General features: G+C 45.8%; 22 protein-coding genes across 22 annotated transcripts; all 22 read left to right on the top strand.

Moving 5' to 3' along the window:
- Nucleotides 1–5,979: 5,979 nt before the first annotated feature.
- Nucleotides 5,980–6,327, top strand: LOC308512260 (protein p13 MTCP-1-like; the record flags this gene model as incomplete). The annotated part of the gene is made up of 1 exon (XM_081082057.1): nt 5,980–6,327. The coding sequence occupies one exon, from the start codon at nt 5,980–5,982 to the stop codon at nt 6,325–6,327; it is 348 nt and encodes a 115-aa protein (XP_080938183.1).
- A 15,338-nt stretch (nt 6,328–21,665) lies between these two features.
- LOC308512259 (T-cell leukemia/lymphoma protein 1A-like) lies at nt 21,666–22,004 on the top strand (the record flags this gene model as incomplete). The annotated part of the gene is made up of 1 exon (XM_081082056.1): nt 21,666–22,004. The coding sequence occupies one exon, from the start codon at nt 21,666–21,668 to the stop codon at nt 22,002–22,004; it is 339 nt and encodes a 112-aa protein (XP_080938182.1).
- Nucleotides 22,005–26,770: 4,766 nt separating this feature from the next.
- Nucleotides 26,771–27,109, top strand: LOC308512258 (T-cell leukemia/lymphoma protein 1A-like; the record flags this gene model as incomplete). The annotated part of the gene is made up of 1 exon (XM_081082055.1): nt 26,771–27,109. The coding sequence occupies one exon, from the start codon at nt 26,771–26,773 to the stop codon at nt 27,107–27,109; it is 339 nt and encodes a 112-aa protein (XP_080938181.1).
- Nucleotides 27,110–30,511: 3,402 nt separating this feature from the next.
- LOC308512257 (protein p13 MTCP-1-like) lies at nt 30,512–32,504 on the top strand (the record flags this gene model as incomplete). Its single annotated transcript, XM_081082054.1, has 2 exons — nt 30,512–30,613; nt 32,187–32,504. 2 exons carry the CDS (start codon nt 30,512–30,514, stop codon nt 32,502–32,504), a joined length of 420 nt encoding a protein of 139 aa, XP_080938180.1.
- Nucleotides 32,505–35,559: 3,055 nt separating this feature from the next.
- Nucleotides 35,560–35,907, top strand: LOC308512256 (T-cell leukemia/lymphoma protein 1A-like; the record flags this gene model as incomplete). The annotated part of the gene is made up of 1 exon (XM_081082053.1): nt 35,560–35,907. The coding sequence occupies one exon, from the start codon at nt 35,560–35,562 to the stop codon at nt 35,905–35,907; it is 348 nt and encodes a 115-aa protein (XP_080938179.1).
- Nucleotides 35,908–40,455: 4,548 nt separating this feature from the next.
- Nucleotides 40,456–40,794, top strand: LOC308512255 (T-cell leukemia/lymphoma protein 1A-like; the record flags this gene model as incomplete). Its single annotated transcript, XM_081082052.1, has 1 exon — nt 40,456–40,794. One exon carries the CDS (start codon nt 40,456–40,458, stop codon nt 40,792–40,794), a length of 339 nt encoding a protein of 112 aa, XP_080938178.1.
- Nucleotides 40,795–45,382: 4,588 nt separating this feature from the next.
- LOC308512254 (protein p13 MTCP-1-like) lies at nt 45,383–45,739 on the top strand (the record flags this gene model as incomplete). Its single annotated transcript, XM_081082051.1, has 1 exon — nt 45,383–45,739. The coding sequence occupies one exon, from the start codon at nt 45,383–45,385 to the stop codon at nt 45,737–45,739; it is 357 nt and encodes a 118-aa protein (XP_080938177.1).
- A 4,940-nt stretch (nt 45,740–50,679) lies between these two features.
- Nucleotides 50,680–52,676, top strand: LOC308512253 (protein p13 MTCP-1-like; the record flags this gene model as incomplete). The annotated part of the gene is made up of 4 exons (XM_081082050.1): nt 50,680–50,710; nt 50,767–50,780; nt 51,071–51,148; nt 52,350–52,676. 4 exons carry the CDS (start codon nt 50,680–50,682, stop codon nt 52,674–52,676), a joined length of 450 nt encoding a protein of 149 aa, XP_080938176.1.
- Nucleotides 52,677–58,582: 5,906 nt separating this feature from the next.
- Nucleotides 58,583–58,918, top strand: LOC308512251 (T-cell leukemia/lymphoma protein 1A-like; the record flags this gene model as incomplete). Its single annotated transcript, XM_081082049.1, has 1 exon — nt 58,583–58,918. One exon carries the CDS (start codon nt 58,583–58,585, stop codon nt 58,916–58,918), a length of 336 nt encoding a protein of 111 aa, XP_080938175.1.
- A 4,504-nt stretch (nt 58,919–63,422) lies between these two features.
- Nucleotides 63,423–63,761, top strand: LOC308512250 (T-cell leukemia/lymphoma protein 1A-like; the record flags this gene model as incomplete). Its single annotated transcript, XM_081082048.1, has 1 exon — nt 63,423–63,761. The coding sequence occupies one exon, from the start codon at nt 63,423–63,425 to the stop codon at nt 63,759–63,761; it is 339 nt and encodes a 112-aa protein (XP_080938174.1).
- Nucleotides 63,762–68,233: 4,472 nt separating this feature from the next.
- Nucleotides 68,234–68,572, top strand: LOC308512249 (protein p13 MTCP-1-like; the record flags this gene model as incomplete). The annotated part of the gene is made up of 1 exon (XM_081082047.1): nt 68,234–68,572. The coding sequence occupies one exon, from the start codon at nt 68,234–68,236 to the stop codon at nt 68,570–68,572; it is 339 nt and encodes a 112-aa protein (XP_080938173.1).
- A 7,457-nt stretch (nt 68,573–76,029) lies between these two features.
- On the top strand, nt 76,030–76,368 carry LOC308512248 (protein p13 MTCP-1-like; the record flags this gene model as incomplete). The annotated part of the gene is made up of 1 exon (XM_081082046.1): nt 76,030–76,368. One exon carries the CDS (start codon nt 76,030–76,032, stop codon nt 76,366–76,368), a length of 339 nt encoding a protein of 112 aa, XP_080938172.1.
- A 3,716-nt stretch (nt 76,369–80,084) lies between these two features.
- LOC308512247 (T-cell leukemia/lymphoma protein 1A-like) lies at nt 80,085–80,423 on the top strand (the record flags this gene model as incomplete). Its single annotated transcript, XM_081082045.1, has 1 exon — nt 80,085–80,423. One exon carries the CDS (start codon nt 80,085–80,087, stop codon nt 80,421–80,423), a length of 339 nt encoding a protein of 112 aa, XP_080938171.1.
- A 2,905-nt stretch (nt 80,424–83,328) lies between these two features.
- On the top strand, nt 83,329–83,666 carry LOC308512246 (T-cell leukemia/lymphoma protein 1A-like; the record flags this gene model as incomplete). Its single annotated transcript, XM_081082044.1, has 2 exons — nt 83,329–83,463; nt 83,568–83,666. 2 exons carry the CDS (start codon nt 83,329–83,331, stop codon nt 83,664–83,666), a joined length of 234 nt encoding a protein of 77 aa, XP_080938170.1.
- Nucleotides 83,667–93,465: 9,799 nt separating this feature from the next.
- Nucleotides 93,466–93,804, top strand: LOC308512245 (T-cell leukemia/lymphoma protein 1A-like; the record flags this gene model as incomplete). Its single annotated transcript, XM_081082043.1, has 1 exon — nt 93,466–93,804. One exon carries the CDS (start codon nt 93,466–93,468, stop codon nt 93,802–93,804), a length of 339 nt encoding a protein of 112 aa, XP_080938169.1.
- A 4,195-nt stretch (nt 93,805–97,999) lies between these two features.
- On the top strand, nt 98,000–98,338 carry LOC308512244 (T-cell leukemia/lymphoma protein 1A-like; the record flags this gene model as incomplete). Its single annotated transcript, XM_081082042.1, has 1 exon — nt 98,000–98,338. One exon carries the CDS (start codon nt 98,000–98,002, stop codon nt 98,336–98,338), a length of 339 nt encoding a protein of 112 aa, XP_080938168.1.
- A 4,665-nt stretch (nt 98,339–103,003) lies between these two features.
- LOC308512243 (T-cell leukemia/lymphoma protein 1A-like) lies at nt 103,004–103,342 on the top strand (the record flags this gene model as incomplete). Its single annotated transcript, XM_081082041.1, has 1 exon — nt 103,004–103,342. One exon carries the CDS (start codon nt 103,004–103,006, stop codon nt 103,340–103,342), a length of 339 nt encoding a protein of 112 aa, XP_080938167.1.
- Nucleotides 103,343–114,420: 11,078 nt separating this feature from the next.
- LOC308512242 (protein p13 MTCP-1-like) lies at nt 114,421–114,765 on the top strand (the record flags this gene model as incomplete). Its single annotated transcript, XM_081082040.1, has 1 exon — nt 114,421–114,765. One exon carries the CDS (start codon nt 114,421–114,423, stop codon nt 114,763–114,765), a length of 345 nt encoding a protein of 114 aa, XP_080938166.1.
- A 4,591-nt stretch (nt 114,766–119,356) lies between these two features.
- Nucleotides 119,357–119,695, top strand: LOC308512240 (protein p13 MTCP-1-like; the record flags this gene model as incomplete). Its single annotated transcript, XM_081082039.1, has 1 exon — nt 119,357–119,695. One exon carries the CDS (start codon nt 119,357–119,359, stop codon nt 119,693–119,695), a length of 339 nt encoding a protein of 112 aa, XP_080938165.1.
- Nucleotides 119,696–124,807: 5,112 nt separating this feature from the next.
- Nucleotides 124,808–125,143, top strand: LOC308512239 (protein p13 MTCP-1-like; the record flags this gene model as incomplete). The annotated part of the gene is made up of 1 exon (XM_081082038.1): nt 124,808–125,143. The coding sequence occupies one exon, from the start codon at nt 124,808–124,810 to the stop codon at nt 125,141–125,143; it is 336 nt and encodes a 111-aa protein (XP_080938164.1).
- A 6,132-nt stretch (nt 125,144–131,275) lies between these two features.
- On the top strand, nt 131,276–131,614 carry LOC308512238 (T-cell leukemia/lymphoma protein 1A-like; the record flags this gene model as incomplete). The annotated part of the gene is made up of 1 exon (XM_081082037.1): nt 131,276–131,614. One exon carries the CDS (start codon nt 131,276–131,278, stop codon nt 131,612–131,614), a length of 339 nt encoding a protein of 112 aa, XP_080938163.1.
- Nucleotides 131,615–136,310: 4,696 nt separating this feature from the next.
- On the top strand, nt 136,311–136,649 carry LOC308512237 (T-cell leukemia/lymphoma protein 1A-like; the record flags this gene model as incomplete). The annotated part of the gene is made up of 1 exon (XM_081082036.1): nt 136,311–136,649. One exon carries the CDS (start codon nt 136,311–136,313, stop codon nt 136,647–136,649), a length of 339 nt encoding a protein of 112 aa, XP_080938162.1.
- Nucleotides 136,650–140,482: the final 3,833 nt, after the last annotated feature.

Genomic DNA, 140,482 nt, shown 5'->3' with positions numbered 1-140,482 from the left:
GAACCTGCTCTATGTGTGGCTTTATCGTCTAGCTCTGGATGCATTTGCGTTTTTAATTGTCTTTAGCACTAAACATCCCCAAACAAAGCCAGTGAACATAAAATTTATCTAGAATCGCACCCAAGAGAGGTGGCAGGAGGGGGGCCCAGGGTGAGTCCCAGAAATCAATTTCAGGTCATCCATGGTTGCATTAAAGAGATCACTGACTGCTGATTAAATTCTCCTCTTGCAGGAAAGTGTTTGCAAATGCACATTGAGACCTTGAAGGCTGAGGACTGGGCAGCGTGAGGAATGTGTTTCTGAGGTGTGTTTCTCATATTCAAAATATTTCACTTCTGGCCCGGCCGGCGTGGTTCAGTGGCTGAATGTCGACCTATCAAACAGGAGGTCACAGTTCGATTCCCGGTACAGGTCACATGCCCGGGTTGCGGGCTGGATCCCCAGTAGGGGGCGTGTGGGAAGTGGCCGATCTGTGATTCTCTCTCATCATAAACGTTTCTCTCCCTCTCTCTTTCCCTTCCTCTCTGAGTCAATAAAATCAGTTAAAAAATATTAAGCAAGTGTTGTATTCAGATTCAATGCCTGCACATTGTTTTAAAATAGTTGATTATATTTTTTTGGTTTAAAATACCAGGTGTGTTGTCATTTAAAGACGACCTAGTGCACAAGCTGGTTTGGCTCAGTGGATAGAGCATCGGGCTTTTTTTCCCAATATATTTTCATTGATTTCAGAGAAAATGGAGAGGGAGAGAGTTAGAAACATCCATGATGAGAGAATTGTGGATCGGTCAACTCCTGGAAGTACCTAACTGGGGATCAAGCCCACATCCTGGGCATGTGCCCTTGAGCGGGAATCACACCAGGGACCCTTCAGTTCGAAGGCCTAATCTCTATCCACTGAGCTAAACTGGCTACGGCCTATTTGACTTTTTCAAAGGGTGGAAACACCTTGAAGAAGAACGAAGCATCTCAGCATTCATGTCACAGTAATTACATGAATTCATATAATTCATGGGAATTACAACTCACCTCACCATTTTTTCCACATTGTTCCTGTAAATGCAGACTCTGACTAATAATGACCCTTGTAGGTAAACAACCTGTTTGTATAAGAATCCTAGGAACTAATTTTACAACTTATGAACTCTGACCTTCCCAGTTCTAGGAGATTTGCTGACCTTCAACCTTAGAACTAGGAGAACAAAGTCTAGGATGACGCACACTGGACCATCACCTGACCACTTGCAAGAACCTTATCAGATTGGACTGTGCCTGTGGGCACGTAGAGAACCTCTCAAACCCCAGCCCCTGACCTCTTTGCTCTGTTTGACTCTCCCTCCTTATAAAAGCCTCTACCTACACTGAGCTCTGCAGATGGGTTTTGGGACAAGCTCCCCCAATCTTCTAAGGTTACCAGAACCTGAATAAACCTCTTTCCTTCCTCACCACCACCTGTCCCCCGGGACTGGTTTCTGGGGTGTGAGTCAGTGGTACCTTGTTTTTCTGGACACATTTTTGGTACATGGACTCCTGGGAATATGTGTATCATGGTCATGTTCTTTCTTCTGCAGGTTACAGGGGGAAGCAGAGACTGGTCACAGAGGAAAGGAGCGAAGAACAGTGCTTTGCCTGCAGAGCAAGAAGAACAGGCAAGAAAAAGATGGATGGGAGGAGGAGGAGGAAGGATTGGGGATGGGGTCTGATCTGATGGAGGAATTTGGACTTTGTGGACTCAAGTCAGTTTAGCAGCAAACACATACAGCGCTTGCCAAGATCATGGCTGAGGTCTTGGAAAGGGAGAGATCATTCTATGAGTGATGTTATGAGACCTCAGGAATCTGACTCGCTGTTTCACCTGTCACTTTGCTTCCTGTTTGCCTGATCACCTATCCCAGTATCTGTCTGTCCCTAAATATTTAGGAGGCACCCAATGTATGATTCTCTCTAATCATTGATGTTTCCTGATCCCTCCCTGCATGAAAATAATCCTATATAATAAAAGCCTTATATGCTATGTGTCCAATCGACCAGTCATCTGTTCAACCAATTAAAGCATAATATGCAAATGATATACTAAGGTTTCTCAACTGCTCACTAAGACATGCATTGACCACCATGGACAAGACATTCAGACTGGTAGGTCAGCTTGTAGCTGGGGTCTGGCTTATCAGGACTTAGTGAGACATGCTGGACATACCCTGCATCCCTCCCTTGGTCCCTCCCCAGCTGGCCAATGTCCCGTGTACCTCCCCAAACCAAATGGGGCACCGGTGGGGGTCCCTTGGCCTGGCCTGTACCCTCTCATAATGTGGAACCCTTGGGAGATGTCAGAGAGCCAGTTTCAGCCGATCCCCACAGGCCTGGCCTCTGCCCTCTCTTAATCTGGGAATTCTTGGGGGATGTCAGACAGGTGGTTTCGGCCCGATCCCCTCTGGCCATGTCGAGGCAGAACACTGGTGCACGAATTCGTGCATTTAGCCTCTAGTAAAAATATATTAAACAGAGAAACACAAAGAAAAATATCTTAAGCTTGAAAATATTAGCCCGGCCCCGGTAGACAAGGCTCGAAGACATCACTGGAAATAGTTTTCATTTCAATGACCAGTGTTCTCATTGTTTGATCTCCTGAGGTTCGTCAACCGATACTACCCTCTCCAAAAAAATAAAGAATGTTTGGGATTACTGGTGTTTTATGCTGATCATCTCTTTCCTTTGAGGAATTATGAGGGATGCAAGGGCTCATTTCCTGAATGCTCGAACCGGCTCTATGTGTGGTTTTAGCATCAAGCTATGTGTGCATTTGGGTTTTTAATTGTGTTGAGCACTAAAGAGCCCTAAACAAACCCCAGGGATCATAAAATTCATCTAGCATCGCACCAGGGAGAGGCAACTGGAGAGGGAGCTGGAAGGATCCCCAGAAATCAATTTTAGGGCATCCGTTGTCGTATTAAAGAGATCACTGACTGCTGATTAAACTCTCGTCTTGCAGGAAATTGTGTGAAAATTCAAATTGAGACCTGTAATGCTGAGGACTGGGGAGCACTAGGGATGTGTTTCTAAGGTGTGTTTCTCATATTCAAAATATTGCATATCCGGCCCAGTCGGCGTGGCTCTGTGTTTGACCATCGACCTATCAACCAGGAGGTCATGGTTCATTTCCCAGTGAAGAGGACATGCCCAGGTTTCGGGCTCGATCCCCATTAGGGGGCGTGTGGGAAGCGGCTGATCAGTGATTATCTCTCATCATGAATGTTTCTCTCCCGCTCGATTTTTCTTCCTCTCTGAGTCAATAAAAACATTTTAAAAAATATTAGCAATTGTTGCATTCAGATTAAATGCATTGTTTTAAAACGGTTTATTATTTTTTTTGAATTAACGTACCATGTGTGTAGTCATTGAAAGACTACCTAGCAGCCAAGCTGGTTTGGCTCAGTGGATAGAGCGTTGGCCTTTTTCTTCAAAGATATATTCATTGATTTCAGAGAGGAAGGGAGAGGGAGAGAGTTAGAAACATCCATGATGAGAGAATAATGAATTGGCTGCCTACTGAACTTCCCTCACTGGGGATCGAGCCCACAACCTGGGCAATTGCCCTTGACTGGGAATTGAAACCGGGACCATTCAGTTTGCAGGCCAAACTCTATCTACTGAGCCAAACGGGCCAGGGCCAATTTGACATTTTCCAAGGGTGGAAACGCCTTGAAGCATCTCAGGATTCATGTCACAGTGGGAATTACAACTCACCTCCCCATTCTTTCCACATTGTTCCTGTAAGTGCTGACTCTGACTAATAATGAAGCTTGTAGGTAAACAGCATGTTTGTATAAGAATCCTAGGAATTAATTTTAGAAGATATGAACTCTGACCTTCCCAGGTCTGGAAGATTTGTTGAACTTCAACCTTAGAACCAGGAGGACAAAAGCTAGGATGACACACCACAGACCGTCACCTGACCACTTGCAAGATGCTTATCAGATTGGACTGTGCCTGGCGGCACAAAGAGAACTTCTCAAGCCCCGCCCCCTGACCTCTTTGTTCTGTTTGGCCTCTCCCTCCTTATAAAAGCCTCTGCCTGCACTGAGATGTGCAGATGGGTTTTCGGACAAGTATCCTCCATCTTCTCAGGTTGCCGGGACCTGAATAAACCTCTTTCCTTCCTCACCACCACCTGTCTCACGGGACTGGTTTCTGGGGTGTGAGTCAGGGGAACCTTGTTTTTTCTGGACATATTCCTGGTACATGGACTCCTGGGAATATGTGTGTCATGGTTATGTTCTTTCTTCTGCAGGTGACAGGGGAAGCAGAGACCAGTCACAGAGGAAAGGAGCTACGAATGGTGATTTGCCTTCAGAGCAAGAACAGGTAAGGAAAGATGGATGGGAGGAGGAGGAGGAAGGATTGGGGATGGAATCTGATCTGAGGGAGGAATTTGGGCTTTGTGGACTGAAGTGAGTTTAGCAGCAAAACCATAGAGCTCTTGTCAAGACCTTGGCTGAGGATTGGGGAAGGGAGAGTTCATTCTATAAGTGATGTTATGAGACCTCAGGAATCCTATTTGCTGTTTCAGCTGTCATTTGCTTCTTGTTTGTCTCTTCAGGTAACATTGGTGTCTGTCTGTCCATGAATATTTTGGTCTTGCCTCTCTCACCAGCACTTGAGAACAAGGCCGCAGTTAAGAAGCCCACCAGGACGCTGACGTTAGCTTTATTCCTCTGCCAGTTGTTAAGGGTAAAGTATATTATTTGCATGATTTGGGTGGTTCTATGGTTGTTGAGTTTCCACTGAGATGATCAGTTAGAAGGTGGTGTTGTCAGGAGAAAAAGAAAAATTGAAACAACTACAAAGTTTATATTACGAAAAAAATAAAAGGAAAGGAAAGGAAAGGAAAGGAAAGGAAAGAAAAGAAAAGAAAAGAAAAGAAAAGAAAAGAAAAGAAAAGAAAAGAAAAGGAAATAAAAGAGCCCGCTGGCATGGCTCAGTTTTTAGCTTAAACCTAGGAACCAGGAGATGTGTGTTTGATTCCCAGTCATGGCACTTGCCCGGGTTACAGTCTTGATACCCAGTAGGGGGCATGCAGGAGGCAACCAATCCGTGATTCTCTGTCATCATTGATCTTTCTTTCTCTCCCTCTTTCTTTCTTTATGAAAACAGAAAACTCTATAAAAAAAACGAAAGAATAGTCATGGCACAGTAAAGTAGAGCTTTGAGTCAATGCAATCGTATATAATAAAAGGCTAATATGCAAATCGACCAAACAGCAGAATGACTGGTTGGTATGACACGCACTGCCCACTGGGGGCAGATGCTCATGAGAAGAGCTGTCCACTGGTGGTCATTGCACTTCCAAAGGGGGAGCGCTGTTCATCCAAAAGCCAGGCTCTACGGTGCCGAGCACAGAAGGTCGTGGGAGCCTCCATGGCAGCACTATAGCGGGCCTAAACTATCAGTTGGACATCCCTCCAGGGGTCTGGGCCTGGGAGAGGCTGAAGGGTTGGCAGAGGGACACCTTTGAGTGCATAAATTTTGGGCACTGAGCCTCTAGTAATATTACAATAACTGTGTATGGTGTCAGATGGGTATGAGATTAATTACATGACTTCTTAGTCCATTATATAATGTCTAATCATTGGGGTGTACCCCTGAAATGAACCTCAGGTTCTATGTCAAATGTTATTTAAAAGATGGTATAAAAATTCCATAGGACCATGTTACCTTCAAAGAGTCATATTTTACCTGAAGTACGTTTTGCACAGTTTGTTTTAGAAGATAGATCTAAAACTAAAAAGAAAGAAAAGTTGAGATTAATAAATTTGCAAAATAAACCAAAGGCAAACACAAAAACGACCATAAAAACTATAAAGATAAAAGGCGAGGTAAAATGCCGTTGGAGAACCCATCTTCTGTTTTTCGATACCAGGACCAATGTAGCGAGAGCCTCTGAGAAGCTGTGGCTGTTGCTCCTTGGACCACGGTGGTGTCATGGCCGAGCTCCCGACAAAGGTTCACCTCACCTCACACCCGATCTGCCTGAGGATCCTTGGGGACTCGGTGTACCAGGATGAGAAGCAGCGCACGTGGCTGCATCTTGCCATGGAGACAGGAGGTGTCCAGCAAGTACGGTTGTGGCAGAAAGACATCCCCAGTGGGGATATCTCACTAACCACCTACGCGCTGGCCTCGAGCACCATGCCTTTTAAGTGGAGGATCCACCCTGGCAACAAGTACCTGGACTGCATGTGCCGGTTCTGGCGCATTGTGCACCACATCAAGGAGGATGGCGTGGAGGAAATGATCCTTGAGCTGATGGAAGACTCAAAGTACACGTGATGGGGTCCCTGGCTCTTGTTAACCTGAGCCCCAGTCCTGCTGGCCTGGTGGTGGGACATGTATAGTTGTGTTCACCATTTTAATAAGCTCTGTTGTTCTCTCTGCCACCCCCTGGGTGCGAGGGCACATTCATGTCTCTCTCTCTCTCTCTCTCTCTCTCTCTCTCTCTCTCTCTCTCTCTCTCACATTTCTTCCTCTTCTTCTTCTTCTTCTTCTTCTTCTTCTTCTTCTTCTTCTTCTTCTTCTTCTTCTTCTATTTCTCTCTTTCTCATCCTCCCTCTTCTCTCTCCCTCTCTCTCACATCAATAAAAGCATTTGGAGGCAAGCTGGTGTTTCTCAGTGGTTGAGGGAAGACGTATGAACCTTGAGGTGACGGTACGATTTCTGGTCAGGGCACAGACAAGAATTAACCAATGAGCCCTACCTTGCTTGGCTCAGTGAATAGAGGGTTGGACTGTGGACGCTGTAAGGTTCCAGGTTCGATTCAGCTCAAGGGCACATGCTCTGGTTGTGGGATCCATCCCCAGTAGGGGGCATGCAGGAGGCACCCGGTGTATGATTCTCTCTCATCATTGATGTTTCTCGCTCCCTTCCTGCATGAAATCAATCTTATATAATAAAAGCCTGATATGCTAAGTATCCAGTTGACCGGTCATCTGTTCAACCACTCAAAGCATAATATGCAAATGATATACTAAGGCTGCTCAATTGCTCGCTATGACATGCATTGACCACCAGGGACAAGACATTCAGACTGGTAGGTCAGCTTGCTGTTAGGGTCTGGCTGATCGGGACTGAGTGAGACATGCTGGACACACCCTGGAGCCTTCCCTTGGTCTCTCGCCAGCTGGTCTACCTCCAGTGTCAATCCCCAGACCTAATGGGGCACCGTTTTGGTGCCTTGGCCTGGCCTGTGCCCTCTCGTAACCTGGGACCTCTCGGGGGATGTCAGAGAGACAGTTTCGGGTAATCCCCGCAGGCCAGGTCAAGGCACCACACTGGTGCACAAAATCCCCCAAACATTTGTTCTTTTTTTGGAGAGGGTAGTGTCAGTGGACAATCCTTTGGAGAGCAAACAATGAGCACGCTGGTCATTGAAATGAAAACTATTTCTACTGATGTCTTCGAGCCTTGTCTACCGGGGCGGGGCCAATATGTTTAGGCTTAAGGTCCCAGGTTCGATTTAATATATTTTTAATTGAGATGTTTAATATATTTTTACTAGAGGCCCAGGATTCAGGTTCCTTTGCCAGTAGGGGGTGAGGGGGAGGCGGCCGTTCCCTGATTCTCTTTATTGCAACCATGGATGCCCTGAAATTGATTTCTGGGGCTCCCTTCAATTCCCATCCAACCTCCTCTTGCTGGTTCGATGGTAGATGAATTTTATGATCGCTGGGCTTTGTTTGGGGCTGTTTAGTGCTAAACACAATTAAAAACCCAAATGCACACAGAGGTAGACACTAATGCCGTGATTCTCTCTCATCATGGATGTTTCTCTCCCTCTCGATTTCCCTTCCTTTCTGAGTCAATAAAATCATTTAAAAAAATATTGTAATTGTTGCATCAGATGGCATGCACATTGTTTTAAAATAGCTTATTTTTATTTAATTTTTTTGTTTAACATACCAGGTGTGTAGTCATTTAAAGACGACCTAGCGCCCGAGCTCGTTTTGCTCATTGGATAGAGTGTAGGCCTGCAGACTGAAGGGTCCCGGTTTTGATCCCAGTCAAGGGCACATGCCCGTGTTGTGGGCTCTATCCCCAGTGGTGGGCATGCAGGAGTCAGCAGGTACATGATGTCTCTCATCATCACTGATGTTTTTATCTCTCTCTCCCTTCCTCTCTAAAATCAATAAAAAAAATAAATATGTTTTTTATAAAAGAGCCAATACCACAGGATCTGTCATGTGTCGCACTGCAGACTCACTGTCTCGTGACCCTTTGGGCTCGATTCCTTCGACGGCAGTATGAGGGTGACATTTGTATAATGATTTTTTTCACCCCTTTTTTCTTTTTTCTTCTTATTTTGCTTCTCCTAAATGCCAACAAGCAGATGCAGGACATTTCCTTAGGACCCCATTCATCTTTCCTTCCTAATTGGGGAAGAGTTTGCCTCAATCCAGGTCATTGAGCAGGGAGTTGTCTTTTATTTTTATTTTTTTTTAGAGAGGAACGGAGAGGGACAGAGTTAGTAACATCCATGATGAGAGAATCATGGATCGGCTACCTCCTGCACGTCCCTCACTGGGGATCAAGCCCACAACCTGGGCATGTGCCCTTGACCCAGAATCGAACCTTGGAACCTTCATTTCACAGGTCAACACTCTATCCACTGGGACAAACTGGTTAGGGCCATTTTGACCTTTTTAAAGGGTGGAAACGCCTTGAAGCATCTCAGCATTCATGTCACAGTGGGAATTGCAACTCACTTACCATTCTTTCCACATTGTTCCTGTAAATTCAGACTCTGATTAATAATGACGATTTTAGGTAAACAACCTGTTTGTATAAGAATCCTAGGAACAAATTTTACAAGGTATGAACTCTGACCTTCCCAGGTCTGGCAGATTTGATGACCTTCAACCTTAGAACCAGGAGGACAAAGTCAAGGATGACGCACTCTGGACCGTCACCTGACCACTTGCAAGATCCTTATCAGGTTGGATTGTGCCTGTGGTCACGTAGAGAACTTCTCAAGCCCCGCCCGCTGACATCTTTTCTCTGTGTGGCCTCTCCCTCCTTATAAAAACCTCTGACTGCACTGAGATGTGCAGATGGGTTTTGGGACAAGCTTCACCCATCTTCTCAGGTTGCTGGCACCTGAATATAACTCTTTCCTTCCTCACCACCACCTGTCTCCAGGGCTGGTTTCTGAGGTGTGAGTCAGGGGATCTTTCTTTTCGGGACACATTCCTGATACATGGACTCTCTGGAATAGGTGTATCATGGCCATTTTCTTTCTTCTGAAGATGTCTGGGGGAAGCAGAGATCGGACACAGAGGAAAGGAGCGAAGAACGGTGCTTTGACTTCACAGCAAGAAGAACAGGTACGGAAAAGGTAGATGGGAGGAGGAGGAGGTGGAAGGATTGGGGATGGAGTCTGATCTGAGGGAGGAATTTGGACTTTGTGGACTGAAGTGAGTTTACCAGTAAAACCATACAGCTCTTGCCAAGATAATGGTTGAGGTTTAGGGAAGGGAGAGATCATTCTATAAGTTATGTTATGTGACCTCAGGAATCCTACTTCCTGTTTCACCTGTCACTTTGCTTCCTGTTTGCCCTATCATCTATCCCAGGTACCTGTCTGTCCCTGAATATTTTGGTCTTGCCTCTCTCACCAGCACTTGGAAGCAAGACGGCTTTTAAGAAGTCCACCAGGATGCAGACATTCCCTTTGTTGCTCTGCCAGCTGTTAAAGATAAAGCATATTATTTGCCTGGGGTGGGTTATTCTATGGTGTGTGATTTCCATTGAGAAGATCAGAAAGAAGGTGGTGGTAGTGTAATGACAAAAATTTGAACCAACTACAAAGTTTTTATTAAGAAAAAAGAAAGAAAAAAGAGCCCGAATGGCATGGCTCAGTTTTTTAGCTTAAACCCAGGAACCAGGAGATGTGGTTTCGATCCCCAGTCATGGCACAACCTGGGTTACAGTCTTGATTCCCAGTAGGGGGCATGCAGGAGGCAACCAATCAGTGATTTTCTTTCATCATTGATCTTTCTTTCTTTCCCTCTCCCTTCCTCTCAGAAATCAGTAAAACTATATGAAAAATAACGAAAGAATAGTAGTGGCACCATAAAGTAGAGCATTGAGTCATTCCTATATAATAAAAGGCTAATATGCAAATCAACCAAAAGCTCAACTACTGGTAGCTATGGCACGCACTGAACAGCTGGGCAGATTCTCCTGGAAGGAGCTGTCCACCAGTGGTCAGTGCACACCCACAGGGGGAGCGCCGCTCAGCCAAAAGCCAGGCTCACAGCTGGCGAGCACAGGGTGGTGGTGGGAGCCTCGATGGCAGCACAAAAGCGGGCCTAAGCTGTCAGTTGGACATCCCTCAATGGGTCCCAGATGGGGAGAAGCTGCATCATTGCCTTCGGGACCCCCATGAGTGCATAAATTTCGTGCACTGACCTTCTAGTAATATTATAATAACTGTGTAATGTGTCAGCTGGGTATGAGATTAATTGCATGACTTCTTAGTCCATAATATAATGTCTAATAATTGAGGTGGACCCCTGAAATGAACCTCAGGTTGTATAACAACAGTCATTTAAAAAATGTTTTTAAAATTCCATAGGACCATGTTACCTTCATAGAGTCATATTTTACCTTAAGTACTTTTTGTACAGTATTCCTTGAGAAGAAACCTTAAAACTGAAAAGAAAGAACAGTTGAGATTTATAAGTTTGCAAAATAAACCAAAGGCAACCACAAACACAACCATAAAAACAATAAAGATAAAAGCTGAGGTAAAATACGTTTGGAGAGCCCATAACCTGTCTTTCGATGCCAGGACCGAAGAAGCAAGAGGCTCTGAGAAGCTCCAGGTGTTGCTCCTTGGACCACGGAGGGGTCATGGCCGAGCTCCCATCGAAGGTGCACCTCACCTCGCACCCCATCTGCTTGAGGATCCGTGGGCCCTCCGTGTATGAGGACGAGAAGCAGCGCACATGGCTGAACCTCGTCATGGACACAGGTGGTGTCCTGCAAGTACTGTTGTGCCAGGAAGACATCCCCAGTGGTCATATTGCAGTCACCAAAAGCCTGCTCACCTTGAGCATCATGCCTTTGATGTGGACGCTCCAGCCTGGAGGCCAGTACGTGGACCACATGTTCCGGATCTGGCGCATCGTTCACCACGTCAAGGAAAATGGCGTGGAGAAAATGATCCTTGAGCTGGTGGAAGACTCCTGGACATGTGATGGGGTCCCTGGCTCTTGTCAACCTTAGCCCAAGTCCCGCTGACCTGCCGATGGGACGTGTATAGTTCTGTTCACCATTTACTAAGCTCTGTTGTTCTATCTGCCACCATCTGTGTGCAAGGACACATTGATCTCTCTCTCTCTCTCTCTCTCTCTCTCTCTCTCTCTCTCTCTCTCTCTTCTTGTTCTTCTTATTGTTGTTCTTGTTCTTGTTCTTATTCTAGTTCTTTTTTTCTTCTACTTCTCCTTTTTTTCTTCTTTTTCTTCTTCTTCTTCTTCTTCTTCTTCTTCTTCTTCTTCTTCTTCTTCTTCTTCTCCTTCTTCTTCTTCTTCTTCTTCTTCTCCTTCTTCACCTCCTCCTCTTTTCTCTCTCTCTCTCTTTCTCTTTGTCTCCCTGTGTCTTTCTATCTCTCTCCCTCTCTCTCAAATCAATAAAAGTATTTCGAGCCAAGCTGTTATTTCTCAGTTGTTGAGGAACAACCTATGAACCTGGAGGTCATGATTCAATTCCTGGTCAGGGCACAGACATGAATTTACCAATGAGCCCTAGCTTGTTTGGCTCATGGATAGAGGGTTGGACTGTGGACTCTGGAATGTCCCAGGTTCAATTCAGGTCAAGGGCACATGCTCTGGTTGTGGGCTCAATCCCCAGTAGGGGGCGTTCAGGAGGCACCCGATGTATGATTCTCTCTCATCATTGATGTTTCTCTCTCCTTTCCTGCATGAAAACAATCCTATATAATAAAAGCCTCATATGTTAAGTGTCCAGTCGACTGGTCATCTGTTCCACCAATCAAAGCATAAAATGCAAACGATATCCTAAGGTTGCTCAACTGCTCGCTATGACATGCATTGACCACCAGGGACAAGACATTCAGACTGTTAGGTAGCTTGCTTCTGGGGTCTGGCTGATCGGGATTGAGTGAGACATACTGGACACACCCTGGAGCCCTCTCATTGTCCCTCCCCACCTGTCCAACTACCCATGTCCCTCCCCAGACCTAATGGGGCACCGCTGAGGTGCTTTGGACTGGCCTGTGACATCTCATTATCTGGGACACCTCGGGTGATGTCAAAGAGCCAGTTCCGGCCGATCCCCGAAGGCCAGGCCTGGGCACCACACTGGTGCACGAATTCCCCCAAACATTCGTGATTTTTTTTTTTTTTTTTTTTGGAGAGGGTAGAATCGGTTGACGAACCTCAGGAGATCAACAATGAGAACGCTGGTTATTGAAATGAAAACTATTTCCAGTGATGTCTTCGAGCCCTGACTACCGGGGCTGGGCTAATATTTTCAGGTTTAAGGTCTTTTTCTTTTTCATTCTCTGTTTAATATATTTTTTCTAGAGGTCCATGTTCGGGCTCGATCGCCAGTAGGGGGCTTGTTGGAGGAGGCCAATCCGTGATTCTCTTTAATGCAACCATGGATGTCCTGAAATTGATTTCTTGGGCTCCCTCCAGCTGCCCCTCCAGCCTCCTCTGGCTGCTGCCACGGTGATCAATTTAATAATCGCTGGGCTTTGTTTGAGGCTGTTTAGTGCTAAACACAATTAAAAACGGAAATGCTCACAGAGCTAGACGCTAAAGCCACGATTATCTCTCATCATGGATGTTTCTCTATCTCTCAATTTCCCTTCCTCCCTGAGTCAATAAAGTCATTTAAAAAAATATTAGCTATTTCTAGGGGACTGTCAAGGGCCGGGGGGAAAATGGACACATGTAATACCCTTTGTAGTACTTTAAGCAATAAAAAAAATATTAGCAATTGTTGCATTCAGATCGCATGGACATTGTTTTAAAATAGTTTATTATATTTTTGGTTTCACATACCAGGTGGGTAGTCATTTAAAGACTACCTATCGTCCCTGCTGGTATTGCTCAGTGGATAGAGCGTCTGCCTGCGGACTGACGGTTCCCGGGTTTGATCCCAGTCAAGGGCACATGCCTGGGTTGCAGGTTCGATCCCCAATGGGGGGGTGTGCAGGAGGCAGCCGGTCCATGATTCTCTCTTATCATCACTAATGTTTCTATCTCTCTCTCCCTTCCTCTCTAAAATCAATAAAATATATATATATATTTTTTTTTAGAAAAGAGCCTACGCCTCGAAATCTGTCATGTGTCGCACTGCAGACGCTCTGTCTCATGACCCCTTATGGTCCGATTCCTTTGAGGGAAGTATGACGGTGACATTTGAACTCTGTTTTTTTTCTCCCATTTTTTATTTTATTTCTTTATTTTGCTTCTCCTTAATGCCAACAGGCAAATGTCTGACATTTCCATAGGACTCCATTCATCTTTCCTTCCTAATTGGGGAAGAGTTTTTCTCAGTTCAGGCCATTGAGCTGGGAGTTGTTTTAAATTATATCTTTTTCAGAGAGGAATGGAGAGAGAGAAACATCCATGATGAGAGAATCATGGATCAGCTGACTCCTGCACGTCCATCACTGGGGACCAAGCCCACATCCTGGGCATGTTCCCTTGACTGGGAATCGAACCCAGGATACTTAAGTTCGCAGGCAGACACTCTATCCACTGAGCCAAACTGTCCAGGGCCAATTGGACTTTTTCAAAGGGTGCAAATGCCTTGAAGAAGAACAAAGCTACTCAGCATTCATGTCACAGTGGGAATAACAACTCACCTCACCATTCTTTCCAAATTGCTCCTGTAACTGCAGACTCTGACTAATCATGAAGCTTGTAGATAAACAGCATATTTGTATAAGAATCTTAGGAACTAATTTTAGAAGATATGAACTCTGACTTTCCCAGTTCTGGGAGATTTGATGACCTTCAACCTTAGAACCAGGAGGACAAAGTCTCAGATGACACACACTGGAACATCCCCTGACCACTTGCAAGATCCTTATCAGATTGGAATGTGCCTGTGGGCACATAGAGAACTTCTCAAGCCCCGCCCCATGACCTCTTTGCTCTTTTGGGCCTCTCCCTCCTTATAAAAGCCTCTGCCTGCACTGAGATGTGCAGATGGGTTTTGGGATGAGCTTCCCCCATCTCCTCAGGTTGCCAGCACCGGAACAAACCTCTTTCCTTCCTCACCACTGCTTGTCTCTCGGGACTGGTTTCTGGGGTGTGAGTCAGGGGAACCTTGTTTTTTCTGGGCACATTCCTGGTACATGGACTCTCTGGAACAGGTGTATCATGGCCATTTTCTTCCTTCTGCAGGTGACAGGAAGAAGCAGAGACCTGCCACAGAGGAAAGGAGCGAAGAACGGTGCTTTGCCTTGAGAGCAAGAAGATCAGGCAAGAAAAAGATGGAAGGGAGGAGGAGGAAGAGGAGGAGAAAGGATTGGGGATGGAGTCTGATCTGACGTAGGAATTTGGACTTTGTGGACTCAAGTGAGTTTTGCAGCAAAACCAAACAGCTCTTGCCAAGAGCATGGCTGAGGTGTGGGGAAGGGAGAGATCATTGTATAAGTGATGTCATGAGACCTCAGGAATCCTACTTACTGTATCACCTGTCTCTTTGCTTCCTGTTTGCTCGATCAGCTATCCCAAGTGTCTGTCTGTCCCTGAATATTTTGTTCTTGCCTCTCTCACCAGCACTGAAGAAGCAAGACCACTGTTAAGAAGCCCACCTGGACGCAGACGTTAGCTTTGTTCCTTTGCCAGCTGTTAAAGGTAAAGCATATTATTTGCACATAATTTGCATGGGTTGTGTTGTTCTATGGTTTGTGAGTTCCCTCTGAGATGATCAGAAGGAAGGTGGTGTTATCAGGAAATAAAGAAAAATTGAACGAACTACAAAGTTTTAATTAAGAAAAAAAGAAAAGAAAAGAAGAGAAAATCCAAGAAAAGAAGAGAAAAGAAAAGAAGAGAAAAGAAACGAAAAGAAAAGAAATGAATATAAAAGAGCCTCACCGGCATGGCTTATTTTTTTAGCTTAAACCTAGGAACCAGGTGATGTCGATTCGATTCCCAGTCATGGCACATGTCCGTGTTACAGTCTTGATCCCCAGTAGGGGGCATGCAGGAGGCAACCAATCCGTGATTCTCTGTCATCATTGATCTTTTTTTCTCTTTCTCTCCCTCTCCCTTTCTCTCTGAAATCAGAAAAACTATACGAAAAAAAATGAGAGAATAGTTATGGCACAGTAAAGTAGAGAATTGAGTCAATTGTATATAATGAAAGGCTAGTATGCAAATTGACAAAACAGCAAAGCGACTGGCCACTATGACATGCACTGACCACCAGCTGGAGATGCTCATGTCAGGAGCTATCCACCGGAGGACAGCGCACTCCCACAGTGGGAAGACCGTTCATCCAAAAGCCTGGCACACACATGCCGAGCACACGGGTTGGTGGGAGTCTCCATGGCAGCACTAAATTAGGACTAAGCCATCAATTAGACATCCCTCAAGGGGTACCTGACTGGGAGAGGCTGCAGGATTGGCTGAGGGATCCCCTTGAGTGCATAAATTTTGTGCACTGAGCCTCTGGTAATATTATACCTATGTATGGTTTCAGATGGGTATGAGATTAATTCCATGATTTCTTAGTCCATTCTATAATGTGTAATCATTGCGGTGTATTACTGAAATGAACCTAAGGTTCTATGTTAACTGTCATTTAAAAAATGTTTTTAAAATTCCATAGTACCATGTTACCTTCATAGAGTCATATTTTACCTTAAGTATTTTTGTACAGTTTTTTTGAGAAGAGGGCTCTAAAACTGCAAAGAAAGAAAATTTGAGATTTATAAATTTGAAAAATAAACCAAAGACAACCACAAACCCAACCGTAAAAACCATAAAAATAAAAGCCGAGGTAAAATACGTTTGGAGACCCCATCCCCTGACTTTCGATGCCAGGACTGAAGAAGCTAGACGCTCTGTGAAGCTCTGGCTATTGCTCCGTAGACCACGGAGGGGTCATGGCCGAGCTCCCGTCGAAGGTGCACCTCACCTCGCACCCCATGTACCTGAGTAACCTTGGGCCCTTGATGTATGAGGACGAGAATCAGCGCACGTGGCTGCATTTTGTCATGGCCACAGGAGGTGTTCTACAAGTATGGTTGTGCCAGATGAACATCCCCAGTGGTCAGAATGCATTCACCACCAGCCCGCTGACCTCGATCATCATGCCTTCGATGTGGACGCTCCACCTTGATAGCCAGTACCTGGACTCCATGGGCCGGTTTTGGTGCATCGTGAACCACGTCAAGGAGGATGACATGGAGGAAATGATCCTTGAACTGATGGACGACTAGTAGCACTTGTGACGGGGTCCCTGGCTCTTGTCAACCTGAGCCCCAGTCCTGCTGGCCTGCCGGTGGGACATGTATAGTTCTGTTAACCATTTTACTAAGCTCTGTTGTTCTATCCACCACCCCCTTGGGGTGAGGGCACATTGATCTCTCTCTCTCTATCTCTCATTCTCTCTCTCTCTTTGTTGTTGTTGTTGTTGTTGTTGTTGTTGTTCTTCTTCTTCTTCTTCTTCTTCTTCTTCTTCTTCTTCTTCTTCTCCTCCTCCTCCTCCTCTTCCTCCTCCTCCTCCTCCTTTCTTTCTCTCTCTCTCTGTCTCTTTGTCTCGCTGTCTCTCTCTGTTTCTGTCCCTTTCTCTCAAATCAATAAAAGCATTTTGAGCCAAGCTGGTGTTTCTCAGTGTTTGAGGGACTACTTATGAATGTGGAGGTTACGGTTCAGTTCCTGGTCAGGGCAAAGACAAGAATTTACCAATGAGCCCTAGCTTGTGTGGCTCAGTGGATAGAGTGTTGGACTGTGGACTCTGGAAGGTGCCAGGTTCGATTCTGGTCATGGGAACACGCTCTGGTTGTGGGCTCGATCCCCAGTAGGGGCTGTGCGGGAGGCACCCGATGTATGATTCTCCCTCATCATTGATGTTTCTCAGTCCGTTCATTTATGAAATCAGTCCTATATCATAAAAGCCTAATATGCTAAGTGTCAAGTCGACCGGTCATCTGTTCAACCAAGCAAAGCATAATATGCAAATGAAATACTAAGTTTGCTCAACTGATCACTATGACATGCATTGACCACCACGGACAAGAAATTCAGATTGGTAGGTCAGTTTGCTGCTGATGTCTGGCTGATCTGGACTGAGTGAGACGGGCTGGACATGCCCGCGCATCTTCCAATGGTCCTTCCCCACCTGGCCAACCTCCCATTTCCCTCCCCAGGTCTAATGGTGCAACGGTGGGGTCCCTTGGCCTAGCCTGTGGCCTCTCCTGATCAGAGACCCCTCAAGGGATGTCAGAGAGCCAGTTTTGGCCGATCCCCACAAGACAGGCCAAGGCAACACACTGGTGCACGATTCCTGCTCCGGGTCGCTATTAAAAATATATTAAATAGAGAAAGAAAAAGAAAAAGACCTTAAGCATGAAAATATTAACCCAGCCCCGATAGACAAGGCTCGAAGACATCAATGGAAATAGTTTTCATTTTAATGACCAGAGTTCTCATTGTTTGATCTCCTGAAGTTCATCAACCTATACTACCCTGTCCAAAAAAAGAACGAATGTTTGGGGGATTATGGGTATTTTATGCTGATCATCTCTTTCCTTTGAGGAATTACAAGGGGTGCAAGGGCTCCTCTCCTGAAGGCTCGAGCCGGCTGTGTGTGGCTTTAGAGTCTAGCTCTGTGTGCATTTGGGTTTTTCATTGTGTTTAGCAATGAACAGCCCCAAACAAAGACCAGCAATCATAAAATTCATCTTCCATTTCACCAGAGAGAGGCGTCAGGAGAGGGAACTGGAGTGAGCCCCAGAAGTCTATTTTAGGTCATCTATGGTTGCATTAAAGAGATCACTGACTGCTGATTAAATTCTCCTATTGCAGGCCAAAACCGGTTTTGCTCAGTGGATAGAGCGTTGGCCTGCAGATTGAATGGTCCCAGGTTCAATTCCAGTCAAGGGCATGTACCTTGGGTGTGGGCTCATCCCCAGTAGGGAGTGTGCTGGAGGCAGCTGATCAATGTTTCTCTCTCATCGATGTTTCGAACTCTCTTTTCCTCTCCCTTCCTCTCTTCAAAAAATCAACAAAATATATTTTTTTAAAAAAATAAATTCTCCTCTTGCAAGAAAGTGCTTGCAAATGCAAATTGAGACCTTTAAAGCTGAGGACTGTGGAGCGTGAGGCATGTGTTTCTAAGGTGTGTTTCGCGACCAGCTGGCGTGTTACAGTGGCTGAGTGTCGAGGTATCAACCAGGAGGTCATGGTTCGATTCCTGGTCAAGGGCACATGCCCAGGATTCGGGCTCGATCCCCTTAGTGGGTGTGTGCGAGGAGGCTGATCCATGATTCTCTCTCATCATGCATGTTTCTCTCCCGCTCCCTATTCCTTCCTCTCTGAGTAAATAAAACATTTAAATATTTTAAGCAAGGGTTGCATTCAGATTAAATGCACATTATTTTAAAATAGTTTATTATTTTTTTGGGTAACATACCAGGTGGTTAGTCATTTGAAGACGAAGTAGCGCCGGTGCTGGTTTGGCTCAGTGGATAGAGCATCGGCCTGTGAACTGAAGAGTCCCCAGTTTGATTCCCAGGCAAGGGCACATGCCCAGGTTGCAGGATCGATCCCCAGTGGGGGGCGTGAGGAGGCAGCAGGTCCATGATTCTCTCTTATCATCAATGATGATTCTTCTCTCTCTCCCTTCCTCTCTAAAATCAATAAAAAATTATATTTTTTATAAAAGAGCCCACGCCTCGAGATCTGTCATGTGTCGCACTGCAGGCACTTTGTCTCATGAACCTTTTGTGCTCTATTCCTTCGAGGCCAGTATGAGGGTGTCATTTGAATTAAATATTATTTTCTGCCCTTTTTTTCTTTTTTCTTCTTATTTTGCTTCTTCTAAATGCCAACGGGCAGATGCCGGACATTTCCTTAGGACCCCATTCATCATTTCTTCCTAACTGGGGAAGAGTTTGCCTCAAACCAGGTCATTGAGCTGGGAGTTGTTTTTAATTTTTTTTTAGAGAGAGGAATGGAGAGGGAGAGAGTTAGAAACTTCCATGTTGAGAGAATCATGGATCGGCTGCCTCCTACACGTCCCTCACTGGGGATCAAGCCCGCAACCTGGGCATGTGCCCTTGACCAGGAATCAAACCCGGGATCCTTTACTTCGCAGGACAAAACTCAATCCACTGAGCCTAACCGGCCAGGGCCAATTTGACTTTTTCAAAGCGTACAAATGCCTTGAAGAAGAACGAAGCATCTCAACATTCATGTCACAGTGGGAACTACAACTCATCTCACCATTCTTTCCAAATTGTTCTGGTAAATGCTGACTCTGACTAATAATGAAGCTTGTAGGTAAACAACATATTTGTATAAGAATCCTAGGAACTAAATTTAGAAGATATGAACTCTGACCTTCCCAGTTCTGGAAGATTTGCTGACCTTCAACGTTAGAACCAGAAGGACAAAGTGTAGGATGACGCACACTGGACTGACACATGACCACTTGCAACATCCTTATCAGATTGGACTGTGCCTGTTGACACGTAGAGAACTTCTCAAGCCCCGCCCCCTGACCTCTTTGCTCTGTTTGGCCTCTCTGTCCTTATAAAAGCCTCTGACTGCACTGAGATTTGCAGATGGATTTTGGGACGAGCTTCCCCAATTTTCTGAGGTCTCCGGCACCTGAATAAACCTCTTTCCTTCCTCACAACCTCCTGTCTCAAGGTACTGGTTTCTGGGGTGTGAGTCAGGGGAACCTTCTTTTTTCTGGACACATTCCTGGTACATGGACTTCTAGGGATATGTGTATCATGGTCATTTTCTTTCTTCTGCAGGTGACAGGTGGAAGCAGAGACTGGTCACAGAGGAAAGGAGCGAAGAACGGTGTTTTGCCTTCAGAGCAAGAAGAACAGGTGACAAAAAGATGGATGGGAGAAAGAGGAGGAAGGATTGGGAATGGAGTCTGATCTGAGGGAGGAATTTGGACTTTCTGTACTGAAGTGAGTTTAGCAACAAAACCATACAGTGCTTGCCAAGAGCATGGCTGAGGTTTGGGGAAGGGAGCGATCATTCTATAAGTGATGTTATGAGACCTCAGGAATCCTACTTGCTGTTTCAACTGTCTCACTGCTTTGTGTTTGCTTGATCATCTATCACAGGTGTCTGTCTTTCCCTGAATACGTTGGTCTTGCCTCTATCACTTGCCTCTAGCACTTGAGAAGCAAGACCGCTGTTAAGAAGCCCAACTGGACGCAGACATTAGCTTTGTTCCTCTGCCAGTTGTTAAGGGTAAAGCATATTGTTTCCCTATTATTTGCATGGTGTGGCTTGTTCTATGGTATTGAGTTCCCTCTTAGATGATCAGAAAGAAGGTGGTGGTGTCAGGACAAAAAGAAGAGTTGAACCAACTACAAAGTTTTAATTAAGAATAAAAGAAAAAGAAAGGAAAGGAAAGAGCCCGGCTGGCATGGCTCAGTTTTTTAGCTTAAACCAAGGACCTGGAGATGTCAATTTGATTCCAAGTCATGGCACATGCCCAGGTTACGGTCTTGATACCCAGTAGGGGGCATGCAGGAGGCAACCAATCCGTGATTCTCTGTCATCATTGATCTTTCTTTCTCTCCCTCTCCTTTGTCTCTGAAATCAGTAAAACTATATGTAAAAAATGAAAGAATAGTCATGCCACAGTAAAGTAGAGTATTGAGTCTATGCAATCATATATAATAAAAGGCTAATATGCAAATCGACCAAACAGCAGAATGACTGGTTGCTATGACACGCACTGACCACTGGGGGCAGATGCTCATGACAAGAGCTGTCCACAGGTGGTCAGTGCACTCCCACAGGGGAAGTGCCATTCATCCAAAAGTCAGGCTCACAGGTGCCAAGCACAGAAGGTATGGGAGCCTCCATGGCAGCACTATAGCGGGTCTAAACTGTCAGCTGGACATCCCTCAAGGGGTCTTGGACTGGGAGAGGCTAAAGGGTTGTCTGAGCGACCCTCATGATTGCATAAATTTTGTGCAGTGAGACTCTAGTACTATTATAATAACTGTGTATGGTGTCAGGTGGGTATGGGATTAATTCCATGATTTCTTAGTCCATTATATAATGTCTGATCATTGGAGTGTACCCCTGAAATGACCCTAAGGTTCTATGTCAACTGTCATTTAAAAGATAGTATAAAAATTCTAAGGGCCATGTAACCTTCAAAGAGTCATATTTTACCTTAAGTACACTTTGTACAGTTTGTTTTAGAAGAGAGATCTAAAGCTAAATAGAAAGAAAAGTTAAGATTAATAAATTTTCAGAATTAACCAAGGGCAAAAAGAAACACCACCTTAAAAACCATAAAGATAAAAGCTGTGTTAAAATGCGTTTGGAGACCTGATGCCCTGTCTTTCGATGCCAGGACCGAAGAAGCGAGAGACTTTGAGAAGCTGTGGCTGTTGCTCCTTGGACCACGGAGTGGTCATGGCCGAGCTCCCTTCGAGGTTGCACCTCACCTCGCACCCCTTCTGCCTGAGGATCCTTGGGCCCTCGGTGTATAAGGATGAGAAGCAGCGCACGTGGGTGCATCTCTTCATGGAGACAAGAGGTGTCCTGCAAGTACGGTTGCGACAGGAAGACATCTCAAGGGGGCATATCGCACTCACCAACAGTCCGCTGACCTCGAGCACCATGCCTTTTACGTGGCTTCTATACAATGATAGCGAGTACATGGACTTCATGTGCAGGTTCTGGCGCATTTTGCACCACATCAAGGAGGATGGAGTGGAGGAGATTATGCTTGAGCTGAGAGACAACTCGTAGGACATGTGATTGGGTCCCTGGCTCATGTCATCCTGAGCCCCAGAACTGCTGTCCTGCTGGTGGGATGTGTATAGTTCTGTTCAACTTTTTACTCAGCTCTGCTGTTCTATCTGCCCCCCCTGGGTGCGAGGGCACATTGATCTCTCTCTCTCTCTCTCTCTCTCTCTCTCTCTCTCTCTCTTTCTCTCTCTTTCTTCCTTCTTCTTCTTCTTCTTCTTCTTCTTCTTCTTCTTCTTCTTCTTCTTCTTCTCATCCTCCTCCTTTCTCTCTCTCTCTCTATCTCTCACTGTCTCTCTCCCTCTTTCTCAAATCAATAAAAGCATGTTGAGCCAAGCTTCTGTTTCTCAGTGGTTGAGGGAAGACCTATGAACCTGGAGGTCATTGTTCGATTCCTGGTCAGGGCACAGACAAGAATTAACCCATGAGCCCTAGCTTACTCGCTCAGTGGATATAGGGTTGGACTGTGGACTCTGGAAGGTCCCAGGTTCGATTCTGTTCAAGGGAACATGCTCTGGTTGTGGGCTCGTTCCCCAGAAGGGGGTTACAGGAAGCACCCGATGTATGATTCTGTCTCACCATTGATGTTTCTCCCTCCCTTCCTGTATGAAATCACTCCTATATAATAAAAGACAAATATGCTAGGTGTCCAGCCATCCGGTCATCTGTTCAACCATTCAAATAGTAATATACAAATTATATACTACGATTGATCAACTCCTCACTATGACATGCATTGACGACCAGGGACAAGACATTCAGACTTGTAGGTCAGCTTGTTGCTGGGGCCTGGCAGATCAGGAATGAGTGAGACATGCTGGACACACCCTAGACTCCTCACAGGGTCCCTCCCTAGCTGGCCAACTTCCCGTGTCCCTCTGCAGACCTAATGGGGCACCAGTGTGGTGCCTTGGCCTGGCCTGGGCCCTCTCGTAAATTGGGAACCCTCTGGGGAAGTCAGAGAGCCAGTTTCAGCCAATCCCCGCAGGCGTGTCTGAGGCACCACACTGGTGCACAAATTTGTGCACTGGGCCTCTAATAAACATATATTAAATAGAGAAAGACAAGGAAAAAGACCTTAAGCCTGAAAATATTAGCCCAGCCCCGGTAGACAAGGCTCGAAGACATCACTGGAAATAGTTTTTGTTTCAATGACCAGCGTTCTCATAGTTTGAACTCCTGAGTTTCGTCAACTGATACTACAGTCTCCAAAAAAAGAACGAAAGTTTGCGGGATTATGGGTGTTTTATGCTGATCATCTCTTTCCTTTGAGGTATTACGAGGGATGCCAGGGCTTATCTCCTGAAGGCTCGAGCCTGCTCTGTGTATGGCTTTAGCATCTAGCTCGGGATGCATTTGGGTTTTGAATTGTGTTTAGCACTAAACAGCCCCCAAAAAAGCGTAGCGGTCATAAAATTCATCTAGATTGCACCAGAGATGGTGGCTGGAGGGGGAGGCCGTGGGAGCCCCAGAAATCAATTTCAGGGCATCCATGGTTGCATTAAAGAGATCACTGACTGCTGAGTAAATTCTCATCTTGCAGGAAAGTGATTGCAAATGCACATTGAGACCTTTAAGGCTGAGGACTGGGGAGCGTGAGGGTGTGTTTCTAAGGTGTGTTTCTCATATTCAAAATATTGCACTTCTAGTCCGGCCAGAGTTGGTCAATCATTGAGCGTCAACCTATCAAGAACGAGGTCATGGTACGATTACCGGGCAAGGGCACTTGCCTGGGTTGAGGTCGAACCCAAGTAGGGGGCGTGTGGGAGGCGGACGATCAGTGATTCTCTCTCATAATGGATGTTTCTCTCCATCTCGCTTTTCCTTCCTCTCTGAGTCAATAAAAACATTTTAAAAATATTAAGCATGTTTTGTATTCAGATTAAATGCACAATGTTTTAAAAGAGTTTATGATTTTTTTTTTGGTTTAATATACCAAGTGCGTAGTCATTTAAAGACTACCCAGGGCCCCAGCTGGTTTGGTTCAGTAGATAGAACGTCCGCCTTTTTTTTCAAATATATTTTTATTGATTTCAGAGAGGAAGGGAGAGGGAGAGAGTTAGAAACATCGTTCATAAGAGAATCATGGATCGGCTGCCTCCTGCAAGTCCCTAACTGGGGATCAAGCCCACATCCTGGGCATGTGACCTTGACCGAGACTTGAACCTGGGACCCTTCAGTTTGCAGGCCGACACTCTATCCACTCAGCCAAACCAACCAGGGCCAGTTTGATTTTTCAAAGATCGCAAATGACTTGCAGAAGAAGTAAGCATCTCAGTATTCATGTCACAGTAGTTGCATGAATTCATGTAAATCATTGGAATTACAACTCACCTCACCATTTTTTCCACATTGTTCCTGTAATGCAGACTCTGACTAATAATGAAGCTTGTAGGTAAACAACCAGTTTGAATAAGAATCCTAGGAAAAACTTTTATAAGGTATGAACTGTGAAGTTCCCAGTTCTGGGGGATTTGCTGACCTTCAACCTTAGAACCAGGAGGACAAAGTCTAGGATGACGCACACTGGACCATCACCTGACCACTTGTACGATCCTTATCAGATTCGACTGTGCCTGTCGGCACATGGAGAACTTCTCAAGCCCCGCCCCCTGACCTCGTTGCTCTGTTTGGCCTCTCCCTCCTTATAAAGGCTCAGCCTGTACTATGATGTGCAGATGAGTTTTGGGACGAGCTTCCCTCATCTTCTCAGGTTGCCGTCACCTGAATAAACCTTTTTCCTTCCTGACAACCACCTGTTTCCCGGGACTGGTTTCTGGGTGTGAGTCAGTGGTGTCTTTTTTTTCTGGACCCATTCCTGGTACATGAACTACTGGGAATATGGGTATCATGGTCATGTTCTTTCTTCTGCAGGTGACAGGGGGAAGCAGAGATGGGTCACAGAGGAAAGGAGTGAAGAACGGTGCTTTGCCTTCAGAGCAAGTAGAACAGGTATGAAAAAGACAGATGGCAGGAGGAGGAGGAAGTATTGAGGATGGAGTCTGATCTGAGGGAGGAATTTGGACTTTGTGGACTGAAGTGAGTTTAGCAGCAAAACCATATAGCTCTTGCCGAGAGCATGGGTGAGGTTTAGGGAAGGGACAATTCATTCTATAAGTGATGTTATGAGACCTCAAGAATCCTACTTGCTGTTTCACCTGTCACTTTCTTCCTGTGTTCCCGATCAGCTATTCCAGGTATCTGTCTGTCCCTGAATATTTTGGTGTTGCCTCTCTCACCGGCACTTGAAAAGCAAGACCGCTGTTAAGAAGCCCAGCTGGACACAGACGTTAGCGTTATTCCTCTGCCAGCTTTTAAAGGTAAAGCATATTATTTGCATATTATTTTCATGGGGTTGCTTGTTCTATGGTTTGTGAGTTCCCTCTGAAATGATCAGAAAGAACGTGGTGTTGACAGGGGAAAAAAAATGTTGAAACAACTACAAAGTTTTAATTAAGAAAAGAAGAACAGAGGTGAAAAGAAATGGAATTGAAAGAAAAGAAAAGGAAAGAAAAGAAAAGAAAAGAAAAGAAAAGAAAAGATCCCAGCTGGCATGACTCATTTGTTTAGCGTAAAACTAGGAACCAGGAAATGTCGATCAATTCCCAGTCATGGCACATGCCCGGTTTACAGTTTTGATCCCCAGTAGGGGGCATGCAGGAGGCAACCAATCCGTGATTCTCTGTCATCATTGATATTTCTTTCTCTCCCTCTCTCTTTCTCTCTGAAATCAGGAAAACTATATAAAAAAAGAAAGAATAGTCATGGCACAGTAAAGTAGAGCATTGAGTCAATCCTATATAATTAAAGGCTAATATGCAAATAGACAAAACGGCAGAACGACTGGACGCTATGACACACACTGAACACCGGTGGCAGATACTCATGGCAGGAGCTGTCCAACGATGGTCAGTGCACTCCCACAGGGGGAGCGCAGCTCAGCCAAAAGCCAGGCTCACAGCTGCCGAGCACAGGGGTTGGTGGGTGCCTCAATGGCAGCACTAAAGCGGGCCTAAGCCGTAAGTTGGACATCCCTCAAGGGGTCCCCGAGTGGGAGAGGCCACTTGGTTGGCTGAGGTACCCCACAGAGTGCACAGATTTTTGCACACTGAGCCTCTTGTAATATTATAACTGTGTGTGAAGTCAGATGGGTATGAGATTAATTGCATGATTTCTTAGTCCATTATATAATGTCTACTCCAGCCGTGGACAAACTGCAGCCCGCGGGCTGGATCCGGCCCGTTTGAAATGAATAAAACTAAAAAAAAAAACAATGACCATACCCTTTTATGTAATGATGTTTACTTTGAATTTATATTAGTTCACACAAACACTCCATCCATGCTTTTGTTCTGGCACTCCGGTCCAGTTTAAAAACCCATTGTGGCCCTCGAGTCAAAAAGTTTACCCACCCCTGGTCTAATCATTGGGGAGTACCCCTGAAATGAACCTAATGTTCTATGTCCACTATCATTGAAAAATATGGTTTTAAAATTTTATAGGACCATGTTACCTTCACAGAGTCATATTTTACATTAAGTACGTTTAATAAAGTTTGTTCTAGAAGAAAGATCTAAAGCTAAAAAAGAAAGAAAAGTTGAGATTTATAAATTTGCAGAAGAAACCAAACACAACCGTAAAAACCATAAAGATAAAAGGTGAGGTAAAATGCGGTTGGAGACCCCCTCTCCTGTTTTTCGATACCAGGACCGAAGTAGCGAGAGGCTCTGAGAAGCTGTGGCTGTTGCTCTGTGGACCACGGAGGGGTCATGGCCGAGCTCCCATTGATCTTGCAACTCACCTCCCACCCCATCTACCTGAGTATTCGTGGGCCCTCGGTTTATGAGGACGAGAACCAGTGCACATGGCTGCATCACGTCATAGACACAGAAGGTCACCTTCTAGTACAGTTGTGCCAGGTCGACTACCCCAGTGAGCATAACAGACTCCCCACCAGCCCTCTGACTTCGAGCACCATGCCTTCCTACTGGACGATCCACCTTCACAGCATGTACCTGGACTCCATGGACCGATTCTGGCGCATCGTGCTCCATGTGATGAAGGATGACAAGGAGGAAATGATCCTTGAGTTGATGGACGACTCTTAGGACATGTGATGGGGTCCCTGACTCTTGTCAACCTGTGCCCGAGTCTTGCTGGCTCGCTGGTGGGACGTGTATAGTTCTGTTAACCTTTTAAATAAGCTCTGTTATTCTATCTGCCACCCACTGAGTCTGGGAGCACATTGATCTCTCTCTCTCTCTCTCTCTCTCTCTCTCTCTCTCTCTCTCCCCCTCTCTCTTTCTTCTTGTTCTTGTTGTTCTCCTTGTTGTTGTTGTTGTTGTTCTTCTTCTTCTCCTCCTTCTCCTACTTCTCCTCGTCCTCCTCCTCCACCTCCTCGTTCTCCTCGTCCTCCTTCTTTCTCTCTCTCTCTGTCTCTTTGTATCTCTGTCTGTCTCCCTCTCTCTCAAATCAATAAAAGCATTTTGAGCCAAGCTGGTGTTTCTCAGTGGTTGAGGGACGACCTATGAACCCGGAGGTCACAGTCCGATTCCTCGTCAGGGCACAGACAAGAATTAAACAATGAGCCGTAGCTTGTTTGGCTCAGTGAAGAGTGGGTTGGACTGTGGAATCTGGAAGGTCCCAGGTTCGATTCTGGTCAAGGGCACATGCTCTGGTTGTGGGTGTGCAGGAGGCACCTGATGTATTGTTCTCTCTCATCGTTTATGTTTCTTTCTCCCTTCCTGTATGAAATAAATCTTATATAATAAAAGCCTAATATGCTAAGTGTCCAGTCAACTGGTCATCTATTCAACCAATCAAAGTATATTATGCAAATGATATACTAAGTTTGCTGAACTGCTCACTATGACAATCATTGAACACCAGGGATAAGACTTTCAGACTGGTACGTCAGCTTCCTCCTGGGGCCGGGCTGATTGGGACTGAGACGGGCTGGACACACCCTGGAGCTCTTCCATGAACCCTCCCCAGCTGGCTAACCTCCCGTGACCCGCACCAGACCTAATGGTGCACCAGTGGGGTCATTTGTCCTGGCCTGTGGCCTCTCATAATCTGGGACCCCGCGGTGGATGTCATAGAGCCGGATTCGGCCGATCCCCGCAGATCAGGCTGAGGCACCACACTGGTGCATGAATTCGTGCACCGGGCTTATAGTGAAAATATATTAAACAGAGAAAGACAAAGAAAAAGGCCTTAGGCTTGAAAATATTAGCCCAGACCCGGTAGGCAAAGTTCAAAGACATCACTGGAAATAATTTTCATTTCAATGACCAGCATTCTCATTGTTTGATCCCCTGAGGTTCGTCAACCCATACTACCCTCTCCAAAAACAGAACGAATGTTTTTGGGATTACTGGTGTTTTATGCTGATCATTTCTTTCCTTTGGGAAATTATGAGGGATGCCAGGTAACGACTCCTATAGGCTCGAGCCGGCTCTATGTATGGCTTTAAAATCTAGCTCTGGATGCATTTGGGTTTTTAGTTGTGGTTAGCACTAAACAGCCCCAAACAAAGCCCAGCGATCATAAAATTCATCTAGCACCACACCAGAGAGAGGCGGCTGGAGAGCGAACTGGAGGGAGGCCCAGAAGTCAATTTCAGGACATCCATGGTTGCATTAAAGAGATCAGGGACTGCTGATTAAATTCTCCTCTTGCAAGAAGGTGTTTGCAAATGCACATTGAGCTCTTTAAAGCTGAGGACTGGGTTACGTGAAGGACGTGTATACCAGTTGCTTTTCGCATATTCAAAATATTGCACTTCAAGCCCAGCTGGCGTGGCTCAGTGGTTGAGCATGGACCTATCAACCAGGACGTCATGGTTCGATTCCTGGTCAAGGGCACAAGCCCAGGTTGCGGGCTCAATCTGAGTAGGGGGCGTGCGGGAGGCATCTGATCCTTGTTTCTCTCTCATTATGGATGTTTCTCTCTTTCCATCCCTCTCCCTTCCACTCTTAGTCAATAAAATCATTTTTAAAAATATTCACAATTCTTATAATTCAGATTACATGCACATTGCTTTAAAATAGTTTATTATTCTTTTTTGGTTTAACATACTAGGGCGGTAGTCATTAAAAGATGACATAGGGCCAGAGCTGGTTGGGCTCAGTGGATAGAGCATCAGCCTGTAGACAGAAGCTCCCGGGTTCAATTCCAGTCAAGGGCACAGGCCGGGTTGTGGGCTCGATACCCAGGGGGGGATCGTGCAAGAGATAGCCAGTCCATGATTCTCACTCATCATCACTGATGTTTCTATCTCCCTCTCCCTTCCTCTCTAAAATAAATAATAAAAAAAATATATTTCTTTATAAAAGAGCCCACACATTGAGATCTGTCATATGTCTCAATGCAGACACTCAGTCTCGTGACCACTTTGGGCTCGATTCCTTCGAGAGCAGTATGAGGGTAACATTTGAATTATGTTTTTTTTCTCCCTTATTTTATTTTATTTTATTATTTTATTTTATTTTATTTTATTTTATTTTATTTTATTTTATTTTATTTTATTTTATTTTATTTTATTTTATTGTTTTAATTTTTCATCTAAATGCCAACAAGCAGATGTCTGACATTTCCTTAGAACCCCATTCATCTTTACTTCCTAATTGGGAAGAGTTTGCCTCAGTCTAGGTTACTGAGCTGGAAGTTGTTTATTATTTTATTTTATTTTTTCAGAGAAGAATGGAGAGGGAGAGAGTTAGAAACATCCATAATGAGAGAATCATGGAACAGCTGCCTCGTGCACATCACCCCCTGGGATCAAGCCCATAACCTGGGGATGTGACCTTGAACAGGAATCAAAACCGGGACACTTCAGTTAAAGTCTGACACTCTATACACTGAGCCAAACCGGCCAGAGACAATTTGATTTTTTCAAAGGGTGGAAGCGCCTTGAAGAAAACAAAGCAACTCAGAATTCATGTCACATTAATCACATGAATTCATGTAATTCATGGGAATTACAACTCACCTCACGATTCTTTCCACATTGTTCCTGTAAATGCAGACTCTGACTAATAATGAAGCTTGTAGATAAACAACATGTTGTATAAGAATCCTAGGAACTGTTTTTAGAAGATATAAACTCTGACCTTCCCAGTTCTGGGAGATTTGATGTCCTTCAACCTTAAAACAATGACAACAAAGGCTAGGATGACGCCCACTGGACCGTCACCTGACCACTTGCAAGATCCTTATCAGATTGGATTGTGCCTGTTGGCACGTAGAGAATTTCTCAAGCCCCGCCCCCTGACCTCTTTGCTCTGTTTGGCCTCTCCATCCTTATAAAAGCCTCTGCTTACACTGAGATGTGCAGATGAGTTTTGGGACGAGCTTCCCCCATCTTCTCAGGTTGCTGGCACCTGAATAAACCTCTCTTTCCTCACCACCACATTTCTCACAGGACTGGTTTCTGGGGTGTGAGTCAGGGGAACCTTGTTTTTTCTGGACACATTCCTGATACATGGACTCCTTGGAACAGGTGTATCATGGCCATTTTGTTTCTTCTGCAGGTGACAGGGCGAAGCAGAGTCTGCTCACAGAGGAAAAGAGGGAAGAACGGGGGTTTGCCTTCAGAGCAAGAAGAACAGGTAAGAATAAAATGGATGGGAGGAGTAGGAGGATGAACTGGAAGGATTGGGGATGGAGTCTGAACTGAGGGAGGAAGTTGGACTTTGTGGACTGAAGTGAGTTTACCAGCAAAACCATACAGCTCTTGCCAAGAGCATGGCTGAGGTTTGGGGAAGCGAGAGGTCATTCTATATGTGATGTAATGAGACATCAGGAATCCGACTTGCTGTTTCACCTGTCACTTGGTTCCTGTTTTCCCAATCAGCTATCCCAGGTGTCTGTCTGTCCATGAATATTTTGGTCTTGCCTCTCTCACCAGCACTTGAGAAGCAAGACCGGTGTTGATAATCCCACCTGGATGCAGACGTTAGCTTTGTTCCTCTGCCAGCTGTTAAATGTAAAGCATATTGTTTGCATATTGCTAGCATGGGTGCGTTGTTCTATGGTTTGTGAGTTCCCTCTGAGATGATCAGTAAGAAGGTGGTGGTGTCAGCACAAAAAGAAAAGTAGATCCAACAACAAAGTTTTAATTAAGAAAAGAAAAAAAGAAAAGAAAACTTAGAGCCTGGTCAGCATGGATTAGGTGTTTAGCTTCAACCGAGGAACCAGGAGATCTCAGTTTGATTCCCTTTCCAGGCACATGCCCGGGTTACAGACTTGATCCCCAGTAGGAGGTGTGCAGGAGGCAAACAATCCATGATTCTCTGTCATCATTGATCATTTTCCTCTTTCTCTCCCTCTCCCTTGCTCTCAGAAATCAGTAAAACTATATGAAAAAATGAAAGAATAGTCATGGCACAGTAAAGTAGATCATTGAATCAATGCAATCCTACATAATAAAAGGCTAATATGCAAATTGACCAAATGTCAGAACAGCTGGTTGCTTTGACACACACTGAGCATTGGGGGCAGATGCTATGTCAGGAGCTCTCCACTGGTGGTCAGTGCACTCCCACAGGGGGAGCACCACTCAGCCAAAGCAGGACTCACAGTTGCTGAGCACAGGGGTTGGTGGGAGCCTACACAGCAGCACTCAAGCGGGCCTAAGTTGTCAGTTGGACATCCTTCAAGGAGTTCCGGACTGAAAGACCAGACTCAGGGACCCCCACAAGTGCATGAATTTTGTACACTCAGTCTCTACTAATATTTTACTCTGTATGGTGTCAGATGCGCATGAGATTAATTGCATTGTTTCTTAGTCCATTATATAATGTGAAATAATTGGGGTGTAACTCTGAAATGAACCTAAGGTTGTATGTCAACTCATATAAAAAGCTTTTTAAATAATCTATTGGACCGTGTTACCTTCACGGAGTCAAATATTACTTCAAGTATATTTTGCACAGTTTGTTCTAGCAGAGAGATCTAAAGCTCAAAAGAAACAAGAGTTGAGATTTATAAGTTTGCAAAATAAGCCAAAGGGAACTACAAACACAACCACAAAAACCATAAAGATAAAAGCTGAGGTAAAATGCGTTTGGAGACCCCATCCCCTGTCTTTCAATACCAGGACCGAAGTAGTGAGAGGCTCTGAGAAGCTGTGCCAGTTGTTCCTTAGACCACGGAGGGGTCATGGCCGAGCTCCCGTCGAAGGTGCACCTCACCTCGCACCCCATCTTCCTGAGGATCCGTGGGCCCTCGGTGTACAAGGACGATAATCAGCGCATGTGGCTGCATCTCATCATGGAGACAGGAGGTGTCCGGCAAGTACGGTTGCGCCAGGAATACATCCCCAGTGGGCATATCGCACTCATGACCAGGCCGCAGACCTCGAGTACCATGCCTTCATGGTGGTCGCTTATGCCTGGCTGCCGGTACCTGGACTCCCTGGACCAGATCTGGCGCATCGTGCACCACATCAAGGAGTATCACATCGAGGAAATGATCCTTGAGCTGATGGACAACTCGTAGGACATGTGATGGGGTCACCGGCTCTTGTTAACCTGAGCCCCAGTCCTGCTGGCCTGGTGGTGGGACGTGTATAGTTCTGTTCACCTTTTAATAATCTCTGTTGTTCTATCTGCCAGCCCCTGGGTGCAAGGGCACATTGATGTTTCTCTCTCTCTCTCTCTCTCTCTCTCTCTCTCTCTCTCTCTCTCTCTTTCTTCTTCTTCTTCTTCTTCTTCTTCTTCTTCTTCTTCTTCTTCTTCTTTTTCTTCCTCTTCTTCTTCTTCTTCTTCATCTTCTTTTTCTTCTTGTCCTTCATCTTTTCCTTGCTCTATCTCTCTGTCTCTTTCTCTCTCACACTCTCTCTGTCTCTCTCCATCTCTCAAATCAATAAAAGCATTTTGAGCCAAGCTGGTGTTTCTCATTGGTTGAGGGACGACCTATGACCCGGAGATCAAGGTTCAATTCCCCGTAAGGGCAAGGACAAGAATTTACCAATGAGCCCTTGCTTGTTTGGCTCAGTGGGTAGAGGGTTGGGCTGTAGACCCTGGAAGGTCCCAGGTTCGATTCTGATCAAGGGCACATTCTCTGGTTGTGGGCTCAATCCCCAGACAGGGGCGTGGAGGAGGCACTGGAAGTATGATTCTCTCATCAGTGATGTTTCTCGCTCCCGTCGTGTATGAAATCAATCCTATATAATAAAAGCCTAATATGCTAAGTGCCCAGTCAACCGGTCATCTGTTCAACCAATCAAAGCATAATATGAAAATGATATACTAAGTTTTCTCAACTGGTCACTATGACATGCATTGACCACCAGGGACAAGACATTCAGACTGGTAGGTCAGATTGTTGCTCTAGTCTGGCTGATCGGGACTGAGTGAGACATGCTGGACAAACCCTGGTGCCCTCACAAGGTGCCTCCTCAGCTGACCAACCTATCGTGTCCCTTCCCAGACCAATGTGGCACCGGTGGGGTCCTTGGCCTGTCCTCTGCCCTCTCAGAATCTGGGACCCCTTGGGAGATGTCAAAGAGTCGGTTTTGGTCCAATCTCGCCGGCCCGGCTGAGGGACCACCCCGGTGCATGAATTCGTGCACTGGGCCTCTCATAAAAATATATTACACAGAGAAAGAAAAAGCAAAGGACCATAAGCCTGAAAATATTAGCCCAGCCTCGGTAAACAAGGCTCAAAGACATCACTGGAAATAGTTTTCATTTTAATGACCAGCGTTCTCATTGTTTGATCTCCTGAAATTCGTCAACCAATACTACCTTCACTAAAAAAAGAATGAATGTTTGGGGGATTGTGGGTATTTTATGCTGATCATCTCTTTCCTTTGAGGAATTACGAGGGATGCCAGGGCTCGTATCCTGAATACTGGAACCTGCTCTATGTGTGATTTTCACTTCTAGCTATGGATGCATTTGCGTTTTTAATTGTCTTTAGCACTAAACATCCACAAACAAAGCCCAGTGGACATTAAATTTATGTAGTATCGTACCCAAGAGAGGTGGCAGGATACGGGCCCAGGGTGAGTCCCAGAAATCAATTTCAGGTCATCCATGGTTGCATTAAAGAGATCACTGACTGCTGATTAAATTCTCCTCTTGCAGGAAAGTGTTGGCAAATGCACATTGAGACCTTCAAGGCTGAGGACTGGGGAGCGTGAGGGATGTGTTTCTAAGGTGTGTTTCTCATATTCAAAATATTGCATTTCTAGCCTGGCCGGCGTGGTTCAGTGGCGAGTGTTGACCTATCAACTAGGAGGTCACGGTTCGATTCTGGATCAAGGGCACATACCCGGGTTGCGGGCTTGATCCCCAGTAGGGAGCGTGTGGGAGGCGGCCGATCTGTGATTCTCTCTCATCATGGATGTTTCTCTCTCCCTTCCTGTATGAAATCAATCCTACATAATAAAAGCCTAATATGCTAAGATCCAGTCAACTGGTCATCTGTTCAACCAATCGAAGCATAATATCCAAATGATATACTAAGGTTGCTCAACTGCTCGCTATGACATACATTGACCCCCAGGGAGAAGACATTCAGACTGGTAAGTCAGATTGCTGCTGGGGTCTGGCTTATCAGGACTGAGTGAGACATGCTGGACATACCCTGGAGCCCTCCCATGGTCCCTTCCCAGCTGGCCAACCTCCTGTGTCCCTCCCCAAACCAAATGGGGCACCAGTGGGGTCCCTTTGCCTGGCCTGTGCCCTCTCATAATCTGGAACCCTCGGGGGATGTCAGAGTGCCAGTTTCGGTCGATCCCCGCAGGCCAGGCCCAGGCAGCACGCTGGTGCACGAATTCGTGCACCGGGCCTCAAGTAAAAATATATTGAACAGTGAAAGACAAACAAAAGGATCTTAAGCTTCAAAATATTAGCACAACCCCGGTAGACAAGGGTCGAAACATCACTGGAAATAGTTTTCATTTCAATGACCAGCGTTCTCATTGTTTGATCTCCTGAGGATCGTCAAAGGATACTACCCTCTCCAAAAAAATAAAGAATGTTCTGGGGTTTACGGATGTTTTATGCTGATCATCTCTTTCCTTTGAGGAATTACGAGGGATGCAAGGGCTCATCTCCTGAATGCACGAACCGGTTCTGTGGCTGGCTTTAGCATCTAGTTATGTGTGAATTTGGGTTCTTAATTTTATATGAGGTCAGATGGGTATGAGATTAATTACATGACTTCTTAGTCCATTATATAATGTCTAATCATTGGGGGGTACCCCTGAAATGAACCTAAGGTTCTATGTCAAATGTCATTTAAAAGATGGTATAAAAATTCCATAGGACCATATTACCTTCAAGGAGTCATATTTTACCTTAAGTACGTTTTGCACAGTTTGTTTTAGAAGATAGATCTAAAACTAAAAAGAAAGAAAAGTTGAGATTAATAAATTTGCAAAAAAAAACAAAAGCAAACACAAAAACGACCATAAAAACTATAAAGATAAAAGGCGAGGTAAAATGCCGTTGGAGAACCCATCTTCTGTTTTTCGATACCAGGACCAATGTAGCGAGAGGCTCTGAGAAGCTGTGGCTGTTGCTCCTTGGACCACGGTGGTGTCATGGCCGAGATCCCGACGAAGGTTCACCTCACCTCACACCCGATCTGCCTGAGGATCCATGGGGACTCGGTGTACCAGGATGAGAAGCAGCGCACGTGGCAGCATCTTGCCATGGAGACAGGAGGTGTCCAGCAAGTACGGTTGTGGCAGGAAGACATCCCCAGTGGGCATATCTCACTAACCACCTACGCGCTGGCCTCGAGCACCATGCCTTTTATGTGGAGGATCCACCCTGGCAACAAGTACCTGGACTGCATGTGCTGGTTCTGGCGCATTGTGCACCACATCAAGGAGGATGGCGTGGAGGAAATGATCCTTGAGCTGATGGAAGACTCAAAGTACACGTGATGGGGTCCCTGGCTCTTGTTAACCTGAGCCCCAGTCCTGCTGGCCTGGTGGTGGGACATGTATAGTTGTGTTCACCATTTTAATAAGCTCTGTTGTTCTCTCTGCCACCCCCTGGGTGCGAGGGCACATTCATGTCTCTCTCTCTCTCTCTCTCTCTCTCTCTCTCTCTCTCTCTCTCTCATTTCTTCTTCTTCTTCTTCTTCTTCTTCTTCTTCTTCTTCTTCTTCTTCTTCTTCTATTTCTCTCTTTCTCATCCTCCCTCTTCTCTCTCCCTCTCTCTCACATCAATAAAAGCATTTGGAGGCAAGCTGGTGTTTCTCAGTGGTTGAGGGAAGACTTATGAACCTTGAGGTGATGGTACGATTTCTGGTCAGTGCACAGACAAGAATTAACCAATGAGCCCTACCTTGCTTGGCTCAGTGAATAGAGGGTTGGACTTTGGACGCTGTTAGGTTCCAGGTTCGATTCAGCTCAAGGGCACATGCTCTGGTTGTGGGATCGATCCCCAGTAGGGGGCGTGCAGGAAGCACCCGATGTATGATTCTCTCTCATCATTGATGTTTCTCGCTCCCTTCCTGCATGAAATCAATCCTATATAATAAAAGCCTGATAAGCTAAGTGTCCAGTCAACTGGTCATCTGTTCAACCAATCAAAGCATAATATGCAAATGATATACTAAGGTTGCTCAATTGCTCGCTATGACATACATTGACCACAAGGGACAAGACATTCAGACTGGTAGGTCAGCTTGCTGCTGGGGTCTGGCTGATCGGGACTGAGTGAGACATGCTGGACACACCCTGGAGCCTTCCCGTCGTCTCTCCCCAGCTGGCCTACCTCCAGTGTCAATCCCCAGACCTAATGGGGCACCGGTTTGGAGCCTTGGCCTGGCCTGTGCCCCCTTGTAATCTGGGACACCTCGGGGGATATCAGAGAGACAGTTTCGGGTAATCCTCGCAGGCTAGGTCAAGGCACCACACTGGTGCACGAATTCCCCAAAACATTTGTTCTTTTTTTGGAGAGGGTAGTATCAGTGGACTATCCTCAGGAGAGCAAACAATGAGAACGCTGGTCATTGAAATGAAAACTATTTCTAGTGATGTCTTCTAGCCTTGTCGACCAGGGCGGGGCCAATGTGTTTAGGCTTAAGGTCCCAGGTTCGATTTAATATACTTTTAATTGAGATGTTTAATATATTTTTACTAGAGGCCCGGGTTTCAGGTTCATTTGCCAGTAGGGGGTGAGGGGGAGGCGGCCGTTCCCTGATTCCCTTTATTGCAACCATGGATGCCCTGAAATTGATTTCTGGGGCTCCCTTCGATCCCCGTCCAACTTCCTCTTGCTGGTTCGATGGTAGATGAATTTTATGATCACTGGGCTTTGTTTGGGGCTGTTTAGTGCTAAACACAATTAAAAACCTAAATGCACACAGAGGTAGACACTAAAGCCGTGATTCTCTCTCATCATGGATGTTTCTCTCCCTCTCGATTTCCCTTCCTTTCTGAGTCAATAAAATCATTTAAAAAAATATTGTAATTGTTGCATCAGATGGCATGCACATTGTTTTAAAATAGTTTATTTTTATTTTTTTTTTTTGGTTTAACATACCAGGTGTGTAGTCATTTAAAGACGACCTAGCGCCCGAGCTGGTTTTGCTCATTGGATAGAGCGTAGGCCTGCAGACTGGAGGGTCCTGGTTTCGATCCTAGTCACGGGCACATGCCTGGGTTGTGGGCTCTATCCCCAGTGGTGGGCATGCATGAGTGAGCAGGTCCATAATCTCTCTCATCATCACTGATGTTTTTATCTCTCTCTCCCTTCATCTCTAAAATCAATAAAAAAATAAATTTTTTTTTATAAAAGAGCCAACACCACAGGATCTTTCATGTGTTGCACTGCAGACTCACTGTCTCATGACCCTTTGGGCTCGATTCCTTCAACGGCAGTATGAGGGTGACATTTGTATAATGATTTTTTTCACCCCTTTTTTCTTTTCTTCTTATTTTGCTTCTCCTAAATGCCAACGGGCAGATGCAGGACATTTCCTTAGGACCCCATTCATCTTTCCTTCCTAATTGGGGAAGAGTTTGCCTCAATCCAGGTCATTGAGCTGGGAGTTGTTTTTTCTTTTTATTTTTTTTTAGAGAGGAATGGAGAGGGAGAGAGTTAGTAACATCCATGATGAGAGAATCATGGATCGGCTACCTCCTGCACGTCCCTCACTGGGGATCAATCCCACAACCTGGGCATGTGCCCTTGACCCAGAATCGAACCTTGGCACCTTCATTTCACAGGTCAACACTCTATCCACTGGGACAAACTGGTTAGGGCCATTTTGACCTTTTTAAAGGATGGAAACGCCTTGAAGCATCTCAGCATTCATGTCACAGTGGGAATTGCAACTCACTTACCATTCTTTCCCCATTGTTCCTGTAAATTCAGACTCTGATTAATAATGACGATTTTAGGTAAACAACCTGTTTGTATAAGAATCCTAGGAACAAATTTTACAAGGTATGAACTCTGACCTTCCCAGTTCTGGCAGATTTGATGACCTTCAACCTTAGAACCAGGAGGACAAAGTCAAGGATGACGCAAACTGGACCGTCACCTGACCACTTGCAAGATCCTTATCAGGTTGCAATGTGCCTATGGGCACGTAGAGAACATCTCAAGCCCCGCTCCCTGACCTCTTTCCTCTGTGTGGCCTCTCCCTCCTTATAAAACCCTTTGACTGCACTAAGATGTGCAGATGGTTTTTGGGACAAGCTTCACCCATCTTCTCAGGTTGCTGGCACCTGAATATACCTCTTTCCTTCCTCACCACCACCTGTCTCCGGGGTTGGTTTCTGAGGTGTGAGTCAGGGGATCTTTCTTTTCCGGACACATTCCTGATACATGGACTCCCTGGAACAGGTGTATCATGGCCATTTTCTTTCTTCTGCAGGCGACTGGGGGAAGCAGAGATCGGACACAGAGGAAAGGAGCGAAGAACGGTGCTTTGACTTCACCGCAAGAAGAACAGGTACGGAAAAGGTAGATGGGAAGAGGAAGAGGTGGAAGGATTGGGGATGGAGTCTGATCTGAGGGAGGAATTTGGACTTTGTGGACTGAAGTGAGTTTAGCAGCAAAACCATAGAGCTCTTGCCAAGAGCATGGTTGAGGTTTACGGAAGGGAGAGATCATTCTATATGTTATGTTATGGGACCTCAGGAATCCTACTTCCTGTTTCACCTGTCACTTTGCTTCCTGTTTGCCCTATCATCTATCCCAGGTACCTGTCTGTCCCTGAATATTTTGGTCTTGCCTCTCTCACCAGCACTTGAGAAGCAAGACGGCTGTTAAGAAGTCCACCAGGATGCAGACATTCCCTTTCTTCCTCTGCTAGCTGTTAAAGATAAAGCATATTATTTGCATGGGGTCGGTTGTTCTATGGTGTGTGAGTTCCATTGAGATGATCAGAAAAAGGTGGTGGTAGTGTAATGACAAAAATTTGAACCAACTACAAAGTTTTTATTAAGAAAAAAGAAAAAAAAAAGCCTGAATGGCATGGCTCAGTTTTTTAGCTTAAACCCAGGAACCAGGAGATGTAGTTTCGATCCCCAGTCATGGCACAACCTGGGTTCCAGTCTTGATCCCCAGTAGGGGGCATGCAGGAGGCAACTAATCCGTGATTCTCTGTCATCATTGATCTTTCTTTCTCTCCCTCTCCCTTTCTCTCTGAAATCAGGGAAACTATATAAAAAAAGAAAGAATAGTCATGGAACAGTAAAGTAGAGCATTGAGTCAATCCTATATAATAAAAGGCTAATATGAAAATCGATAAAACGGCAGAATGACTGGACACTATGACACGCACTGACCACCGGGGGCAGATACTCATGACAGGTGCTGTCCACTGGTGGTCAGTGCGTTCCCACAGGTGGAGCGCCGCTCAGCGTAAAGCCAGGCTCACAGCTGCTGAGCACAGGGGTTTGTGGTAGCATCCACGGCAGCATTAAAGCCAGACTAAGTCGTCAGTTGGACATCCCTCAAGGGGTCCTGGACTCTGAGAGGCTGCAGGGCTGACTGAGGGACCCCCCCAAGTGCATGAATTTTGTGCACTGAGCCACTAGTAATACTATAATAACTGTGTATGGTGTCAGATGGGTATGTGATTAATTGCATGATTTCTTAGCCCATTATATAATGTCTAATCATTGGGGTTTACCACTGAAATGAACCTAATGTGCTATGTCAACTGTCATTTAAAAAATATTTTTAAAATTCCATAGGATCATGTTACCTTCATAGAGTCATATTTTACATTAAGTACGTTTAGTACAATTTGTTGAAGAAGAGAGATCTAAAGCTAAGAAAAGAAAGAAATGTTGAGATTTATAAATTTGAACCAAAGGCAACCACAAACACACCGTTAAAAACCATAAAGATAAAAGTTGATGTAAAATGCGTTTGGAGACCCCATGCCCTGTCTTTCGATTCCAGGTGCGAAGTAGGGAGAGGCTCTGAGAGGCTGTGGCTGTTGCTCCTTGGACCACGGAAGGGCCATGCCCAGGCTCCCGTCGACGGTGCATCTCACCTCACACCCCATCTACCTGGATATCCGTGCGCCCTCGGTGTATGAGGATGACAAGCATCGCACATGGCTGCATCTCGTCATGGAGACAGGAGGTGTCCAGCAAGTACTGTTGCACAAAGAAGAGATCCCCGGTGGGTATATGCCACACACCACCAGCCCGCTGACCTCGAGCACCATGCCTTTGATGTGGACGATCCAACCTGGCAACCAGTACCTGGACTCCATGGGCCGGTTCTGGCGCATTGTGCGCCACGTCAAGGAGACTGGTTTGGAGAAAATGGTCCTTGAGCTGAAGGAAGACTCGTAGGACACGTGATGGGGTCTATGGCACTTGTCAACATGAGCCCCAGTCCTGCTGGCTTGCTGGTGGGATGTGTATAGTTCAGTAAACCTTTTTACTAAGCTCTGTTGTTCTTTCTGCCACCACCTGAGTGCGAGGGTATATTGATCTCTCTCTCTCTCTCTCTCTCTCTCTCTCTCTCTCTCTCTCTCTCTCCCTCTCTCTCTTTCTTCTTGTTCTTATTATTCTTGTTGTTCTTGTTCTAGTTGTTCTTTCTCTTCTTCTTTCTTCTTCTTCTTCTTCTTCTTCTTCTTCTTCTTCTTCTTCTCCTCCTTCTCTCTCTCTCTCTCTCTCTCTCTCTCTCTCTCTCTCTCTCTCTCTCTCTGTCTCTCTCTCTCTCAAATCAGTAAAATCATTTTGAGCCAAGCAGGTGTTTCTCAGTGGTTGAGGGACAACCTATGAACCCGGAGGTCACGGTTCGATTCCTGGTCAGGGCACACACAAGAATTAACCAATGAGCCCTAACTTGTTTGGCTCAGGAGATAGAGGGTTGGACTGTGGACTCTGAAATGTCCCAGGTTTGATTCTGGTCCAGGGCACATGCTCTGGTTGTGGGCACGATTCCAGTAGGGCACCTGATGTATGATTCTCTCTCATCATTGATGTTTCTCGCTCCCTTCCTGTATGAAATTAATCCTATATAATAAAAGCCCAATATGCTAAGTGTCCAGTCTACCGGTCATCTCTTCAACCAATCAAAGCATAACATGCAAATGATATACTGAAGTTGCTCAACTGCTGGCTATGACATGCATTGACCCCCAGGGAGCAGACATTCAGACTGGTAGGTCACCTTGCTGCTGGGGTCTGCCTGATCAGGACTGAGTGAGAAGGGCTGGACACACCCTGGAGCCCTCCTACGGTCCTGACCCAGCAGGACAACCTCCCACATCCCACCCGGGCCCCAATCGTGCACCGTTGGGATCCCGTGGCCTGGCTTGTGCCCTCTCATAATCTGGGACCCCTCTGGCGATGTCAGAGAGCCAGTTTCGGCCGATCCCCACAGGCCAGGCAGAAGCACCACACTGGTGCATGAATTCTTTCATCGTGACTCTAGTAAAAATATATTAAACAGAGAAAGACAAAGAAAAAGACATTAAGCCTGAAAATATTCACCCATCCCCGGTAGACAAGGCTCGAAGACCTCACTGGAAATAGTTTTCTTTTCAATGGCCAGCGTTCTCATTGTTTGATCTCCTGAGGTTCGTCAACCGAAACTACCGTCTCCAAAAAAAGAATGAATATTTGGGGGATTAGGGGTGTTTTATGCTGATCATCTCTTTCCTTTGAGGAATTATGATCGATGCCAGGGCTCGTCTCCTGAAGGCTCGATCTGGCTCTCTGTATGGCTTTAGCATCTAGCTCTGGATGCATATGGGTTTTTAGTTGTGTTTAGCACTAAATAGCCGCAAACAAAGCCAAGCAATCATAAAATTCATCCAGCATCGCACCAGAGTGAGGCGGCTGGAGTAGGAGCTGGAGGCTGCCCCAGAAATTAATTTCAGGGTATCCATGGTTGCATTAAAGATATCACAGACTGCTGATTAAATTCTCCTCTTGCAGGAAAGTATGCAAAAATGTAAATTGAGACCTGTAAGGATGAGGACTGGGGATCGTGAGGGGTGTGTTTCTAAGGTGTGTTTCTCATATTCAAAATACTACACTTCCTGCCCGGCCACCATTGTTCAATTGTTGAGCTTTGACCTATCAAGACATTAAGCCTGAAAATATTCACCCATGGTCATGGTGTGATTCCTGGTCAAGGGCACATGCCCTCGTTGCTTGGTCATTCGCCTGTAGATGGCGTGCGGGAGGTGGCCGACCCCTGATTCTTTCTCAACATGGATGTTTCTCTCCCTGTCGCTTTTCCTTCCGCTCTGAGTCAATAAAAACATTTAAAAAATATTAAGCAACTGTTGCATTCAGAGTAAATGCACATTGTTTTAAAATAGTTTATTATTTTTTTAGTTCAACATACCAGGTGGGTAGTCATTTAAAGACTACATAGAAAAAAAAAAAAAAAAAAAAGACTACATAGCTCCCGAGCTAGTTTGGCTCAGTGGATAGAGCGTCGGTCTTTTTTTTTCAAATATATTTTTAGTGATTTCAGAGAGGAAGGGAGAGAGGGAGAGGTAGAAACATCCATGATGAGAAAATCATGGATCGGCTGCCTCCTGCAAGTCCCTCACTGGGGATCAAGCCCCACAACCTGGGCATGTTCCCTTGACCAGGAATGAAACCCGGGACCCTTCAGTTCGAAGGCCGACACTCTATCCATTGAGCAAAACCTGCCAGGGCCAATTTGACTTTTTCAAAGGGTGGATATGCCTTGAAGAAGAACAAAGCAACTCAGCATTCATATCATATTAATTACATGAATTTATGTAATTCATGGGAATTACAACTCACCTCAACATTCTTTCCACATTGTTCCTGTAAATGCAGACTCTGACTAATAATGAAGCTTGTAGATAAACAACATGTTTGTATAAGAATCCTAGGAACTAATTTTAGAGGATATAAACTCTGACCTTCCCAGTTCTGGGAGATTTGATGTCCTTCAACCTTAAAAAAGGGACGACAAAGGCTAGGATGACACACACTGGACCGTCACCTGACCACTTGCAAGATTCTTATCAGATTGGATTGTGCCTGTGGGCACATAGAGAACTTCTCAAGCCCCACCCCCTGACCTCCTTCCTATGTTAGGCCTCTCCGTCCTTATAAAAGCCTCTGCCTGCACTGAGATGTGCAGATGGGATTTGGGACGTGCTTTCCCCATCTTCACAAGTTGCTGGTACCTGAATAAACCTCTTTCCTTCCTAACCACGACCTGTCTCACGAGGTGGCTTCTGGGGAATGAGTCAGGGGAACCTTGTTTTTCTGGACACATTCCTGGTGCATGGACTCCCTGGAACAGGTGTATCATGGAGATGTTCTTTCACCTGCAGTGACAGGGGGAAGCAGTGACCGGTCAAAGAGGGAAGGAGTGAAGAACAGTGCTTTGCCTTCACAGCAAGAAGATCAGGTAAGAAAACGATGGATGTGAGTAAGAGAAGGAGGAAGAGGAAGGATTGGGGATGGAGTCTGATCTGAGGGAGGAATTTTGACTTTGTTTACTGAAGTGAGTTTAGCAGCAAGACCATACAGCTCTTGCCAAGAGCATGGCTGAGGTTTGGGGAAGGGAGAGATCATTCTATAAGTGATGTTATGAGACCTCAGGAATCCTACGTGCTCTTTAACCTTTCACTTTGCTTCCTGTTTTCTCAATCACCTATCCCAGGTGTCTGTCTGTCCCTGAATATTTTGGTCGTGCTTCTCTCAACAGCACTTCCTGAAGGAAGATGGCTGTTAAGAAGCCCACCTAGACGCTGATGTTAGCTTTGTTCCTCTTCCAGCTGTTAAAGGTAAAGGACATTATTTGCATGGCGTGTGTTGTTCTATGGTTTGTGAGTTCCCTCTGAGATGATCAGAAAGAAGGTGGTGGTGTCAGGCAAAAAAGAAAAGTTGAACAAACTACAAAGTTTTTATTAAGAAAAAAAGAAAACAAAGAAAAAAAAGCCCGCCTGGAATGGCTCAGTTGTTTTGCTTAAACCTAGGAAACAGGTGATGTCTATTTGATTCACAGTTATGGCACATGCCGGGGTTACATTCTTGATCCCCAGAGGGTGCATGCAGGAGGCAACCAATCCGTGATTCTCTCTCATCATTGATCATTCTTTCTCTCCCTCTCCCTTTCTCTCTGAAATCAGGAAAACTATATAAATAAAGAAAGAATAGTCAGGGCACAGTAAAGGAGACCATTGAGTCATTCATATATAATAAAAGGCTAATATGCAAATCAATACAACGGAAGAACGATTGGACCCTATGACACGCACTGACCACCAGGGGCAGATACTCATGACAGGAGCTGTCCACCGGTGGTCATTGCGTTTACACAGGGGGAGCGCCGCTCAGCCAAAAGCCAGGCTCACTGCTGCTGAGCACAGGGGTTGGTGGGAGCATCCATGGCAGCATTAAAGCGGTCCTAAGCTGTCAGTTGGACATCCCTCAAGGGGTCCCGGACTGTGAGAGGCTGCAGGGCTGACTGAAGGACCCCCAAAGGGCATGAATTTTGTGCGCTGAGTATCTAGTAATATTATAATAACTGTGTATGGTGTCAGATGAGTATGAGATTAATTGCATGATATATTAGTCTATTATATAATGTCTAATCATTGGGGTGTACCCCTGAAATGAACCTAATGTTCTATGTCAACTGTCATTTAAAAAATGTTTTTAAAATTCCATAGGACCATGTTCCCTTCACAGAGTCATATTTTACATTAAGTACGTTCAGTACAGTTTGTTCGAGATGACAGATCTAAAACTGAAAAGATAGAAAAGTTGAGATTTATAAATTTGCAAAAGAAACCAAAGGCAACCACAAACACAACCGTAAAAACCATAAAGATAAAAGCCGAGGTAAAATGCGTTTGGAGACTCCATCCCCTGTCTTTCGATGCCAGGACCGAAGTAGCGAGAGGCTCTGAGAAGCTGTGGCTGTTGCTCCATGGACCACGGAGGGGTCATGGCCCAGCTCCCGTCGAAGGTGCACCTCACCTCCCACCCCTTGTGCCTGAGGATCCGTGGGCCCTTGGTTTATGAGGACGAGTACCACCGTACGTGGGTGCATCTCGTCATAAACACAATAGGTGTCCTGCGAGTACGGTTGCGTCAGGAATACATCCCCAGTGAGGATATCGGAATCAGCACCATCGCGCTGACCTCGAGCAGCATGCCTTGGATGTGGAGGCTCCACCCTGTAGGCCAGTACGTGGACCCCATGTGCCGGTTCTGGCGGATCGTGCATCACGTCAAGGAGAATGGCGTGGAGGAAATGATCCTTGAGCTGATGAAAGACTCGTAGGACAATGATGGGGTCCCTGGATTTGTCAACCTGAGCCCCAGTTCTGCTGGCCTGCCTGTGGGACGTGTATAGTTCTGGTCACATTCTTAATAAGCTCTTTTGTTCTATATGCCACCCCCTGGGTGCGAGAGCACGTCTCTCTCTCTCTCTCTCTCTCTCTCTCTCTCTCTCTCTCTCTCTCTCTCTCTTTCTCCTTTCTTCTTGTTCTTCTTCTTCTTCTTCTTCTTCTTCTTCTTCTTCTTCTTCTCCTTTCTCTCTCTCTTTCTGTCTCTTTGTCCAGCTGTTTCTCTCCCTCTCTCTCAAATCAATAAAAGCATCTTGTGTCAAGCTGGTGTTTCTCAGTGGTGGAGGGATGACTTCTGAACCCGGATGTCACGGTTCAATTCCTGGTCAATGCACAGACAAGATTTAACCAATGAGCCCTAGCTTGTTTGGCTCAGTGGATAGAGGGTTGGACTGTGCACTCTGTAAGGTCCCAGGTTCGATTTTGGTCAAGGGCACATGCTCTGGTTTTGGGCTCCATTCCCAGTAGAGGGCGTGCAGGAGGCACCCTATTTATGATTCTCTCTCATCATTGATGTTTCTTGCTCCCTTCCTATATGATATTAATCCTATATAATAAAAGCCTAATATGCAAAGTGTCCAGTCGATCGGTCATCTGTTCAACCAATCAAAGCATAATATGCAAATGATATACAAAGTTTTCTCAACTGCTCACTATGACATGCATTGACCACCAGGGACAGGACATTCAGACTGGTAGGTCAGATTGCTGCTGGGGTGTGGCTAACTGGCACTGAGTGAGACTGGGTGGACACACCCTGTAGCCCTCCTACGGTCCTGACCCAGCTGGCCAACCTCCCACATCCAACCCCGGCCCTGATCCTGTACCACTTGGATCCCTTGGCCTGGCCTGTGTCCTCTCATAATCTGGGACCTCTCGGAGGATGTCAGAGAGCCAGTTTCGGCCGATCCCTGCAGGCCAGGCCTAGGGACCACACTGGCGCATGAATTGGTGCACCGGGCCTCTAGTTAAAATATATTAAACAGATAAAGACAAAGAAAAAAACCTTAAGCCTGATAATATTACCCCACACCCAGTAGACAAGGCTCAAAGACATCACTGGAAATAGTTTTCATTTCATTGACCAGGGTTCTCATTGTTTGATCTCCTGAGGTTCGTCAACCGATACTACCGTCTCCAAAAAAAGAACGAATGATTGGGGGATTACAGGTGTTTTATGCTGATCATCTCCTTCCTTTGAGGAATTAGGAGGGATGCCAGGGCCCATCTTCTGAAACCTCGAACCGGCTCTGTGTATGGCTTTAGCATCTAGCTCTGGATGCCTATGGGTTTTTAGTTGTGTTTAGCACTAAACAGCCCCAAACAAAGCCCACCGATCATAAAATTCATCTAGCATCGCACCAGAGATGGGTGCTGGAGGGGGAGCCAGGGGAAGCCCCAGAAATTAATTTCAGGGCATCCATGGTTGCATTAAAGAGATCACTGACTGCTAGTAAATTCTCCTCTTGCAGGATAGTGTTTGCAAATGCACATTGAGACCTTTAAGGCTGAGGACTAGGGAGCGTGAGGGATGTGTTTCTAAGGTGTGTTTCTCATAGTCAAAATATTGCACTTCTGGCCTGGCCGTCGTGGGTCAGTGGTTGAGCACCGACCTATCAACCAGGAGGTCATGGTTCGATTCCCAGTCAAGGGCACATGCCCAGGTTGCAGGCTTGATCGCCAGTAGGGGGCGTGCGGGAGTCTGCCGTTCCGTGATTCTCTCTCATCATGGATGTTTCTCTCCCTCTCTCTTTCCCTTCCTCTCTGAGTCAATAAATTCATTTAAAAAAATATTTAGCAAGTGTTGCCTTCCCATTAAATAAACATTGTTTTCAAATAGTTTATTATATTTTTTGGTTTAACATATCAGGTGTGTAGTCATTTAAAGACGACCTTGCACCCGAGCTTGTTTGGCTCAGTGGATAGAGCTTCGGCCTTTTTTTTTTTTTTTTCAAATATATTTTCATAGATTTCAGAGAGGAAGTGAGAGGGGGAGAGTTAGAAACATCCATGATGAGAGAATCATGGATCGGCTGCCTCCTGCAAATCCCTCACTGGGGATCAAGCCCACAACCTGGGCATGTGCCCTTGACCGGGAATCAAACCCGGGACCTTCATTTTGAAGGCTGACACTCTATCCACTGAGCCAAACCGGCGAGGACCTATTAGACTTTTTAAAGGGAGGAAACACCTTGAAGAAGAACAAAGCATCTCAGCATTAATGTCACAGTAATTACATGAATTCATGTAATTCATGGGAATTACAACTCACCTCCCCATTCTTTCCACATTGTTCCTGTAAATACAGACTCTGACTAATAATGAAGCTTGTAGATAAACAGCATGTTTGTATAAGAATCCTAGGAGCTAATTTTACAAGATATGAACACTGACCTTCCCAGTTCTTGGAGATTTGATGACCTTCAACATTAGAGCCGGGAGGACAAATGCTAGGATGACGCAGACTGGACCGTCACACTCAAATACTCAGCCACACCAGCTGGGCATCATATTTTTTTTACTTGTTTTTTTATTATTGTCATTACTACTGATGTCCCCAGTGTCCCTCTTATCCCACCTCCACCATGTCCTCCCCTCCTCATTTCCTGTGGCCATCTCCGCAGTTTTGACTGTGTCTATGGGTTACACATATATGTTCTCTGGCTTTTGAGCAGTGTCCCAAAGTATTAAAAACCCATGCACTTAGATGGCATTTGATATTTATGAATATCCCCTAAAACATCTATTATGTGGAAGTATATGTAGGAAGTCATATATAATGTCCAACTACCGCTTTGGGCTTTGTAAAAATAGCAAATACTTTTTTAAAAAGCAGACTGACATGATGGAGTGTAGAAGAGAAGAAAATCCAACCTAGCCCATCCTTTAATTACTAGAGGCCCGGTGCATGAAACTCATGCGTGGGAAGAGGGGTGTCCCTCATCTCCTCTCCAATCTGGGAATTCCCTCTTGCAATCCAGGACTGCTGGCTCCTAACCACTCGCCTGCCTGCCTGATTGCCCCTAACCCCTCTGCCTGCCGGTCTGATCACCCCTAAAGGATCCTCTGCCTGACTGATAGGACCTAACTTCTCCCCTGCGACCTGATGCCTCTAACTGCACGCCTGTTGTCCTGATTGCCTCTATCTACTATCCTGCTGGCCTGATCGCCCCTAATTGCCTCTGCCTCTGCCTCTGCCCCTGCACCCAGGAACCAGGCTTCCCTGCTCCAGCTGGAAACAGGCACCTGGGTCCAGGGCCAGCTTTGCCACACCTGGTTTCAGGCACCCCGCACCCAGGGTGGCTTCTCCTGGGCCCACCTTTGTCAGGAAGGACATCCAGAAGATCGTCTGGAAGACATTATTAGTATAGATAGTAATTGCTCTACTTGTTCATTTTTGTTTTAAAGATACATACATGTCGCTATAACCTATGTTTAGGATTCATTCAAACACAAATACAAAGACCTTAAGTACAGGGAAGGATTAATGGGATTATGCTGAAAATTACTTGGAAAAGAATCAATGACTCTCTCCTGAAATGAATACATTAAACATTTTTTTGAACTTTATAGTGAGGGATGCCTGTGTCTGTAATTGAATACTCTTTCTCTTTTTTAAGAGTAGGGAGAAGGCTGTGTGTTGAGGTTTATTGGATGCAATTCTCCATGATATTAACACTTCTAAGCCAGCATGATTCTTTGGATGAGAGGCTATGGGTAGATGTAAAGTGTGGGCTGATGAATGAGGAATATTTAAGAATTTAAGGGTGGGTTTACCGAGGTCTTTGATATTTCACCCTTTTAGCGGGGGGTGGGGGGGTGGGCAAGCTTACACCAGAACTTCCATTGAATTTGGGTTGACCAGATGTCCGAAAATGAAAAGAATTTGCGACCGCACCCTCCATAAAAAATTCCTGTCCCCGCGTTGGGGATTTCAAACCAGCGTGTTGGAGATGGGCACTTTTATTCTTTCCAAGGAACTTAGAAATTTGCCTGATTCTGGGTATTTCTATGCACTGTGGTTCAGGTTGTGAATATTGGGGAGGCAATTTGATTTTTTTCTTTTTTTTTCAAATATATTTGTATTGATTTGAGAGAGGAAAGGAGAGGAAGAGAGTTAGGAACATCCATGATGAGAGAATCATGGATCGGCTGACTCCTGCACATCCCTCCCTGGGATGAAGCCCACAACCTGGGCATGTACCCTTGACCGGGAATCAAAACAAGTACCCTTCAGGTCGAAGGCTGACACTCTACCCACTGAGCCAAACCGGCCAAGGACAATTTGACTTTTTCAAAGGGTGGAAACGCCTTGAAGCATCTCAGCATTCACGTCACAGTGGGAATTACAACTCACCTCCCCACTCTTTCCACATTGTTCCAGTAAATACAGACTCTGACTAATAATGAATTTTGTAGGTAAACAGAATGTTTGTAAAATAATCCTAGGAACTAATTTTAGAAGATATAAACTCTGACCTTCCCAGTTCTGGGAGATATGGCGACCTTCAACCTTAGAACCAGGTGGACAAAGTCTAGAATGACGCACACTGGATGGTCACCTGACCACTTGCAAGATACTTATCAGATTGGATTGTGCCTGTGGGCATGTAGAGAACATTTCAAGCCCTGCCCCCTGACCTCTTTGCTCTGTTTGGTCTCTCCCTCCATATTAAAGCCACTGCCTGCACTGAGATGTGCAGATGTGATTTGGGAAAAGCTTCCCCCATCTTCTCAGGTTGCCGGCACCTGAATAAACCTCTTTCATTCCTCACAACCACCTGTCTCCCGGGACTGATTTCTGGGGTGTGAGTCAGGGGTACCTTGTTTTTCTGGACACATTCCTGGTACATGGAATCCTGGGAATATGGGTATCATGGTCATGTTCTTGCTTCTGCAGTTGACAGGTAGAAGCAGAGGCTGGTCCCAGAGGAAAGGAGCTACCACGGTGCTTTGTCTTTAGAGCAAGAAGAACAGGTAAGAAAAAGGTGGATGGGAGGAGGAGGAGGAAGGATTGGGGATGGAGTCTGATCTGAGGGAGGAATTTGGACTTTGTGGACTGAAGTGTGTTTAGCAACAAAACCATACAGCTCTTGCCAAGAGCATGGCTGAGGTTTGGGGAAGGGAGAGATCCTTCTATGAGTGATGTTACCAGACCTCAGGAATCCGACTTGCTGTTTCACCTGTCACTTGCTTCCTGTTTGCCTGAAAAGCTATCAGAGGTATCTGTCTGTCCCTGAATATTTTGGTCTTGCCTCTCTCACCAGCAACTGAGAACCAAGACCACTGTTAAAAAGTCCACCTGGATGCAGATGTTAGCTTTGATCCTCTGCCAGCTGTTAACGGTAAACCATATTATTTGCATGGAGTGGGTTGTTCTATGGTTTGTGAGTTCCTCTGAGATGATGATAAAGAAGGTGGTGTTGTCAGGACAAAAAGAAAAGTTGAACCAACTACAAAGTTTAATTAAGAAAAAAAGAAAAGAAAAGAAAAGAAATAAAAAGAGCCTGGCTGTCATGGCTCAGTTGTTTAACTTAAACCTAGGAACCAGTAGATGTCGATTTGATTCCCAGTCATGGCACATGCCCGGGTTACACTCTTGATCCCAAGTAGGGGGCAAGAAGGAGGCAAACAATCCTTGATTTTCTGTCATCATTGAACTATTTTTCTCTTTCTCTCCCTCTCCCTTTCTCTCAGAATTCAGTAAGACTATATAAAAATTAAAGAATAGTCATGGCACAATTAAGTAGAGCCTTGAGTCAAATCAATATAATAAAAGGCTAATGTGCAAATCAAAACACAGCAGAATGACTGGTCGTTATGACACACACTGACTACTGGGGGAAGATACTCATGGCAGGAGCTGTCAACTGGTGGTCAGTGCACTCCCAAAGGGGGAGCACTACTCAGCCAAAAGCCAGGCTCACAGCTGCCGAGCACAGGGGGGTTGTGGGACCCTCCATGGGAGCACTAAAGCGGGCCTAAGCCTTCAGTTGGACATCCCTCAAGGGGTCCCGGACTGGGAGAGGTTGAAGGGTTGACTGAGGGACTCCCTTGAGTGCGTAAATTTCGTGCACTGAGCCTCTAGTAATATTACAACATCTGTGAACGGTGTCAGTTGGGTATGAGATTAATTGCATGATTTCTAAGTACATTATATAATGTCTAATCATTGGGGTTTGCCCCTGAAATGAACCTAATGTTCTATGTTCACTCATTTAAAAAAAGTTTTTAAAATTCCATAGGACCATGTTACCTTTATAGAGTCATATTTTACATTAAGTACGTTTTTTACAGGTTTTTTGAGAAGAGAGATCTAAAACTAAAAAGAAAGAAAAGTTGAGATTCATAAATTTGCAAAATAAACCAAAGGCAACCACAAACACAACCATAAAAACCATAAAGATAAAAAGCCGAGGTAATATGCGTTTGGAGATCTGATTCCCCTGTCTTTCAATACCAGAACCGAAGTAGCGAGAGGTTCTCAGAAGCTGTGGCTCTTGCTCCTTGGACCACGGAGGGGTCATGGCCGAGCTCCCGTCGAAGGTGCACCTCACCTCGCACCCCATCTGCCTGAGGATACATCAGCCCTCGGTGTACCAGGATGAGAAGCAGCGCACGTGGCTGCATCTCGTCTTGGAGACAAGAGGTGTCCTGCAAGTACGGTTGCGCCAGGAAGACATCCCCAGTTGGCATATCGCACTCACCACCAGCCCGCTGTCCTCGAGCACCATGCCTTTGCTGTGGACGCGCCAACCTGGCAGCCAGTACCTGGACTGCCTGCGCCGGTTCTGGCGCATCGTGCACCACATCAAGGAGAATGGCGTGGAGGAAATGATCCTTGAGTTGATGGAAGACTCGTTGGACACCTGATGGGGTCCCTGGCTCTTGTCAACCTGAGCCCCAGTACTGTTGGTCTGACGGTGGGACATGTATAGATCTGTTCACCTTCTTAATAAGCTCTGTTGTTCTATTTGCCACCCCCTGGGTGGGAGGGCACCTTGATCTCACTCTCTCACTCTCTTTCTTTCTTCTTCTTCTTCTTCTTCTTCTTCTTCTTCTTCTTCTTCTTCTTCTTCTTCTTCTTCTTCTTCTTCTTCTCCTTCTTCTCCTTCTCTCTCTCTCTCTCTCTCTCTCTCTCTCTCTCTCTCTTCTCTCTCTCTCGTCTCTCTCTGTCTCTCTCTCTCTCTCTCAAATCAATAAAAGCATTTTGAGCCAATGTGATGTTTCTCAGTGGTTGAGGGACGACCTATGAACCCGGAGGTCACGGTTCGATTCCCGGTTAGGGCACACGCCATAATTAACCAATGAGCCCTAGCTTGGTTGGCTCAGTGGACAGAGGGTTGGACTGTGGACTCTGGAAGGTCCCAGGTTCAATTCTGGTCAAGGGCACATTCTCTGATTGTGGGCTCAATCCCCAGTAGGAGAAGTGTAGGAGGCACCCGATGAATGATTCTCTCTCATCATTGATGTTTCTCGCTCCCTTCCTGTATGAAATAAATCTGATATAATAAAAGCCTAATATGCTAAGTGTCCAGTCGACCAGTCGTCTGTTCAACCAATCAAAGCATAATATGCAAATGATATGCTAAGGTTTTCAACTGGTCACTATGACATGCATTGACCACCAGGGACAAGACATTCAGACTGGTAGGTCATCTTGCTGCTGTGGTCTGGCTGATCGGGACTGAGTGTGATGGGTGGACTTGCCCTGGAGCCCTCCTGTGGTCCCTTCCCAGCTGGCCAACCTCCCACCTCCCATCCCGGCCTCGATCTTGCACCAGTGTGGTTCCTAGGCTTCGCCTGCACCGTCTCCCAATCCGGGACCCCTTGGGGGTTGTCAGAGAGCCGGTTTCACCCTAATTCCGCAGGCCAGGCAGAGGGACCCCAATGGTGACCGAATTCGTGCACCGGGCCTCTCATAAAAATATTTTTAAAGAACACACCAATTTTTCGATTTACATGGGCGATGAAATTGGGAACCAGTTCCTAAGACCTCTCGTTCGCCTTCCAAGAATATGAACAGGAATTTAAGCTCAGATTCCGCAAATACAGAGACTGCCCACAGTATATATATTTCATCACGTTGGTGATTACCTCCGAGGGAGCTTCCATTTCCATTAGAAAAAAGCCCGCGATTTCAAATAAAGGGGAAGTCGTGTTAATTGTGTGTATAATTTTTCTCCCATAATTTTTCCACTCGTAGAACCGATTTGTTCTCATTGTGTGTGGAGTTTCTTGCCCCAATAACCCTTGAAATTTTTAATTCTCATCTTCTCCGAAAAGTTTACATTTGTTTTTTTGTTTGTTTGTTTGATTTTACCGGTAATTTTTATGCATTTGAAGTGGATTTCACATCCTTGTTGGGTTTTGGGGGTCTGACCCATGACTGGCCTTTTTTAAGGAGGGTAATGTATAATTTCAGATTATCACACACTCTCCCCCCGTCCCCCATGTCTTCAAAGAAATGAAAGCATCGTTTTCTCTACTTCCCTTCAGAAAAAGTTCTGGTTTTATGTGTGTGTATGTGTGTGTTTTTAATAAATATGTTTTATGGATTTCAGAGAGGGAGGGGGAAGGAGAGAGAGAGAAACATCAGTGATGAGAGAGAACCATGGATTGGCTGTGTCCTGCATGCCACCTACTGGGGATCGAGCCCACAACTCAGGCATGTGCCTGACCGGGTAAAGAACCTGTGACCTCCTGGTTCATAGGTCGACGCTCAAACACTGAGCCACACCAGCTGGGCATCATATTTATTTTTTTTACTTTATTTTTATTGTTTTCATTACTACTGATGCCCCCATTTTCCCTCTCTTATCCCACCTCCACCATGTCCTCCCCTTCTCCTGTCGCCATCACCACAATGTTGACTGTGTCTATGGGTTACGCATATATGTTCTCTGCCTTTTGACCAGTGTCCCAAAGTATTAAAAACCCATGCACTTAGTTGGCATTTGATATTTATGAATATCCCCTAAAACATCTATTATGTGGAAGTATATGTAGGAAGTCATATATAATGTCCAACTACCGCTTTGTGAATTGTAAAAATAGCAAATACTTTATTAAAAGCACATTGTGATGACGGAGTCTAGAAGAGAAGAAAATCCACCGTAGACAATCATTTCAGTACTAGAGGTCCGGTGCATGAAACTCCTCCACGGGGGCTGAGGAGGGGAGGGTCCCTCAGGCCTTCTCGATTCTGACATCCCTCTTGCAATCCAGGACTGCTGGCGCCTAACTGCTCTCCTGCCTGCCTTATCGCCCCTAACCACTTCTGCCTGACTGCCTGATCACCCCTAAGTGTTCCTCTGCCTGCCTGATCACCCCTAACTGCTCCCCTGCGACCTGATGCTTCTAACTCCTCCCCTGTTGGCCCGATTACCTCTATCTGCTCTCCTGCTGGCCTGATCACCCCTAATTGCCTCTGCCTCGGCCCCTGCACCTAGGACCCAGGCTTCCCTATGCCAGCTGACCACAGGCAACTGGGACCAGGGCCAGCTTTGCCACACCTGGTTTCAAGCAGCCTGGACACAGGGTGGCTTCTCCTGGGACCATCTTTGTCAGGAAGGACATCCAGAAGATCGTCTGGAAGACATCATGTCTAATTAGCATATTACCCCTTTCTTAATATAGATAGTCATTGCTCTACTTGTTCTTTATTATTTTAAAAATTCATACATGTTGCTATAACCTATGGTTAGGATTCATTCAAATGCAAATACAAAGACCTTAAGTTCAGGGAAGGATAAACGTGATTATACTGAAAATTACTTGGAAAAGAATCAATGACTCTCTCCTGAAATGAATACATTAAATTTTTTTGAACTTTATAGTCAGGGATGCCTGTGTCTGTCATTGAACACTCTTTGTCTTTTTTAAGAGTAGGGAGAAGGCTGTGTGTTGAGGTTTATTGGATGCAATTCTCCATGATATTAACACTTCTAAGCCCGCATGGTTCTTCGGATAAGAAGCTATGGATAGATGTCAAGTGTGGGCTGATGAATGAGGAATATTTAAGAATTTAAGGGTGGGCTTACCCAGCTGTTTGATATCTCACCCTTGGGGCGGGGGAGGCTTACATCAAAACTTCCATTGGAATTGGGTTGACCAGATGTCCGAAAATGAAAAGAATTTCTGACCGCACCCTCCATGAAAAATTCCTGTCCCCGCTGGGGATTTGAAACCAGTGTGTTGGAGACGGGCACTTTTATTCTTTCCAAGTAACTTAGACATTTGCCTGATTCTGGGTATTTCTGTGCACTTCGGTTCAGTTTGTGAATATTGGGGAGGCAATTTGATTTGTTTCTTTTTTTTCAAATATATTTTTATTGATTTCAGAGAGAAGGGAGATGGAGAGAGTTAGAAACATCCATGATGAGAGAATCATGGATCGGCTGCCTCCGGCATGTCCCTCTCTAGGGATAAGGCCCATAACCTGGGCATGTGCCCTTGACCAGGAATAGAAACCAGGACCCTTTAGGTTGAAGACCATGACACTATCCACTGAGCCAAACTGGCCAGGGCCAATTTGACTTTTTCAAATGTGGAAACACCTTGAAGCTTCTCAGCTTTCATGTCACAGTGGGAATTACAACTAACCTCCCCATTCTTTCCTCATTGTTCCTGTAAATACAGACCCAGACTAATAATGAAGCTTGTAGGTAAACAGCATGTTTGTATAAGAATCCAAGGAACTAATTTTAGAAGATATGAACTCTGACCTTCCCAGTTCTGGGAGATTTGCTGACCTTCATCATTAGAACCAGGAGGACAAAGTGTCGGATGACGCACCTTGGACCGACACATGACCATTTGCAACATCCTTATCAGATTGGACTGTACTGTCGACACCTAGAGAACTTCTCAAGCCCCGCCCCATGACCTCGTTTCTCTGTTTGGCCTCTCCCTCCTTATAAAAGCCTCTACCTGCAGTGAGATGTTCAGATGGTTTTGGGATGAGCTTCCCCCATGTTCTCTGATTGCTGGCACCTGAATAAACCTCTTTCCTTCCTCACCACCACCTAGCTTCCGGGAATGGTTTCTGGGGTGTGAGTCAGGGAAACCTTGTGTTTTCTGGACACATTCCTGATGCACGGACTCTCTGGAACAAGTGTATCATGGCCATTTTCTTTTTTCTGCAGGTGACAGGGGGAAGCAGATACCGGTCACAGTGGAAAGGAGCAAAAAACGTTGCTTTGCCTTCACAGCAAGAAGAACAGGTAAGAAAAAGATGGATGGGCGGAGGAGAAGGAAGGATTGGGGATGGAGTCTGATCTGAGGAAGGAATTTGGACTTTGTGTACTGAAGTGAGTTTAGCAGCAAAACCATACAGCTCTTGCCAAGAGCATGGCAGAGGTTTGGGGAAGGGAGAGGTCATTCTATAAGTGATGTTATGAGACCTCAGGAATCCAACTTGCTGTTTCACCTGTCACTTGCTTCCTGTTTGCACAATCAGCTATTCCAGGTATCTGTCTGTCCCTGAATATTTTCGTCTTGCCTCTCTCAACAGTACTTGAGAAGCAAGACGGCTGTTAAGAAGCCCACCTGGATGCAGACGTTAGCTTTGTTTCTCTGCCAGCTGTTAAAGGTAAAGCATATTCTTTGCACGAGGAGGGTTGTTCTATGGTTTGTGAGTTCCCTCTGAGATGATCAGAAAGAAGGTGGTGTTGTCAGGAGAAAAAGATAAGTTGAACCAACTACAAAGTTTAATTAAGAAAAAAGTAAAGAAAGGTAAAGAATAGAAAAGAATAGGAAAAAAAAGAAAAGAAATAAAGAGCCCGGCTGGCATGGCACAGTTTTTTAGCTTAAACCTAGGATCCAGGAGATGTCGATTTGATTCCCAGCCATGGCACATGCCCAGGTTACAATCTTGATCCCCAGTAGGGGGCATGCAGGAGGCAACCCATCCATGATTCTCTGTCATCATTGACCTTTCTCTTTCTCTCCCTCTCCCTTTCCCTCTGAAATCAGTAAAACTATATAAAAAAGAGAGAATAGTCATGGCACAGTAATGTAGAGCCTTGAGTCTATCCTATATAATATAAGGCTAATACGCAAATAGAAAAATGGAAGAATGACTGGCCGTTATGACACGCACTGATCGCCGGGGGCAGATATTCATGGCAGGAGCTGTCCACTGCTGCTCAGTGCTCTCCCAAAGGGGGACCTACACTCAGCCTAAAGGCAGGCTCACAGCGACTGAGTACAGGATTTGGTGGGAGCATCCCTGGCAGAACTAAAGCGGACCTAAGCCGTCAGTTGGACATCCCTCAAGGGGTCCTGATTCCCAGAGGCCACAGGGCTGATTGCGGGAAGCCCACCCCAAGTGCATAAATTTTGTGCACTGAGCCTCTAGTAATATTATAATAACTGTGTATGGTGTCAGATGGGTATGAGATTAATTCCATGATTTCTTAGTCCATTATATAATGTCTAACCATTGGGGTGTACCCCTGAAATGAACCTAAGGTTCTATGTTAGCTGTCATTGAAAAAACATTTTTAAAATTTCATAGAGTCATATTTTACATTAAGTACGTTTTGGACAGGTTGTACAAGAAGAGAGATTTAAAACTAAAAAGAAAGAAGAGTTGATATTTATAAATTTGCAAAATGAAACAAAGGCAACCACAAACACAACCGTAAAAACCATAAAGATAAAAGCCGAGGTAAAATGCATTTGGAGACCCTATCCCCTGTCTTTTGATACCAGGACCGAAGTAGCGAGAGGCTCTGAGAAGCTGTGGCTGTTGCTCCTTGGACCACGGAGGGGTCATGGCTGAGCTCCCTTCGAAGGAGTACCTCTACTCACACCCTATCTGCCTGAGGCGTGGGCTCTCGGTGTATGAGGACGAGAACCAACGCACGTGGCTGCCACTCCTCTTGGACATACGAGGTGTCCGGCAAGTCCGGTTGCGCCAGAAAGACCTCCCCAGGGGGCATTACTTACTCAGCACCAGTCCTCTGACCTTGAGCACCTTGCCTTGGATGTGGACGCTCCACCCTGTAGGCCAGTACGTGGACCCTATGTTCCAATTCTGGCGCATCGTGCACCACGTCAAGGAGAATGGCGTGGAGGAAATGACGCTTGAGCTGATGAAAGACTCGTAGGACATGTGATGGGGTCCCTGGCTCTTGTCAACCTGAGCCCCAGTCCTGCTGACCTGCTGGTTGGAAGTGTATAGTTCTGTTCTCCTTTTTAATAAGCTCTGTTGTTCTATCTGCCACCCCCTGGGTGCGAGGGCACATTGATCTCTCTCTCTCTCTCTCTCTCTCTCTCTCTCTCTCTCTCTCTCTTCTTCTTATTCTTATTCTTCTTGTTGTTCTTGCTCTTGTTCTTCTTCTTTTCTCTTGCTCTTCTTCTTCTTCTCCTTCTCTCTCTCTCTCTCTCTCTCTCTCTCTCTCTCTCTCTCTCTCTCTGTCTCTCTTCCTCTCTCTCAAATCAATAAAAGCATTAGGAGCCAATCTGGTGTTTCTCAGTGGTTGAGGGACGACCTATGAACCCAGAGGTCAAGGTTCGATGCCTGGTCAGAGCTCAGACAAGAATTAACCAATGAGCCCTACCTTGTTTGGCTCAGTGGATAGAGGTTTGGACTGTGGACTCTGGAAGGCCCCAGGTTCGATTTTGGTCATGGGCACATGCTCTGGTTGTGGGCTCGATCCCCAATAGGGGTCTTTCAGGAGGCATCGGAGGTATGATTCTCTCTCATCATTGATGTTTGTCTCTCCCTCCTGTATGAAATCAATCCTATATAATAAAAGCCTAATATGCAAAGTGTCCAGTTGACCGGTCATCTGTTCAACCAATCAAACCATAATATGTAAATGATATACTAAGGTTGCACAACTGCTCGCTGTGACATGCATTGACCACCAGGGACAAGACATTCAGACTGGTAGGTCAGCTTGCTAGGATCCGGCTGATCAGGACTGAGTGAGACATGCTGGACACACCCTGGAGCACTCCCACGGTACCTCCCCAGATGGACAACCTCTCATGTCCCTCCCCAGACCTAATGGGACACCAGGTGGATGCCTTTGCCTGGCCCGGGCTTTCTCATAATCTGGGACCCCTCGGGAGATGTCAGAGAGCCAGTTTCAGCCAGGCCGAGGCACCCCACTGGTGCACTATTTCGTGCACCGTTCCTCTTGTAAAAATATATTAAACGGAGAAAGAAAAAGAAAAAGGTCCTTAAACTTGAAAATAGTAGCCCAGCCCCGGTAGACAAGGCTCGAAGACCTCACTGGAAATAGTTTTCATTTAAATGACCAGCGTTCTCATAGTTTGATCTCCTGAGGTTCGTCAAACCATACTACAATCTCCAAACAAGGAATAAATGTTTGGGGAATTACGGGTGTTTTATGCTGATCAACTCTTTCCTTTGAGGAATTACGAGGGTTGCCAGGCTCGTCTCCTGAAGTCTCGAACCTGCTCTCTGTGTGGCTTTAACCTCTAGCTCTGGATGCATTTGGGTTTTTAGTTGTGTTTAGCACTAAACAGCCCCAAACAAGCCCAGCGATCACAAAATTCATCTAGGAACACACCAGAGAGGGGCGGCTTGAGTGGGAGCTGGAGGGAGCCCCAGAAGTCAATTTCAGGACATCCATGGTTTCATTGAAGAGATCACTGACTGCTGATTAAATTCTCCTCTTGCAGGAAAGTGTTTGCAAATGCACATTGAGACCTGTAAGGCTGAGGACTGGAGAGGGTAAGGAATGTGTTTCTAAGGTGTGTTTCTCATATTCAAAATATTGCACTTCTGGCCCGGCTGGCGTGTCTCAGTGGTTGAGCGTCCACCTCTTAACAAGAAGGTCATTGTTCGATTCCCGCTCAAGGGCACATGTCCGGGTTGCGGGCTCAATCGACTGAATGGGGTTGGGGGATGCGGCCGATCTGTGATTCTCTCTCATCATGGATGTTTCTCTCCCTCTTGCTTTTCCTTCCTCTCTGAGTCAATAAAAACATTAAAAAAATATTAAGCAAGTGTTGCATTCAGATTAAATGCACATTGCTTTAAAATAGTTTATTTTTTTTGTTTAACAGACCAGGTGGGTAGTCATTTAAAGATGACCTAGCGCCCGAGATAGTTTGCTCAGTGGATAGAGAATTGGCCTATTTTTTCAAATATATTTTTATTGATTTCAAAGAGAAAGGGAGAGGTAGAGAGTTAGAAATAACCATGATGAGAGAATCATGGATCGGATGCCTCCTGCAAGTCCCTCACTGTGGATCAAGCCCACACCTGAGCATGTGCCCATGACCGGGAATCGAACCCGGGACCCTTAAGTTCAAAGGCTGACATCGATCCACTGAGCCAAACCGGAAAGGGCCTGTTTGACTTTTTCAAAGGGTGGAAACGCCTTGAAGAAAAACGAAGCATCTCAGCATTCATGTCACATTAATTACATGAAATCATTTAATTCATGGGAATTACAACTCACCTCCCAATTCTTTCCACATTGTTTCTGTAAATACAGACTCTGAATAATAAAGAAGCCTGTAGGTAAACAGCATGTTTTTGTAAGAATCCTAGGAACTCATTTTAGAAGATATGAAGTCTGACCTTCCCAGTTCTGGGAGATTTTCTAACCTTCAACCTTAGAAACAGGATGACAAAGTCTGGAATGACGCACACTGGACAATCACCTGACCACTTGCAAGATCCTTATCAGATTGGACTGTGCCTGTGGGCATGTAGAGAACTTCTCAAGCCCTGCCCCCTGACCTCGTTGCTCTGTTTGGCCTCTCCCTCCTTATAAAAGCCTCTGCCTGCACTGAGATGTGCAGATGGGTTTTGAGACGAGCTTCCCCCATCTTCTCAGGTTGCCGCACCTGAATAAACCTATTTCCTTCCTCACCACCTCCTGTCTCATGGGACTGGTTTCTGGGGTGTGAGTCAGGGAACCTTGTTTTTTCTGGACACATTCCTGGTACATGGACTTCTGAGAATATGTGTATCGTGGTCATGTTCTTTCTTCTGCAGGTGACAGGGGGAAGCAGAGACTGGTCACAGAGGAAAGGAACGGTGTTTTGCCTTCAGAGCAAGAAGAACAGGTAAGAAAAAGGTGGATGGGAGGAGGGGGAGGAAGGATTGGGGGTGGAGTCTGATCTGAGGGAGGAATTTGGACTTTGTGGACTGAAGTGAGTTTAGCAACAAAACCATACAGCTCTTGCCAAGAGCATGGCTGAGGTTTGGGGAAGGGAGCGATCATTCTATAAGTGATGTTATGAGACCTCAGGAATCCTACTTGCTGTTTCAACTGTCTCATTGCGTTGTATTTACCTGATTAGCTATCCCAGGTAAATGTCTTTCCCTAAATATTTTGTTCTTGCCTATCTCACCAGCACTTGAAAAGCAAGACCGCTGTTAAGAAGCCCACCTGGACGGAGATGTTAACTTTGTGCCTCTGCCAGCTGTTAAAGGTAAAGGATATTATTTCCATATTATTTACATGGGGTGGCTTGTTCTATGGTTTTGAGTTCCCTCTTAGATGATCAGAAAGAAGGTGGTGGTGTCAGGACAAAAAGAAGAGTGGAACCAACTACAAAGCTTAATTAAGAAAAAAAGAAAAGGAAAGGAAAGGAAAGAAAAGAGCCCGGCTGGCATGGCTCAGTTTTTAGCTTAAACCAAGGACCTGGAGATGTGGATTTGATTCCCAGCCATGGCACATGCCCAGGTTACAGTCTTGATCCCCAGTAGGGGGCATGCAGGAGGCACCCAATCCGTGATTCTCTGTCATCATTGATCTTTCTTTCTCTCCCTCTCCCTTTCTCTCTGAAATCAGTAAAACTATATGTAAAAGACGAAAGAATAGTCATGGCACAGTAAAGTAGAGCATTGAGTCTATGCAATCATATATAATAAAAAGCCTATATGCAAATCGACCAAACAGCGGAATGACTAGTCGCTATGACACCCACTGACAACCGGGGGCAGATGCTCATGAGAAGAGCTGTCCACTGGTGGTGGGTGCACTCCCACAGAGGGAGCATCGTTCATCCAAAGGCCAGGCTCACAGGTGCCGACCGCAGTGGGGTGGTGGGAGCCTCCATGGCAGCACTATAGCGGGCCTAAACTGTCAGCTGTACATCCCTCAAAGTGTTCCTGGACTGGGAGAGGCTGAAGGGTTGACGGAGCGAACCCCTGAGTGCATAAATTTTGTGCACTGAGACTCTAGTATTATTATAATAACTGTGTATGGTGTCAGATGGGTATGGGATTAATTCCATGATTTCTTAGTCCATTATATAATGTCTAATCATTGGGGTGTACCCCTGAAATGAAACTAAGATGGTATGTTAATTGTCATTTAAAAAGTGTTTTTAAAATTCCATAGGACCATGTTACCTTCATAGAGTCATATTTTTCCTTAAGTATGTTTTTACTGGTTGTTCGAGAAGAGAGATCTAAAACTGAAAAGAAAGTAAACTTGAGATTTATAAATTTTCAAAATAAACCAAAGGCAACCACAAACACAACCGTAAAAACCATAAAGATAAATGCTGAGATAAAATGCGTTTGGGGACCCCATCCCCTGTCTTTGGATACCAGGACCGAAGTAGCGAGAGGCTCTGAGAAGCTGTGGCTGTTACTCTGTGGACCACGGACTGGTCATGGCCAAGCTCCCATCGATCGTGCACCTCACCTCCCACCCCAGCTACCTTAGTTTTCGTGGGCCCTCGGTTTATGAGGACGAGAATGAGCGCACATGGCTGCATATATTCACGGACATAGGAGATCACCTTTATGTACACTTGTGCCAGGTCGACTACCACAGTGAGCCTAACCGACTCCCCACCAGCCCACTGAACTCGAGCGACATGCCTTCCTACTGGACAATCCACCTTCAAAGCAAGTACGTGGACTCCATGGACCGATTTTGGCGCATCGTGCACCACATCAAGAAGGATGACATGGAGGAAATGATTCTTGAGCTGATGGAAGACTCTTAGGACATGTGATGGGGTCCCTGGCTCTTGACAACCAGAGCGCCAGTCTTGCTGACCAGCTGGTGGGACGTGTATAGTTCTGTTCACCTTTTTAATAAGCTCGATTATTCTACCTGCCCACCCCTCTGTGTGAGGGTACATTGATCTCTCTCTCTCTCTCTGTCTGTCTGTCTCTCTCTCTTTCTTCTTCTTGTTGTTCTTGTTGTTGTTGTTGTTGTTGTTGTTCTTCTTCTTCTTCTTCTTCTTCTTCTTCTTCTTCTACTGTTTCTCTCTCTCTCTCAATCTTTTTGTCTCTCTGTCTCTCTCACACTCTCTCAAATCAATAAAACCATTTTGAGCCAAGCTGGGGTTTCTCACTGGTTGAGGGACAAACTATGAAACTGGAGATCACGGTCCGTTCGTGGTCAGGGCACAGACAAGAATTAACCAATGAGTTCTAGCTTGTTTGGCTCAGTGGATAGAGGGTTGGACTGTGGACTCTGGAAGATCCCAGGATCGATTGTGGTCAAGGGCATATACTCAGGTTGTGCGCTCCATCCCTAGTAGGCGGCGTCGAGGAGGCACCCGATGTATGATTCTGTCTCATCATTGATGTTTCTCGTTCACTTCCTGTATGTAATCAATCCGATATAATAAAAGCCTTATATGCTAAGTGTCCAGTCAACCGGTCATCTGTTCAACCAATCAAAGCATAATATGCAAATCATATACTAAGGTTGGGCAACTGCTCACTATGACATGCATTGACCACCAGGGACAAGACATTCAGACTGGTAGGTCAGATTGCTGCTGGGGTGTGGCTGACTGGCACTGAGTGAGACGGGGTAGACACACCCTGTAGCCCTCCTATGGTCCTAACCCAGCTGACAAACCTCCCACATCCAACCCCGGCCGTGATCTTGCACCACTTGTATCCCTTGGCCTGACCTGTGCCCTCTCATAATCTGGGACCTCTCGGGGGATGTCAGAGAGCCACTTTTGGCCGATCCCTGTAGGCCAGGCCTAGGGACCACACTGGTGCATGAATTCGTGCACCGGGCCTCTAGTTAAAATATATTACACAGAGAAAGACAAAGAAAAAAACCTTAAGCCTGATAATATTACCCTACCCCCGGTAGACAAGGCACAAAGGCATCACTGGAAATAGTATTCATTTCAATGACCAGGGTTCTCATAGTTTGATCTCCTGAGGTTCATCAACCAATACTACCCTCTCCAAAAAAAGAACGAATGCTTGGGGGATTACGGGTGTTTTATGCTGATCATCTCTTTCCTTTGAGGAATTAGGAGGGATGCCAGGGCCCGTCTCCTGAAGCCTCGATCCTGCTCTGTGTATGGCTTTAGCATCTAGCTCTGGATGCATATGGGTTTTTTGTTGTGTTTAGCACTAAACAGACTCAAACAAAGCCCAGCGATCATAAAATTCATCTAGCATTGCACCAGAGATGGGCGCTGGAGGGGTAGCCAGGGGGAGCCCCAGAAATCAATTTCAGGGCATCCATGGTTGCATTAAAGAGATCACTGACTGATGATTAAAGTCTCCTCTTCCAGGAAAGTGTTTGGAAACTAACATTAAGACTTTTAAGGCTGAGGACTAGGGAGCGTGAGGGATGTGTTTCTCATATTCAAAATACTGCACTCCGGCCCAGCCAGCGTTGCTCAATGGTTGAGCGCTGACCTATCAAGAAGGAGGTCATGGTTTGATTACCGGTCTAGGGCACATGCCCTGGTTGCGTGCTGGATCCCCAGTATGGGCATGCGAGAGGCGGCCGATCCGTGAACTCTCTCATCATGGATGTTTCTCTCCCTCTCGCTTTTCCTTCCTCTCTGAGTCAATAAAAACATTTAAAAAATATTAAGCAAGCGTTGCATTCAGATTAAATGCACATTGTTTTAAAATAGTATTATATTTTTGGTTTAACATATCAGGTGGAGGGTCATTTAAAGTGGACCTAGCGCCCGAGCTGGTTTGGCTCAGTGGATAGAGCGTCTGCCTTTTTTGGTTTAAAATATATTTTTATTGATTTCAGAGAGGAAAGCAGAGGGAGAGAGTTAGAAACATCCGTGATGAGAGAATCATGGATTGGCCGCCTCCTGCAAGATTCTAAGTGGGGTTGAAGTCCACAACCTGGGCATTTGCCCTTGACCGGAAATCATCCTGGGACCCTTCAGTTCAAAGGCCGACACTCTATCCACTGGGCCAAACCTGCTAGGGCCTATTTGACATTTTCGAAGGGTGGAAACACCTTGAAGAAGAACGAAGCATCTCAGCATTCATGTCACAGTAATTACATGAATTCGTGTAATTTATGGGAATTACAACTCACCTCACCATTCTTTCCAAATTGCTCCTGTAAATGCTGGCTCTGACAAATAATGAACCTCGCAGATGAACAGCATGCTTGTATAAGAATCCTAGGAACTCATTTTAGAAGATATGAAGTCTGACCTTCCCAGTTCTGGGAGATTTGCTAACCTTCAACATTAGAACCAGGATGACAAAGTCTGGGAGGACGCACACTGGACCATCACCTGACCACTTGCAAGATCCTTATCAGATTGGACTGTGCCTGTGGGCATGTAGAGAACTTCTCAAGCCCTGCCCCCTGACCTCGTTGCCCTGTTTGGCCTCTCCCTCCTTATAAAAGCCTCTGCCTGCACTGAGATGTGCAGATGAGTTTGGGGACGAGCTTCCCCCATCTTCTCAGGTTGCCGCACCTGAATAAACCTCTTTCCTTCCTCACCAACTCCTGTCTCACTGGACTGGTTTCTGGGGTGTGAGTCAGTGGTAACTTGTTTTTCTGGACACATTCCTGGTACATGGACTTCTGAGAATATGTGTATCATGGTCATGTTCTTTCTTCTGCAGGTGACAGGGAAAGCAGAGACTGGTCACAGAGGAAAGGAACGGTGTTTTGCCTTCAGAGCAAGAAGAATAGGTAAGAAAAAGGTGGATGGGAGAAGGGATTGGGGATGGGGTCTCATCTGAGGGAGGAATTTGGACTTTGTGGACTGAAGTGAGTTTAGCAACAAAACCATACAGCTCTTGCCAAGAGCATGGCTGAGGTTTGGGGAAGGGAGCGATAATTCTATAAGTGATGTTATGAGACCTCAGGAATCCTACTTGCTGTTTCAACTGTCTCATTGCTTTGTGTTTGCCTGATCAGCTATCCCAGGTATATGTCTCTCCCTAAATATTTTGTTCTTGCCTCTGTCACCAGCACTTGAGAAGCAAGACCACTGTTAAGAAGCCCACCTGGACGCAGACATTAGGTTTGTTCCTCTGCCAGCTGTTAAAGGTAAAGCATATTATTTCCATATTATTTACATGGGGTGGTTTGTTCTATGGTTTTGAGTTCCCTCTTAGATGATCAGAAAGAAGGTGGTGATGTCAGGACAAAAGTAGAGTTGAACCAACTACAAAGCTTAATTAAGAAAAAAAGAAAAAGAAAGGAAAGAGCCCGGCTGGCATGGCTCAGTTTATTAGCTTAAACCAAGGACCTGGAGATGTCAATTCGATTCCCAGTCATGGCACATGCCCGGGTTACAGTCTTATCCCCAGTAGGGGGCATGCAGGAGGCAACCAAACTGTGATTCTCCCTCATCAGTGATCTTTCTTGCTCTCCCTCCCTTTCTCTCTGAAATCAGGAAAACTATACGTAAAAAACTAAAGAATTGTCATGGCACAGTAAAGTACAGCATTGAGTCACTGCAATGTATATAATAAAAGTCTACTATGCAAATCGACCAAACAGCAGAATAACTGGTCGCTATGACACGCAATGACCACCGGGGGCAGATACTCATGGCAGGAGCTGTCCACTGGTTGTCAGTGCGTTCCCACAGGTGGAGCACCGGTCAGCCCAAAGCCAGGCTCACAGCTGCCGAGCACAGTGGGGTAGTGGGAGCCTCCACGGCAGCACTAAAGCAGGCCTATGCCTTCAGGTGGACATCCCTCAAGGGGTCCCGGACTGGGAGAGGCTGCAGGGTTGGCTGAGGGACCCCCTTGAGTGCATAAATTTTGTGCACTGAGCCTCTAGTAATATTATACCATCGGTGTACGGTGTCAGATGGGTTTGAGATTAATTGCATGATTTCTTAGTCCATTATATAATGTCTAATCATTGGGGTGTACCCCTGAAATGAACCTAATTTTCTATGTTAACCCATTTAAAAAATGTTTTTAAAATTACATAGGACCATGTTACCTTCATAGAGTCATATTTTACATTAAGTACATTTTGAACAGGTTGTTCAAGAAGAGAGATCTAAAACTAAAGAGAAAGAAAAGTTGAGATTCAAAAATTTCCGAAATAAACCAAAGGCAACCACAAACACAACAGTAAAAACCATAAAGATAAAAGCCGAGGTAAAATGCGTTTGGAGACCCCATCTTCTGTCTTTCGATGCCAGGACCAAAGTAGCGAGAGGCTCTGAGAAGCTGTGGCTGTTGCTCCGTGGACCACGGAGGGGTCATGGCCGAGCTCCCCTTTATCGTGCACCTCATCTCACATCCCATGTACCTGAGTATTCGTGGGCCCTCGGTTTATGAGGACGAGAACCAGCGCACATGGCTGCATCACGTCATGGACACAGGAGGTCACATTCAAGTACAGTTGTGCCAGGTCGACTACCCCAGTGAGCATAATGGACACCCCACCAGCCCACTGACCTCGAGCACCATGCCTTCGTGGTGGACGATTCACCTTCACAGCAGGTATCTGGACTCCATGGACCGATTCTGGCGCATCGTGCACCACGTCAAGAAGGATGACATGGAGGAAATGATCCTTGAGCTGATGGACGACTCTTAGGACATGTGATGGGGTCTCTGGCTATTGTCAACCTGAGCCCCAGTCTTGCTGGCCCACTGGTGGGACGTGTATAGTTCTGTTCACCTTTTTAATAAGCTCAATTATTCTACCTGCCCCCCCACCTTGTGTGAGGGTACATTGATCTCTCTCTCTCTCTCTCTCTCTCTCTCTCTCTCTCTCTCTCTCTCTCCTCTCTCTCATTCTTGTTGTTGTTGTTGTTGTTGTTGTTCTTCTTCTTCTTCTTCTTCTTCTTCTTCTTCTTCTTCTTCTTCTACTGTTTCTCTCTCTCTATCTCTTTGTCTCTCTGTCTCTCTCACACTCTCTCAAATCAATAAAACCATTTTGAGCCAAGCTGGGGTTTCTCACTGGTTGAGGGATGACCTATATACCTGGAGGTCACGGTCCGTTTGTGGTCAGGGCACACACAAGAATTCACCAATGAGTCCTAGCTTGTTTGGCTCAGTGAATAGAGGGTTGGACTGTGGACTCTGGAAGGTCACAGGTTCGTTTCTGGTCAAGGGCATATGCTCAGGTTGTGCAATCCATCCCCAGTAGGTGGCGCAGAGGAGGCACCCTATGTATGATTCTGTCTCATCATTGATGTTTCTCACTCCCTTCCTGTATGAAATCAATTCGATATAATAAAAGCCTAATATGCTAAGTGTCCAGTTGACCGGTCATCTGTTCAACCAATCAAACCATAATATGCAAATGATATACTAAGATTGCTCAGCTGCTCGCTATGACATGCATTGACCACCAGGGACAAGACTTTATGACTGGTAGATCAGCTTGCTGCTGAGGTCTGGCTGATCGGGACTGAGTGAGACATGCTGGACACACCCAGGTGCCTTCGCATGGTCTCTCCCCAGCTGGCCTACCTCCCATGTCCATCCCCAGACCTAATGGGGCCTTGGCCGGTTTGGTGCCTTGGCCTGGCCTGTGCCCTCTCATAATCTGGGACCCGTCGGGGTATGTCAGAGAGACAGTTTAGGCTGATCCCCGCAGGCCAGGTCAAGGCACCGCACTTGTGCACGAATTCCCCCAAACATTTGTTCTTATTTTGGAGAGGGTATTATCGGTGGACGAACCTCAGGAGATCAAACAATGAGAACGCTGGTCATTGAAATGAAAACTATTTCCAGTGATGCCTTCGAGTCTTGTCTACCGGGGCTGGGCAAATATTTTCAGGCTTAAGTTCTTTTTCTTTGTCTTTCTCTGTTTAATATATTTTTACTAGAGGCCCAGGTTTCGGGCGCAATCACCAGCCGATCCGTGATTCTCTTTAATGACAACGTGGTTGTCCTGAAATTGATTTCTGAGGCTCCCTCCAGCTCTCCTTTCAGCCTCCTCTCGCTGGTGCTAAGGTAGATGAATGTTATGATCGCTGGGCTTTGTTTGGGACTGTTTAGTGCTAAACACAATTAAAAACCCAAATGCACACAGAGCTTGACCCTCAAGCCGTGATTCTCTCTCATCATGGATGTTTCTCTCACTCTTGATTTCCCTTCCTCTCTGAGTCAATAAAATCATTTAAAAAAATATTAGCAATGGTTGCATTCAGATGGCATGCACATTGTTTTAAAAGAGTTTATTATTTTTTTGGTTAAACATACCAGGTGGGTAGTCATTTAAAGACGACCTAGCGCCCGTGCTTTTTTGGCTCAGTGGATAGAGCGTAGGCCTGCGGACTGAACGGTCCTGGGTTCGATTCCACTCAAGGGCTCATGCCCGTGTTGCGGGCTCGATCCCCAGTGCGGGGCGTGTAGGAGGCAGCCGGTCCATGATTCTCTCTCATCATCACTGATGTTTCTATCTCTCTCTCTCTCTCTTCCTCTTATAAAAACATATATATCGTTTTTTTTATAAAAGAGCCCACACCTCGAGATCTCTCATGTGTCACACTGCAGACACTCTGTCCGTGACCCCTTTTGGCTCGATTACTTTGATGGCAGTATGAGGATGACATTTGAATTACGTTTTTTTCCTTCCCTTTTTTCTTTTTTGTTTTTATTATGCTTCTCCTAAATGCCAACAGGCAAATGTCTGACATTTCCATAAGATTCCATTCATCTTTCCTTCCTTATTGGGGAAGAGGTTGCCTCAGTTCAGGTCATTGAGATGGGAGCTGTTTTTAATTTTTTTTTTCAGAGAGGAATGGAGAGAGAGAAAAATCCATAATGAGAGAATCATGGATCAGCTGACTCCTGAACGTCCCTCACTGGGGATCAAGCCCAAAACCTGGGCATGTTCCGTTGACCTGGAATCGAACCCGGGATCCTTCAGTTCGCATGCTGACACTCTATCCACTGAGCCAAAACGGCCAGGGCAAATTTGACCTTTTTAAATGGGTAAAAATACTTGAAGAAGAATGAAGCATCTCAGCATTCATGTCACAGTGGGAATTACAATTCACCTCACCATTCTTTCCAAATTGCTCCGGTAAATGCTGGCTCTGACTAATAATGAACCTTGCAGATAAACAGCATGTTTGTATAAGAATCCTAGGAACTAATTTTAGAAGATATAAAGTCTGACCTTCCCAGTTCTGGGAGATTTGCTAACCTTCAACCTTATAAACAGGATGACAAAGTCTGGGATGAGGCGCACTGGACCATCACCTGACCACTTTGCAAGATCCTTATCAAATTGGACTGTGCCTGTGGGCATGTAGAGAACTTCTCAAGCCCCGCCCCCGGACCTCGTTGCTGTGCTTGGCCTCTCCCTCCTTATAAAAGCCTCTGCCTGCACTGAGCTGTGCAGTTGGTTTTGGGACGAGCTCCCCCCATCTTCTAAGGTTACCGGCACCTGAGTAAACCTCTTTCCTTCCTCACCACCACCTGTCTCCCGGGACTGGTTTCTGGGGTGTGAGTCAGGGGAACCTTGTGGTTGTTGATGTTGTCTTCTTCTTCTTCTTCTTCTTCTTCTTCTTCTTCTTCTTCTTCTTCTTCTTCTCCTCCTCCTCCTCCTCCTCCTCCTCATCCTCCTACTCCTCCTGTTTTCTCTCTCTCTGTGTCTCTTTGTCTCCCTGTATCTCTCTGTCTCTCTCCCTCTCTCTCAAATCAATAAAAGCATTTTGAGCCAAGCTGGTGTTTCTCATTGGTTCAGGGACAACCTATGAACCTGGAGGTCACTCTTCTATTCCTGGTCAAGGCACAGACAAGAATTGACCAATGAGCCCTAGCATGTTAGGCTCATTGGATAGAGGGTTGGACTGTGGACTCTGGAAGGTCCCAGGTTCGATTCTGGTCAAGGGAACAAGGTCTGGTTGTGGGCTCTATCCCCAGTAGGGGTTGTGCAGGAGGCACCTGATGTATGATTCTCTCTCATCATTGATGTTTTTCGCTCCGTTCCTGTATGAAATCAATCCTATATAATAAAAGCCTCATATGCTAAGTGTCAAGTCCACTGGTCATCTGTTCAACCAAGCAAAGCATAATATGCAAATGATAAACTGAGGTTGCTCAACTGCTCACTATGACAGACTTTGACCACCAGGGAGAAGACATTCAGATTCGTAGGGCAGCTTGCTTCTGGGGTCTCACTAATGGGGAATGAGTGAGACATGCTGGACACACCCTGGAGCCCTCCTACGGTCCTGACCCAGCTGGATAAACTCCCACATACCACCCGGGCCCCAATCGTGCACCTTTGGGATCCCTTGGCCTGGCCTGTGACCTCTCGTAATCTGGGACCCCTCGGGTGATGTCAGAGAGCCAGATGCGGCCGATCCCCGCAGGCCAGGCCTAGGGAACACACTTGTGCATGAATTCGTGCAACAGGCCTCTAGTAAAAATATATTAAAAAGAGTACATCAAAGAAAAAGACTTTAAACCGGAAAATATTAGCCCTTCCCCGGTAGACAAGACTAAAAGACATCACTGGAAATAGTTTTCATTTCAATGTCCAGGGTTCTCATTGTTTGATCTCCTGAGGTTCATCAACGAATACTACCCTCTCCAAAAAAAGAACGAATGTTTGGGGGATTACTTGCGTTTTATGCTGATCAACTCTTTCCTTTGAGGAATTACGAGGGATGCCAGGGCTCGTCTCCTGAAGGCTCGACCCGGCTCTATGAGTGGCTTTAGAGCCTAGCTCTGGATGCATTTGGATTTTTAATTGTGTTTATCACTAAACATCCCCAAACAAAGCCCAGTGATCATAAAATTTTTCTAGCATCGCACCCAAGAGAGGTGGAAGGAGGGGGGCCCTGGGTGAACCCCAGAAATCAATTTTAGGTCATCCATGGTTGCATTAAAGAGATCACTGACTGCTGATTAAATTCTCCTCCTGCACGAAAGTGTTGGCAAATGCACATTGAGACCTTTAAGGCTGAGGTCTGAGGAGCATGAAAGATGTGTTTCTAAGATGTGTTTCTCATATTCAAAATATTGCACTTCGGGCCCAGCCTGTGTGGTTCAGTGGCTGCGTGTGGACCTATCAACCAGGAGGTCAGGGTTTGATTCCCGGTCTAGGGCAGATGCCCAGGTTGCGGGCTCGATCCCCAGTAGGCGGCGTTGGGTTGCAGCCTAACTGTCATCATGGATGTTTCTCTCCCTCTCGCTTTCCCTTCCTCTCTGAGTCAAAAAAAACATTTAAAAAATATTAATAAAGTTTTGCATTCACAGTAAATGCACATTGTTTTAAAATAGTTTATTATTTTTTTGGTTTAACATACCAGGTGCATAGTGATTTAAAGTGGACCTTCAGCCTGTAATGGTTCGGCTCAGTGGATAGAGCGTCGCCCTTTTTCTCAAATACATTTTTATTGATTTCAGAGAGGAAGGGAGAGGGAGAGAATTAGAAACATCCATGATGAGAGAATCATGGATCGGCTGCCTCCCGCAAGTCCCTCACTGGGAATCAAGCCCACAACCTGGGCATGTGCCGTTGACTGGGAATAGAACCTGGGACCCTTCAGTTGGCAGGCCGACACTATCCACTGAACCAAACCAGCCTGGGACAATTTAAATTTTCAAAGGGCGCAAATGCCTTGAAGAAGATGTAAGCATCTTAGCATTCATGTTACAGTGGGAATTACAACTCATCTCCCCATTCTTTCCACATTGTTTGTGTAAACGCAGACTCTGACTAATAATGAAGCTTGTAGGTAAACAGCATGTTTGTATAAGAATCCTAGGAACTGTTTTTAGAAGATATAAACTCTGACCTTTCCAGTTCTGGGAGATTTGCTGACCTTCAACATTAGCACAAGGATGACAAAGTCTAGGATGACGCTCACTGGACCGTCACCTGACCACTTGCAAGATCCTTATCAGATTGGACTGTGCCTGTGGGCACGTAGAGAACTTCTCAAGCCCCAACCCCTGACCTTTTTGCTCTGTTTGGCCTCTCCCTCCTTATAAAAGCCTCTGCTTGCACTGAGATGTGCAGATGAGTTTTGGGACGAGCTTCCCCCATCTTCTCAGGTTGCCGGCACCTGAATAAACCTCTCCTTCCTCATCACCACATTTCTCACAGGACTGGTTTCTGGGGTGTGAGTCAGGGGAACCTTGTTTTTTCTGGACACATTCCTGATACATGGACTCCTTGGAACAGGTGTATCATGGCCATTTTCTTTCTTCTGCAGGTGACAGGGCGAAGCAGAGTCTGCTCACAGAGGAAAAGAGGGAAGAACGGTGGTTTGCCTTCAGAGCAAGAAGAACAAGTAAGAAAAAGATGGATGGGAGGAGGAGGAGGAGGAGGAGGAACTGGAAGGATTGGGGATGGAGTCTGATCTGAGGGAGGAATTTGGACTTTGTGGACTGAAGTGAGTTTAGCAGCAAAACCATACAGCTCTTGTCAAGAGCATGGCTGAGGTTTGGGTGAGGGAGAGATCATTCTATAAGTGATGTTATGAGACCACAGGAATCCTACTTGCTGTTTCACCTGTCTCCTTGCTTCCTGTTTGCCCGATCAGCTATCCCAGGTGTCTGTCTCTCCCTGAATGTTTTGGTCTTGCCTCTCTCACCAGCACCTGAGAAGCAAGACCTCTGTTAAGAAGCCCACCTGGACACAGACGTTAGCTTTGTTCCTCTGCCAGCTGTTCAAGGTAAAGAATATTATTTGCATGGGGTGGGTTGTTCTATGGTTTGTGACTTCCCTGTGAGATGATCAGAAAGAAGGTGGTGTTCAGGACAAAAAGAAAAGATGATCAAACAACAAAGTTTTAATTCTGCCTCAAACAGATTGTCAAACTGCAGCGGGAAGGCCGGGGAGGGTTGGGGGGCAGGAGGTAGGGGGGTAAGAGATCAACTAAAGGACTTGTATGCATGCATATAAGCATAACCAATGGATATAAGACACTGGGGCATAGGGGAGGCTGGGGGACTGTCTAGGGCGGGGTGATAAAATGGACACATATGTAATACCCTTTGTAATACTTTAAGCAATTAAAAAAAAAAGAAAAAATGTACAAAGAAGAAAAGAAAGAAATGAAAAGAGCCGGGCTGGCATGGCTCAGCTGTTTAGCTCAAACCTAGGAACCAGGATATGTCGATTCGATTCCAAGTCATGCCACATGCCCGGGTTACAGTCTTGATCCCCAGTAGGAGGTGTGCAGGAGGAAACCAATCGATGATTCTCTGTCATCATTGATCTTTTTTTCTCTTTCTCTCCCTCTCCTCTCTGAAATCAGTAGAACTATATGAAATAAAAGAAAGAATAATCATGGCACAGTAAAGATGAGCATTGAGTCCATGCAATCCTATATAATGAAAGGCCAATATGCAAATCGACCAAATGGCAGAACAAGTGGTAACTATGACACACACTGACCACCGGGAGCTGATGCTCATGTCAGGAGCTATCCACTGGTGGTTGGTGCACTCCCGCAGGGTGAGTACTGCTCAGCCAAAAGCAGGCTCACAACTTCCGAGCACAAGGGGTGGTGGGAGCCTCCAAGGCAGCACTAAAGCGGGCCTAAGCCGTCAGTTGGACATCACTCAAGGGTTCCTGGACTGGTAGAGGCTGCAGGATTGCCTAGGGAACCCCCCTGAGTCCATAAATTTTGTGCACTGATCCTCTAGTAATATGACTGTGTATGGTGTCAGATGGATATGAGATTAATTGCAGATTTCTTAGTCCATTACATAATGTCTAATCATTGGGGTGTACCCCTGAAATGAACCTAAGTTTGTATGTCAACTGTCATTTAAAAAATGTTTTAAAATTCCATGGGACCATGTTACTTTCACAGAGTCATATTTTACTTCAAGTACGTTTTATGTATTTTTCACTAGGAGAGATATCTAAATTTTAAAAGAAAGAAAAGTTGAGATTTATAAATTTGCATAATAAACCAAACGCAAGCACAAACATAACCATAAAAACCATAAAGATAAAAGCCAATGTAAAATGCGTTTGGAGACCCCATGCCCTGTCTTTCGATACCAGGAATAAAGTAGCGAGAGGCTCTGAGAAGCTGTGGCTGTTGAATCTTAGACCACGGAGGGGTCATGGCCGAGTTCCCGGAAAAGGTGCACCTCACCTTGCACCCCATCTACCTGGATATCTGTGGGCCCTCGCTGTATGAGGATGACAACCACCGCACATGGCTGCATCTTGTCATGGAGTCAGGAGGTGACCTGCAAGTACAGTTGTGCCAGATCAACTACCCCAGTGAGCATAACGCATTCACCACCAGCCCACAGACCTCGAGCACCATGCCTTCGTGGTGGGCGCTCTACCTTGGCACCAAGTACCTGGACTCCATGGGCCGGTTGTGGCGCATCGTGCACCACGTCAAGGAGAATGGCATGGAGGAAATGATCCTTGAGCTGATGGACGACTTGTAGGACCTGTGATGGGGTCCCTGGCTCTTTTCAACCTGAGTCCCAGTCCTGCTGGCCTGCCGGTGGGAATGTATAGTTCTGTTCACGTTTTTACTAAGCTCTGCTGTTCGTTCTGCCACCTACTGGGTGGGAGGGCACATTAATATCTCTCTCTCTCTCTCTCTCTCTCCTTTCCCTCTCTCTCTTTTTCTCTCTATCTTCTTGTTCTTTTTCTTCCTGATCTTCTTCGTCTTCTCCTTTCTCTCTCTCTCTGTCTCTTTGTCTCTCTGTCACTCTCTGTCTCTCTCCCTCTCTCAAAAATCAATAAAAGCATTTTGAGCCAAGCTGGTGTTTCTCAGTGGTTGAGGGATGACCTATGTACCCAGAGGTCATGGTTTGATTCCTGGTCAGGGCACAGGCAAGAATTAACCAATGAGCCCTAGCTTGTTTGGCTCAGTGGATAGAGAGATGTACTGTAGACTCTGGATATCCCAGGTTCGATTCTGGTCAAGGGCACATGCTCTGGTTGTGGGCTCGATTCCCAGTAGGGGCGTGCAGGAGGCACCCGATATATGATTCTCTCTCATCATTGATGTTTCTCCCTCCCTTCCTGCATGAAATCAATCCTATATAATAAAAGCCTCATATGCTAAGTGTCCAGTCGACCTGTCATCTGTTCAACCAATCAAAGCATAATATGCAATGATATACTTAGATTGCTCAACTGCTCGCTATGACATGCATTGACCACCAGGGACAAGACTTTCAGACTGGTAGGTCAGATTGCTGCTGGGGTATGGCTGATCCAGACTGAGTGAGACATGCTGGACTCACCTGGAGCCCTCCCATGATCCCTCCCCAGCTGGCCAACCTCTCGAGTCCCTCCCCAGCCTTAATGGGACACCGGTGTGGTGCCAGGCCTGGATTCTCTCTTATCATCACTGATATTTCTAACTCTCTCTCCCTTCCTCTTTAAAATCAATAGAAAATATATATATATTTTTTATGAAAGAGCCCACCCCTCTAGATCTGTCATGTGTCGCACTGCAGACACTCTGTCTCATGACCCCTTTGGGAGCGATTCCTTTGAGGGCAGTATGAGGGTGACATTTGAACAATGTTTTTTTTTCACCCATTTTTTCTTTTACTTTTAATTTTGCTTCTCCTAAATGCCAACAGGCAGATGTCTGACATTCCCGAATACCTCCATTCATCTTTCCTTCCTAATTGGGGAAGAGTTTTCCTCAGTCCAGGTCATTGAGCTGGGAGTTGTTTTTAATTTTTATTTTTCAGAGAAGAATGGAGAGGGAGAGAGTTAGAAACATCCATGATGAGAGAATCATGGATCGACTGCCTCCTGCACATCCCTCACTGAGGATCAAGCCCACAACCTGGGCATGGGCCCTTGAACAGGAATCGAACCTGGGACACTTCAGTTCGCATGCCGACACTCTATCACTGAGCCTAACTGGCCAGGGCCAATTTGACTTTTTCAAAGGGTGGAAACGCCTTGAAGCATCTCAGCATTCTAGCATTCATGTCACAGTGGGAATTACAACTCACCTCCCCATTCTTTCCACATTGTTCCTGTAAATACAGACTCTGACTAATAATGATGCTTGTAGGTAAACAATCTGTTTGCATAAGAATCCTAGGAACAAATTATAAGGTATGAACTCTGACCTTCCCAGTTCTGGGTGATTTGATGACCTTCAACCTTAGAACCAGGAGGACAAAGTCTAGGATGAGTCACACTGGACCGTCACCTGACCACTTGTAAGATCCTTATCAGATTGGAATGTGCCTGTCGGCACACAGAGAACTTCTCAAGCCCCGCCCCCTGACCTCTTTGCTCTGTTTGGCCTCTCCCTCCTTATAAAAGCCTCTGCCTGCACTGAGATGTGCAGATGGGTTTTGGGACGAGATTCCCCCATCTTCCCAGGTTCCCGGCACCTGAAGAAACCTCTTTCCTTCCTCACCACCACCTGTGTCCAGGGACTGGTTTCTGGGGTGTGAGTCAGTGGTACCTTGTTTTTCTGGACACATTCCTGGTACATGGACTCCACGGAATATATGTATCATTGTCATGTTCTTTCTTCTGCAGGTGACACGGGGAAGCAGAGATCGGTCACAGAGGAAAGGAGCGAAGAACGGTGCTTTTCCTTCAGAGAAAGAAGAACAGGTAAGAAAAAGGTGGATGGGAGGAGGAGGAGGATTTATTGGGGGAAGGAGTCTGATCTGAGAACGGAATTTAGGCTTTGTGGACTGAAGTGAGTTTATCAGCGGAACCATACTGCTCTTGCTAAGAGCATGGCTGAGGTTTGGGGAAGGGAGAGATCATTCAATAAGTGATGTTATGAGACCTTAGAAATCCGACTTGCTGTTTCTCCTGCCTCTTTGCTTCCTGTTTGCCTGATCAGCTATCCCAGGTGTCTGCCTGTTGCTGAATATTTTGGTTTGCCTCTCTCACTAGCACCTGAGAAGCAAGACCTCTGTTCAGAAGCCCACCTGGACGCAGACATTAGCTTTGATTTTCGGCCAGCTGTTAAAGGTAAAGCATATTATTTGCATATTATTTGCATGGGGTGGGTTGTTCTATGGTTTTTCAGTTCCTTCTGAGATGATCAGAAAGAAGGTGGTGGTGTCAGGATAAACAGAAAAGTATAACCAACAACAAAGTTTTAATTAACAAAAGAAAAAAAGAAAAAAAAACTAAGAGCCTGGTCAGCATGGATTAGTTGTTTAGCTTCAACCGAGGAACCAGGAGATCACAGTTCGATTGCCTGTCAGGGCCCATGCCCGGGTTACAGTCTTGATCCCCAGTAGGAGGTGTGCAGGAGGCAACCAATCCGTGATTCTCTGTCATCATTGATCTTTTATTCTCTCTCTCTCCCTCTCCTTTCCTCTCTGAAATCCGTAAAACTATATGAAAAAAATAAAAGAATAGTCATGGCACAGTAAAGTAGAGCGTTGAGTCAATGCAATCCTATATAATAAAAGGCTAATAAGCAAATTGAAAATCGGCAGAATGACTGGTCGTTATGATACACACTGACCACTGGGTGCAGAAGCTCATGGCTGCAGCGCTCCACTGGTGGTCAGTGCACTCCCACAGGGGGAGCACCGCTCAGCCAAAAGCAAGGCTCACAGTTGCCGAGCACAGGGGTTGGTGGGAGCCTCCACAGCAGCACTAAAGCGGTCCTAAGCTGTCAGTTGGACAGCCCTCAAGGGGTCCCAGACTGCGAGTTGCCACTGACCTGACTGAGGGCCCCCCCCCCCAAGTACATGAATTTTGTGCACTGAGCCTCTAGTAATATTATAACTTTGTATGTTGTCAGATGGGTCTGAGATTAATTGCATGATTTCTTAGTCCATTATATAATGTGTAATCATTGGGGTGTAAGCCTGAAATTAACCTAAGGTTGTATGTCAACCCATATAAAAATGTTTTAAATATTCTATAGGACCGTGTTACCTTCACAGAGTCAAATTTTACTTTAAGTACGTTTTGTACAGTTTGTTCTAGGAGAGATTTCTAAAGCTCAAAAGAAAGAACAGTTGAGATTTATAAGTTTGCAAAATAAACCAAACGCAACCACAAACACAACGGTAAAAACCATAAAGACAAAAGCTGAGGTAAAATGCGTTTGAAGACCCGATCCCCTGTTTCGATAACAGGACCGAAGTAGCAAGAGGCTCTGAGAAGCTGTTGCTGTTGCTCCTTGCACCACAGAGGGGTCATGGCCGAGCCCCCATCGAAGGTGCACCTCACCTCTCACCCCATTTGCCTGAAGATCTGTAGGCCCTCAGTGTACCAGGATGAGAACCAGCGCACGTGGCTGCATCTCGTCATGGAGACAAGAGGTGTCCTGCAAGTACGATTGCGCCAGGAAGACATCCCCAGTGGACATATCGAACTCACCACCAACCCGCTGTCCTTGAGCACCATGCCTTTGGTGTGGACGCGCCAACCTGGCAGCCATTACCTGGACTGCCTGCGCCGGTTCTGGCGCATAGTTCACCACATCAAGGAGAATGGCATGGAGGAAATGGTCCTTGAGTTGATGGAAGACTCTTAGGACACGTGATGGGGTCCCTGGCTCTTGTCAACCTGAGCCCCAGTCCTGCTGGCCTGCCTGTGGGACTCGTATAGTTCTGTTCACCTTCTTAATAAGCTCTGTTGTTCTATATGCCACCCCCTGGGTGCGAGGGCACCTTGATCTCTCTCTCTCACTCTCTTTCTTTCTTCTTGTTCTTCTTCTTCTTGTTCTTGTTCTTGTAATTCTTCTTCTCTCTCTCTCTCTCTCTCTCTCTCTCTCTCTCTCTCTCTCTCTCTCTCCTCCCTGTCTCTCTCTGTCTCTCTCCCTCTCTCTCAAATCAATAAAAGCATTTTCAGCCAAGCTGGTGTTTCTCAGTGGTTGAGGAACTACTTATGAACCCGGAGGTCACTGTTCAATTCCTGGTCCGGGCACAGACAAGAATTAACCAATGATCCCTAGCTTGTTTGGCTCAGTGGATAGAGCGTTGGACTGTGGACTCTGGAAGGTCCCAAGTTCGATTCTGGCCAATGTCACACGCTCTGGTTGTGGGCTCGATCCCCAGTAGGAGGTGTGCAGGAGGCACCCGATGTATGATTCTCTCTCATCATTGATGTTTCTCGCTCTCTTCCTGTATGAAATCAACCCTATGTAATAAAAGCCTAATATGCTAACAATCCACTCGACCGGTCATCTGTTCAACCAAGCAAAGCATAATATTCAAATGAAATACTAAGTTTGCTCAACTGCTCACTATGACATGCATTGACCACCTGGGTCAAGAAATTCAGAATGGTAGGTCAGCTTGCTGCTGGTGTCTGGCTGATTAGGACTGAGTGAGACATGCTGGACACACCCTGAAGCCCTCCCATGGTCCCTCTCCAGCTGGCCTACCTCCCGTGTCCCTCCCAGACCTAATGGGGCACCGGTGGGGTGCCTTGGCCTGTCCTGTGCCCTCTCGTAATCTGGGACCCCTCGGGAGATGTCAGAGCCAGTTTTTGACGATCCCTGCAGTCCGGCCTAGGCACCAGGCTGGTGCACGAATTCCCCCAAAAATTAATTCTTTTTTTTGGAGAGGGTAGTATTGGTTGACGAACCTCAGGAGATCAATGAATGAGAATGCTGGTCATTGAAATGAAAACTATTTCCAGTAATGTCTTTGAGCCTTGTCTACTGGGGCAGGGCTTATATTTTCAGGCTTAAGGTCTTTTTCTTTGTCTCTCTCTTTTTAATATAATTTTACTAGAGGCCTAGGTTTTGGGCTTGATTTCCAGTAGGGGCCGTGTGGGAGGCGGCCGATCCGTGATTCTCTTTAATTCAACCACGGAGGTCCTGAAATTGATTTCTGGGTCTCCCTCCGGCTCTCCCTCCCAGCCCTCTCTCTCTGCTGCGATGGTATATGAATTTTATGATCGCTGGACTTTGTTTGGGGCTGTTTAGTGCTAAACACAATTAAAAACTCAAATGCACACAGAGCTTGATGCTAAAGCCGTGATTCGCTCCCATCATGGATGTTTCTCTCCCTCTTGCTTTCCCTTCCTCTCTGAGTGAATAAAAACATTTAAAAAAATATTAGCAATTGTTGCATTCAGATGGTATGCACATTATTTAGAAATAGTTTATTCTATTTTGGTTTAACATACCAAGTGTGTAGTCATTTAAAGACAAACCTAGTGGCCCTGATTGTTTGGCTCAGTGGATAGAGCCTCGGCCTGCGGACTTTAGGTTCCCGGGTTCGATTCCAGTCAAGGGCACACACCCTGGTTGTGGGCTTGATCCCCAGTGTGAGGCGTGCTGGAAGCAGCCGGTCCATGATTCTCTCTCATCATCACTGATGTTTCTATGTCCCTCTCCCTTCCTCTCTAAAATCAATAAAAAAAATATATACAATTTTATAAAAGAGCCAACACCTCCAGATCTGTCATGTGTCGCACAGCAGACACTCTGTCTTGTGACCTCTTTGGGCTTGACCCCTTCGAGGTCAGTATGAGTGTGACATTTGAATTGATTTTTTTTTATACCTTATTTTATTTTATTATTTTACTTTCTTCTCCTAAATGCAAACAGGCACATGACTGACATTTCCTTAGGGACCCATTCATCTTTCCTTCCTAATTTGGAATTGTTTGCCTCAGTCCAGGTCATTGAGCTGGGAGTTGTTTTTTATTTTATTTTTTTCTTCAGAGAGGAATGGAGAGGGAGAGAGTTAGAAACATCCATGATGAGAGAATCATAGATCAGCTGCCTCCTGCAAGTCCCTCACTAGGGATGGAGCCCACATCCTAGGCATGTGCCCTTGACCGGGAATTGAACCCGGGACCCTTCAGTTCGCAGGCAGACACTCTATCCACTGAGCCAACCTGCCTAGGCCCAATTTGACTTTTAAAGGGTGGAAATGCCTTGAAGAAGAACGAAGCATCTCAGCATTCATGTCACAGTGGGAATGACAACTCACCTCACCATTCTTTCCACATTGTTCCTGTAAATGCAGACCCTGACTAATGATGAAGCTTGTAGGTAAACAGCATGTTTGTATAAGAATCCTAGGAACTAATTTTACAAGGTATGAACTCTGACCTTCCCAGTTCTTTGAGATTTGCTGACCTTCAACCTTAGAGCCAGGAGGACAAAGTCTTGGATGACGCACACTGCACAGTCACCTGACAACTTGCAACATCCTTATCAGATTGAAGCCCTGCCCCCTGAACTCTTTGCTCTCTTGGCCTCTCTTTACAGAGCTCTAAAACTTAAAAGAAAGAAAAGTTGAGATTTATAAATTTGCAAAATAAACCAAAGGCAACCACAAACACAACCATAAAAAGCATAAAGATAAAAGCCGAGGTAAAATGCATTTGGAGACCCCATCCCCTGTCTTTCGATACCAGGACCGAAGTAGCGAGAGGGTCTGAGAAGCTGTGGCTGTTGCTCCTTGGACCACGGAGGGGTCATGGCCGAGCTCCCATCGAAGGTGCAGCTCACCTCGCACCCCATCTGCCTGAGGATCCACGTGCCCTTGCTGTATGAGGACGAGAACCAGCACACATGGCTGCATCTCGTCATGGACACAGGAGGTGTCCTGCAAGTACGATTGAGCCAGGAAGACATCCCCAGTGGGCATATCACACTCACCACCAGCTCGCTGACCTCGAGCCCCATGCCTTTGCTGTGGAAGCTCCACCCTGACAGCCGTACCTGGACTGCCTGTGTCGGTTCTGGCGCATCGTGCACCACATCAAGGAGAATGGCATGGAGGAAATGATCCTTGAGTTGAGGGAAGACTCGTAGGACACGTGATAGGGTCCCTGTCTCTTGTCAACCTGAGCCCCAGTCCTGCTGGCCCGCTGGTGGGACGTGTATAGATCTGATAAGCTTTTTAATATGCTCTGTTGTTCTAATTGCCACCCCCTGGGTGCATGAGCACATTGACCTCTCTCTCTCTCTCTCTCTCTCTCTCTCTCTCTCTCTCTCTCCTCTCTCTCTCTGTTTTTTCTTGTTCTTGTTCTTCCTGTTCTTGTTCTTCCTGTTGTTGTTGTTGTTGTTGTTGTTGTTGTTGTTGTTCTTCTTCTTCTTCTTCTTCTTCTTCTTCTTCTTCTTCTTCTTCTTCTCTTTCTCTCTTTCTCACTCTCTCTCTCTCATTCCAAGTCTCTTTGTCTCTCTCTGTCTCTCTCCCTCTCTATCAAATCAATAAAAGCATTTTCAGCCAAACTGGTGTTTCTAAGTGGTTTAGGGATGACCAAAGAACCCGGAGTCATGGTTCGATGCCTGGTCAGGGCACTAACAAGAATTAACCAATAAGCCCAACTTCTTTGGCTCAATGGATAGAGGGTTGGACTGTGGACTCTGAAAGTCAAGGGCACACGCTCTGGTTGTGGGCTCGATCCCCACTAGGGGGCGTGCAGGAGGCAACAGATGTATGATTCTCATCATTGATGTTTCTCTCTCCCTTCCTGTATGAAATCAATCCTATATAATAAAAGCCTAATTTGCTAAGTGTCCAGTTGACCGGTGATCTGTTCAATCAATCAAAGCTTAATATGCAAATAATGTACCAAGGTTGCTCAACTGCTCACTATGTTATGTATTGACCACCCAGGACAAGACATTAGGACTGGTAGGTCAGCTTGCTGCTGGGTTCTGGCTGATCAGGACTGAGTGAGATGTGCTGGACACGCCTTGGAGTCCTCCCATGGTCCCTTCAAAGCTGGCAAACCTCCCGTGTCCTTCTCCAGACCGAATGGGGCACCGTTGGAGTTCCTTGGCCTGGCCTGTCCCTTCTAGTAATCTGGGACCTCTTGGGGGATGTCAGAGAGCCAGTTTCAACCGATCCCTGCAGGCCAGGCCAAGGCACCACACTGGTGCATGAATTCGTGTACCAGGCCTCTAGTAAAAATATATTAAACAAAGAAAGAAAAAGAAAAAGACCTTAAGCTTGAAAATATTAGCCCAGCCCCAGTAGACAAGGCTCGAATACATCACTGGAAATAGTTTTCATTTCAATGACCAGCGTTCTCATTGTTTGATCTCCTGAGGATTGTCAACCGATACTACCCTCTCCAAAAAAATAATGTTTGGGGATTACAGGGGTTTTATGCTGATCATCTCATTCCTTTGAGGAATTATGAGGGATGCAAGGACTCTTCTCCTGAATGCTCGAACCTGCTCTATGTGTGGCTTTAGCATCTTGCTATGTGTGCATTTGGGTTTTTAATTATGTTTAGCAAAAAAGAACCCTAAAGAAAGGCCAGCGCTCATAAAATTCATCTAGCATCGCACCAGAGAGAGGTGGCTGGAGAGGGAGCTGGAGGGATCCTCAGATAACAATTTCAGGGCATCCATGGTTGCATTAAAGAGATCACTGACTGCTGATTAAATTCTCCTCTTGCAGGAAAGTGTTTGCAAATGCAAATTGAGACCTTTAAGGCTGAGGATTGGGGAGGATGAGGGATGGGTTTCTCAGGTGTGTTTCACATATTCAAATATTGCAAATAGGGCCCAGCCAGCGTGGTTCAGTGGCTGAGTGTGGCTCAGAGGTTGATCATCGACCTATCAACCAGGAGGTCATGGTTCGATTCCTGGTCAAGGGTACACGCCCGGGTTGCAGGCTCGATCGCCAGTAGGGGGCTTGGGGGAGGCGGCCGATCCGTGATTCTCTCTCATAATGTATGTTTCTCTCTCTCCCTCTCTCTTTCCCTTCCTCTCTGAGTCAATAAAATTATTTTAAAAGTATTAGCAATCGTTGCATTTAGATGACATGCACAATGTATTAAAATAGTTTATTATTCTTTTGGTTTAATATACCAGATGGGTAGTTATTTAAAGATGACCTAGCACCCAAGCTGGTTTGCCTCAGTGGATACAGCGTCCCGCCTTTTTTTTCAAATATATTTGTATTGATTTCAGAGAGGAAGGGAGAGGGAGAGAGTTAGAAACATCCATGATGAGAGAGTCATGGATTGGCAGCCTCCTGCAAGTCCCTCACTGGGAATCAAGCCCACATCCTGGGCATGTGCCCTTAACCGGGAATTGAACACGGGACCCTTCAGTTCGCAGGCCAACACACTATCTACTGAGCCACACCGGCCAGCAACGATTTGACTTTTTCAAAGGGTGGAAATGCCTTGACTCATCTCAGCATTCATGTCACAGTGGGAATTACATCTCACCTCCCCATTCTTTCCACATTGTTTCTGTAAATGCAGACTCTGACTAATAATGAAGCTTGTAGATAAACAGGCTGGTTGTATTGAATCCCAGGAACTTATTTTGAAGATAGGAACTCTGTCCTTCCAAGTTCTGGGAGATTTGCTGAACTTCGACCTTAGAACCAGGAGGACAAAGTCTAGGATGACGCACACTGGACCATCACCTGACCACTTGCAAGGTCCTTATCAGATTGGATTGTGCCTGTGGGCACGTAAAGTACTTCTCAAGCCCCGCACCCTGACCTCTTTGCTCTGTTTGGCCTCTCCGTCCTTATAAAAGCCTCTGCCTGCACTGAAATGTGAAGTCGGATTTTGGGATGAGCTTCCTCCATCTGCTCAGGTTGCCAGCACCTGAATAAACCTCTTTCCTTCCTCACCAACACCTGTCTCATGGGACTGGTTTCTGGGGTGTGAGTCAGGGGAACCTTGTTTTTTCTGGACACATTCCTGGTACATGGACCTCTGGGAATATGTCTATCATGGTCATGTTCTTTCTTCTGCAGGTGACAGGGGAAGCAGAGACCAGTCACATTGGAAAGGAGAGAAGAACGGTGTTTTACCTTCAGAGCAAGAAGAACAGTTAAGAAAAAGATGGATGGGAGGAGGAAGGATTGGGAATGGAGTCTGATCTGAGGGAGCAATTTGGACTTTGTGGACTGAAGTGTGTTTAGCAGCAAAACCATAGAGCTCTTGCGAAGAGCATGGCTGAGGTTTGGGGAAGGGAGAGATCATTCTATAAGTGATGTTATGAGATCTCAGGAATCCTACTTGCTCTTTCACCTGTCTCATTGCTTTGTGTTTTCCTTGTCAGCTATCCTGTCACTGAATATTTTGGTCTTGCCTCTCTCACAAGCTCTTGAGAAGCCAGAACCCAACTGGACACTGACGTCAGTTTTGTTACTCTGCCAGCAGTTAGAGGTAAAGCATATTATTTTGCATGTGGTGGGTTGTTCTATGTTTTGTGAGTTCTCTCTGAGATGATCAGAAAGAAGGTGGTGGTGTCAGGACAAAAAGAAAAGTTGAACCAACTACAAAGTTTTAATTAAGAATAAAAGAAAAGTAAAGAAAGAATAGAAAAGAAGAGAAAAGAGCCTGACTGGCATGGCTCAGTTGTTTATCTTAAACCTAGGAACCAGGAGATGTCGATTTGATACCCATTCATGGCACATGCCGGGGTTACAGTCTTGATCCCCAGTAGGCAGCATGCAGTAGGAAACCAATCCTTGATTCTCTGTCATCATTGATCTTTCTCTTTCTCTCCCTCTGCCTTCCTCTCTGAAATCAGAAAAACTATATGAAAAAAATGGAAAAATAGTCATGGCACTGTAAAGTATAGCCTTGAGTCAATGTAATCCTACATTTAAAAAAGGCTAATATGCAAAAAGACCAAATGGCAGAACAACTGGTCGCTATGACACACAGAGACCACCTGGGGCAGATGCTCATGCAGGAGCTGTCCACTGGTGGTCAGTGCACTCCCACAGGGGGTAGCACCGCTCAGCCAAAGCCAGACTTACAGCTGCCGAGCACAAGAGCAGGTGGCAGCCTCCACGGCAGCACTAAAGCTGGCCTAAGGTGTCAGTTGGAGATCCCTCAAGGGGTCCTCGACTGGGAGACACTGCAGGGTTGCCTGAGTGAGCCTCTAGTAGTATTATAATAATTGTGTATCGTGTCAGATGGGTATGAGATTAATTGCATGATTTCTTAGTCCATTATATAATGTCTAATCATGGGGGTGTACCCCTGAAATGAACCTAATGTTCTATGTCAACTCTCATTTAAAAAATGTTTTACAAATTCTATTGGACCATGTTACCTTCATAGAGTCATATTTTACATTAAGTACATTTTGTACAGGTTGTTCGAGAAGAGAGATCTAAAACTAAAGAGAAAGAAAAGTTGAGATTTATAAATTTTCAAAATAAAAAAAAAGGCAACCACAAACACAACACTAAAAACCAAAAAGATAATAGCCGAGGTATAATGCCTTTGGAGACCCAATCCCCTGTCTTTCGATGCCAGGACCGAAGTAGGGAGAGGCTCTGAGAAGCTGTGGCTGTTGCCCCTTGGACCACGGAGGGGTCATGGCCGAGCTCCCGTCGAAGGTGCACCTCACCTCACACCCCATCTGCCTGAGGATCCGTGGGCACTCAGTATATGAAGATGAGAACCACCGCACATGGCTACATCTCATCATGGACACAGGAGGTGACCTGCAAGTACGGTTGTGGCAGGACGACATCCCCAGTGGGTATACCGCACTCACTACCAGCCCTAGGACCTCAAGCACCATGCCTTCGATGTGGACACTCCACGTTGGCAGCCAGTACGTGGACTCCATGGGCCAGTTCTGGCGCATCGTGCACCACGTCAAGGAGGATGACATGGAGGAAATGATCCTTGAGCTGATGGACAACTCGTAGGACACATGATGGGGTCCCTGGCTCTTGTCAACCAGAGCCCCAGTCCTACTGGCCTGCCGGTGGGAAGTGTATAGTTCTGTTCACCTTTTTACTAAGCTCTGTTGTTCTATCTGCCACCCCCTAGGTGCGAGGGCACATTGATGTCTCTCTCTCTCTCTCTCTCTCTCTCTCTCTCTCTCTCTCTCTCTCTCTCCTTGTTCTTCTTGTTTTTCTTCTTCTTCTTCTTCTTCTTTTCTTCTTCTTCTTCTCCTTTCTATCTCTCCCTGTCTCTTTGTCTCGCTGACCTCTTGTCTCTCTCCGATTCTCTCAAATCAATAAAAGCATTATGAGCAAAGCTGATGTTTATCAGTGGTTGAGGGACGACCTATGAACCCGGAGGTCACGGTTCAATTCCTAGGCAGGGCACAGACCAGAATGAACCAATGAGCCCTAGGTTTTTTAGCTCAGTGGATAGAGGGTTGGACAGTGGACTCTGTAAGGTCCCAGGTTAGATTCTGGTGATGGGCACATGCTCTGGTTGTGGGCTCAATCCCCAGGAGGGGGTGTGCAGGAGGCACTCGATGTATGATTCTCTCTCATTATTGATGTTTCTCGCTTCCTTCCTGTATGAAATCAATCCCATATAATAAAAGCCTAATATGCGAAGTGTCCAGTCTACCGGTCATCTGTTCAAACAATCAAAGCATAATATGTAAATGATATACTAAGGTTGCTCAACTGCTCACTGTGACATGCATTGACCACCAGGGAGAAAACATTCACTTGTAGGTCAGCTTGCTGCTAGAGTCTGGCTGACCGGGACTGAGTGAGCAGGGTAGGCATGCCCTGAAGCCCTCCTATGATCCCGCCCCAGCTGTCCAAACTCCCACATCTCACCCCAGCCCCGACCATGCACCGGTTGGGTTCCTTGGCCTGGCCTGTGCCCTCTCGTTATCTGGGACCTCTCTGGGGATGTCAGAAAGTTCATTTCGGCCAATCCTCACAGGCCAGGCTGAGACACCACACTGGGGCACGAATTCGTGCACTGACCTCTAGTAAAAATATATGAAACAGAGTAAGAGAAAGAAAAAGACTTTAAGCTTGAAAATATTAGCCCATGCCGGGTAGACAAGGCTCAACGACATCACTGGAAATAGTTTTCATTTCAATGACCAGTGTTCTTTGTTTGATCTCCTGAGGTTCATCAACCAATACTACCTCTGCAAAAAAAGAAGAAGTGTTTGGGGGATTACGGTCAATGCCAGGGCTCCTCTCCTGAAGGCATGAGAAAGCTCTGTGTGTAGCTTTAGCGTCTAGCTCTGTGTGCATTTGGGTATTTAATTGTGTTTAGCACTAAACAGCCCCCAACAAAGCCCAACGATCATAAAATTCATCTACCATCGAACCAGACAGAGGCGGCCGGCGGAGGGCCCAAGGGGAACCCCACAAATCAATTTCAGGGCATCCATGGTCGTATTAAGGAGATCACTGAGTACTGATTACATTCTCCTCTTGCAAAAAAGTGTGTGAAAATGCAAATTGAGACCTGTAAGGCTGAGGACTGGCGAGCGTGAGGGAAGTGTTTCTAAGATGTGTTGCTCATATTGAAAATATTGCACTTCCGGCCCGGCCCGGCTGGCTCAGTGGTTGAGCATCCACCTATCGACCAGGAGGTCATGGTTCGATTCCTGATCAAGGCCACATGCCCAGGTTTTGGGCTTGATCGCCAGTAGGGGGCATGTGGGAGGCGGCCTATCCGTGATTCTTTCTCATCGTGGATCTGTCTCTCCCTCTAGCTTCTCCTTCCTCTCTGAGTCACTAAAAATATTTAAAAAAATTATAACCCCGTGTTGCATTCAGATTAAATGCACATTGTTTTAAAATAGTTAATTATTTTTTGGTTAACATACCAGGTGAGTAGTCATTTAAAGACGACATAGCACCCTAGGGGGTTTGGCTCAGTGGATAGAGCGTCACTGTTTTTTTTCAAACACTTTTTTATTGATTTCAGAGAGAAAGGGAGAGGCAGAACGTTAGAAAGATCCATGATGAGAGAATCATGGATCGGCTTCCACATGCAAGTCCCTCACAGGGGATCAAGCCCACACCTGGGCATGTGCCCTTGACTGGGAATCAAACCCGGGGCCCTTAATTTCGCAGGTTGACACTCTATCCACTGAGCCAAACCAGCAAGGGCCTATTGGACTTTTTCAAAGGGTGGAAATGCCTTGAAGAAGAACAAAGCATCTCAGTATTCATGTCACAGTAATTACATGAATTCATGTAATTCATGGGAATTACAACTCACTTCGACATTCTTTCCACATTGTTCCTGTAAATGCAGACTCTGACTAATAATAAAGCTTGTAGATAAACAACCTGTTTGTATAAGAATCCTAGGAACAAATATTATAAGGTATGAACTCTGACCTTCCCAGTTCCGATATATTTGCTGAACTTCGACCTTAGAACCAGGAGGACAATGTCTAGGATGATGCACACTGGACTGTCACCTGACCACTTGCAAGATCCTCATCATATTGGAATGTGCCTGTAGGCATGTAGTGCCCTTCTCAAGCCTCATCCCCTAACCTCTTTGCTCTGTTTGGCCTCTCCCGCCTTATAAAAGTCTCAGCCTGTTCTGATATGTGCAGATGAGTTTGGGACTAGCTTCCCCCATCTTCTCAGGTTGCCGGCACCTTTATAAACCTCTTTCCTTCCTGAGGACCAGCTGTTTCCAGGGACTGGTTTCTGGGGTGTGAGTGAGTGGTACCTCGTTTTTCTGGACACATTCCTTATACATGGACTCCTGGGAAGATGTGTATCATCTCATGTTCTTTCTTCTGCAGTTGACAGGGGGAAGCAGATACTGGTCACAGAGCAAAGTAGCGAAGAAGGGTGTTTTGGCTTCAGAGCAGGAAGAACAGGTAAGAAAAAGATGTACGGGAGAAGGAGGAGAAAGGTTGGGGGATGGAGTCTGATCTGAGGGAGGAATTTGGACTTTGTGGACTGAAGTGATTTTAGCAGCACAACCATACAGCTCTTGACAAGAACATGGCTGAGCTTTGGGGAAGGGAGAGATCATTCTGGGAGTGATGTTAAGAAACCTCAGGAATCCTCCTTGCTGTTTCACCTGTCACTTTCTTCCTGTTTGTCCGATCAGCTATTCCAGGTATCTCTTTGTCCCTGAATATTTTGGTCTTGCCTCTCTCACCAGCAATTGAGAAGCAAGACCACTGTTAAGAAGCCCACCGGGACACAGACGTTAGCTTTGTTCTTCTGCCAGCTGTTAAAGGTAAAGCATATTATTTGCATGCGGTGGGTTGTTCTATGGTTTGTGATTTCACTCTGAGATGATGAGAAAGAAGGTGTTGGTGTCAGGACAAAAAGAAAAGTTAAACAACTACAAAGTTTTAATTAAGAGAAAAAGAAAAGGAAAGAAAAGAGAAGAAAAGAAAAGGAAAGAAAAGAGAAGAAAAGGAAAGGAAAGAAAAGAAAAGAAGTGAAAAGAGCCCGGCTGGAGTGGCTCAGTTGTTTAGCTTAAACCTAGGAACCAGGAAATCTCAGTTTGATTCCTGTTCTGGGCATATGCCCGAGTTACAGTCCTGATCCCCAGTAGGGGCATGCAGGAGGCAAACAATCCCGAATCTCTGTCATCTTTGATCGTTCTCTCTCTCGCTCCCTCTCCCCTCCTCTCCGAAATCAGTAAAACTATATGAAAAAAAATGGAAGAATAGTCATGGCATTATAAAGTAGAGCATTGAGTCAATCCAATATAATGAAAGGCTAAAATGCATACCACCCAAACAGAAGAATGACTGGCTGCTATGACACACACTGACCACTGGGGGCAGATGTTCATGGCAGGACCTGTCCACTGGTGGTCAGTGCACTCTCACAGGGGGAGTACTGCTCAGCCAAAAGCCAGGCTCAAAGCTGCTGAAACAGAGGACGAGGGGGATCCTCCACGGCAGCACAAAATTGGGCCTCAGCCGTCAGTTGGACATCCCTCAAGGGGTCCCAGACTGTTTTAGGCCAGAGGGCTGACTGAGGGACCCCCCAAGTGCATGAATTTTTGGCAGTTAAACTCTAGTAATCCTATATAATAAAAGGGTAATATGCAAATTGACCCTAACAGCAGAACGACTAGGAATGACTTTGACACACACTGACCACCAGGGGGTAGACGCTCAATGCAGGAGCTGCCCCCTGGTGGTCAGTGTGCTCCCACAGGGGAAGCTCTTCTCAGCCACAAGCCAGGCTGACGACTGCCAGTACAGCGGTGTTGGTGGGAGCCTCTCCTGCCACCTCAGCAACGCTAAGGATTTCAGACTGCAGCTTAGGCCTACTCTCTACAGGAAAGTGGACATCCCAGGAGGGCTCCTGGGCTGCCAGAGGAATGTCTGACTGCCAGCTTAGGCCCAATCCCATGGGAAGCAGGCCTAAGCCATCAGATGGTCATCCCCCGAGGGTCCCAGACTGCAAGAGGGCAAGGCTAGGCTGAGGTACCCCTCGAGTGCACAAATTTCTAGGCATCGGGCTTCGAGTATGATAATAACTGTGTATGGTGTCAGATGGGTATGAGGTTAATTGCATGCTTTCTTACTCCATTATATAATGTCTAATCATTGGGGTGTACTCCTGAAATGAACCTAAGATTGTATGTCAACTGTCATTTAAAAAATGATTTTAAAATTCCCTAGGACCATGTTACCTTCATAGAGTAACATTTTACCTTAAGTACGTTTTGTACAGTTTGTTCTAGAAGAGAGATCTAAATCTAAAAATGAAAGAAAAGTTGAGATTTATAAATTTGCAAAATAAACCAAAGGCAACCACAAACACAACCGCAAAAACCATAAAGATAAACGCCGAGGTAAAATGCGTTTGGAGACCCCATCCCCTGTCTTTCGATACCAGGACCGACGTAGCGAGAAGCTGAGAAGCTGTGGCTGTTGCTCCTTTGACCACGAAGTGGTCATGGCTGAGTTCCTGTCGAAGGTGTACCTCATCGTGCACCCCAACTCCCTTAGGCTCCATGGGCCATCAGTGTACAAGGACGATAAGCAGCGCATGTGGCTGCATCTCGCCATTGAGACAGGAGGTGTCCTGCAAGTACGATTGCGCCAGGAAAACATCCCCCTTGAGAATATTCCACTCATCAACAGACCACAGACCTCGAGCACCATGCCTACATGTTGGACGCTCCAGCATGACAGCCAGTACCTGGACTCCATGGGCCGGTTCTGGCGCATCGTGCACCACATAGAGGAGGATGACATGGAGGAAATGATCCTTGAGCTGATGGACAACTCGTAGGACATGTGATGGGGTCCCTGGATCTTGTCAACCTGATCCCCAGTCCTACTGGCCTGCAGTTCGGACGTGTATAGTTCTGTTCAACTTTTTACTAAGCTCTGTTCTTCTATCTGCCATCCCCTGGGTGCGAGGGCACCTTGATGTAACTCTCTATTTCTCTCTCTCTCTCTTTTTCTTCTTCTTCAGCTTCTTCTTCTTTTTCTTCTTTTTATTGTCCTTCTTCTACTTTCTCTCTCTCTCTCTGTCTCTTTCTCTCTCTCACTCTCTCCTTCTCTCTCCATCTCTCATATCAATAAAAGCATTTTGAGCCAAGCTGTTGTTTCTCAGTGGTTCAGGGACGACCTATGAACCCTGAGGTCACGATTCAATTCCTGGTAAGGGCACAGACAAGAATTGACCAATGAGCCCCAGCTTGTTTGGCTCAGTGGATAGAGGGTTGGACTGTGGACTTTGGACGGCCCCAGGTTCAATTCTGGTCAAGGGCATATGCACTGGTTGTGGGCTCGATCCCCAGTCAGGGGCGTGCAGGAGGTACCCGATGTATGATTCTCTCTCATCATTGATATTTCTCCCTCCCTTCTTGTATGAAATCAATCCTATGTAATAAAAGCCTAATATGCTAAGTGTCCAGTCGACTGGTCATCTGTTGCTGGGGTCTGGCTGATCGGGACTGAGTGAGACAGGCTGGACATGCCCTGGAGCACTACAAGGTCCCTCCCCAGCTGGCCAACTTTCCGTGTCCCTCCCCAGACATAATGGGGCACCAGTGGGGTGCCTTGGCCTGTCCTGTGCCCTCTCATAATCTGGGACCCCTCAGGAGATGTCAGAGAGCCAGTATTGGCCCAATACTGCAGGCCAGGTTGAGGGACCTCACTGGTGCATGAATTCGTGCAACAGGCCTCTAGTAAAAATATATTAAACAGAGAAAGTAAAAGCAAAGGACCTTAAGCCTGAAAATATTAGCCCAGCACCGGTAGCCAAAGCTCAAGACATCACTGGAAATAGTTTTCTTTTCAATGACCAGCGTTCTCATTGTTTGATCTCCTGAGGTTCCTCAACTGACACTACACGATCCAAAATAAGAAGGGATGTTTGCGGGATTACGGGTGTTTTATACTGATCATCTCTTTCCTTTGAGGAATTACGAGGGATGCCAGGGTTCGTCTCCTGAAGGCTCGAACTGGCTCTGTGTATGGTTTGGCATCTAGCTCTGGATGCATTTGGGTTTTTAGTTGTGTTTAGTACTAAACAGCCCCAAACTTAGCCCAGCAATCATAAAATTGATCTAGCATCGCACCAGAGAGAGGCGGCAGGATAGGGAGCTGGAGGGAGCCCCAGAAATCAATTTCAGGGCATCCATGGTTGCATTAAAGAGATCACTGACTGCTGATTAAGTTCTCCTCTTGCAGGAAAGTGTTTGGAAATGAACATGAAGACTTTTAAAGCAGAGGACTGGGGAGCGTGAGGGATGTGTTTCTAAGGTGTATTTCTCATATTCAAAATACTGCACTTCCGGCCCGGCCATCGTGGCTCAGTGCCTGAGTGTTGACAGAACAACCAGGAGGTCACGGTTCGATTCCCGGTCAAGGGCACATGCCTGGGGGTGCGGGCTCTATCCCCAGGAGCAGGTGTGTGGGAGGCGGCCAATGCGAGATTCTTTCTCATCAAGGATGTTTCTCTCCCTCTCGCTTTTCCTTCCTCTCTGAGTCAATACAAACTTTTAAAAAAATATTAGGCAAGTGTTGCATTAACATTAAATGCATATTATTTTACAATGGATTATTATTTATTTGGTTTAACATACTAGGTGGGTGTTCATTTAAAGTGGACCTAGCACCTAAGCTGGTTTGGCTCAGTGAATAAAGCGTCGGCATTCAGTAGGAAGGCTGACACTCTATCCACTGAGCCAAACCGGCCATGGACTATTTGACTTTTTCAAACAGTGGAAACGCCTTGAAGAAGAATGAAGCATCATAGCATTCCTGTCACAGTGGGATTTCCAACTCAACTCATCATTCTTTTCACATTGTTCCTGTAAATGCAGACTCTGACTAATAATGAAAATTGTAGGTAAACAACCTGTTTGCATAAGAATCCTAGGAACAAATTTTACAAGGTATGAACTCTGACCTTCCCAGTTCTGAAAGATTTGATGACCTTCAACTTTAGAAACAGGAGGACAAAGTCTAGGATGACGCACGCTGGACCGTCACCTGACCACTTGCAAGGTCCTTATCAGATTGGAAAGTGCCTGTTATCACGTAGAGAACTTCTCAAGCCCCGCCCCCTGACCTCTTTTCTCTGTTTGGCCTCTCCCTCCTTATAAAAGTCTCTGCCTGCACTGAGATGTGCAGACAGGTTTTCGGACTAGCATCCTCCATCTTCTCAGGGTGCCAGCAAGGGAATAAACCTCTTTCCTTCCTGACCACCACCTGTATCACGGGACTGGTTTCTGGTGGGTAATTCAGGGGAACCTTGTTTTTCTGGACTCATTCCTAGTACATAGACTCCATGGAACAGGTGTATCATGGCCATTTTCTTTCTTCTGCAGGTGACAGAGGGAAGCAGAGACCGGTCACAGAGGAAAGGAACGAAGAACGGTGCTTTGCCTACAGAGGAAGAAGAACAGGCAAGAAAAAGATGGATAGTAGGAGGAGGAGGAAGGATTGGGGATGGAGTCTGATCTGAGGGAGGAATTTGGACTTTGTGGTCTGAAGTGAGTTTAGCAGCAAAACTATACAGCTGTTGCCAAGAGCATGGCTGAGGTTTGGGGAAGGGAGAGATCATTCTATCAGTGATGTCATGAGACTTTGGGAATCCTACTTGCTGTTTCACCTGTCACTTTGCTTCCTGTTTTCCTGATCAGCTATCCCAGGTGTCTGTCTGTCCCTGAATATTTTGGTCTTGCCTCTCTCACCAGCACTTGAGAAGCAAGGCCGCAGTTAAGAAGCCCACCTGGATGCAGACGTTAGCTTTGTTCCTCTGCCAGCTCTAAGAGGTAAAGCATGTTATTTACACAAGATGGGTTGTTCTATGGTTTGTGAGTTCCCTCTGAGATGATCAGAAAGAAGGTGGTGTTGTCAGGACAAAAAGAAGAGTTGAGCCAACTACAAAGTTTTAATTAACAAAAATTGAAAAGGAAAGGAAAGAAAAGACAGGAAAATAAAAGAGCCCGGCTGGCATGGCTCAGTTTTTTTAGCTTAAACCAAGGACCTGGAGATGTGGATTTGGTTCCCAGTCATGGCACATCCCCGGGTTACAGTCTTGATCCCCAGTAGGGGGCATGCAGGAGGCACCCAATCCTTGATTCTCTGTCATCATTGATCTTTCTTTCTCTCCCTCTCCCTTTCTCTCTGAAATCAGTAAAACTATATGTAAAATACGAAAGAATAGTCATGGCACAGTAAAGTAGAGCATTGAGTCAATGCAATTGTATATAATAAAAGGCTAATATGCTAATCGACCAAACAGCAGAATGACTGGTCGCTATGACACGCACTGACCACTAGGGGAAGATGCTCATGAGAAGAGCTGACCAAAGGGTGCTCAGTGCACTCGCACAGGGGGAGCGCCGTTCATCCAAATGCCAGGCTCACAGGTGCCGAGCACCGAGGGGTTGATGGGAGCCTCCATGGCATCACTAAAACGGGCCTAAACTGTCAGTTGGACATTCCTCAAACGGTCTTGGACTGGGAAAGGCTGAAGGGTTGGCTGAGCGACCCCCCTGAGTGCATAAATTTTGTGCACTGAAACTCTAGTATTATTATAATAACTGTGTATGGTGTCAGATGGATATGGGATTAATTCCATGATTTCTTAGTCCATTATATAATGTCTAATCATTGGGGTGTACCCCTGAAATGAACCTAAGGTTCTATGTTAACTGTCACTTAGAAATGTTTTTAAAATTCCATAGGACTATGTTACCTTAATAGAGTCATATTTTACCTCACGTACTTTTTGTACAGTTTGTTCGAGAAGAGAGATCTAAAACTGAAAAGAAAGACAAGTTGAGATTTATAAATTAGCAAAATAAACCAAAGGCAACCACAAACACAACCGTAAAAACCATAAAGATAAAAGCCGAGGTAAAATGCGTTTGGAGACCCCATCCCCTGTCTTTTTGATACCAGGACCAAAGTAGCGAAAGGCTCTGAGAAGCTGTGGCTGTTGCTCTGTGGACCACGGAGGGGTCATGGCCGAGCTCCCATCGATCGTGCACCTCACCTCGCACCCCATGTACCTGAGTATTCGTGGGCCCTCGGTTTATGAGGACGAGAACCAGCGCACATGGCTGCATCACGTCATAGACACAGAAGATCCCATTCTAGTACAGTTGTGCCCGGACGACCACCCCACTGAGCATAATGGACTCCCCAACAGCCCACTGACTTCGAGCACCATGCCTTCCTACTGGACGATCCACCTTCACAGCATGTACCTGGACTCCATGGACCGATTCTGGCGCATCGTGCTCCACGTGATGAAGGATGACATGGAGGAAATGATCCTTGAGCTGATGGATGACTCTTAGGACATGTGATGGGATCCCTGGCTCTTGTCAACATGAGCCGCAGTCTTGCTGGCCCACTGGTGGGACGTGTATAGTTCTGTTCAACTTTTTAATGAGTTTCATTGTTCTACCTGCCACCCTCTCTGTGTGAGGGTACATTGATCTCTCTCTCTCTCTCTGTCTCTCTCTCTCTTTCTTCTTCTTGTTGTTCTTGTTGTTCCTGTTATTCTTCTACTTTTCTTCTTCTTCTTCTTCTTCTTCTTCTTCTTCTTCTTCTTCTTCTTCCTCCTCCTCCTCCTCCTCCTCCTCCTCCTCCTCCTCCTTCTTCTTCTTCTTCTTCTTCTTCTTCTTCTTCTTCTTCTTCTTCTTCTTTCTTCTTCTTCTTCTTCTTCTTCTTCTTCTTCTTCTTCTTCTTCTTTTCTCTCTCTCTCTCTCTCTCTCTCTCTCTCTCTCTCTCTCTCTCTGTCTCTCTGTCTCTCTCCCACTCTCACAAATCAATTAAACCATTTTGAGCCAAGCTGGGGTTTCTCACTGGTTGAGGGACAAACTATGAACCTGGAGGTCATGGTTCGGTTCCTGGTCAGGGCACAGACAAGAATTGACCAATGAGTCCTAGTTTGTTTGTCTCAGTGGATAGAGGGTTGGACTGTGGAGTCTGGAAGGTCCCAGGTTCGATTCTGGTCAAGGGCACACGCTCTGGTTGTGGGCTCGATTCCCAGTAGGGAGTGTGCATGAGGCACCCGATGTATGATTCTGTCTCATCATTGATGTTTCTCGCTCCCTTCCTGTATGAAAACAGTACTATATAATAAAAGCCTAATATGCTAAGTGTCCAGTCGACTGGTCATTTGTTCAACCAATCAAAGCATAATATGCACATGATATACTAAGGTTGCTCAACTGCTCTCTATGACACACTTTGATCACCAGGGAAAAGACATGCAGACTGGTAGGTCAGCTTGCTGCTGGGGTCTGGCTGATCATGACTGAGTGAGATGGGCTGGACACACCCTGGAGCCCTCCCATGTTCCCTCCCCAGCTTGCCAACCTCCCGAGTCTCTCCCCAGATATAATGGTGCACCGGTGGGGTCCTTTGGCCTGGCCTGTGGCCTCTCGTAACCTGGGACCCCTTCGGGGGATTTCAGAGAGCCAGTTTCCACCGATCACCCCAGGCACCACACTAGTGAATGAATTCGTGCAGCGGGCCTCTGGTAAAAACTATATTCAACAGAGAAAGACCAAGAAAAGACCTTAAGCCTGAAAATATTAGCCCATCCCTGGTAGACAAGGCTTGAAGACATCACTGGAAATAGTTTCATTTCAATGACCAGCGTTCTCATTTTTTAATCTCCTGAGGTTCGTCAACCGATACTACCCTATCCAAAAAAAAAACACGAATGTTTGGGAGATTACGGGTGTTTTATGCTGAGCATCTCTTTCCTTTGAGGAATTAGGAGGGATGCCAGGGCTCATCTCCTGAAGGCTCGAACCAGCACTGTGTATGGCTTTAGCATCTAGCTCTGGATGGATTTGGATTTTTAGTTGTGTGTAGCACTAAACAGCCCCAAACAAAGCCCAGCAATTATAAAATTCATCTCGTATTGCACCAGAGAGAGGCGGCTGGAAAGGGAGCTGGGGGGAGCCCGAGAAATCAATTTCAGGGCATCCATGGTTGCATTAAAGTGATCACTAACTGATGATTAAATTCTCATTTTGCAAGAAAGTGTTTGGAAATGCACACTGAGACCTCTAAAGCTGAAGACTGGGGACCATGAGGGATGTGTTTCTAAGGTGTGATTATCATATTCAAAATATTGCACTTCCGGCCCGGCCTACGTTGCTCAATGGTTGAGCATTGACCTATCAAGAAGGAGGGCATGGTTCGATTGCGGGTCAAGGGCACATGCCCTGGTTGCGGGCTCTATTGACATTAGGGGCCGTGCGGGAGATGGCCGATCTGTGATTCTCTCTCATCATGGATGTTTTTCCCCTTCTTGCTTTTCCTTCCTCTCTAAGTCAATAAAAACATGAAAAAAAAATATTAAGCAAGTGTTGCATTCAGATTAAATGCACAATGTTTTAAAATAGTTTATTATTTTTTTTTTTGTTTCAATATACCAGGTGGGTAGTCATTTAGAGACTACAAAGCCCCCGAGCTAGTTTGGCTCAGTGGATAGAGCGTCGGTCTTTTTTTCAAGTATATTTTTATTGATTTCAGAGAGGAAGGGAGAGGGGGAGAGGTAGAAACATCCATGATGAGAAAATCATGGATCGGCTGCCTCCTGCAAGTCCCTCCCTGGTGATCAAGCCCACAACCTGAGCATGTGCCCTTGACTGGGAATCAAACCCAGGACCCTTTAGTTCGAAGGCCGACACTCTATCCACTGAGCCAACCCGGCTAGGGCCTATTTGACTTTTACAAAGGGTGGAAACACCTTGAGAAGAATGAAGCATCTCAGCATTCATGTAACAGTAATTACATGAATTCATGTAATTCATGGGAATGACATCTCACCTCACCATTCTTTCCACATTGTTCCTATAAATGCAGACTCTGACTAATAATAAAGCTTGTAGATAAACAGCCTGTTTGTGTAAAAATCCTAGGAACTAATTTTAGAAGATATGAAATATGACCTTCCCAGTTCTGGGAAATATGATGACCTTCAACCTTAGAACCAGGAGGACAAAGTCTAGGATGACACACACTGGACCGTCACCTGACCACTTGCAAGATCCTTATCAGATTGGACTTTTCCTGTGGGCTCGTAGAGAACATTTCAAGCCCAGCCCACTGACCTCTTTGCTCTGTTTTGTCTCTCTGTCCTTATAAAAGACTCTGCCTGCACTGAGATGTGCCGATGGGTTTTGGGACGAGCTTCCCCCATCTTCTCAGGTTGCCAGCACCTGAATAAACCTCTTTGCTTCCACACCACCATCTGTCTCAAGGGACTGGTTTCTGGGTGTGAGTCAGGGGAACCTTGTTTTTTTTTTTGGACACATTCCTGGTACATGGATTCCTGGGAATATGTGTATCATGGTCATGTTCTTTCTTCGGCAGGTGACAGGGGGAAGCAGAGACCGGTCACAGAGGAAAGGAGTTACGAATGGTGATTGGCCTTCAGATCAAGAAGAACAGGTAAGAAAAACATGGATGGGAGGAGGAGGAGGAAGGATTGGGGATGGAGTCTGATCTGATGGAGGAATGTGGGCTTGTGGACTGAAGTGAGATTAGAACCAAACCATACAGCTCTTGCCAAGAGCATGGCTGAGGTTTGGGGAAGGGAGAGATCATTCTATCAGTGATGTTATGAGATCTCAGGAATCCTATGTTCTTTTTCACCTGTCACGTTCCTTCCTGTTCGCCCGATAAGCTATCCCAGGTGTCTGTCTGTCCCTGAATATTTTGGTCTTGCCTCTCTCATCAGCACCTGAGAAGCAAGACAGCTGTTAAGAAGCCCACCTGGACGGTGACATTAGCTTTGTTCCTCTGTTAAAGGTAAAGCATATTATTTCCATATTGTTTGCAATGTATGGGTTGTGCTATGGTTTGTGAGTTCCCTCTGAGATGATCAGAAAGAAGGTGGTGATATCAGGACAAAAGAAAATTTATCCAAAAACAAAGTTTTAATTAAGAAAAGAAAGAAAAAAAGAAAACTAAGAGTCTGGCCAGCGTGGCTCCGTTGTTTAGCTTCAACCGAGGAAGATGGGGTCACAGTTCGATTCCCTGTCAGGGCACATGCCCGGGTTACAGTCTTGATCCCCAATAGTAAGTGTGCAGTAGGCAACCAATCCATGATTCTCTGTCATCATTGATCTTTTATTCTCTTTGTCTCCCTCTCCCTTCCGCTCGGAAATCAGTAAAACTATATGAAAAAAAATGAAAGAATAGTCATGGCACAGTAAAGTAGAGCACTGAGTCAATGCAATCCTATATAATAAAAGGCTAATATGCAAATTGACCAAATGGCAGAACAACTGGTCGCTATGACACACACAGACAACCAGGGGCAGATGGTCATGGCAGGAGCTTTCCACCAGTGGTCAGTGCACTCCCACAGGGGGAGCTCCTCTCATCCAAAAGCCAGGCTCACAGTTGCAGAGCACAAGGGTTGGTGGGAGCCTCCACAGCAGCACTAAAGCGGGCCTAAGCTGTCAGCTGCACAGCACTCAAGGGGTCCCAGACTGTGAATTGCCGCAGACCTGACTGAGGGGACCCCCCCCCCAGTGCATGAATTTTGTGCACTGAGCCTCTAGTAATATAACTGTGTATGGTGTCAGATGGGTCTGAGATTAATTGCATGATTTCTTAGTCCATTATATAATGTGTAATCATTGGGTTTTAACCATGAAATTAACCTAAGGTTGTATGTCAACCCATATAAAAAATGTTTTAAATATTCTATAGGACCGTGTTACCTTCACAGAGTCAAATTTTACTTTAAGTACGTTTTGTACAGTTTGTTCTAGGAGAGATTTCTAAAGCTCAAAAGAAAGAACAGTTGAGATTTATAGGTTTGCAAAATAAACCAAACACAACCACAAACACAGCCGTAAAAACCATAAAGATAAAAGTCGAGGTAAAATGTGTTTGGAGACCCCATCCCCTCTCTTTCGATACCAGGACCAAAGTAGCGAGAGGCTCTGAGAAGCTGTGGCTGTTGCTCATTGGACCACGGAGGCATCATGGCCGAACTCCCGTCGAAGGAGCACCTCACCTCGCACCCCATCTGCCTGAGGATCCGTGGGCACTCAATATATGAAGATGAGAACCAGCGCACATGGCTGCTTCTCGTCATGGACACAGAAGATGTCCTGCAAGTACGGTTGTGGCAGGACGACCTCCCCAGTGGGTATACCGCACTCACCACCAGCCCTCCTACTTCGAGCAACATGCCTTCGATGTGGACGCTCCACCTTGGCAGCCAGTATGTGGACTCCATGGGCCAGTTCTGGCGCATTGTGCAACACGTCAAGGAGGATGGAGTGGAGGAAATGGTCCTTGAGCTGATGGACGACTCGTAGTACATGTGATGGGGTCCCTGGTTCTTGTCAAGCTGAGCCCAAGTCCTGCTGACCTGCTGGTGGGATGTGTATAGTTCTGTTCACCTTTTTACTAAGCTTTGTTGTTCTATCTGCCAACCCCTGGTGGAGGGCACATTGACTCTCTCTCTCTCTCTCTCTCTCTCTCTCTCTCTCTCTCTCTTTCTCTCTTTCTCCTCTTGTTCTTCTTATTCTTGTTCTTTTTCTTCTCTCCTCCTCCTCCTCCTCCTCCTCCTCCTCCTCCTCCTCCTCCTCCTGTTTCTTCTTCTTCTCCTCCTCCACTTTTCTCTCTCTCTCTCTGTCTCTTTGTCTCCTTGTATCTCTCTGTCTCTCTCCCTCTCTCTCAAATCAATAAAAGCATTTTGAGCCAAGCTGGTGTTTCTCAGTGATTCAGGGACCACCTATGAACCCGGAGGTCACGGTTAGATTCCTGGTCAAGGCACAGAAAAGAATTCACCAATGAGCCCTAGCTTATTAGGCTCAGTGGATTGAGGGTTGGATTGTGGACTCTGGAAGGTCCCAGGTTCGATTCTGGTCAAGGGAACACGCTCTTGTTGTGGGCTCTATCCCCAGTAGGGTTGTGCAGGAGGCACCTGATGTATGATTCTCTCTCATCATTGATGTTTCTCGCTCCCTTCCTGTATGAAATCAATCCTATATAATAAAAGCCTAATATGTGAAGTGTCCAGTCAACTGGTCATCTGTTCAACCAATCAAAGCATAATATGCAAATGATAAACTAAGGTTGCTCAACTGCTCACTATGACAGACTTTGACCACCAGAGACAAGACATTCAGATTGGTAGGGCAGCTTGCTGCTGGGGTCTAGCTGTTAGGGACTGAGAGAGACGGGCTGGACATGCCCTGGAGCCCTCACACGGTCACTCCCCTGCTGGCCAACCTCCAGTGTCCCTCCCCAGATATAAGGGGGCACCGGTGGGGTGCCTTGTTCTGGCCTGCGCCCTCTCATAATCTGGGGCCCTCGGGAGATGTCAGAGAGCCTGTTTTGGCCTAATTCCGCAGGCCAGGCCAAGGGACCACACTGGTGCACGAATTCGTGCACTGGGCCTCTAGTAAAAATATATTACGCAGAGGAAGAAAACGCAAAAGACCTTAAGCCTGAAAATATTAGCCCAGCCCCAGTAGACAAGGCTCAAAGACATCACTGGAAATAGTTTTCATTTCAATGACCAGCGTTCTCATTGTTTGATCTGCTGAGGTTCGTCAACCAATACTACCTTCTCTATAAAAAGAATGAAAGTTTGGGGGATTACATGTGTTTTATGCTGATCATCTCTTTCTTTTGAGGAATTACGAGGCAATGCGAGGGTTCGTCTCCTGAAGACTGGAACCCACTCAATGTGTGGCTTTAGTGTCTAGCTCTGGATGCATTTGGGTTTTTAATTGTTTAGCACTAAACATCCCAAACAAAGCCAAGCGAACATAAAATTTATCTAGCATCGCACCCAAGAGAGGTGGCAGGAGACGTGCGCAGGTTGAGTACCAGTAATCAATTTCAGATCACCCATGGTTGCATTAAAGAGACCATTGACTGCTGATTAAATTCTCCTCTTGCAGGAAAGTGTTGGCAAAGGCACATTGAGACCTTTAAGGCTGAGGACTGGGGAGCTTGAGGGATGTGTTTCTAAGGTGTGTTTCTTATATTCAAAATATTGCACTGCAGGCCCAGCCAGCATGGTTAAGTGGCTGAGCGTCGACCTATCAACAGGAGGTCACAGTTCGATTCCCAGTCAAGGGCACATTCCCTGGTTTGATCTCAATCCCCAGTAGGGGGCAGGCAGGAGGCAGCCAATCCATGATTCTCTCTCATTATCACTGATGTTTCTATCCCTCCCTCTCCCTTCCTCTCTGAAATCAATAAAAAAAATATATTTTTAAAAAAAGAGCCCATGGCCTCAAGATCTGTCATGGGTCCCCCTGCAGACACTGTGTCTCCTGACCCCTTTGGGCTTGATTCCTTATAGGGCAGTATGAGGGTGACACTTGAATTATGTTTCCCCGCCCTTTTTTTCTTTTTTCTTTTTCTCTTTCTTCTACTAAATGTCAACAGGCAGATGTCTGACATGTCCTTAGGGCCCAGTTCATCTTTCCTTCCTAACTGGAAAGAGTTTGCCTCATTCCAGGTCATTGAGCTGGGAGGTTTTTTTTGTTTGTTTGTTTGTTTTATTTCAGAGAGGAAGGGGGAGAGAGAAACATCCATAATGAGAGAGAATCAAGGATTGGCTGCCTCCTGCAGGCCTCCACCTGGGGATGGAGCCCACAACCTGGGCATGTGCCCTTGACTGAAATTGAAACCAGGACCCTTCAGGTAACAGGCCAACACTCTTTCCTCTGAGTCAAACCGTCCAAGGCAAATTTGACTTTTTCAAAGGATGGAAATGCCTTGAAGAAGAACGAAGCATCTCAGCATTCATGTCACAATAATTACATGAATTCATGTAATTCATGGGAATTACAACTCACCTCATGATTCTTTCCACATTGTTCCTGTATATGCCAACTATGACTAATAATAGATCTTGTAGATAAACAACATGTTTGTATAACAATCGTAGGAACTAATTTTAGAAGATATAAACTCTGACCTTCCCAGTTCTGGGAGATTTGATGACCTTCAACCTTAGAACCAGGACGACAAAAGCTAGGATGAGGCACACTGGACCGTCACCTGACCACTTGCAATATCCTTATCAGATTGGACTGTGCCTGTGGGCACGTAGAGAACTTCTCAAGCCCCGCCCCCTGACCTCTTTGCTCTGTTTGGCCTCTCCCTCCTTATAAAAGCCTCTGCCTGCACTGAGATGTGCAGATGGGTTTTGGGACGAGCTTTCCCCATCTTCTCAGGTTGCCGGCACCTGAATAAACCTCTTTCCTTCCTCAACACCACCTGTCTCACGGGACTTGTTTCTGGGGTGGGAGTCAGGGGTATGTTTTTTTTTCTGGACACATTTCTGGTACATGGGCTCCTGGGAATATGTGTATCATGGCCATTTTCTTTCTTCTGCAGGTGACAGGGGGAAGCAGAGACCAGTCACGGAGGAAAGGAGTGAAGTATGGTGCTTTGCCTTCAGAGCAAGTAGAAAAGGTAAGAAAAAGAAGGATGGAAGGAGGAGGAAGGCTTGGGGATGGAATCTAATATAAGGGAGGGAATTTGGACTTTGTGGACTGAAGTGAGTTTAGCAGCAAAACCATACAGCTCTTGCCAAGAGCATGGCAGAGATTTGGGGAAGGGAGAGATCATCTATAAGTGATGTTATGAGACCTCAGGAATCTTACTTGCTGTTTCAACTGTCTCTTTGCTTCCTGTATGCCTGATCAGCTCTCCCATGTATCTGTCTGTCCCTGAATATTTTGGTCTTGCCTCTCTCAACAGCACCAGAGAAGCAAGACCCCTTTTAAGAAACCCACCTGGACGCAGTGGTTAGCTTTGTTCCTCAGCCAGCTGTTAAAGGTAAAGCATATTATTTGCATATTATTTCCATTGGGGAGCTTGGTCTATGGTTTGTGAGTTCCCTATGAGATGATCAGAAAGAACGTGGTGTTGTCAGGACAAAAAGAAAAGTTGAACCAACTACAAAGATTTAATTTTTAAAAAGAGAAGAAAAGAAAAGAAAAGAAAAGAAAAGAAAAGAAAAGAAAAGAAAAGAAAAGAAAAGAAAAGAAAAGATTAAAAATAAAAGAAGAGAAAAGAGCCCGGATGGCATGGCTCAGTTGTTTAGCTTTAACCGAGGAACCAGGATATCACAGTTCGATTCCCTGTCAGGGTACATGCCCGGGTTACAGTCTTGATCCCCAGTTGGAGGTGTGCAGAAGGCAAACAATCCGTGATTCTCTGTCATCATTGATCTTTTTTTTCTCTTTCTCTCCCTGTTCCTTCCTCTCTGAAATCAATAAAACTATTTCAAAATACTAAAAGAATAGTCATGGCACAGTAAAGTAGAGCATTCAGTCAATGCAATCCTATATAATAAAAGGCTAATATGCAAATCAACCAAATGGCAGAATGACTGGTTGCTATGACACGCACTGAACACCGGGGACAGATGCCCATGGCAGGAGATGTCCACAGGTGGTCAGTGCACTCCCATAGGGGGAGCACTTCTCAACGAAAAGCCAGGCTCACAGTTTCCGAGCACAGGGGTTGATGGGAGCCACACGGAAGCACTAACACAGGCTTAAGAGGTCACTTGGACATCCTTTACTTGGTCCCGGATGGGGAGAGGCCACAGGATTGGGTGAGCGACCCCCCCAAAGTGCATAGAGTGTGTGCACTGAGCCTCTAATAATATAACTGTGTATGGTGTCAGATGGGTATGAGATTAATTGCATGATTTCTTAGTCCATTATATAATGTCTAATCATTGGGGTGTACCCCGGAAATGAACCTAATGTTCTATGTTAACTCATTTAAAAAACGCTTTTAAAATTCCATAGGACCATGTACCCTTCACAGAGTCATATTGTACTTCAAGTAGGTTTTGTACAGGTTGTTTGAGAAGAGAGATCTGAAGCTAAAAAGAAAGAAAAGTTGAGATTTATAAATTTGCAAAATAAACCAAAGGCAACCACAAACACAAGCATAAAAACCATAAAGGTAAAAGCCGAGGTAAAATGCATTTGGAGACCCCATCCCCTGTCTTTAGATACCAGGACTGAAGTAGCAAAAGGCTCTGAGAAGCTGTGGCTGTGCTACTTGAACCACAGAGGGATCATGGACGAGCTCCCTGAGAAGGTGCACCTCACCTCGCCCCCATACTGCCTGAGGATCCGTGGGCACGCAGTGTATGAGGATGAGACCAGCGCACGTGGCTGCATCTCGTAGGCTGCACACAGTAGGTGTCCTGCAAATAATGTTGTGCCAGGAATACATCCCCAGTGAGGATATCGAACTCACCACCAGCCCGCTGACCTCGATCACCATGCCTTGGATGTGGAGGCTTAACCCTGTAGGCCAGTACGTGAACCCCATGTGCCGGTTCTGGCGCATCGTGCACCACGTCAAGGAGAATGGCGTGGAGGAAATGATCCTTGAGCTGCGGGAAAACTCATAGGACATGTGATGGGGTCCCTCGCTCTTGTCAACCTGAGCCCCAGTCCTGCTATCCTGCCGGTGGGACGTGTATAGTTCTGTGCACCTTTTTAATAAGCTCTGTTGTTCTATCTGCAACGCCCTGGGTGAGAGGGCACATTGATCTCTTTCTCTCTCTCTCTTTCTTCTTGTTCTTCTTCTTGTTCTTGTTCTTCTTGTTCTTGTTCTTCTTCTTCTTCTTCTTCTTCTTCTTCTTCTTCTTCTTCTTCTTCTTCTTCTTCTTTTTCTTCTTCTTCTTCTTCTTCTTCTTCTTCTTCTTCTTCTTCTTCTTCTTCTTCTTCTTCTTTTTCTTCTTCTCCTCCTCCTCCTCGTCCTCCTTTCTCTCTCTCTCTGACTTTTTGTCTCACTGTCTCTCTCCCTCTTTCTCAAATCAATAAAAGAATTGTGAGCCAAGCTGATGTTTCTCAGTGGTTTAGGACGACCTATGAACGTGGAGGTAATGGTTTGATTCCTGGTCATGGCACAGACAAGAATTAACCAATGAGCCCTAGCTTGTTTTGCTCAGTGGATAGAGGGTTGGAATCTGGACTCTGGAAGGTCCCAGATTCAATTCTGGTCAAGGGCACAAGTTCTGGTTGTGGGCTCAATCCCCAGTAGGGGTTGTGCAGGAGGCATCCGATGTATGATTCTTTATCATCATTGATGTTTCTCGCTCCCTTCCTGTATGAAATAAATCCTATATAATAAAAGCGTAATATGCTAAGTGTCCAGTCGACAAGTGATATGTTCAACCAATCAAAGCATAACATGCAAATGATATGGTAAGTCTGCTCAACTGCTCACTATGGCATGCATTGACCACCAGTGACAAGTCATTCAGACTGCTAGGTCAGCTTGCTGCTGGGGTCTGGCTGACTGGGACTGAGTGTGATGGTCTGCACATGCCCTGGAGCCCTCCTATCGTCCCTTCCCAGATGGCCAACCTCCCACATCCCACCCTGGCCTCTATTTGCACCGTGGGTTCCCTAGGCTTGGCCTGAGCCCTCTCCCAATCTGGAATCCCTCGGGGGATGTCGGAGAGCCGTTTTCACCCCGATCCCGCCAGCCAGGCCGAGGGGCCCCACTAGTGCACAAATTCGTGCACCGGGCCGGTCATGAAAATATATTTAAAGAACACACTAAGTTCGATTTCCTAGGGCGATGAAATTGGGAACCAGTTGCTAAGACCCCTCGTTCATCTTCCAAGAATATGAACAGGAATTTAAGCTCAGATTCCGCAAATACAGAGACTGCCCACAGTATATATATTTCATCGTGTTGGCTTTTAGTTACCTCTGAGGGAGCTTCCATTTCCATTAGAAGAAAGCCCACGATTTCAAATAAAGGGGAAGTCATGTTAATTGTGTCTATAATTTGTCTCCCATAGCTTCTGCTCGTAGAACCAATTTCTTCTCATTGTGTGTGGAGTTTCTTGTCCCACAAACCCTAGAAGTATTCTTTTCTCACCTTCCCCCAAAAGTTTACATTTGGGTTTTTGTTTTGTTTGCTTTTACTGGTAATTTTTATGCATTTGAAGTGGATTTCAAATCCTTGTCGTGTTTTGGGTGTCTGACCCATGACTGGCCTTTTTTAAGGAGGGTTATGGATAATTTTAGATTATCACACACTCTCGCCAACCCTCTGCCCCATGTCTACAAAGAAATGAAAGCATCATTTTCTCTACTGTCCTTCAGAAAAAGTTCTGGTTTTATGTGTGTGTACGTGTGTGTTTTTAATAAATATGTTTTTATGGATTTCTGAGAGGAAGGGAGAGGAAGAGAGAGAGAAACATTAATGATGAGAGAGAACCATGGATTGGCTGTGTCCTGCATGCCCCCTACTGGGGATCGAGCCCGCAACTCAGGCATGTGCCTGACCGGGAATAGAACCTGTGACCTCCTGGTTCATAGGTCGACGCTCAAACACTGAGCCACACCAGCTGGGCATCATGTTCATTTTTTTACTTCGTTTTTATTGTTGTCATTACTACTGATGCCCCCATTTTCCCTTTCTTATCCCACCTCCACCATGTCCTCCCTTTCTCCTGTGGCCATCACCACACTGTTGACTGTGTCTATGGGTTACGCATATATGTTCTCTGGCTTTTGACCAGTGTCCCAAAGTATTAAAAACCCGTGTACTTAGTTGGCATTTGATATTTATGAGTATCCCCTAAGACATCTATTATGTGGAAGTATATGTAGGAAGTCATATATAATGTCCAACTACCACTTTGGTCTTTGTAAAAATGGCAAATACTTTTTTAAAAAGCAGACTGACATGATGGAGTCTAGAAGAGAAGAAAATCCACCGTAGCCAATCATTTAAGTACTAGAGGCCCGGCGCATGAATCTCGTGCATGGGAAGGCGGGTGTCCCTCATCCCCTCTCCAATCTGGGCCTTCCCTCGGACAATCCAGGACTGCTGGCTCCTAACCACTCGCCTGTCTGCCTGATTGCCCCTAACCCCTCTGCGTGCCGGTCTGATCACCCCTAACTGTTCCTCTGCCTGACTGATCGCCCCTAACTGCTCCCCTGCGACCTGATGTCTCTAACTGCTCCCCTGTTGGCCCGATCGCCTCTATCTACTGTTCTGCTGGCCTGATCGCCGCTAATTGCCTCTGCCTCTGCCCCTGCACCCAGAACCCAGGCATCCCTACTTCGGCTGGAAAAAGGCACCTGGGACAAGGACCAGCTTAGCCCCACCGGGTTTCAGGCAACCTGGACTCCGGGTGGCTTCTCCTGGGCCCACCTTTGTTAGGAAGGACATCCAGAAGGTCGTCTGGAAGACATCCTGTCTAATTACCATATTACCCTTTATTAGTATAGATAGTAATTCCTCTCCTTGTTCTTTCTTGTTATAAAGATACATACAGATTGCTATAACCTATGGTTAGGATTCATTCAAACACAAATACGAAGACCTTAAGTTCAGGGAAGGTTTAATGGGATTATGCTGAAAATTACTTGGAAATGAATCAATGAGTCTCTCCTGAAATGAATACATTAAATTTTATTGTTGAACTTTATTCTCAGGGATGCCTGTGTCTGTCATTGAATACTCTTTGCCTTTTTTAAGAGTAGGGAGAAGGCTGTGTGTTGAGGTTTATTGGATACATTTCTCCATGATATTAACACTTCTAAGCCAGCATGATTCTTCGGATGAGAGGCTATGGATAGATGTTAAGTGTGGACTGATGAAAGAGGAATATTTAAGAATTTAACAGTGGGCTTACCCAGCTGTTTGATATCTCACCCTTGCAGGGGGGCCAGGCTTACATCAGAACTTCCATTGGAATTGGGTTGATCAGATGTCCGAAAATGAAAACAATATGCAACCGCACACTCCATGAAAAATTCCTGTCCCCGCTGGGGATTTCAAACCAGCGTGTTGGAGATGGGCACTTTTATTCTTTCCAAGAAACTTAGACATTTGCCTGATTCTGGGTATTTCTATGCACTGCAGTTCAGGTTGTGAATATTAAGGAGGCAATTTGATTTTTTTTCTTTTTTTCAAATGCATTTTTATTGATTTCAGAGAGGAAATGAGAGGGAGAGAGTTAGAAACATCCATGATGAGAGAATCTAGATGGGCTTCCTCGGGCACTTCCCACCCTGGGGATCAAGCCCACAAACTGGGAATGTGCCCTTGCCAGGACCCTTCAGGTCAAAGGCTGATACTCTATCCACTGAGCCAAACAGGCCAGGGCCAATTTGACATTATCAAAGGGTGGAAACGCTTTGAAGCATCTCAGCATTCATGTCACAGTGGGAATTAAAACTCACCTCCCCATTCTTTCCACATTGTTTCTGTAAATACAGACTCTGACTCATAAAGAAGCTGGTAGGTAAACAGCATGATTGTATTAGAATCCTAGGAACTAATTTTAGAAGACATAAACTCTGACCTTCCTGGTTCTGGGAGATTTAATCACATTCAACCTTAGAACCAGGAGGACAAAGGCTAGAATGATGCACAACGGACCCTCATCTGACCACTTGCAAGATCCTTATCAGAATGGATTTTGCCTGTGGGCACATAGAGAACTTCTCCAGCCCCACCCCCTGACCTCTTTGCTCTGTTTGGTCTCTCCTTCCTTTTAAAAGCCTCTGCCTGCAGTGAGATGTGCAGATGAGTTTTGGGACGAGCTTTCCCCATCGTCTCAGGTTGCCGGGACCTGAATAAACCTCTTTCCTTCCCCACGACCATCTGTCTCGGGACTGGTTTCTGGGGTGTGAGTCAGGGGAACCTTGTTTTTTCTGGACACATTCCTGATACATGGACTCCTGGGAATATGTGTATCATGGCAATTTTGTTTCTTCTGCAGGTGACAGGGTGAAGCAGAGTCTGCTCACAGAGGAAAAGAGGGAAGAACGGTGGTTTGCCTCCAGAGCAAGAAGAACAGGAAAGAAGAAGATGGATGTGAGGAGTAGGACGACTACTGGAAGGATTTGAGATGGAGTCTGATATGAGGGAGGAATTTGGACTTTTTGGACTGAAGTGAGTTTACCAGCAAAACCATACAGCTCTTGCCAAGAGCATGGCTGAGGTTTGGGGAAGGGAGAGATCATTCTATAAATGATGTAATGAGACCTCAGGAATCCGACTTGCTGTTTCACCTGTCACTTGGTTCCTGTTTACCCAATCAGCTATCCCAGGTGTCTCTCTGTCCCTGAATATTTTGGTCTTGCCTCTTTCACCAGCACTTGAGAAGCAAGACAGCTGTTAAGAAGCCCACCTGGACGCAGACATTAGCTTTGTTCCTCTGCCAGCTGTTAAAGGTAAAGCATATTATTTGCATGGGGTGGGTATTGCATATTACTTCTATGGTCTGTGAGTTCCCTCTGAGATGAACAGATAGAAGGTGTTGTTGTCAGGACAAAAAGAAAAGTTGAACCAACTACAAACTTTAATTAAGAAAAAAAGAAAAGAAAAGAATAGAAAAGAAATAAAGAGCCCGGCTGCCATGTCTCAGTTTTTTAGCTTAAGCCTAGGAACCAGGAGCTGTCGATTAGATTCCCAGTCATGACACATGCCCGGGTTCCAGTCTTGATCCCCAGAAGGGGACATGCAGGAGGAAACCAATCCTAGATTCTCTGTCATCATTGATCCTTCTTTTTCTCTCCCTCTCCCTTTCTCTCTGAAATCAGTAAAACTATATAAACAAAGAAAGAATAGTCTTGGCACAGGAAAGTGGAGCCTTGACTGAATCCAATATAATAAAAGGCTAATATACAAATCGACCAAATGGCAGAATGACTGGTTGTTATGACACGCACTGACCACCGGGGGCAGATACTCATGGCAGGAGCTGTCCACTGGTGGTCAGTGTGCTCCCAAAGGCGAAGCACCGCTCAGCCTAAAGCCAGGCTCACAGCTGCCAAGCACAGGGGGGTAGTGGGAGCCTCCACGGCAGCACTAAAGCGGGCCTAAGCCTTCAGTTGGACATTCCTCAAGGGGTCCTGTACTGGAAGATGCAGCAGGGTTGGCTGAGGGGTTGGCTTAAGTGCATGAATTTTGCGCACTGAGCCTCTAGTAATATTATAACATCTGTGTAAGGTGTCATATGGGTTTGAGATTAATTGCATCATTTCTTAGTCCATTATATAATGTCTAATCATTGGGGTGTATCCCTGAAATGAACCTAATGTTCTATGTTAACTCATTTAAAAAATGTTTTTAAAATTACATCGGACCATGTTACCTTCATAGAGTCATATTGTACATTAAGTACGTTTTGTACAGGTTGCTCGAGAAGAGAGATCTAAAGCTAAAAAGAAAAAAAAGTTGAGATTCATAAATTTGCAAAATAAACCAAAGGCAACCACAAACACAACCGTAAAAACCATAAAGATAAAAGCCGAGGTAAAATGCATTTGGAGACCTGATCCCCTGTCTTTCGATGCCAGGACCGAAGTAGCGAGAGGCTAAGATAAGCTGTGGCTGTTGCTCCTGGGACCACGGAGGGGTCATGGCCAAGCTCCCGTCGAAGGTGCACCTCAACTCGCACCCCATCTGCCTGAGGATCCGTGGGCACTCAGTGTATGAGGACGAGGACCAGCGCACGTGGCTGCATCTTGTCATGGAGACAGCAGGTGTCCTGCAAGTACGGTTGCGCCAGGAAGACATCCCCAGTGGGCATATCTCACTCACCACAAGCCCGCAGACCTCGAGCAGCATGCCTTTGATGTGGATGCTCAAACTTGGAGGCCCGTACGTAGACCACATGTACCGTTTCTGGCGTATCGTGCACCACATCAAGGAGAATGGCGTGGAGGAAATGATCCTTGAGCTGATGGAAGACTCGCAAGTGTGATGGAGTCCGTGGCTCTGTCAACCTGAGACCCAGTCCTGCTTCCCTGGGAGTGGAATGTGTATAGTTCTGTTCAAATTCTTAATAAGCTCTGTCGTTCTATCTGCCAGCCCCTGGGTGCAAGGACACATTGATCTCTCTCTCTCTCTCTCTCTCTCTCTCTCTCTCTCTCTCTCTCCTTGTTTTTCTTCTCTTTCTTCTTCTTCTTCTTCTTCTTCTTCTTCTTCTTCTTCTTCTTCTTCTTCTTCTTCTTCTTCCCCTCCTCCTCCTCCTCCTCCTCCTCCTCCTCCTCCTCCTCCTCTTCCTCCTTTTTCTCCTTTCCCTCTGTCTCTTTGTCTCACTGTCTTTCTCTGTGTCTCTCCCTCTCTCTCAAATCAACAAAAACATTTTGAGCTAAGCTGATGTTTCTCAGTTGTTAAGGGACGACCTATGAACCCGGAAGTCACAGTTCGATACCTGTTCAGGGCACAGACAAGAAATAACCAATGAGCCCTAGCTTGTTTTGCTCAGTGGAGAGAGGGTTGGACTGTGGACTCTGAAAGGTCCCAGGTACAATTCTGGTCAAGGGCACTTGCTCTGGTTGTGGGCTCAATACCCAGTAGGGGGTGTGCAGGAGGCACCCGACGTATGATTCTCTCTCATCATTGATGTTTCTCTCTCCCTTCCTGTATGAAATCAATCATATATAATAAAAGCCTAATATGCTAAGAGTCCAGTCGACCGGTCATCTTTTCAAACAATCAAAGCATAATATGCAAATGACATACTAAGGTTGCTCAACTGCTCGCTATGACATGGATTGACCACCAGGGACAAGGCTTTCAGACTGGTAGGTCAGCTTGCTGCTGTGGTCTGGCTGAACGGGACTGAATGAGACATGCTTTACACACCCTAGACCCCTCACACCATCCCTCCCCAGCTGGTCAACCTCCCGTGTCCGTCCGAAGACTTAATGAGGCACCGGTGTGATGCCTTGACATGGCCTGTGCCCTCTCATAAATTGGGAACTGACTGGGGAAGTCAGAGAGCCAGTTTCGGCCTATCCCCTCAGGCGAGTACGAGGAACCACACTGGTGCACGAATTTGTGCACTGGGCCTCAAGTAAAAATATATTAAATAGAGAAAGACAAAGAAAAAGACCTTAAGCCTTAAAATATTAGCCCAGCCCCGTGGACAAGGCTCGAAGACATCACTGGAAATAGTTTTTGTTTCAATGACCAGCGTTCTCATAGTTTGAACTCCTAAGGTGCATCAACTGATACTACAGTCTCCAAAAAAAAGAAGGAATGTTTGGGGGATTATGGGTGTTTTATGCTGATCATCTCTTTCCTTTGAGGTATTATGAGGGATGCCAGGGCTTATCTCCTGAAGGATCAAGCCGTCTCTGTGTACGGCTTTAGCTTCTAGCTCGGGATGCATTTGGGTTTTGAATTGTGTTTAGCACTAAACAGCCCCAAACAAAACCCACCGATCATAAAATTCATCTAGATCGCACCAGAGAGGGCAGCTGGAGGGGGGTCCGGGGGGAGCCCCAGAAATCAATTTCAGGGCATCCATGGTTGCATTAAAGGGATCACTGACTGCTGAGTAAATTCTCCTCTTGCAGGAAAGTGTTGGCAAATGCACATTGAGACCTTTAAGGCTGAGGAAAGGGAGCGTGAGGGAAGTGTTTCAAAGGTGTGTTTCTCATATTCAAAATATTGCACTTCTACCCCAGCCAACGTTGGTCAATCGTTGAGCGTCAACCTATCAAGGAGGAGGTCATGGTACGATTCCCAGGCAAGGGCACATGCCCCGGTTGAGGTGGGATCCCAAGTAGGGGGCGTGCGGGAGGCGGACGATCAGTGATTCTCTCTCATAATGGATGTTGCGCTCCCTCTCGCTTTTCCTTCCTCTCTGAGTCAATAAAAACATTTAAAAAATATTAAGCAAGTGTTGCCTTCAGATTAAATGCACATTGTTTTAAAAGAGTTTATTATTTTTTTGGTTTAACATACCAGGTGTGTAGTCATTTAAAGACTATCTAGCTCCCGAGCTGGTTTGGTTTAGTCGATAGAACGTCCACCTTTTTTATTCAAATAAATTTTTATTGATTTCAGAGAGGAAGGGAGAGGGAGAGAGTTAGAAACATCCTTAATAAGAGATTCATGGATCAGCTGCCTCCTGCAAGTCCCTCACTGGGGATCAAGCCCACATCCTGGGCATGTGCCCTTGACCGAGAATCGAACCCCGGACCCTTCAGTTCGCAGGCCGACACTCTATCCACTGAGCCAAACCAACCAGGGCCAGTTTGATTTTTCAAAAGTCGCAAATGCCTTGAAGAAGAAGTAAGCATCTCAGTATTCATGTCACAGTAATTACATGATTCATGTAATTCATTGGAATTACAACTCACCTCACCATTTTTTCCACATTGTTCCTGTAATGCAGACTCTGACTAATAATGACGCTTGTAGGTAAACAAACAGTTTGAATAAGAATCCTAGGAAAAACTTTTATACGGTATGAACTGTGACCTTCCCAGTTCTGTGAGATTTGCTGTCCTTCAACCTTAGAACCAGGAGGACAAAGTCTAGGATGACGCACAATGGACTGTCAGCTGACCACTTGTAAGATCCTTATCAGATTCGACTGTGCCTGTTGCCACATAGAGAACTTCTCAAGCCCTGCCCCCTGACCTCTTTGCTATGTTTGGTCTCTCCCTCCTTATAAAGGTTCTGTCTGTACTGAGATGTGCAGATGAGTTTTGGGACGAGCTTCCCTCATCTTGTCAGGTTGCCGGCACCTGAATAATCCTCTTTCCTTCCTGACGACCACCTGCTTCCTGGGACTGGTTTCTGGGGTTTGAGTCAGTAGTACCTTGTTATCCTGGAAACATTCCTGGTACATGGACTCCTGGGAATATGTGTATCATGGTCATGTTCTTTCTTCTGCATGTGACAGGGGGAAGCAGAGACTAGTACAGAGTAAAGGAGCGAAGAACGGTGCTTTGCCTTCAGAGCAAGTAGAACAGGTACGAAAAAGATGGATGGGAGAAGGAGGAGGAAGGTTGGGGGATGGAATCTGATCTGAGGGAGGAATTTGGACTTTGTAGACTGAAGTGATTTTAGCAGCACAACCATACAGCTCTTGCCAAGAGCATGGCTGAGGTTTAGGAAAGGGAGAGATCATTCTATGAGTGATGTTATGAGACCTCAGGAATCCTACTTGCTATTTCACCTGTCACTTGCTTCCTGTTTGCCCGATCAGCTATTCCAGGTATCGCTCTGTCCCTGAATATTTTGGTCTTGCCTCTCTCACCAGCAATTGAGAAGCAAGACGGCTGTTAAGAAGCCCACCTGAACGCAGGCATTAGCTTTGTTCCTCTGCCAGCTGTTAAAGGTGAAGCGTATCATTTGCACGGGGTGGGTTGTTCTATGGTTTGTGAGTTCCATCAGAGATGATCAGAAAGAAGGTGGTGGTTTTGGGACAAAAAGAAAAGTTGAACAAACTAGGAAGTTTTAATTAAGAAAAAAAGAAAAGGAAAGAAAAGAGAAGAAAAGAAAAGGAAAAAAAAGAAAAGAAGAGAAAAGAACCCGGCTTGCGTGGCTCAGTTGTTGAGCTTAAACCTAGGAACCAGGAAATCTCGGTTTGATTCCCGTGTTGGGCACAGGCCCGAGTTACAGTCCTGATCCCCAGTAGGGGCATGCAGGAGGCAACCAATCCCTGAATCTCTGTCATCTTTGATCTTTCTCTCTCTCTCTCTCCCTCTCCCCGCCTGTCTGAAATCAGTAAAACTATATGAAAAAAACAACAAAAGAATAGTCATGGCAGTATAAAGTAGAGCATTGAGTCAATCCAATATAATGAAAGGCTAAAATGCAAATCAAACAAACAGCAGAACGACTGGCCGCTATGACACACATTGACCACCGGGGGAAGATGTTCATGGCAGGACCTGTCCACTGGTGGTCCATGCACTCACGCAGGGGGAGCGTTGCTCAGCCAAAAGCCAGGCTCAAAGCTGCCGAGACAGGGGGCGAGGGGGAGCCTCCACGGCAGCACAAAATTGGGCCTCAGCCGTCAGTTGGACATCCCTCAAGGGGTCCCAGACTGTTTTAGGCCACAGGGCTGACTGAGGGACACCTCCAAGTGCATGAATTTTCTGCAGTGAGTCTCTAGTAATATTATAATAACTTTGTATGGTGTCAGATGGTTATGAGGTTAATGCATGATTACTTACTCCATTATATAATGTTTAATCATAGGGGTGTACCCGTGAAATGAACCTAAGATTGTATGTCAAATGTCATTTAAAAATGTTTTTAAAATTCCATAGGACCATGTTAACTTCATAGAGTCACATTTTACCTTAAGTATGTTTTGTACAGTTTGCTCAAGAAGAGATATTTAAGATAAAAAGAAAGAAAAGTTGAGATTTATAAATTTGCAAAATAAACCAAAGGCAACCACAAACACAACCGTAGAAACCATAAAAATAAAAGCCATGGTAAAATGCATTTGGAGACCCCATCTTCTGTCTTTCGATACCAGGACAAAAGTAGCGAGAGGCTCTGAGAAGCTGTGGCTGTTGCTCCTTGGACCACGAGTGGTCATGGCCGAGCTACCCTTGAAGGTGCACCTGACCATACACCCTATCTTCCTGAAGATCCGTAGGCACTCGGTGTATGAGGATGAGAACCAGCGCATGTGGCTGCATCTCGTCATGGAGACAGGAGGTGAACTGCAAGTACAGTTGCGCCAGGTAAACATCCCCAGTGGGCATATCGCACTCACCACCAGACTGCCGACCTCGATCACCATGCCTTCAAGGTGGGCGCTCCACCTTGGCATCCAGTACCTGGACTCCATGGGCCAGTTCTGGCGCATTGTGCACCACGTAGAGGAGGATGGCATGGAGGAAATGATCCTTCAGCTGATGGACAACTCGTAGGACATGTGATTGGGTCCCTGGCTCTAGTCAACCAGAGCCCCAGTCCTGCTTCCCTACCCGCAGGACATGTATAGTTCTGTTCACCTTTTTACTAAGCTCTGTTGTTCTATCTGCAACCCCCTGGGTGTGAGGGCACGTTGATCTCTCTGGCTCTCTCTCTCTCTTTCTTCTTGTTCTTTTTGTTCTAGTTCTCGTTCTTGCTCTTGTTTTTCTTCTTCTTCTTCTTCTTCTTCTTCTTCTTCTTCTTCTTCTTCTTCTTCTTCTCCTTCTTCTCCTTCTTCTTCTTCTTCCTAGAAATTCTGCTTCTCCTTTCTCTGTATATTTCTGTCTCTTTGTCTCTCTGTCTCTCTCAGTCTCTCTCCCTCTCTCTCAAATCAATAAAAGCATTTTGAGCCAAGCTGGTGTTGCTCAGTGGTTGAGGGACGACCTATGAATCCGGAGGTCACAGATCAATTCCTGGCCAGGGCACAGACAAGAATTACCCAATGAGCCCTAGCTTGTTTGGCTCAGTGGATAGAGGGTTGGACTGTGGACTCTGGAAGGCCCCAGGTTCAATTCTGGTCAAAGGCACATGCTCAGGTTTTGGGTTTGACCTCACATGGGGGCGTGAAGAAGGCACCCGATGTATAATTCTCTCTCATCATTGATGTTTCTCTCTCCCTTCCTGTATGAAATCAATCCTATATAATAAAAGCCTAATATGCTAAGTTTCCAGTTGACCATTCATCTGTTCAAACAATCAAGGCATAATCTGCAAAAGATATACTAAGGTTGCTCAACTGCTCACTATGACATGCATTGACCACCAGGGAGAAGGCATTCAGAATGGTAGGTCAGCTTGCCGCTAGAGTCTGGCTGACCGGGACTAAGGGAGAAGGGCTGGACATGCCCTGGAGCCCTCCTACGATATCACCCCTGTTGGCCAATCTCCCACATCCCACCCCAGCCCCAATCATGTACCGGTGGGGTCCCTTGGTCTGACCTGTGCCATCTCATAATCTGGGACCCCTCTGAGGATGTCAGAGAGCCAGTTTCTGTCGATCCCCGCAGGACAGGCCACACTGGTGCACGAATTTGTGCTCCGGCCTCTAGTTAAAATATATTAAACAGTAACAGGCAAAGAAAAAGACCTTAAGGTTGAAAATATTAGCCCAGCCCGGGTAGACAAGGCTCGAAGACATCACTGGAAATAGTTTTCATTTTTTTTTTTTTTAGTGTTCTTTCTTTTTATTTTTTTTTAAATATTACAAAGGGTATTACATATGTGTCCTTTTTTTCCCCCGCCCTTGACAATCCAATGGCCTCCCCTGCCATCCAGTGTCTCATGTCCGTTGGTTATACTTATGTGCATGCATATAAGTCCTTCGTTTTCATTTCAATGACCAGCATTCTCATGGTTTGAACTCCTGAGGTTCGTCAACCAATACTACCCTCTCCAAAAAAAAAACGAATGTTTTGGGGATTACGGGTGTTTTATGCTGATCGTCTCTTTCCTTTGAGGAATTATGATGGATGCCAGGGCACGTCTCCTGAAGGCTCAAGTTGGCTCTGTATGTGGCTTCAATATCTAGTTCTGTGTGCATTAAGGTTTTTAATTGTGTTTAGCACTAAACAGCCCCAAACAAAGCCCAGCGATCATAAAATTCATCTACCATCGAACCAGACAGAGGCGACAGGCCGAGGGCCCAAGGGGAGCCCCACAAATCAATTTCAGGGCATCCATGGTCGTATTAAGGAGATCACTGAGTACTGATTACATTCTCCTCTTGCAGGAAAGTGTGTGAAAATGCAAATTGAGACCTGTAAGGCTGAGGACTGGGGAGCGTAAGGGATGTGTTTCTAAGGTGTGTTTTTCATATTCAAAATATTGCACTTCTGGCCCGGCCGGCGTGGCTCAGTTGTTGAGCATCGAGGAATGGACCAGGAGGTCACGGTTCGATTCCCAGTCCAGGGCACAGGCCCAGGTTGCAGGCTCGATCGCCAGTAGAGGGCGTGTGGGAGGTGGCCAATCTGTGATTCTCTCTCATCATGGATGTTTCTCTCCCTCTAGCTTTTCCTTCCTCTCTGAGTAAATAAAACATTTAAAAAAATATTAAGCAAGTGTTGCATTCAGATTGAATGCACATTGTTTTCAAATGGTTTATTATTTTTTTGTTTAACATACCAGGTGGGTAGTCATTTAAAGACTACCTAGTGCCAGAGCCGGTTTGGCTCAGTGGATAGAGTGTCCGCTTTTTTTTTCTTAATATATTTTAATTTATTTCAGAGAGGAAGGGAGAGGGAGAGAGTTAGAAACATCCACGATTAGAGAATCATGGATTGGCTGCCTCTTGGAAGTCCCTCACTTGGGATAAAGCCCACAACCTGGGCTTGTGTCCTTGATCAGGAATCGAAGCCAGGACCCTTTAGTTCACAGGCTGACACTCGATTCACTGAGCCAAACCAACCAGGGCCAATTTAACTTTTCAAAGGTCGCAAATGACTTGAAGAAGAAGTAAGCATCTGATTATTCATGTCACAGTAATTACATGAATTCATGTAATTCATGGGAATTACAACTCACCTTACCATTTTTTCCACGTTGTTCCTGTAAATGCAGACTCTGAGTAATAATGATGCTTGTAGGTAAACAGCCTGTTTGAATAAGAATCCTAGAAACAAATTTTATAAGCTATGAACTGTGACCTTCCGAGTTCTGGGAGATTTGCTGACCTTAAACATTAGAACCAGGAGAACAAAGTCTAGGATGACCCACACTGGACCAACACCTGACCACTTGTAAGATCCTTATCAGATTGGAATGTGCCTGTGGGCATGTAGAGAACTTCTCAAGCCCCACCCCCTGACCTCTTTGCTCTGTTTGGCCTCTTTCTCCTTATAAAAGCCACTGCCTGTACTGAGATGTGCAGATGGATTTTGGGACGAGCTTCCCCCATCTTCTAAGGTTACTGGCACCTGAATAAACCTCTCTCTTTCCTGACGACCACCTGTCTCACAGGACTGGTTTCTGGGGTGTGAGTCAGTAGTACCTTGTTTTTCTGGACACATTCCTGGTACATGGACTATAGGGAATATATGTATCATGGTCATGTTCTTTCTTCTGCAGGTGAAAGGGGGTAGCAGAGACTGGTCACAGAGGAAAGGAGTGAAGAACGCTGCTTTGCCTTCAGAGCAAGAAGAATAGGTAAGAAAAAGGTGGATGGGAGGAGGAGGAGGATTTATTGGGGAAGGAGTCTGATCTGAGAAAGGAATTTTGGCTTTGTCTACTGAAGTGAGTTTAGCAGCAAAACCATACTGCTCTTGCCAAGAACATGGCTGAGGTTTGGGGAAGGGAGAGATCATTCTATCAGTGATGTCATGAGATCTCGGGAATCCTACTTGCTGTTTCACCTGTCACTTTGCTACCTGTTTTCCTGATCAGCTATCCCAGGTGTCTGTCTGTCCCTGAATATTTTGGTCTTGCCTTTCGCACTAGCACTTCAGAAGCAAGGCCCCTGTTAAGAAGCCCACCTGGATGCAGACGTTAGCTTTGTTCCTCTGCCAGCTATTAAAGGTAAAGTATATTATTTTCATTGGGTGGGTTGTTATATGGTTTGTGAGTTCACTCTGAGATGATCAGAAAGAAGGTGGTGGTGTCAGGACAAAAAGAAGAGTTGAGCTAACTACAAAATTTTAATTAAGAAAAAGAAAAGGAAAGGAAAGAAAGGAAAAGAAAAGAAAAGATAAGAAAAGGAAAGGAAAGGAGAGGAAAAGAAAGGAAAGGAAAGGAAAGGAAAGGAGAGGAAAAGAAAGGAAAGGAAAGGAAAGGAAAGGAGAGGAAAAGAAAGGAAAGGAAAGGAAAGGAAAGGAAAGGAAAGGAAAGGAAAGGAAAGGAAAGGAAAGGAAAGGAGAGGAGAGGAGAGGAGAGGAAAGGGAAGGAAAGGAAAGGAAAGGAAAGGAGAGGAAAAGAAAGGAAAGGAAAGGAAAGGAAAGGAAAGGAAAGGAAAGGAAAGGAAAGGAAAGGAGAGGAGAGGAGAGGAAAGGGAAGGAAAGGAAAGGAAAGGAAAGGAAAGGAAAGGAAAGGAAAGGAAAGGAAAGGAAAGGAAAGAAAATAGCCCCCCTGGCATGGCTCAGTTTTTTAGCTTAAACCAAGGACCTGGAGATGTCAATTCGATTCCCAGTCATGGCACATGCCCCGGTAACAGTCTTGATCCCCAGTAGGGGTCATGCAGGAGGCAACCAATCCGTGATTCTCTGTCATCATTGATCTTTCTTTCTCTCCCTCCCCCTTTCTCTCTGAAATCAGTAAAACTATATGTAAAACACGAAAGAATAGTCATGGCACAGTAAAGTAGAGAATTGAGTCTATTCAATCCTATATAATAAAAGGCTAACATGCAAATCAACCAAACAGCAGAATGACTGGTCGCTATGACAAGCACTGACCACTGGGGGCAGATGCTCATGAGAAGAACTGTCCACCGGTGGTCAGTGCACTCCCACAGGGGGAGTGCCGTTCATCCAAAAGCAAGACTCACAGGTGCCGAGCACAGATGGGTGGTGGGAGTCTCAATGGCAGCACTAAAGCAGTCCTAAACTGTCAGTTGGACATCCCTCAAGAGGTTTTGGACTGGGAGAGGCTGAAAGGTTTGTTGAGCGACCCCCATGAGTGCATAAATTTTGTGCATTGAGACTGTAGCACTATTATAATAACTGTGTATGGTGTCAGATGGGTATGGGATTAATTCCATGATTTCTTCGTCCATTATATAATGTCTAATCATTGGGGTGTACCCCTGAAAAGAACCGAAGGTTCTATGTTAACTCATTTAAAAATGTTTTTAAAATTCCATAGGACCATGTTACCTTCATAGCGTCATATTTTACTTTAAGTACTTTTGTACAGTTTGTTCGAGAAGAGAGCTCTAAAACCGAAAAGGAAGAAAAGTTGAGATTTATAAATTTGCAAAATAAACCAAAGGCAACCACAAACACAACGGTAAAAACCGTAAAGATAAAAGCAGAGGGAGAAATGCGTTTGGAGACCCCATCCCCTGTCTTTCGATACCAGGACCAAAGTAGCGAGAGTCTCTGAAAAGCTGTGGCTGTTGCTCCTTGGACCACGGAGGGGTCATGGCCAAGCTCGAGTCGAAGGTGCACCTCACCTCGCACCCCATCTGCCTGAAGCGTGGGCCCTCGGTGTATGAGGATGAGAATGATCGCACATGGTTGCACCACATTATGGACACAGAAGATGTCCTGCAAGTACGGTTGCGCCAGGAAGACATCCCCAGTGGGGATATCGCACTAACCCCCAGCCCGCTGACCTCGTACACCATGCCTTTGGTGTGGACGCTCTACACTGGCAGCCAGTACGTGGACGCCATGTGCCGGTTCTGGCGAATCGTGCACCACATCAAGGAGGATGGAGTGGAGGAAATGATCCTTGAGCTGATGGAGGACTCGTAGGACACGTGATGGGGTCCCTGGCTCTTATCAACCTAAGCCCCAGTCCTGCCTGCCTGTTGGTCAGACGTGTATATTTCTGTTCACCATTTTACTAAGCACCGTTGTTCTATCTGCCACCCCCTGGGTGCGAGGGCACATTGATCTCTCTCTCTCTTTCTCTCATTCTCTCTCTCTCTCTCTCTCTCTCTCTCTCTCTCTCTCTCTCTCTCTCCCTCTCTCTCTTCTTGGTCTTATTGTTGTTGTTGTTGTTGTTGTTGTTGTTGTTGTTCTTCTTCTTCTTCTTCTTCTTCTTCTTCTTCTTCTTCTTCTTCTTCTTCTTCTTTTCCTCCTCCTCCTCCTCCTCTTTTCTCTCTCTCTCTGTCTCTTTGTCTCCCTGTATCTCTCTGTCTCTCTCCCTCTCTCTCAAATCAATAAAAGCATTTTGAGCCAAGCTGGTGTTTCTCAGTGGTTCAGGGACCACCTATGAACCCGGAGGTCACTCTTCGATTCCTGGTCAAGGCACAGACAAGAATTGACCAATGAGCCCTAGCATGTTAGGCTCATTGGATAGAGGGTTGGACTGTGGACTCTGGAAGGTCCCAGGTTCGATTCTGTTCAAGGGAACAAGGTCTGGTTGTGGGCTCTATCCCCAGTAGGGGTGTGCAGGAGGCACCTGATGTATGATTCTCTCTCATCATTGATGTTTCTAGCTCCCTTCCTGTATAAAATCAATCCTATATAATAAAAGCCTCATATGCTAAGAGTCCAGTCGACCGGTCATCTTTTCAAACAATCAAAGCATAATATGCAAATGACATACTAAGGTTGCTCAACTGCTCACTATGACAGACTTTGACCACCAGGAACAAGACATTCAGACTCGTAGGGCAGCTTGCTGCTGGGGTCTCACTGATGGGGACTTAGTGAGACATGTTGGACACACCCTGGAGCCCTCCGACGGTCCTGACCCAGCTGGTCAAACTCCCACATCCCACCCGGGCGCCAATCGTGCACCGGTGGGATCCCTTGGCCTGGCCTGTGACCTCTCATAATCTGGGACCCCTCGGGTGATGTCAGAGAGCCAGTTTCGGCCGATCCCCGCAGGCCAGGACTAGGGACCACACTTGTGCATAAATTCGTGCAACAGGCCTCTAGTAAAAATATATTTAAAAGAGTACATCAACGAAAAAGACTTTAAGCCTGAAAATATTAGCCCTTCCCCTGAAGACAAGGCTCAAAGACATCACTGGAAATAGTTTTCATTTCAATGTCCAGGGTTCTCATTGTTTGATCTCCTGAGGTTCGTCAACCAATACTACCCTCTCCAAGAAAAGAACGAATGTTTGGGGGATTACTTGTGTTTTTAGCTGATCATCTCTTTCCTTTGAGGAATTACGAGGGATGCCAGGGCTCATCTCCTGAAGGCTCCACCCGGCTCTATGAGTGGCTTTAGAGTCTAGCTCTGGATGCATTTGGGTTTTTAATTGTGTTTATCACTAAACTCCCCCAAACAAAGCCCAGCGATCATAAAATTTATCTAGCATCGCACACAAGAGAGGTGGCAGGAGGGGGGCCCTGCGTGAGCCCCAGAAATCAATTTTAAGTCATCCATGGTTTCATTAAAGAGATCACTGACTGCTGATTCAATTCTTCTCTTGCACGAAAGTGTTTGCAAATGCAAATTGAGACCTTTAGGGCTGAGGACTGGGGAGCGTGAGGGATGTGTTTCTAAGGTGTGTTTCTCATATTCAAAATATTGCAAATAGGGCCCAGCCAGCGTGGTTCAGTGGCTGAGTGTGGACCTATCAACCAGCAGGTCAGGGTTTGATTCCCAGAATAGGGCACATGCCCAGGTTGCGGGCTCGATCCCCAGTAGGCGGCGTTGGGTTGCAGCCTAACCGTGATTCTCTGTCATCATGGATGTTTCTCTCCCTCTCGCTTTTCCTTCCTATCTGAGTCAATAAAAACATTTAAAAAATATTAAGCAAGTGTTGCATTCACATTAAATGCACATTGTTTTAAAATAGTTTATTATTTTTTTGGTTTAACATACCAGGTGCATAGTGATTTAAAGTGGACCTACAGCCTGTGCTGGTTCGGCTCAGTGGATAGAGCTTCGCCCTTTTTCTCAAATACATTTTTATTGATTTCAGAGAGGAAGGGAGAGAGAGAGAATTAGAAACATCCATGATGAGAGAATCATGGATCGACTGCCACCCGCAAGTCCCTCACTGGGGATCAAGCCCACAACCTGGGCATGTAACGTTTACTGGGAATAGAACCTGGGACCCTTCCGTTTGCAGGCCTACACTATCCACTGAACCAAACCAGCCTGTGCCAATTTGACTTTCAAAGGGCGCAAATGCCATGAAGAAGATGTAAGCATCTCAGCATTCATGTTACAGTGGGAATAACAACTCACCTCCACATTCTTACCACATTGTTCCTGTAAACGCAGACTCTGACTAATAATGAAGCTTGTAGGTAAACAACATGTTTGTATAAGAATCCTAGGAACAAATTTTAGAAGATACGAACTCTGAACTTCCCAGTTCTGGGAGATTTGATGACCGTCAACCTTAGAACCAGGAGGACAAAGCCAAGGACGACGCACACTGGTCCAATACCTGACCATTTGCAAGATCCTTATCAGATTGGACTGTGCCTGTCGGCACTTAGGGAATTTCTCAAGCCCTGCCCCCTGACCTCTTTGCTCTGTTTGGCCTCTCCCTCCTTATAAAAGCCTCTGCCTGTACTGAGATGTGCAGATGAGTTTTTGGACGAGCTTCCCCAATCTTCTCCAGTGGCTGGCACCTGAATAAACCTCTTTCTTCCTGAAGACCACCTATCTCCTGGGACTGGTTTCTGGGGTGTGAATCAGTGGTACCTTGTTTTTCTGGACACATTCCTGGTAGATGAATTTTCTGATAGCTGGTGGTTTGGGGCTGTTTAGTGCTAAACAAAATTAAAAACCCAAATGCACACAGATCTTGACCCTAAATCCGTGATTTTCTCTCATCATGGATGTTTCTCTCGCTCTCGATTTCCCTTCCTCTCTGAGTCAATAAAATCATTTACAAAAATATTAGCAATTGTTGCATTCCGATGGTATGCACATTGTCTAAAATAGTTTATTATCTTTTTGGTTTAACATACCAGGGGGGTAGTCATTTAAAGCCGACCTAGCGCTCGAGCTGGTTTGGCTCAGTGGATAGAGCGTGGGCTTGTGGACTGAAGGGTCCTGGGTTCTATTCCAGTCAAGGGCTCATTCCTGGGTTGCCAGCTTGTTCTACAATGGGAGGCGGGCAGGAAGCAGCCAGTCCAGGTTTCTCTCTCATCATCATTGATGTATCTATCTCTCTCTCCTTTCCAACCTAACATCAATCTTGAGGCCTCGCCTCAAGATCTCTCATGTGTAGCACTGCAGACACTCTGTCTCATGACCCCTTTGGGCTTGATTCCTATGAGGGAAGTATGAGGGTGACATTTGAACTATGTTTTTTATCTCCCATTTTTTCTTTTCTCTTTTTATTTTCCTTCTCCTGAATGCCAACAGGCAGATGCCTGACATTTCCTTAGGACCCCATACATCTTTCCTTCCTAATTGGAAAGAGTTTGCTTCAGTCCAGGTCATTGAACTGCGAGTTGTTTATTATTTTATTTTATTTTTTCAGAGAAGAATGGTGAGGGAGAGAGTTAGAAACATCCATGATGAGAGAATCATGGATCAGCTGCCTCCTGCACATCCCTCACTGGGGATCAAGCCCACAACCTGGGGATGTGACCTTGACCAGGAATCAAACCCGGGTTGCTTCAGTTCAAAGGCTGACACACTATCCACTGAGCCAAACCGGCCAGGGACAATTTGACTTTTTCAAAAGGTGGAAATGCCTTGAAGAAGAACAAAGTAACTCAGAATTCATGTCACATTAATTAGATGAATTCATGTAATTCATGGGAATTACAACTCACCTCATGATTCATTCCACATTGTTTGTGTAAATGCAGACTCTGACTAATAATGAAGCTTGTAGATAAACAGCCTGTTTGTATAACAATCCTAGGAACTGTTTGTAGAAGATATAAACTCTGACCTTCCCAGTTCTGGGAGATTTGATGACCTTCAACCTTAGCACAAGGATGACAAAGGCTAGGATGACGCACACTGGACCATCACCTGACCACTTGCAAGATCCTTATCAGATTGGATTGTTTCTGTTGGCACGTTGAGAACTTCTCAAGCCCCACCCTCTGACCTCTTTGCTCTGTTTGGCCTCTCCCTCCTTATAAAAGCCTCTGCTTGCACTGAGTTGGGCAGATGAGTTTTGGGACGAGCTTCCCCCATCTTCTCAGGTTGCCGGCACCTGAATAAACCTCTTTCCTTCCTCACCACCACAGTTCTCACAGGACTGGTTTCTGGGGTGTGAGTCAGGGGAACCTTGTTTTTTCTGGACACATTCCTGATACATGGACCCCTTGGAACAGGTGTATCATGGCCATTTTCTTTCTTCTGCAGGTGACAGGGCGAAGCAGAGTCTGCTCACAGAGGAAAAGAGGGAAGAACGGTGGTTTGCCTTCAGAGCAAGAAGAACAAGTAAGAAAAAGATGGATGGGAGGAGGAGGAGGAGGAGGAACTGGAAGGATTGGGGATGGAGTCTGATCTGAGGGAGGAATTTGGACTTTGTGGACTGAAGTGAGTTTAGCAGCAAAACCATACTCCTGTCAGGAGCATGGCTGAGGTTTGGGTGAGGGAGAGATCATTCTGTAAGTGATGTTATGAGACCGCAGGAATCCTACTTGCTGTTTCACCTGTCTCCTTGCTTCCTGTTTGCTCGATCAGCTATCCCAGGTGTCTGTCTCTCCCTGCATATTTTGGTCTTGCCTCTCTCACCAGCACTTGAGAAGCAAGACCTCTGTTAAGAAGCCCACCTGGACACAGACGTTAGCTTTGATCCTCTGCCAGCTGTTCAAGGTAAAGAATATTATTTGCATGGGGTGGGTCGTTCTATGGTTTGTGACTTCCCTGTGAGATGATCAGAAAGAAGGTGGTGTTCAGGACAAAAATAAAAGTTGATCAAACAACAAAGTTTTAATTAAGAAAAAATGTACAAAAAAGAAAAGAAAGAAATGAAAAGAGCCGGGCTGGCACGGCTCAGCTGTTTAGCTCAAACCTAGGAACCAGGACATGTCGATTGGATTCCAAGTCATGGCACATGCCCAGGTTACAGTCTTGATCCCCAGTAGGAGGTGTGCAGGAGGAAACCAATCAATGATTCTCTGTCATTGGTCTTTTTTTCTCTTTCTCTCCCTATCCCTTCCTCTCTGAAATCAGTAGAACTATATGAAAAAAACGAAAGAATAATCATGGCAGAGTAAAGTTGAGCATTGAGTCCATGCAATCCTATATAATGAAAGGCTAATATGCAAATCAACCAAATGGCAGAACAAGTGGTAGCTATGACACACACTGACCACCGGGAGCAGATGCTTATGTCAGGAGCTCTCCACTGGTGGTCAGTGCACTCCCACAGGTTGAATACTGCTCAGCCAAAAGCCAGGCTCACAACTGTCGAGCACAGGGGGTGGAGGGAGCCTCCACGGCAGCACTAAAGCGGGCCTAAGCCGTCAGTTGGACATCACTCAAGGGTTCCTGGACTGGTAGAGGCTGCAGGATTGGCTAGGTAACCCCCACAGAGTGCATAAATTTTGTGCACTGATCCTCTAGTAATATGACTGTGTATGCTGGGAGGTGGATATGAGATTAATTGCAGATTTCTTAGTCCATTACATAATGTGTAATCATTGGGGAGTACCCCTGAAATGAACCTAAGTTTGTATGTCAACTGTCATTTAAAAAATGTTTTAAAATTCCATATGACCATGTTACTTTCACAGAGTCATACTTTACTCTAGTACGTTTTATGTATTTTTTACTAGGAGAGATATCTAAATTTTAAAAGAAAGAAAAGTTGAGATTTATAAATTTGCATAATAAACCAAAAGCAACCACAAACATAACCATAAAAACCATAAAGATAAAAGCCGATGTAAAATGCGTTTGGAGACCCCTTGCCCTGTCTTTCGATACCAGGACCAAAGTAGCGAGAGGCTCTGAGAAGCTGTGGCTGTTGATTCTTAGACCACAGAGGGGTCATGGCCGAGCTCCCGGAAAAGGTGCACCTCACCTCGCACCCCATCTACCTGGATATCCGTGGGCCCTCGCTGTATGAGGATGACAACCATCGCACATGGATGCTTCTTGTCATGGAGTCAGGAGGTGACCTGCAAGTACAGTTGTGCCAGGTCGACGACCCCAGTGAGCATAACACACTCACCACCAGCCCGCAGACCTCTGGCACCATGCCTTCGTGGTGGGTGCTCCACCTTGGCACCCAGTACATGGACTCCATGCACCGGTTCTGGCGCATCGTGCACCACGTCAAGGAGAATGACGTGGAGAAAATGATCCTTGAGCTGATGGAAGACTCGTAGGTCACGTGATGGGGTCCCTGGCTCTTGTCAACCTGAGCCCCAGTCCTGCTGGCCTGCTGTTGGGATGTGTATAGTTCTGTTCACCTTTTTACTAAGTTCTGTTGTTCTATCTGCCACCTACTGGGTGTGAGGGCACATTAATTTCTCTCTCTCTCTTTTTCTCTCTTTCTTCTTCTTCTTCTTCTCCTCCTCTTCCTCTTTTCTCCCTCTCTTTCTCTCTCTCTGTCTCTTTGTCTCCCTGTATCTCTCTGTCTCTCTCCCTCTCTCCCAAATCAATAAAAGCATTTTCAGCCAAGCTGGTGTTGCTAAGTGGTTCAGGGACAACCTATGAACTCAGAGGTCACGGTTCAATTCCTGGTCAAGGCACAGACAAGAATTAACCAATGGGCCCTAGCGTGTTAGGCTCTGTGGATACAGGGTTGGACTGTGGACTCTGGCAGGTCCCAGGTTCAATTCTGGTCAAGGGCACGTGCTCTGGTTGTGGGCTCGATCCCCAGTAGGGGGTGTGAAGAAGGCACCCGATGTTTGATTCTCTCTCATTTACATTTCTCTCTCCCTTCCTGTATGAAATCAATCCTATATAATGAAAGCTTAATATGCTAAGTGTTCAGTGGACTGGTCATATGTTCAACCACTCAAAGCATAATATGCAAATGATATACTAAGGTTGCTCAACTGCTGGCTATGACATGCATTGACGACCAGGGATTAGACATTCAGATTGGTAGGTCAGCTTGCTGCTGGGATCTGGTTTATTGGGGCTAGTGAGACATGCTGGACACACCCTGGAGCCTTCCCATGGTCCATCCCCAGCTGGCCTACCTCCCGTGTCCATCACCAGACCTAATGGGGCACCAGTTTGGTACCTTAGCCTGGCCTGTGCCCTCTCATAATCTGGGACCACTCGCGGGATATCAGAGAGTTTCGGCTGATCCCCACAGGCCAGGTCAAGGCACCACACTGGTGCACAAATTCCCCCAAACATTTGTTCTTTTTTTGGACGAACCTCAGGAGATCAAACAATGAGAACGCTGGTCATTGAAATGAAAACTATTTCCAGCAATGTCTTTGAGACTTGTTTACCGGGGCTGGGCTAATATTTTAAGGCTTAAGGTCTCTTTCTTTTTCTTTCTCTGTTTAATATATTTTTACTAGAGGCCCAGGTTTAGGGCACAATCGCCAGGAGGGGGCATGTGGGAGGCGGCCGATCCGTGATTCTCTTTAATGCAAACATGGATGTCCTGAAATTGATTTCTGGGTCTCCCTCCAGCTCCCTCTCCAGCCTCCTCTCGCTGGTGCGATGGTAGATGAATTTTATGATCACTGGGCTTTGTGTGGGGCTGTTTAGTGCTAAACATAATTAAAAACCCAAATGCACACAGAGCTAGACGCTAAAGGGGTGACTCTCTCTCATCATGGATGTTTCTCTCCCTCTGGTTTTCCCTTTCCCTCTGTGTCAATGAAATCATTTAAAAAAATATTAGCAATTGTTGCATTCAGATGGCATGCACATTGTTTTAAAATAGTTTATTATTTTTTTTGTTTAACATACCAGGTGGTTAGTCATTTAAAGACGACCTAGCACCGGTGCTGGTTTAGCTCAGTGGATAGAGCATTGGCCTGCGAACTGAAGAGTCCCCAGTTTTATTCCCAGACAAGGGCACATGCCCGGGTTGTGGGTTCGATCCCCAGTGGGGGGCGTGAGGAGGCAGCAGGTCCATGATTCTCTCTTATCATCACTGATGTTTCTTCTCTCTCTCCCTCCCTCTCTAAAATCAATAAAAAATTATATTTTTTATAAAAGAGCCCACGCCTCGAGATCTGTCATATGTCCCACTGCAGACACTCTGTCTTGTGACCCTTTTGTGCTCGATTCTTTGAGACCAGTATGAGGGTGTCATTTCAATTAAATATAATTTTCTGCCATTTTTTCGTTTTTCTTTTTATTTTGCTTCTTCTAAATGCCAACGGGCAGATGCCTGACATTTCCTTAGGACCCCATTCATCTTTCCTTCCTAACTGGGGAAGAGTTTGCCTCAAACCAGGTCATTGAGCTGGGAGTTGTTTTTAATTTTTTTTTTCAGAGAGGAATGGAGAGGGAGAGAGTTAGAAACTTCCATGTTGAGAGAATCATGGATCGGCTGCCTCCTGCACGTCCCTCACTGCGGATCAAGCCCACAACCTGGGCATGTGCCCTTGACCAGGAAATAAACCCGGGATCCTTGAGTTCGCAGGCCGAAACTCTATCCACTGAGCCTAACAGGCCAGGGACAATTTGACTTTTTCAAAGGGTGCAAATGCCTTGAAGAAGAATGAAGCATCTCAGCATTCATGTCACAGTTGGAATTACAACTCACCTCATCATTCTTTCCACATTGTTCCTGTACATGCTGACTCTGACTAATAATGATGCTTGTTGGTAAAGAGCATGTTTGTATAAGAATCCTAGGAACTAAATTTAGAAGATATGAACTCTGACCTTCCCAGTTCTGGGAGATTTGCTGACTTTCAACGTTAGAACAAGGAGGACAAAGTGTAGGATGACGCACACTGGGCCGACACATGACCATTTGCAAAATCCTTATCAGATTGTACCGTGCCTGTCGGCACTTAGGACGTCTCAAGCCCAGCCCCCTGACCTCTTTGCTCTGCTTGGCCTCTCCCTCCTTATAATAGCCTCTGCCTGCACTGAGATGCTCAGATGGGTTTTGAGATGAGCTTCCCCCATCTTCTCAGGTTGCCGGCACCTGAATAAACCTTTTCCTTCCTCACCACATCCTGTCTCACGGGACTGGTTTCTGGGGTGTGAGTCAGGGGAACCTTGTTTTTTCTGGACACGATCCTGGTACATGGACTCCTGGGAATATGTGTATCATGGTCATGTTCTTTCTTCTGCTGGTGACAGGTGGAAGCAGAGACAAGTCACAGAGGAAAGGAGCAAAGAATGGTGTTTCCCCTTCAGAGCAAGAAGGACAGGTAAGAAAAAGATGGATGGGAGGAGGAGGAGGAAGGATTGGGGATGGAGTCTGATCTGAGGGAGGAATTTGGACTTTGTGGACTGAAGTGAGTTTAGCAGCAAAACCATACTGCTCTTGTCAAGAGCATGGCTGAGGTTTGGGGAAGGGAGCGATCATTCTATAAGTGATGTTATGAGATCTCAAGAATCCTACTTGCTGTTTCAACTGTCTCATTGCTTTGTGTTTGCCTGATCAGCTATCCCAGGTATCTGTCTTTCCCTAAATATTTTGGTCTTGCCTCCATCACCAGCACCTGAGAGGAAAGACCGCTGTTAAAAAGCCCACCTGGACGCAGACGTTAGCTTTGTTCCTCTGCCAGCTGTTAAGGGTAAAGCGTATTGTTTCCATATTACTTACATGGGGGGGACTTGTATAGGTTTTGAGTTCCCTCTTAGATGATCATAAAGAAGGTGGTGGTGTCAGGACAAAAAGAAGAGTTGAACCAACTACAAAGTTTTAATTAAGAAAAAAAGAAAAGGAAAGGACAGAAAAGAAAAGAAAAGAAAAGAAAAGAAAAGAAAAGAAAAGAAAAGAAAAGAAAAGAAAGGAAAAGAAAAGAAAAGAAAAGAAAAGAAAAGAAAAGAAAAGAAAAGATAAGGAAAAAAAAGGAAAGGAAAGGAAAGGAAAGGAAAGGAAAGGAAAGGAAAGGAAAGGAAATAGCCCGGCTGGCATGGCTCAGTTTTTTAGCTTAAACCAAGGACCTGGAGATGTCTATTCGATTCCAAGTCATGGCACATTCCCGGGTTACAGTCGTGATACCCAGTAGGGGGCATGCAGGAGGCAACCAATCCGTGATTCCCTGTCATCATTGATCTTTCTTTCTCTCCCTCTCCCTTTCTCTCTGAAGTGAGTAAAATTATATGTAAAAAATGAAAGAATAGTCATGGCACAGTAAAGTAGAGCATTGAGTCTATGCAATCGTATATAATAAAAGGATAATATCCAAATCGACCAAACAGCAGAATCACTGGTTACTATGACACGCACTGACCACTGGGGGCAGATGCTCATGAGAAGAGCTGTCCACTGGTGGTCGGTGAACTCCCAAAGTGGGAGCGCCATTCATCCAAAAGGCAGGCTCACAGGTCCGAGCACAGTGGGGTGGTGGGAGCCTCCATGGCAGCACTATAGCGGGCCTAAACTGTCAGCTGGACATCCCTCAAGGGTTCTTGGACTGGGAGAGGCTGAAGGGTTGGCTGAGCCACCCCCCGGAATGCATAAATTATGTGCACTGAGACTCTAGTACTATTAAAATAACTGTGTATGGTGTCAGGTGGGTATGGGATTAATTCCATGATTTCTTAGTCCATTATATAATGTCTGATCATTGGGGTGTACCCCTGAAATGACCCTAAGGTTCTATGTCAACTGTCATGAAAAGATAGTATAAAAATTCCATAGGACCATGTTACCTTCAAAGAGTCATATTTTACCTTAAGTACGTTTTGTACACTTTGTTTTAGAAGAGAGATCTAAAGCTAAATAGAAAGGAAAGTTGAGATTAATAAATTTACAGAATAAACCAAAGGCAAAAACAAACACCACCTTAAAAACCATAAAGATAAAAGCTGTGTTAAAATGCGCTTGGAGACCTGATCCCCTGTCTTTCGATGCCAGGACCAAAGAAGCGAGAGACTCTGAGAAGCTGTGGCTGTTGCTCCTTGGACCACGGAGTGGTCATGGCCGAGCTCCCTTCGAGGTTGCACCTCACCTCGCACCCCTTCTGCCTGAGGATCCTTGGGCCCTCGGTGTATGAGGATGAGAAGCAGCGCACGTGGGTGCATCTAGTCATGGAGACAGGAGGTGTCCTGCAAGTACGGTTGCGCCAGGAAGACATCTCCAGGGGGCAAATCGCACTCACCACCAGTCCGCTGAACTCGAGCACCATGCCTTTTACGTGGCTTCTATACGCTGATAGCGAGTACGTGGACTCCATGTGCAGGTTCTGGCGCATTGTGCACCACATCAAGGAGGATGGAGTGGAGGAGATTATGCTTGAGTTGAGAGACAACTCGTAGGACATGTGATGGGGTCCCTGGCTCATGTCATCCTGAGCCCCAGTCCTGCTGTCCTGCTGGTGGGATGTGTATAGTTTTGTTCAACTTTTAACTTAGCTCTGCTGTTCTATCCTCCACCCCCTGGGTGCAAGGGCACATTGATCTCTCTCTTTCTCTCTCTCTCTCTCTCTTTCTGCTTCTTCTTCTTCTTCTTCTTCTTCTTCTTCTTCTTCTTCTCATCCTCCTCCTTTCTCTCTCTCTGTCTATCTCTCTCTGTCTCTCTCCCTCTTTCTCAAATCAATAAAAGCATGTTGAGCCAAGCTTCTGTTTCTCAGTGGTTGTGGGACGACCTATGAACCTGGAGGTCACGTTTCGATTCCTGGTCAGGGCACAGACATGAATTAACCAATGAGCCCTAGCTTACTCGCTCAGTGGATATAGGGTTGGACTGTGGACTCTGGAAGGTCCCAGGTTCAATTCTGTTCAAGGGAACATGCTCTGGTTGTGGGCTCATTCCCCAGAAGGGGGTTACAGGAAGCACCTGATGTATGATTCTCTCTCACCATTGATGCTTCTCCCTCCCTTCCTGTAGGAAATCACTCCTATATAATAAAAGCCTAATATGCTAGGTGTCCAGTCGACTGGTCATCTGTTGAACCATTCAAAGTGTAATATGCAAATTATATACTACGATTGATCAACTCCTCACTATGACATGCATTGACGACCAGGGACAGGACATTCAGACTGGTATGTCAGCTTGTTGCTGGGGTCTGGCAGATTGGGAATGAGTGAGACATGCTGGACACACCCTAGACTCCTCACAGGGTCCGTCCACAGCTGGCCAACCTCCCGTGTCTCTCCGCAGACCTAATGGGGCACCAGTGTGGTGCCTTGGCCTGGCCTGTGCCCTCTCGTAAATTGGGAACCCTCTGGGAAAGTCAGAGAGCCAGTTTCAGCCAATCCCTGCAGGTGAGTCTGAGGCACCACACTGGTGCACGAATTTGTGCACTGGACCTCTAGTAAAAATATATTAAATAGAGAAAGACAAGGGAAAAGACCTTAAGCCTGAAAATATTAGCCCAGCCCGGGTAGACAAGGCTCAAAGACATCACTGGAAATAATTTTTGTTTCAATGACCAGCGTTCTCATAGTTTGAACTCCGGAGGTTCGTCAACCGATACTACAGTCTCCAAAAAAAGAACCAAAGTTTGGGGGATTATTGGTGTTTTATGCTGATCATCTCTTTCCTTTGAGGAATTATGAGGGATGCCAGGGCTCATCTCCTTAAGGCTCGAACTGGCTCTGTGTATGGCTTTAGCATCTAGCTCTGGATGCATTTGAGTTTTTAGTTCTGTTTAGCACTAAACAGCCCAAAATAAAGCCCAGCAATCATAAAATTGATCTAGCATCGCACCAGAGAAAGGCGGCTGGAGAGGGAGCTGGAGGGAGCCCCAGAAGTCAATTTCAGGGCATCCATGGTTGCATTAAAGAGATCACTGACTGCTGATTAAATTCTCCTCTTGCAGGAAAGTTTTTGGATATGAACATGAAGTCTTTTAAGGATGAGGACTGGGGAGTGTGAGGGATGTGTGTCTAAGGTGTGTTTCTCATATTCAAAATACTGCACTTCGGGCCCGGCCAGCGTGGCTCAGTGCCTGAGCGTTGACAGATCAACCAGGAGGTCAGGGTTCGATTCCCGTTCAAGGGCACATGCCTGGGTTGCGTGCTCGATCCTCTGTAGGGGGTGTGTGGGAGGCGCTCAATGCGAGATTCTTTCTCATTAAGGATGTTTCTTTCCCTCTCGCTTTTCCTTCCTCTCTGAGTCAATAAAAACATTTAAAAAAATATTAAGCAAGTGTTGCATTCACATTAAATGCAAATCATTTTAAAATGCTTGATTTTTTTTTTTTTTTTTGGTTAAACATACAAGGTGGGTATTCATTTAAAGTGGACCTAGCGCCTGAGCTGGTTTGGCTCAGTGGATAAAGAATTGGCCATTTTTTTCAAATATATATTTAATGATCTCAAAGAGGAAGGGAGAGGGAGAGAGTTAGAAACATCCATCATGAGAGAATCATGGATCGGACACCACTTGCAAGTCCCTCACTGGGGATCAAGTCCACAACCTGGGCATGTGCCCTTGAACGGGAATCAAACCCGAGACCCATCAATTCGAAGGCTGACACTCTATCCACTGAGCCACACCGGTCGTGGCCTTTTTGACTTTTTCAAACAGTGGAAACGCCTTGAAGAAGAAGGAAGCATCTCAGCATTCCTGTCACAGTGGGAATTACAACTCACGTCACCATACTTTCCACATTGTTCCTGTAAATGCAGACTCTGACTAATAATGAAGATTGTAGGTAAACAGCATGTTTGTATAAGAATCCTAGGAACAAATTTTACAAGAATCCTAGGAACAAACTCTGACCTTCCCAGTTCTGAAAGATTTGATGACCTTCAATCTTAGAACCAGGAGGACAAAGGCTAGGATGACACACACTGGACCAACACCTGACCACTTGCAAGATCCTTATCAGATTGGACTGTGCCTGTGGTCACAGAGAACTTCTCAAGCCCCGCCCACTGACCTCTTTGCTCTGTTTGGCCTCTCCCTCCTTATAAAAGTCTCTGCCTGCACTGAGATGTACAGATGGGTTTTGGAAAGAGCATCTCCATGTTCTCAGGTTGCCGGCACGGGAATAAACGTCTTTCCTTCCTAACCACCACCTGTCTCAGGGGACTGGTTTCTGGTGTGTGAGCCAGGAGAACCTTGTTTTTCTGGACACATTACTATTACATGGACTCCATGGAACAGGTGTATCTTGGCCATTTTCTTTCTTCTGCAGGTGACAGGGGGAAGCAGAGACTGGTCACAGAGGAAAAGAAAGAAGAATGGTGCCTTGCCTTCTGAGCAAGAAGAACAAGTAAGAAAAATATGGATGGGAGGAGGAGGAGGAAGCATTGGGGATGGAGTCTGATCTGAGGGAGGAGTTTGGACTTTGTGGACTGAAGTGAGTTTAGCAACAAAACCACACAGCTCTTGCCAAGAGCATGGCTGAGGTTTGGGGAATGGAGAGATCATTCTATCAGTGATGTCATGAGACCTCGGGAATCCTACTTGCTGTTTCACCTGTCACTTTGCTTCCTGTTTTACTGATCAGCTATCCCAGGTGTCTGTCTGTCCCTGAGTAGTTTGGTCTTGCCTCTCTCACCAGCACTTGAGAAGCAAGACAGCTGTTAAGAAGCCCACCTGGACGCAGACGTTAGCTTTGTTCCTCTGCCAGCTGTTAAAGGTAAAGCATATTATTTGCATGGGGTGGGTATTGCATATTACTTCTGTGGTCTGTGATTTCCCTCTGAGATGAACAGATAGAAGGTGCTGTTGTCAGGACAAAAAGAAAAGTTGAACCAACTACAAACTTTAATTAAGAAAAAAATAAAAGAAAAGAATAGAAAAGAAATAAAGAGCCCGGCTGCCATGTCTCAGTTTTTTAGCTTAAGCCTAGGAACCAGGAGCTGTCGATTAGATTCCCAGTCATGACACATGCCCGGGTTCCAGTCTTGATCCCCAGAAGGGGACATGCAGGAGGAAACCGTTCCTAGATTCTCTGTCATCATTGATCCTTCTCTTTCTCTCCCTCTCCCTTTCTCTCTGAAATCAGTAAAACTATATAAACAAAGAAAGAATAGTCACGGCACAGGAAAGTAGAGCCTTGAGTCAATCCAATATAATAAAAGGCTAATATGGAAATCGAAAAACGGCAGAACGACTGGTCGTTATGACACGCACTGAAGACCGGGGGCAGATCCTCATGGCAGGAGCTGTCTACTGGTGGTCAGTGCGCTCC

The sequence above is a fragment of the Myotis nattereri genome, assembly GCF_964212035.1.
Source record: "Myotis nattereri genome assembly, chromosome: Y".
Classification (NCBI taxonomy): domain Eukaryota; kingdom Metazoa; phylum Chordata; class Mammalia; order Chiroptera; family Vespertilionidae; genus Myotis; species Myotis nattereri.
This window is presented reverse-complemented; position numbering and strand designations above follow the sequence as displayed.